The 144,179-nt window shown below is 38.1% G+C and overlaps 2 protein-coding genes and 1 pseudogene across 2 annotated transcripts; 2 read left to right on the top strand and 1 right to left on the bottom strand.

The window, feature by feature from the left end:
* Positions 1–36,622: 36,622 nt before the first annotated feature.
* LOC100021646 (gastric triacylglycerol lipase-like) lies at positions 36,623–62,935 on the top strand. The gene is made up of 9 exons (XM_056815082.1): positions 36,623–36,658; positions 37,076–37,193; positions 40,014–40,212; positions 40,715–40,821; positions 44,223–44,362; positions 48,377–48,523; positions 60,041–60,112; positions 61,651–61,728; positions 62,553–62,935. The coding sequence occupies exons 1-9, from the start codon at positions 36,623–36,625 to the stop codon at positions 62,784–62,786; spliced, it is 1,131 nt and encodes a 376-aa protein (XP_056671060.1). The 3' UTR covers positions 62,787–62,935.
* Positions 62,936–85,394: 22,459 nt separating this feature from the next.
* On the top strand, positions 85,395–117,454 carry LOC100021594 (gastric triacylglycerol lipase-like). The gene is given in 10 exon segments (XM_007478343.2): positions 85,395–85,499; positions 85,698–85,815; positions 96,494–96,628; positions 96,631–96,691; positions 98,055–98,161; positions 101,854–101,981; positions 105,070–105,210; positions 115,307–115,378; positions 116,521–116,598; positions 117,389–117,454. Coding segments are annotated over 10 exon segments (1,011 nt in total).
* A 7,879-nt stretch (positions 117,455–125,333) lies between these two features.
* Positions 125,334–143,917, bottom strand: LOC100021503 (gastric triacylglycerol lipase-like; annotated as a pseudogene).
* Between the last annotated feature and the right edge of the window lie 262 nt (positions 143,918–144,179).

The raw sequence follows: 144,179 nt of genomic DNA, 5'->3' as shown, positions 1-144,179 counted from the left end.
TAATTTAATTAATATAGAAGGAAGGAATTCAAGGAGAAGGCAGGAAGAGGATATAGGATTTCTTCTGCCTGGCCTATGCCAGAGGGAATTTAAAATCCCCAACTCTAGGTCTCTAAAGAAGATTAGAGGCTTCTAAGAGGATAAAGTTGGAAAGTAAAGGAGGAAAACTCAGCTAGAAATTCACCACAGAACCAGACAATAGCTTTTAGCCACTCTGAGATGCCAAAAGGCCCAGCATGCTATCAGCCAACTCTCTGCTACCAAAGGTCCTGGAGAGAGGAAATGAGCCAATATATAGACCTTTCACCCTTGTGTACCCTCCTCTAAATGCCCATTCTTTTAGTGTTCTCATCTCCTTTTATTAGATTATATCTTTAGAGTTACTTAACACTTCTTTGTTAAGTTCACCTTTTGTGAGTTACTTAACCTTTTTGGGATTAATTTAAACTTTATAGTTACTTAACACCTTTTGGTATTAAGATCTTAAAATAGACTTAACTTAAAATTCTAGCTTCACTATAAGGTAAGAGTTAAGTACCTTAATTGTTCAATCAGGAGATTATAACTTTATATTCCCCTAAAGTATGGTCTAAGTATGGTGGAGTAATTTAACATTCACAATCCTCCCCTGGTTTTGTTAGACTAAGTATCTTCTTTGTTAAAATCAGGAAATAGCTAAATCCAATCTTCACAACCCCCCAATGATCACTGGAAGACTACTCTCCCCATTGATCATTTAACATAATCATCTTGTAGTCCTAAAGCACTTCTAACTATAGATGTATATAATATTCAATTTCTAAGAGGAAATAACAATAGTTAGATAAAAGAGTGAAATAGAAGAAAGAGACAGCAAAACCAATGTTTGCTGAGCCCATTGACAAAAACCAATTGGGGGAAGTCCCCTTTTGGCATAAGAGTATACATTCAAATAAATATTCAATCAAACTTCAGTTCAATCAACCACACCCAAAGTTCATTCTGGATCTTCTTGATGTAGTGTAGATTTTCTGGCATCTTTCTGCAACAGTTCATTCTCTGGATTTAGGAGTTATCAAGCTTCTTCCTTGAACAAAAAATTTCAAAATCTTGAATTTTTATTAAAATACAATCCCCCCTCCCTGAAGTGGGTGTTAAAAAAGATTGAGTTCAGATTAGGATGCAATGCTGAGTTGTAGGGTTCTATGAGTCAATTATCAAAAGAAGAGAAAAACAAAAAACCAAAAAAAACCACCCCCAAATATAAAGAAAAAAATGGAAGAAAGTTAAACTTTTGGCAGAAAGAAAAAAAATTCAAAATCTGAATAAAAATACCAAAATATATGTATATAAAATGTTGAGTAAGCAAGAATAAATTCATAATACGCCCTTGTATTAGGATTCAATAAATGTTTATCCCACAAGTCTGTAGGACAGAATGCAATAATATTTCACTTACCCATTTGCAATCAAGACTACAGGAAGTTGTCATACTATTAGAAGAAAAAGAACTGTTTCTGAGGAAGTTAAAGTCACTCCTCAATGGCCCCTCTGCCTTCTACTATTGTCTTATTTTTCCTCTTTTTCCTGTTTTCTCCTTTATCCCATTCATAAGGTCCCAAAGCCAAACATAGCCAAACACGGGATGGCTTTGACACGAACATACTTTGAATTTTGTTCTCAAATGAAGTGAAAATCTAATGCCAATCCTCTCATCTACCATCTCTCAATTTCCAGACATATTTACTCAATCAATAAAATCTAGAACTGATTTTATATAATCTTTTTGCCCAATAGGTCCCAAGGACAATGTACCAAGGGGCGAAGTTAACCCAAACTGCTTCATGACCCTTCTACAGTCTTACTTCACAACAGCTCCAGTCAGTGATGGGAAAGAGTGGAGTTATTCCAACCACCCCAGTTTCATCAGTTTCCTGACTCATGACATGATTTTTAAAAAGGGTGTCTAAAAATCTAAAGAGAGTGTATTTTTCACTGAAGTATCCTGGATTAAGGGTCTCATCAATCAGTGAAATGGCATTATGGTTCCAGTCATTGCTTTGTTGCCAAGTAGATCTGGTCTTCTGTTTGGTTAATGAGGTGGTGTGGTAAGAAGCTGCCAACAGAAGTACTCAATGAGCCCTGGAGCTTTGGTCAATAACTGGCATGTCAAGAATAACATTCTCTCCTCAGTGATGTTTAATGATTGGTTACAAGATATGCAAATGTAAAATCAGTTTTAGACCTCTCCCATGCTGACATCTAGATATAGTCAGGACCCAAATGGGTCAATTGAAGAAAAGAGCCAAGTCAGTTCAAGTTCATGCCAAAGACTAGCAAGAAATAAGGTTTCCTCTTATTCTCTGTATAGTCTGCTAACCTTGACTCACTTCTGTCCTCTGTTAATTCTATAAGGAGACCTTGCATTCGGTTGTGCTTTATAGTCACTTTCCTACTTTGGGGGGGAAATAGATTTGCTTTATAGGAAAATCAGATTGAATAATTTCTTTGAGTAAATCTGTTTTCTGGGCAAGAATTCACTTGGAAGTTCTTATATTTTTGTTGACTTTCTTCTTCTGGAATTGTGTGTGTGTGTGTGTGTGTGTGTGTGTGTGTGTGTGTGTGTTTGCAAGTACTGAAGAATTCAAGTTGTGAGTCACCTAAAGGTCAATGGAAAGAATCCTAGTGGGTGCTTAAATAGGCTGCAGATAACCGAGGAAGACTTGCCCAGCGGAGGAGGTACAAGCAATATCATAAGTTATATATGACTGGAAAGTAACCCCTTCCTATGATTTTAGTATGCAAGTCTTTGCATTGAGGAAGGAAAATGTGTAGATCTATTTACAGTTATTATTTACTTATATATTTCTGTGGCAAGTTTAGATTATCCTATACAAATCTGGCTATTTTGGTGGAGTTTTTTCCTTCTATTTTTGAGGAAGACCTAAAGAGCTCCCTTGTAGCCTCTTACTTTCTCTTCATCCCCAAAGTCCCCCAATTCTTTCTTTTTCTACAGAGCTCTATTAGTGCTCTGGTGTCCATGAAGGGGCTAATTATGTGGTCATATCATGTTGAAGGGGTTTTGCCTAAATAAGGTTCTCATAATTGACCTGCCTTGTATCCCTTTGCTCCTTGGCTAGGAAAGGCAGGACCCTGCTGGAAAGGTCCTTGCTGATTCGTTCCCCAAGGCATTGTAGGACATGCCACCTTTGATGACTGAGCAGAGCCAGTGAACAAGGAATAGTGGTAGCTTCTCTGCAAAATGAGTCTCTCTCAGGAAGGGTATCTTTGGACTCTTCTGCTAAGAATTGGCTGACTCCCCTGAGACTGCCCATCCTCACCATGCAGGAAGCCTTTTTCTTCCCTCTCTGCACCATTTCCTTGCCATTTCTAGATCAGATTGGAGAAGGAGAGTTCCTAGCAAACTCCTTAATCAACAAACTCACTGGCCAGAAAGTGAAGAGCCTCATGCTATTTTACAAGCTTTACCACTACTTTTTGAGTGAGTCGTATGGATAAACTCTAGAGAATTTAAATAGGATGAGGAGAAGTGAAGACCAGTTTTTAAATTGGAGGATCATCCCTGCAATTATGAACTGCCCACAGAGACCATCATCACCTCAAACTTTCAGCCATCTCAAGTTCTCTCCCAAGATAAAATTGCCAAGGAGGAGACATTTGTCTCTGAATTTGACAGTTCAGCCCTGCCCTGACTCCCCATTCCCCCTAAAAACTCCTCAGTCCCCTTACGTTGTCTTCCTAGTCTTGCTATGGAAACCTGACTGCAGGAAACTGTGTATGAATCAGTCCCTTGTACCTTAGAGTGAATCCATCTTTTGGGTACTGTAGTTAGAATGAATGATGTTATCTTAGTAAGATGGTGGGAATGAGTTTGTCGGTGCAGCATCTCACAGGTTCTTTACCAGAAACATTTATATTTTAAATCTGCTTCTTAATTGTTGAAGGAACCGATTTGTGTCTTCTGAAAAGAATTCTAGGTACTCTTGAAGCATTGGATGAGGAAGACGGGAGCGGAATACAGAAGGCTCCAGGAAGCAAGTTTTGGCCAATGTCTGCTTCCAATCCCTTTATTTACTAACCTGTCTGGGTTCTTATTTGTGAGCTTAGCCTGAAGCAATTGTAATATATTCTTTTAGCATTTTTCTAGCCAATTAGAGGCAGACTTTTCTGACTTCAGGCAGGGCAGAGCTTCTCAACCCCCTTGGCATGGTCTCCAGACTGCCTTAGTTTGGGAATGACTTACTTCGCTTCTCTGCTTACTTCTAGGACCTGAAACAAACGTGTTGCTGTGGTGGCTCTTTTCAACTGGCCTCCCATCTCCTTGGAGTCATTGACTAGGACTCCCAGCTTCTCTTCTCCTGTTCATGTCACTCTTTCCCGCTTCCCCTAGTCTCACACAGAGAGGTGAGGTGACCCTTCTTCACTAGGTTAATTATTCTTTTCCCTTCCACCTTGGAAAGTTCCTAATCTTTAGAAATCGCCTAATTACCTAATGTTGTGTTACTTCCTTTAAATTAATTGGCCTTATTTGATTGTTTTTTACTGTGTAATAAGTCAGTTTCCCCCTATATTTGGAGTCTAGTCCTAAAATAAGGAAGAAACTGGATCTCAATTTTTAATCCCAGTGATGTACATTACCTAAAAAGTCAAGATGCTCAGAACGTCAAGCCTTTGTTTCCTCAGTCATTTCATCTTTTTCTGGTGATGGTTTTGGTGGAACTAGCTGGTTTAAGTCCAAAATTTCTAAGAAGTTGTAAATATATGTTGATACTTCTGTGATCCCTTCCAATGACTTGTCTTTCATAGATCTCTTAAATAAACAGAGATCATTCTGCCCTTTATATACAAAGAAAGGCTGGCTAAGAGCTGTCCAGAAAAACTCCTGAGAGCTCATCTTTCACTGAAGAGGCATTTTTCTCGAAGACTACTTCTGGAAGCTGGAAATCTACTCTTGATGCCTTTTTCTTCTGGGCTAAGATAAGTTCTCTTCCTTTTATCTCTCGTCCTCTGCTCCCAATTTCCCCCTATTCATGACTGACAAGCTCCCCTGGAGAAATTGCCCCTAGATTTGGGATATTTTAGATTTTTGTTTGCCTTTGGAGAGGTGGTCCTTGGATTTAGGTTAAGTTTAAGGATGTTTCTGAATTTGTGCCAAAAATATGGGTTCCTGTACTACTAAAATAACTTCATGTTCCCTCTTGGATAGGTTTTTGATGACATGGGACCAAGGAATGCTCCCAATAGTTATGGGGATGACTAAATAGCATGCCATTGTAGTACGTGACATCTCGCATAAATCTGTAATAAATTCAGTGATAATTTCTTTTGGGCAATTCATCTTTTTCATTACTGCAAATTTTAAAAGTTAAGGTTATCCAAGTATGTGATTATTTCTTTTGGCTAAGTTGACTATTACCATTATTGAAAATTAAAGAAAAAAATTAATACTAGTCATTGAAAAATCTTATTTTAGTCACATGAACTTTTGTTTTTGCTGGCCATCTTTTAAGTAATGATTTCCATACACCCCAATTCCCCCAAAGTAATTCTTCTTTATATCCTATCTATATGTTTGTTTTATGGTTTTGCATTTTTTTGTGTTTTTATAAAATGTTTAGCCCATAACCCTCTAATCTGAGATCTCTTTCCTCCTTTCAAAGCATTAATCCCATGGTTAACAAGGTCCATTTTTCCCATCATCTACCCTCGAAAACGTTGACTACTTTTCTCTGCTCTGTATTTGTATTTCCCATTTCTAGCCTTGGATATGCTCCAAGATAAGCCTTTCCATCCTTACTTCATGACAATGGATACTACTGGATGAAGACCCACAGCTATGCCCAAATTGTCTATCACATTCCTCAATGCAACAGTTTTGAACCTTCTCTTTGTGTCACTTATTAACCTTCTTCTCCCAATACACATTTTTTTGGAAGTACCTCACCTTATTAATGAGATGAATATTTTTTTCTCTCATATACAATGTCTCATTTCCTCTCAATGTCATACTTGGTTATTTTGATTGGTCTTTCTCATTGTGGTAAATCTCTCTACTTGTGTCCCTTTTCTCACTTCCTCCTTATTCCCTGGAGAGTCTTCTATGTGATCATCCACTTTTTATTTCCATTTTTATACATTTTTTATCCATTGGCTTTTGATCCTGATGCCTATAAGTATTCCTTTCTGTTTTAGTTTACAATCATAAGAAATTATTATTGTTTCCTATTATTGATTTGATCTTTTAAATCTATGCTTCAAAGACAATTGTCCTTGTTTGTGTTTATGGCACGTCACTAATTCTCATTTTGCAGGTGGAAACAAAATGTGGAGTCTTGTCATGGCAGCATTTATGATCCAGGCCCTGGAAGAAGAATTTAGTTCCCATAATCTTGAAAGACCTGTGAATCCTGAAGTTCTATTAAATGTTGTAAGTTTTATTCTTACTAAGAAAAAAATGACATTCAACTCATTGCTGTATTTAAGGTTCCAAATGCTTAAAATGGTTAAGAATTTGAACACTATTAGAAGATAGCAGTCACATGTTTATTTAGGAAATGAGATATGATTAAAACCATTAAAGTGAAAGCCCCAATATCCTTATCTAAGCACAGCTTTCCTCCAACCAGTCAGATTATTCACTACTGGAAATACCCACTTGAAGAACATGAAGTTAAAACTGTAGGTTCATACATCCTTATCCTTCATAGAATTCTCTATGGAATAAAAGGAAATGAAGTATCAAGTATGTGTTGTGTCAAAGAAATTCAGGTTTGGAGTTTAAGGATCTGGATCAGAATCTCAGCCCTGTCATTTACTAGCTATGTGATCTTGGGCAAACTACGGCTATCAGGGTCTCTGTATTCTCATCTTTCCAGTAGGAGATTCATGCTAGATAACCTAAAATCACTTCCATTCACTTTTAACAACCTCTTTTCTTAAAACAATAAATATTTCCCAACTGAAGGTCTTGTCTTCACTTCAGGAAATCTCAAGTCACAAGAAAGATTTTGAAGCCAACTGAAGAATGGAAAAGGGTTAGAAACATTATTTTCTGAGAGAATTAGATTCTCCAGTTTCTGTGGAATTTTTGTCACTGAAAGACCTGACAATGAGATTTAAGTGAATGAATGGTGGGTAGTTGCCCAAACCATGGGTTATTCTGATTCTTCAGGAAGTCCTTCTGGACTCTTAGGACTAGTGGCTGACAAGTATTCTGTTGACCAATTCTTAGCTCTTACCAATGGTTCTTTAGGAACACATGTAATATTTATTAGATAGCCTGAAACATCCAGCTTAGAGCAAGGCACCTGGTTGTCATGCCTTAAAAAAAGATAAAAGAAAGAAAAAGATGGAAGTGAATGTACCCCCAGAGGAAAGAGGCTTGGGATTTTGTATGGAGAGGGGGAAAGGGAGGAGAGAGAACCCCCCTTCCACAAAACGGGATTCAGGGGAAATAGCAGATGTAATGGGTTGGCTCCGAGAGAGGAGAGGGGGTTTGAAAATTTTCCCCCTTCTGCCTTCCCTCCTTAGCTAAAGCTGCTCTCCTCAATTTACTCTTCTCCCTCTTGTCCCCCCTCCACTACTTGAGACCAAAAGGTCTCCCCTTGATCCGTTCACTCACACTTAGCTTGGGGAACAGATAACTTTAATGTTAACTCAATCAGGTAATACAAAAGGAATAATGGGCAGGGTAGAATAGGAAAAGGAAAATGGGAAAAGGGGGTCCCTGTCTCTATCTAAATCCTTTTCCTCCCTCTTCGAGTTTGGGGGGAACTGAGGCCTTGACAGCCTGAGCCCCCCTGAGAGAAAGTCAGGTTGACTCACCCCTGGGCAACAGGAGCAGAGGTAAAGTCTGCTCAGGTTTCTCTTCAGAAAGTTCCTTCAATTGGTAAGTGTCAGGGGGAAAGATTTCCAGTCACCAGCAGGAAAAATGGGTAACCCTCAGGAGAAAGTCTTTATCTACCTTCTCTCTTTGATGTCTCAAGACGGAAAGACCCTCACTGCTCTCCAGTCAGAGTCTTCTCTCCTCAGGATTCCACTCCTGGGACCCCTTTCCCGTCAAAGTGTTCAATTTCATATACTCTTCAGTCTGGCACTTTTTCTTTAGTGCCACCCTCTATCACAAATCCTCCATTTCCTGTTGTTCACATGGTGCCACCCTGGCCCATGCCAGTTACTTATCTTCTATGTCTATTCTAATCTATCTATGCTACTTATTGTTCCCATCTAACCTCCCCCCTCCCAAATTAATAAATCTTATCCTAATCTGTCTATTTGCTAATCTATTTGCCAATCTGTCTATTTGCTAAATTCCTACCTTATGCTAAGACTGAGTTGTGGGAAGAGGGTTAGGATTATGAACCAACAAAAATTTTCACAATATAACAATTTCTTAATGCAAAAGTCATTCCTATAGCAATCAACATAAAATTTAAATCTTGAGTAAAATTGAAGTATCCTATGCCTTATATAATGCTAATTCCAATGTAACAATTCATAACATTTGTAGATATATAGATATATACATATTAACTTGTATCTAATGAAATCTGATTTATTCTATCCCTATGTTACCTCTCTAGTTACAATATTCCCTTTTCCACCCTAAACTACTCTGTCCCTGTCTATTAACAATTAGTATTTTAACTCTCCTTTCTATCTATATTACTTGATCAGATCGTTATTATGCTATATATATATATATATATATATGTGTGTGTGTGTGTGTCTGCTATTTTATATATTTACATATATCACATGTTATTTAAATGCATGCATACATACATATATATCTTCAAGTATTAGAGATTTATTTACAGATATACAATTCATGGACTGTTCTTATTTACGGCACAGCCCTTAATGTCAATGTGAAATTTGTTCGTGTTCTAAATATGTCAAGGTGGATGCATATTTATTCTAAAGTATATGTGGATGTTCTTCCCTATATGTGAAGTTAATATGATCGATGATTAATCTTACATGACCCATTTTCCCGAAGTTCATTTCCCATAATGTCTTTGATTCAAATTTCTTTCCAGTTGTCCATGTGTGTTCCATCCTTTGGTGTTGCTTGAAGTTTGTCACAGGTCTGGGGTACCTTCTCCTTTACAGGATACATACTTGTCTGTAGTCTCACCTTGAAAGATGATCTCAGGTATCCGGAACTACAGGATCGTGTGTGTGTAAGATTAACATGTGCATGCATGTAAGAGTGAATATTTTGATGCATGTGAGTGAGACTTTATACACGATGTTTGTGCCATCCTCGTGTGTGCAAGTGAGATTTTTTTTTATATAATGAATGTAGGTAACTTTCTTAATGTATGTTAATAAGGCGATTATTCTATTCCTATGTGGTTGATTGTAGAGGTTAATGATATTTTAGTCTAGGCTCAAGATTGAAATTTGTATATAGGTGCAATAATTCTAAGGGATTGTAAATCCACCTGAATAAACTCCCAGGTTCTGCAAGGAACCACTTCTCCTGTGTTTTACAGGCTACATTAATCCTTCCTGATCTAACTAACCCCAATTTATACTATCTGTCTTGGACATTATTCTATTTCGGTTTCACTGTCTCTGTTCAGTGTTTCTATTTCTTCTTGTGTGATTTTGTTGGATTCTATGTTTATTTATCAAGGGTTGTTCTTGGGGCCTCTGTGTTTGAATGGATTCTTGGGCTTCCATTAAGTTGTCTTTTGGTGTGTTATCATGGGCATAGTGATGTTTAATGTGAGATGTGTGAAGCCAAGAATCCTTTCCTACTACTTTGATCGATGTAGGAGTGGTGAGAGCTACATCATATGGACCAATTCATCTGGACTCTGTGGGTTTGTTTTTGGCAAAATTTTTTACATATACTTTGTCCCCTGGTCTTATGTTATGTAATGAGAAATCTAGTGGGACTCTTTGTACTAGTAGTCCCAGCCTTCTCAGTTCTTCCCTCCTATTTTCTATCTGTGTCAGATAGGTGTGTAACTGGCATTCCCCTCCCAGCATGGAAAGATAAGATGGTTTAGCGGTCATTCCTATCCATACTGGCTGTCCATACAACATCTCATATGGGGAAATATGTAAGTCTCCTCTGGGTTTTGTCCTTAGATAGAACATTGCAAGTGGAAGAACCTCTGTCCACTTAAGATGAGTCTGGGCACAGAGTTTGGCTATTGTGGTTTTTAATTCCTTATTCATTCTTTCCACTTGTCCTGAACTTTCTGGTCTTTCTGAGAGAAAGTCAGGTTGGCTCACCCCTGGGCAACAGGAGCGGAGGTAAAGTCTGCTCAGGTTTCTCTTCAGAAAGTCCCTTCAATTGGAAAATGTTGGGGGGGGAGATTTCCAGTCACCAGCAGGAAAAGTGAGTAACCCTCAGGAGACAGTCTTTATCCACCTTCTCTCTTTGACGTCTCAAGATGGAAAGACCCTCACTGCTCTCCCACCAGAGTCTTCTCTCCTCAGGATTCCACTCCTGGGACCCCTTCCCCATCAAGGTGTTCAGTTTCATATATTCTTCAGTCTGGCACTTTTTCTTTAGTGCCAACCTCTATCACAGTCAGAAGACACTCATAGAGGGACAATTGAGTAACCCATTTTAATTAAAACCTCTACTGGGCTTCTTTTATATCTTTTTTCCTCGAGTCTGCCAGATTCCCTATGAGTTGTGGCCTTTAACAAAATGAAAGCTCTGGTAGATAGAAAGAATTGTGTCCTTCTATCAATAGAAATTGAGAGCTTTTGGTGCTATGTCACAGAATCATAGTTCTTGGATTGAATGATGTTAACCATCAAACTAAGGGAAACTGCCCCATTCTTCTGAAGTCGACCTTGGAAATGTAGGGGACAAGAAACATAGCTAACTGGGATTTCTTCATCTGTAAACTGCCTGTCATATCTTTCGAACATTTACCAATTTTGCAATGATTTGTAGTCTTATAAATGTCAGATTTCTCTATGCTAAAGAGGCCTTTATCAGAAATACATGCCGTAAAATTTTTCCTACCTTTTCTCTTTCATTATAATCTTGGTTCATTGATTTTCTTTATGTAAAGACTTTATAATTTAATAACATTGATATGTTTCATGTCTATATCTCATCATGTTCTCTATCTCTATCCCAAATTTCCCCTTATTTGTAGAACTGACAAGTAAACTATTCCAAGTTCTCCTAATTTACTTATGTTATCACCCTCTTTACATAAATCATGGGCCCATTTTGACCTTAATCCTGACATAAGGTGTGAGGTGTTGGTCTATACCTAGTTTTAGTCCCCCATTTTCCAGCTTTCCTTGGGAGATTTTGACAAATACTGTGGAAACATTATTTTTTCAAAGGAAGTCCACTTTTTTTTCTGATGGTTTATTATAAACCCTTCTCTGAGGTCCTGTGATCTGGGAGTCTTAAATTCACAGGTCCTAGAAGTGATTTTCAGAGTTGATAAGGCAGAAGTTTGGTTGTGAATATTCACTGTATTTCCCTTTTCAGCTTAGAGACCCGTTGTGTTTTCACAGCATGGTTTGTGGTCATCATCTGTCTCCTGGGTCTCCAATCCTCCCAACAACAGCCTGGCCTTCATTCTAGCAGATGCAGGGTTTGATGTGTGAATGGGAAGCAGTTAGGGAAATACCTGTTGAAACATACAACCTTGTCAACACATTCCACACAGTACTGGGCTTTCAGGTAGAGAAAACTCAAATGCAGATTTCAAGTATCTGATATTACGGTCAAAAAAGGAGCAAGGAATGTAGCCTCATCTTTATTTAGTTTTGGTCAAGGACAATTTTTCTCAGTTTTGCTCTAATAAATCACTCAGTTTTGATTACATTTTCTCCAGATCTCTGCTTTTTTGTGATAACTTGGCTTTTTTTTTTTATAAAGCTTTAAATCAATGGCATGGAACTCAAAGAGAAATCGATTCAAAAACTACATATTAACATTATCTGTTCCATTATATTTCTATTTATTTTAATAAATATTTCCCGATGACATTTTTATTTCCTTCTTGCTATAATGGCGATAGTTGCTGATGTGAGTTTAGCACATCTGCTGGATCACCAGGGACAGAAATGTCTGAAGAATAAGAATTTGTTTCTATTCACTTAGGACAAAGAAAGGATGTTGTTAGTAACATGTTGACTTCAGAATCCTGACTTGGTTGTTGTTTTTAGTCAGTTTGATGAAATGGCGAGATATGATCTTCCAGCCTCCATTGACTATGTTGTAGAAAAAACTGGACAGAAGATAGATCATGTGGGCCATTCTCAAGGAACCCTTATTGGTTTGGTCAGACTGACTGGGATCTGAGAACTTTCACTTTAGCCCTCCCTCATGAAGTCCAAGTATTTTTGTGTCAAGAAACAATATGGCATCTGTAATTGAATACTTGTTGTGAGCCAGCAGGAGAGAAAATTGAAGAGAGTGGAAGTTGCAGGAGATGGGAGGAGGGGCAGGAAATACTCACCATCTTCAGGCTTTTGGAGGGCTTTATTGTGTAAGAGGGAAATTTTATTCATTTTGACCTAAGAGGGTAGAAGAAGGAGCAACATGTAGAAACTATAGAAAGACTGATTGAGCAAATTAGGAAAACTTCTTAACCAAGAGACCTCTCTGACGGAGAATGGAATTACTCAGGAGGAAGCAAATGCTCTTTCACTGTACAACTTCAAATGGAAGATAGATGACCACTTGTGAAAACTCCTGGCTGTCTTCTAGGACTAAAAACAAGTTTAATTTCTTTTCTAGATAAAAAACATTCAAATACTTTATTTACACCAAATCTCCCTTGTTTTCTTTTAAACTTCTTTTATACTTAGTAACAACCACCACCAAAAATATTCAGCTAAAGAAAAAAATAAAAAAAGATTATGGGCAACACCAGAAACTCCATATTGTTTCCAGTTTGTTTAAGATGTAGAGGTATAAATTATATATGGATGCTAGTATAAACACTCTGCTTTTGAGTTCCCTTTGGGAGTTTTATATGGATACTGTTTTCTCTTGATTTTGTGGGTTTTAAAATGTAACCATAGTATGTAGGGCAGCTCTCCAGCCTTTAACCCTCACCTGACACCCAGCTCTCACTTGTGGCTCCTAGTAGCTGCTAGCATGTGGCAGTGGCCACACCCCGGGCAACGGCTTTGACAGGCCGGCTAAACCTTGTGAGGGTAGCCATCGGGTCGACGTCGACCCCTGGTGAACTAGGGCTTTGCTCACCCAGCATGTGAAGACTGCTTTGGCAGAACAGGCGGAAGAAACCAACAAGAAGGTTCAACGGCTGAGATGGCGATGCAGCAAGGCACTGTGGAGTGCTTAGGTCGTGATGGAGCACAAAAGACAACATGGCCATCCAATGCAGCTGAGGAAGTCTCCAGGTTTAACGACTTTTTGTGCCACTGGACCCAGGCTTCCAACACCAAGAGAGTGGGACTGTCTCTGTGCATCGACTTTTCCACTTAAATCTTCATGCACAAGTGTCTTTGTGCACAAAAAAGCACAAAGACAATTGTCATCCTCGGTTACCAAGAGACTACAATAATAATAATAATAATAGTATGTATTATTCTTATTCTCTTCATTTATTCATATATTTACCTTATTTTCTTCATATTTAGAATATATGCCATTTCAATAACATACTATATTAAATTATGTTCAAATATCACAATTTATTCAGACATTTCTAAAAAAATTATATTTCTTGCCAGTTATTTTGCCATACCAAACAAAGCTTTCATGAATGTTTTTATATGTACACAACTTTTCACCCTTTCAAAAATGTCCTTGAAGACTAATCTTAGTAATGAGATTTCTAGATCAATGAACACAAACAGCTTTATAGATCTTAATATACATTTCCATTTTGTTTTCTTAAAAAATATTTGCAGATACTCTAGCAATATAATATTAGGTATTTCTCCATGTTACTATCAGCATTAAATCTGATCACTTTAGTCCTTCTGGTTCTCAGTTAACATATATCACCCGGACTATATTTTGCTAGATTGGTCTTTTCACAGCAGGCACAATCTATTGCCAAGACCATATTATTTCTAAAATAAGTCTTTCCAGCTTGGTTATATCCAGTGGAAGTTTTCTTCCAGTGCCACAATCCTTAAGGTATACGGGATTATTTCCATAGTAAGATGAGTGTTGAAGTAAGATTTTTGCAGAGTATTTATGCTCTCTGAGCCATTATGGTCCCATCAGAAATTGTGTTTGGATTATGTGTATGCTCAGGCTTAAATTCATTGCTAATCTTCAGCAGGTTTGTGGGGGCTCCTCAGATATCTATTTTATTTAACTTATCTAAGGTTCTATTCATCTCCTTAATTTCTTTTTTGGGTAGATTCATTATTTCTCAGTAGGAAAAAATTAAAGTCAGTTGTTACTGTTATTTTGTTATTTTCCTTTCCATTTGTATCTAATCTAGTTTTTCCTTTGAAAATCATGGTGCTAAAAAACTTGGTACATACAAGTCCAATATTGATAATGCTTCATTATCCATAGTACCCTGCCTCCCCCACATAATACATTCACCCTGTTTATCCCTTCCAGTTATATCCATTTTAGCCCCAATCTCTCAGGGATGGTGGCTACTATCTGTGAAAAGGGAATTACCCTCCCTTTGTTTTCTTTGATATAATGTCAGCAACCTTTGATATAATCAGTCAGGAACTTGAAGATCCTTTACCATTGATGTACAAGTACAGACACACCCTCAGAGACAGGAAATTGATCCCACAGGCACTGCCCCCTTGGGTGGTGCCAGGCAAATTAAGGAACTATGATTGGTTCCTGAGATGTAACATGGAAGAGCTAGTGGATGAAGAAAATGGCTTAAAAAGGCATGACTAGAGGTCTGAAGGCTCATTCTTGCCTTGGTGACACTCTTGCAGGAGACACTACTGTGCTAGTGACTCTTTCTGAAGAGACTCTTGTGGACTTCTGGCTGGAGAATGGACCTGAAGGAGCCTGTGTTGGTGATGAGCTTCATTACATTAGAATGGCAAATTAGTTAAACTGCTCTCTTTCCTACATTTCCCTCTCTTTGTTATCACTACTTTGATGTAATAAAGCTACTAATGCTACTAACAGCCTCATTATTGAATTTTAATTATCACAATTTGGCGATCTTTTAACTATTGCATACCCCTTACTTCACCTGAGGCAGAGTATATTTTCCTCCAGCCCCCCCCCCCCTTCACTTTAGACTTGTCTCTCATTTTCAGAGTGTTTCTTGTAAAGAACACATTTTCAGGTTCTAGTTTTTCATCTTTTTTGCTATTCATTTTCTTTCTATGTGTGAATTCATTTCATTTACCCTCAGCGTAATACTAACTAGTTGTCCATTTCCATTCCTCCTCACTGTTTTTCTTCCTCTTCTTTTCTTTATGCTGTATCCCTCCTCAGATATCTAATTTCCTTTGACGAATATCTTTCCTATTCATATCCCTTCCCTCAAATTCTCTCTGATCCTTTTTCCTTCCTCTCCTCATTCCAAATTGGCCATCTTACCAGTAGTGATTATCTTATCTCTTCCTCCTTACCCATTAATTTTTATTCTGTCTACCTTTCCCAAAATTCCTTCTTTATCCACCAACTTCATCCTCTTCTTAGACCCCATATACCCTCACCTTACCCTCCTACTTCTCAAAATGTATTCTCTTCTAAGCATAACTCCATTATTTTATCTCTTCATCCTTTTTTTTCTTTTAAATCACCCTAACTTTCCTTATTCCCTCAGTCACCCAAGGAGACTCCAAGTCCCTCCTTTATCTCATTCTCCATCTCTCCTGTTTCACTGTGCATTAAAGAAAAAAAATTAACCTTCTAATTGTGTATATTGTTTTCTTTTTTCCCCAAGAGTGGTAAGGGCTAGGCAATGGGGGTTAAGTGACTTGCCCAGGGTCACACAGCTGGGAAGTGTCTGAGGCCAGATTTGAACCTAGAACCTCCCATCTCTAGGCCTGGCTTTCAATCCATTGAGCTACCCAGCTAAAAGGGGGGGGAGTCCCTACCTGCTATGGGGATATGGTTGAGAAACAAAAGTCCAAATTGAGCTCAGCCTGGAGGGAAATGAAGAGAAGACTAAGGGGATGGTTATCCCATCCTTTCTCCTTAAGTATAGAAGTTTGTATAAAATGAGAAGTGCAGATGATAGCATCAAAACAACCAAGAACCTGAAGATTATGTTATATGAGCATGAGTTGAAGGAATGAGATGATTTATTTTGGAGAAGAGAAGAAACAGAGGATATAGGGAGTGCAGGAGGAACATAAGAGCTCTCCTTAAATTCCTTAAATTTTATTTTTTGAAAGGATATTTATTCTTGGTAACATGAGCCAAAAGAGAAATTGGTAGTAAAAGTAACATGGTGTAATAGAGAGAATTCTGGTGGTGGCCAAGATGGAGGAATAACTAATGCAGCAGTGCCATTTCACTACAAAAATCCTCTCTGAACCAAGAGTAAAATATCATCACACAATCAATACAAGAGTGAATGAATCAGCAAAGAGACAGAGTGAAACAACCTTCAAAAAAAGAAAAACCCAAAAGGTAGTCAGAGACCATCTGTGGAACTTTGGTGAGAGGGGAATAGAGCTAGCAGGAGGCATAGCAATGACTGAAGAGCAAGTCAAGAGCAAACCACAACCTCACACACACACACACACACACACACACACACACACACACACACACCTGCTCTCACAGGTCTGAATTTAAGCCCCAAAGAAGTCAAACCCTGAGATCCTGTTGTGTCAAATACTGGTCCAAGCCAACTCATACCCCTTGAAATTTCATAGCTGTGGAGAAGTCTGGAGTCCCAGCCCAGGGCAATCTGGGCTGAAGGGGACTGATCCACATGCCCAGAGTGAAGCCAGAAATCCCAGTCTGGGCTTTGGATGAGGACATAATCCACGATTTGGGGTGAAGACACAGTTCTCAGGGAGAGCTTCCCTGAGATCTTTTTGCCCAAAGATCTTTTGTCCTGGTGGAACTCCAGGACAGGGAAATCAAGGGTGTGCCTGATTGAATTAAAAAACACCTTGAGACAAAAACAAACAAACAAACTTGAGCCTAAGCCTGGGGTGAGAATTTGATCAGTACCTGACCTGATCAAGTTCAGACCGAGCCAAAAACCTTACACTCAAGCATGAGGAAAGTTTTTAGGCTATCAGCATCTGAAGAGTCAATTGAAATCAGCCTGGGCAGGAGTCTATCAGAGCTCTCAGCCCTTAGAAAATCTGGTAAGCTAATAATATCCCAGAAAAAAAAGATAGAAATAGTTTCAAGTAAAGACTGAAGTTTAAGAGTTACCCCAACTTCCCAGAAAATGACTACCTAAAATTAGATAGGAAAAATGAGCAAAGAATTCAAAAAAGCACCTAACTCTAAAGAGTATTGATGGAGACAATGAGCAAGGTGCAGACACAGAAGGGGACAGTGAAAGCAAAGGAAACACATGCAAAATCCCAAAGGAAAATATGGAGTGGACAGTAGAGAAAAAGTGGGGAAGAGAAATGAAAATGATGTGAGAAGAAAGGAAAGTAATGCAAGAAAAAATGGGCCATTTGAAAAAGGAGAACCAACAACTGTCAGAGGAAAATCAGGCCTTAAAATCCAGAATTGATCATCTAGAAACTAATGATTTCATGAGAAATAAAGAAACAATAAAGCTGAATCAGAGAAATGAAAGAAAAGAGGAAAACATGAAATATCTTATTGAAAAAATAACTGACCTAGAAAGTAGATCTAGAAGAGACAATCTGAGAATTATTGTACTACCTAAAATCCATGATGACAAAAAACCCCCACAGATTTCATATTACAAGAAATTATCAAAGAAAATTTCCCAGAGATCCTTGAACAAGAAAATAAGTGAAATTCCTATGAAATACAGCTCTCCAACTGTCTCTCCAGGAAGTCAATCAATGGAGACCTTTACAGGCCATGGATAACTATACTCTAACTAGCTCCACACCCTTTAATTTCATTTGATATAATATTCTCCCAAAGGCAGTCATCAGTTAATATCCTATGCTTTACTGGGTCTCCAAATCCCATCATATCTTTTACACTCAAAATTTCTGGAGTCCAGATTGGTTAAATAACCTTTCTAAGGTCTCAGTGAGGCTAGCCATCTTTTAAAGCATTAACACCTTACAGCTCATTCATCACTTTAGGGCCCAAGACTTGAGCACAAAGACTAAGTCAACACTGCCACTCCTTTTCTTGAAATATGACCTACTATACTACTTTGGAATACAATATTATTTCCTTTTGGAGCCATATTACAGTCTTGGGTCTTCTCCTACCAAGTCCCATGTCTTCACAAGAGTCCTCTATGCTCAAATTTACCCTTTTCCCCTTGAGAACTATACTTTGACAAATTTATTCATCTTAATTTTAAATTGTGGATAGACATCTCAAGCTATGGTGTCTAGTGACCTCTCCTTTCTTAAAATGGGTTGGAAGTGAACTTAGTGTTGTCTCTACTTCCTCCATTTTTGTTAGAGGAGGCTCCCTCCAAGGAAGTTGTCTATACCAGTATAACTAAGATTTGTAACTGTCAGAACTGTGGTTCTAATCAAGCATGAGATAGCCCTCTAAAGCTGAGCAATAAGAATAATAAATAGTCTCTTTAATAAAACTATACTGAGACTTTGGCAAAGGATCATGAAGGTCATTCATTATGACCAGGTAGGATTTATACCAGGAATATGAGGATGGTTCAATATTAGGAAAACCATCCACATAATTGACCATATCAACAAACAAACCAACAAAAATCACATGATTATCTCAATGGATGCAGAAAAAGCCTTTGACAAAATACAGCACCCATTCCTATTGAAAAAACTAGTAAATATAGGAATAGAAGGGCTTTTCCTAAAAATCATAAAGAATATATATCTAAAACAATCAGCAAGTATCATTTGCAATGGGGATAAATTAGAAGCATCCCCAATAAGATCAGGAGTGAAACAAGGATGCCCATTATCACCTCTATTATTTAACATTGTACTAGAAACACTAGTAATAGCAATTAGAGAAGGAAAAGAAATTGAAGGTACTAAAATAGGCAATGAGGAGACCAGGCTATCACTCTTTGCAGATGATATGATGGTCTACTTAAAGAAACCTAGAGAATCAACTAAAAAGCTAATAGAAATAATCAGCAACTTTAGCAAAGTTGCAGGATACAAAATAAACCCACATAAATCATCAGCATTTCTATATATTTCCAACAAATATCAGCAGTAAAAATTAGACAAATTACATTTAAAATCACCCTAGACAATATAAAATACTTAGGAATCTGTCTGCAAAGACAAACACAGGAACTATATGAACACAACTACAAAACACTCTCCACACAATTAAAACTAGATCTAAATAACTGGAAAACATTAATTGCTTATGGGGAGGATGAACTAATATAATAAAAATGACAATCCTACCCAAACTAATTTACTTATTTAGTACCATAACTATCAAACTACCAAGAAACATCTTTATTGAATTAGAAAAAAATAACAAAGTTCATTTGGAAGAACAAAAGATCAAGAATATCAAGGGAAATAGTGAAAAAAAATGTGAAGGAAGGTGGCCTAGTAGTACCAGATCTTAAAATGTACTATAAAACAGTGGTCATCAAAACTATATGGTACTGGCTAAGAGACAGGAGGGAGTATCAGTGGAGTAGACTTGGGGTAAGTGACCTCAGCATGACAATCTATGATAAACCCAAAGATCCCAGCTTTTGGGGAAAAAATCCACTATTTGACAAAAACTGTTGGGAAATTTGGAAGACAATATGGGAGAGATTAGGTTTAGATCAACATCTCATACTCTACACCAAAATAAACTCAGAATGGGTGAATGACTTGAATATAAAGATGTAAACTATAAGTAAATTAGGTGAACACAGAATAGTATACTTGTCAGATCTTTGGGAAAGGAAAGATTTTAAGACCAAGCAAGAGTTAGAATAGAATACAAAATATAAAGTAAATAATTCTGATTATATTAAATTAAAATGTTTTTGTGCAAACAAAACCAATGCAACCAAAATTTGAAGGGAAGCATCAAAATGGGAAAAATCATAGCAAAAAAAAACAAAACCAATGCAACCAAAATTAGAAGAGAAGCATCAAAATGGGAAAAATCACAACAAAGCAAAACAACAAAACAAAACATAACAAACAAACAAAAAAACAAACAAACAAAAAACCCCAAGAGCTAATTACTCAAGTTTATAAGGAACTAAATCAATTTTACAAAAAATCAAGCCATTCCCCAATTGATAAATGGGCAAGGAACATGAATAAGCAATTTTCAGATGAAAAAGTCAAAACTATTAATAAGCACATGAAAAAGTGTTCTAAATCTCTTATAATTAGAGAAATGCAAATCAAAACATTGCTGAGGTATCACCTCACACCTAGCAGATTGGTTAACATGACAGCAAAGGAAAGTAATAAATGTTAGAGGGGAATGTGACAAAATTGCGACACTGATGCATTACTGGTTGAGTTGTGAATTGATCCAACCATTCTGGAAGGCAATTTGGAACTATGTCCAAAGGGCACTAAAAGACTGTCTTCCCTTTGATTCAGCCATAGCCCTGCTGGGTTTGTACTCCAAAGAGATGATAAGGGAAATGACTTGTACAAGAATATTCATATCCATGTTCTTTGTGGTGGCAAAAAAATGGAAAATGAGGGGATGCTCTCTAATTGGAGAATGGATGAACAAATTGTGGTATATGTTGGTGATTGAAAACTATTGTGTTAAAAGGAATAACAAATTAGAGGGATTCCATGTGAATTGGGATGACCTCCAGGAATTAATGCAGCATGAAAGGGTCAGAATCAGGAGAACATTGTACATAGAGACTGATACACTGTGGTACAATCAAACATAATGGACTTCTCTACTGTCAGCAATGTGATGATCCAGAACAATTTGGAAGGAGTTATGAGAAAGAACACTATCCACATTCAGAGGAAGAATGGTGGGAGTAGAAACACCAAAGAAAAACAACTATTTGATAACATGGGTCAATGGGGATATGATTGGGGATGTAGACTCTATGTGATCAGCCCGGTGCAAATATCAATACTATGGAAATAGGTCTTGATCACCAACACATGTAAAACCCAGTTGAATTGCTCATTGGCTATGAACAGGGTTTGGAAGGAGGGGAAGGAAAGAACATGATTCTTGTAACCATGGAAAAGTATTCTAAATTAACTAATTAAATAAAATAAAAAAAAACTAAATAAATAATTGTATTGAGCACCTGCCAAGGAAAAGCAGTCCCCTGAAAGAGAAAAGCAAATGGAAGCAGCGCACAAGGAGATCTCCTGATATCTCAAGAGCTCTCAGTCAGGGTTCTAGAACTGATTTGTAGATTCCTGTCACCCAACGGCCCAGGTCAATGTACCCTGGATCACAGATAGTCCAAACTGCCTCATGTCCAGTCTACAGTCTTGGCTCACAACAGCCCCAGTTAGTGAGTTATGGGAAGAGAGAGGCAATTTCAAGCTGTAACAGCTTGACCAATTATCTGACCTCTGACAAGACTTTAAAGAGTCTGCATTGAAATCTACTGAGATTTGAAGCATCCTGGATGGAGGCTTCCATCAATCACTTAATTAACAATCATTTATTAAATGCTTACTATATGGTGCCAGTCATTACCTTGTTGCCAAGTACATTTTGTCTCTTGTTTGGTTAATGGGGTGGTTTGGTAGGAAGCTGCCAACAGAAGCATCTCAATGAGCCCTGGAGGTTTAGTCAATAGCTGGCATGTTCAGAATGCCATTCTTCATCAGTGATGTTTAATGATTGGCTACAATATATGTAAAGTAAAATAAATATTAGATGTCTCCCATGCTGACATACAGATATGGATGGGACCCACATGAGTCACTTGAACTGAGGAGCCAAGTGTGTTCAACAGTTCATCCCCAAAACAGCAAGAAATAGTTTCCTTATACTCTCTCTATTGACTGCTAACTTTGGTGCATTTCTATCTTCTATTCATTTGCATGTAGAATTTGCATTGTGGCCTGCATTATGGGTCATCTTCATGCTTTGAGGGCATAGAATCAATGGGAAAGAGATTTACTTTTTTTTATTTTAATTTTATTTGGTCAATTTCAAACATTATTCCTTGGTTACAAAAATCACATTCTTTCCCTCACCCTACCCCTCCCATAGTCGATGCACAATTCCACTGGGTATTACATGTGTCCTTGATCAGAACCCATTTCCATGTTGTTTGTGTTTGCATCAGGATCTACATCCCCAATCATATCCCCCTCGACCCATGTAATCAAGCAGTTGTTTTTCTTTGGTGTTTCTACTCCCACAGTTTTTCTTCTGAATGTGGATAGCGCTCTTTCTCATAGATCCCTCCGGGTTGTTCAGGATCACTGCATTGCCACTAATGGAGAAGTCCATTACATTCTGTTGTACCACAGTGTGTCAGTCTCTGAGTACATTGTTTTCTCATGCTTCTGCTCCTTTCACTCTGCATCCATTCCTGGAGGTTGTTCCAGTTCACATGGAATCCCTCCAGTTCATCATTCCTTTGAGCATAATAGTATTCCATCACCAACATATACCACAATGTGTTCAGCCACTCCCCAATTGAAGGGCATCCCCTCATTTTCCAATTTTTTGCCACCACAAAGAACAAAGCTATGAATATTCTTGTACATGTATTTTTCCTCATTATCCAAAGAGATTTATTTCAGGGGACAAAATAGGTTAAAATTTCTTTGAGCACATCTGCTATGTATTTGAGTACTCAGAACTTATTTTATTTCATTGAATGTTTCTTCTGTTGAAATTGTGTGTGTGAAGAATTAAAGTTTTGAGTCACCCAAAGGACAAGAGAGAGAGCCTTAGTGGGTGCTTAAATTAACTTCAGATAGCTGAAGACTATATATATATATATATATATATATATATATATATATATATATATATATATATATATATATATATATAAAACCAATTGGTAAAGACCAATTTCCATATTATTAATATTTGCAGTAGAGTGAACATTTAAAGTCAACATCCCCAATCAGATTCCAATTGAACCATGTGATCAATCATATATTTTTCTTCTGCATTTCTTCTCCCATAGTTCTCATCAGTCCCTCAGAATTGTCTTGGATCACTGCATTGCTGCCAGCAGAGAAGTCCATTATGTTTGATTGTACCACAGTGTATCAGTCTCTGTGTCTATTGTTCTCCTGGTTCTGCTCCTTTAGCTGTACATCAATTCCTGGAGGTTGTTCCATGGAATTTTTCTTTCTAACTCTTGCTGCTGGGATGTGTTGGAAATATATAGAAATACTCATGATTTATTTGGGTTTATTAAAGTTGTTGATTGTTTCTATTAGCTTTTTGGTTGATTCTCTAGGATTCTTTTAAGTAGACCATCATATCATCTGCAAAGTGATCGTTTGGTCTCCTCCTTGCCCATTTTAATACCTCCAATTTCTTTTTCTTCTCTAATTGCTACTGCTAGTGTTTCTAGTACAATGTCAAATAGTAGAGGTGATAATGGGCATCCTTGTTTCACTCCTGATCTTATTGGGGATGCTTCTAATTTATCCCCATTGCAGATGATACTTGCTGATTGTTTTAGATATATATTCTTTATGATTTTTAGGAAAAGCCCTTCTATTCCTATATTTACTGGTTTTTTCAATAGGAATGGGTGCTGTATTTTGTCAAAGGCTTTTTTCTGCATCCATTGAGATAATCATGTGATTTTTGTTGGTTTGTTTGTTGATATGGTCAATTATGTGGATGGTTTTCCTAATATTGGACCATTCTTGCATTCCTGGAATGAATCCTACCTGGTCATAATGAGTAGCACTCGTGATCACTTGCTGGAGTCTTTTTGATAGTATTCTATTTAAGATTTTTGCATTTATGTTTATTATCTGTCTCCAATTTTGAAAAATACAAAAAGGTTGCAACCATTTGCTCTCTTCTTCCAAAAAATCCCCCCCATCATTTTTCTAAGAACCCTGTTTGTGAAAGGTGAATCATGTGGCTGTATCACGTGGAAGGGGCTTTCCAATGCACTTAGCTTTCCTCAGCCAGTCCTCCCACTCCCACTTGGGAGAGTCCATCTGATCTTCCTTTTAGCCCTTTGCTTCTTGCCTAGGAAGGGCAGGACACAGGGCACTGTTGGGAAGGTCCCTGCTGCTTTGTTCCCTAAGGTGCTGATGTTTGCATTGAAGACTGAGCAGGGTCAGAGAACAATGAGTGGAAGCATCTATGCAAAGAGAGTATCTCCCTGGCAGGGGATCCCTGGGACTCCTCTGCTAAGAACTGACACACTCCTCTGAGACTTCCTATCCCCATTAGGCAGGGGGAGATACTCAGGAAGCCCTTCCCCCCACCTGTGCCATTTCTAGATTCTGTTTGGAGATGGAGAATTCCTCGGAAAACCCTCCAGTCAGCAAAGCCATTGGCCAAAAAGGGGAAGCCCATGCTGTTTCTCAAGCTCTGCAACATCTTCTTGAATGAGTTGTCTGGATAAAGTCTGGAGAGTTGAACCAGGTTGAGCAGAAGCAACGACTTGTTTTAAAATTGTGGCATCACTGCAGGCTTTGGGCTCCAGAGCCAGAGGTATCAGTTTGCTTGAATCCCAAGGCGGCAGATGCTTGTGAATCTGGGAGACACCATTTGGCAAACTCTAGACCTTTTCATCAGTTTCCTCACTGGTCACGAGCCTCTGGGTCTGCACTGAACATACTTGGAAGAGGACTTAGAGTTAGTGGAAAGAGTGTGGAGGTCTGGGTTTGAGGCCTGACTGTGCCCTCAATGGCTCTGGGGCTCTGGGTAAGGGATTTCCCATTCGTTGTTCCCCATTTTTCTATCTGTGAGGTGAGGAGGTTGGAGGGGAGAACATTGGAGGGCTCTGCCAGCTTTCTCTTGTCGCTAGTTAGCTAGTTAGCATTCATATAGCACCAATGATGTGCCGGGCACCAGGGAAAGCACTTCACAGATCTCTTACCTGAACCTCAAAATGACCCTGCTTTGGAGATGGTATTATTATCCCTACTTTAGAGTTGAAGAAACTGAGGCAAAGAGAGTTTAAGTGGCCAGCACAGAGTCACCCGGCTAGTAAATCTGAGGATGGTTTTGACCTCAGGTCTTCCTGATTCCAGTCCCATCTCTGCATCCTGGCTGCATTAAGGAAGCAAAGGACAAATGCTAATCATCTGGTTCCTTGACAACAGGAATTGATTTTTGACTCTTTTTGTATCCGCAGCACTTAGCAAAGTGCCTGGAACATGGCAGATGCTTAATAAATGGTTATTGATTGAGAAGCATGTTGTGAGAGAGCTACTTGTTCAATACTTACCAGCATGCCTCTTCCCTGGATACAGCACTTACAGAAATCTATGAGCAAAGGTTGAAGAAATTAAGGAGATGCTGTGATTGCTGATTTGTTCTAAAGTAGCAGGACCCCCAGTTCCTGAGCTTCCATCTACTCGGTCTCTATCTTGTCTTCATATACGTGTCTGGGAGTTGTCTCTTCCAATTACAATAGATGCTCCTTTAGGGCAGAAGATCTTTTTGTCTTTTTTCATATGCTCTGTGCTTAGTACAGTGCCGGTATATAGAAAGTGCTTAATAAATGCATGTGACTAATTGACTCCCTAAATGATTGCAGACCTTGTGGATGCATGAAAACAAGCCAATATTTAGAAACAAAGAGCCACCAGCTGCCTAAATGCTATTCCTAAAGTCCAGGTGAGCCTGGGGCACTTCCATGCTAGAGAAGGTATAGGGGTCCCTGAATGCCCCCCAGAGTCAGATGCAAACTCTGCTGTCTGTCCTTCATGACCTGTGTCTCTGCTACCTGGGAAGCTAAATCACCCCCTCTTCTTCACACACTTTGGAGGTCATCTAAAGTGGAGTATTGGCTCTGCCTCGCACCACAGCATTCCATTTACCATCTTCCCAGGCTTCTCATTGTATAGGCTTCTGCCCATGGCTGGGATATTCTCCCTCATCAACTCCCCTTTTCATGGTTTTGTTTCCTAAAATCTCAAAATTATTTCTTATATGATATTCTTCCTCATCACTTCACTGTCCAGTGCTGCCTTCCCCACCTGAAATTACTTTGTTCTTGCTACACATCCCCATACAAACACCCCTACATAGATGGATAGATAGACAGACAGACAGGTAGACAGACAGACAGACAGACAGATAGATAGATAGATAGATAGATAGATAGATAGATAGATAGATAGATATGTCGACAGACAGATGATTGGATAGATAGGTAAAAAGATAGGTAGGTAGATAGATAGATAAACAGATATAGATAGACAGATGGATGGATGATAGATGGAAGGATGGAGGGATAGATAGACATATCAACAGATAGATGGTTGGATAGATAGACAGGTAAATATATAGATAAACAGATAGGTAGATAGATAGATAGATAGATAGATAGATAGATAGATAGATAGATGGATGGATGGATAAACAGATAGACATACAGATAGATAGATGGATGAATGGATAGATAGATCGACAAATAGATGGTTGGATAGAAAGGTAAAGAGATAGAGAGATAAACAGATAGATGTATACATAGATATAAAGATAGATCAATTGATAGGTAAACATAGACAGATAGATAAATAGACAGACAGATGGCTAGATAGATAGATAGATAGATAGATAGATAGATAGATAGATAGATGGATGGATAGATGCATTCATATCATCTCTCCAGTTTAAAAATCTTTCCCTTCGTGGAAGAGACTTTTCACTTTTGTTTTTGTAGTTCAGATAAATTTTAAGGGTCATCATCCCAACACCATGGCAATTTGTGGTTGTTCAGAACTTCAGTTGTGTTTGACTCTTGGTGACCCCACATACCCTAGCTACAATCCTTGCCTTTGGGTTTTTCTTGGCAAAGATATTGGAGTGATTTGCTATTTCTTTCACCAGTTGAATAAGCCAGACAGAGGTTAAATGAACTGCCCAGGGTCACACGGCTTGTAAATGTCAGAGGCCAGGTTGGAACTCGGGTTTTCCTGATTCCAGGCTGCCCTCTATCCCATTGACTCAGTCTCAGTTGAAAGAGAAAGGAAATATCTCCCAAAGTTCTAGGATACCTTTGGATAGGAATGAATCATTCTCTAATATAACTGCCTTTAGGTGAAAGAAGTATTAGTCTAGAGTATAAACTGAGAATCACTTTAAACAATCAGCATTAAGTAACTTTTAGATAGTTACTAAATTGGGAGCATAGTAAGAGTTCATGCAAAACCTGTGCCTAAAAGTCTGTGACATCCACTCCTTCAAGTACATGGAGAGTCCAAGGAAAGTAGCCTAACCTCAGGGAGCACATGTAACTGAGGGATAACCCAGCATTCCAGGCTCCTAGAAATCCTTTGTTTCCCTTCATTTAGTGACCAACAAGTGGCCTTTAGACATGATATATATATATATATATATATATATATATATAATTTCCAGGCTCCTTCTGGAGGTATGAATCCAGGCTTAGTCTGTCCTTGACTCTATGAAAATGAGGCCGTCAGCTGATTGGGGGATACTCCATACATACTGCTGAGAAGATAAGAAGTCCAGTGTTTGTTGGGTCCCTTGAAACTTGTAAAGACCTCTTCTAGCCAAAAATATGGGTGAAAGGAAGAGAACCTTCACCAAGTATACTTCAGCAAGTATACTTCCTCTGCAACATCACTCTAGTACCAGTACTTTCCCCACTTAGTCTAAAGCCTATAATTTATCCTATGATTTTGACTGATTTATTGCACCTAGTCAAGGCCCTAAGATATTTTCTCACTTACTATTGGGTCAGAATGACTTGATTAAATGAGCCAAACGTACTACTACCTAGGAATCTTCATATCCTTAGTACCTAGCACAAATTGATTAGATGAAATGTATAAGCCATATAATCATTTACTAGGACATATTTCATAGTATAGTAAATAAAAGACAATGAGACACAAGACAGTCTTCACATACAACTCTTGGATGTGTAGGAGGTTCTGATTACATTACCCAAGATTCTTTTGGATTCAGCTCCTGGGTAAAAGTTTTGTTTCAGGAGTCCAGGGTCAAGTGATGATGAAAAAGATGAGGAACATGTCAAAAGGGTCCAGAATGTAACTCTGCCCTGCTTTCCACTTTGTCTTGACATAGCCCAGGGCTAAAAAATGTTGATAGGGGGTGTGGTCTTCTAAATTGAGTCACAAGACAGATTAAAGATAATTTTTTTCCAATACATTGCTCCTCCATTCCTTTTTATTTCATGTCTTTGGTTCCTGCACGCTGAGAAGCAAAAGAACAAGTTTCCATCCTTTATGGAGGAATCCATGTGACCTCCTCCAGAAGTATTTATTTAGAGACTGCCTGATCTGATGGGTCACCACTGAGGACCCATCAGGGAATCTGACTTTCAACCATCTGATTCCTTAGCCTGAGCTATACTGCTGCACAGTCCTTGTGACCTCTCTCATCTCTCTTTAACTAAGGCCTCCAGCTCTCTCCTTGGAGATATCGTGCTTCTTTAAGCCTTAGCATCTCTCATTTCAAAGCCATAGAGGCTTCTAAGCATCTGCCAAGAAGAATCAAGCTGGAATTTCTCCTCTTTCTACAGCACAAGGAGCTCCAGTAAGGTAAGCTTCCAAATACCATGAAGACTCCAAGAGACCCCATTAGGACATGTTATTCCTTTATGCAAAATGAAAAATAATGCAATATTAAATCAGTGATTGTTAGGTGTAAATTACAGCTTATGATATGTTACTCATCATTGTGATATCCAGATCAAATAAATCTCCAAAATTAGGTTAAAAAAGTTTGAAAGGATAAAATGCATGTAGAGAACAGAAAAGTAACCAGGATGTTTTAAAACTAGAAACATTGTGAAAATTTGGAGAGTCTGTTAGCTTTGTAATCAGAGGATATGGGTTCAAATCCCACTTCTGGCATTACATGTGTGATTTTGAACAAGTCATTCGATTTCCATGAGCCTCATTTTTCTTTCCTATAAAGTGGGCTTAGATGGCCATTAAGGTCCCTTCCAGCTCTGTCTGTAGTCCTGAGGTCTCATGAAGAGATACTCTTCTACTTAGATCAGAATCCTTTGGGAAGTCACTTGACTTTCCTAGCTCCCAACTTTCTCATATGTGAAACAAAGTGGTTAGATTAGAGGGTTCAACTAAGCAAACATTGATTGAGGGGAGATGTTAGTGCTGAATATGGAGATCTAAGAGTAACCTGCATAGAAAATGAAACCTTAACTATATGTTTTTACAAGGTCCAACCCAAGGCTCTTTTCCCATTCTCTCTCTACTTCTCCATCACCTTATTCATGTCCTTCTTCCTATCATCTCCTCTTCTCAATTTGTCTGACTGCTCCATACCTCAACATATATACTACTCAGAAGGAGGAGTGGTCCTACACCTTGAATCTTATTGCCATTTTTAGATCCTCCATTCCATTTGTTCCTGTTAACCTAGTCAATTTTTAGAAGCCATTGTCTCTTGACCTCCAGATCATTCTTCCTCTTTTTCCAAGGAGTTTGGTATTGTAAACCTCAAAATTCCTTAGACTTATAAATGTTGGAATTTTCACCATTGGGATATTTCATACTTGGAAAATTTCTTACTGATAGTCTATTGGAATGGGAACCCCATTGGCATGGGAGGTTCCTTCTCTTCCCTTTTTCAGATTACTTGAGGACAGAAACCTTTTGCTGAACAATGGAAAGGACTTTGACCTATGCTTAAGCATAGAACAGGAAGTTCTTTGAGTCATGATTGATTTTAGAATTGATACAATGGAGATACTTGGAATAAATCTCCACCCTATTCAGTCCTAACAGGATTGAGTAAGGGCTGCAGCCTAGATCAAAGATTTAATCATTTGAAAATATGACCTTCAACAGACATGTGCAAAAGCCAGAAATCTCTGGGCGGTCCTGGGTTAAGCTAGAGCCTCCATTGGCACAGGGAAATTGATGAACAGTGATTGGTAGATGGGAGAACTGAGAGGAGGAACTTGGATGGTTTCCTGAAAGATAGGAGGGTCTGGAGACTTGAGGGGTTGTTGAGGAGTTTGGTCAGGGTGATTGCGGTGGAGTTGGAGAAGCTTGCGCTGAAGGAAGCTGAAGGTGGGGGCCTCTGAGACTGTTTCTCCATTTTGGTCACGTGAGTGATAGGGACTGATCTCCTTTCTTTGCCTCAGCTATCTAAGGGCTTGGGCCTTTTGGCCCAGCCTAAACAGAAGGGGTATTTAAGCCCTATTCCCTTCTCTCCCTTTATCTCTCTCTCTATCTCTAATTCCTTTCTTGCTCCTATTGTAATTAAACTCCAAGAAAGGCTGACGGCTGACTTGAGTTTTTCATTTAGGAATTACATAGCTGAATTCCTTGGCGACCTTAAATTAATATATATCAGTCTTTTAAAGTGATTCCCTTGTCACATTGTGGCTGACCACACGGGAGTCTAAAGAATCCTCTCAAATAACTTTTGAAATTCCTTGCCTTTTTTTACTATACCATCTCACCACTTAGTCCCTCTTTTTTTTTTAACAAAAAACTTGGCTTAAAGACACAGCTGCTAGAACACGTGAGTATAAAAAACTTTTTCTCTTTTCTCCTTAAGTTAAATTGGAATCAGAAGTTTTTTTCTTTTTCTTCCCTTTAATCTTAAGGGACAGCTGGGTGGCTCAGCGGATTGAGAGCCAGCCCTAGAGGCAGAAGGTCCTGGGTTCAAATTGGACCTCAGATACTTCCCAGCTGTGTGACTCTGATAGACAGAAAACAGCTGTTTTAAATCTCAGCAACAGGACTCTAAACTCCTGGCTGGAAGAGCTGTTTCTAAATATCCTTTCCCTTAAGGAACAACTTCCTGGATTAAAAAAAAAACCTGTGGAAAGTTTGTTGCTTTGCCCTGCTCCCCACGTTTTGTGAAATTACAAAATATACATATAAAAATGAGTACTACATTCTTTGACAATTATATGGCAGCTGAAGAAGTAGGGGCATTGAGGAATGAAGGATACCTCCAAATTTTTATATTAATAGGTACTGTCATTTTTGTAATCCTCAATACTATATTTAGAGATGATAAAATAAGAAAAATTGAGGATAAAATGCAAGCCCAATTAGAAGATCTAAAAAGTTTCTTACAGGATCAATTGGCAAACACCCACTCTACCAGAAACAGACCTGTTTCTGAACCTTTGAATGAGGAAATTTCCTTCCCTGAAATAGAGATGGAAAACACCTTCCCTATAGCCCAGTTAACAGACTGCTTCTCTCGTGTAGTGCAAATCTTGTCTGAATTTAATCCCCAAAACCCTTCCCCTGCAATCCCAGCTTCTCATGTTCCTTCTCCTACAGAAAACCAAATTCCAATGCAAGGGAGATCTTGTCCTCCTAGAGAAACCTGTCCTTGTCAAACTGACCCACAGGTACAAAATTCAACTAGAGGCCTGTTTCCTCTAAGAGAAGTACCTGAAATAGGACGGAATGGGGATGTGGTGACTTTAAGACATAAGATACCGTTTACTCCCCAAGAAATAAATGAATTTACACGAAATATCCCCACATATGAACAAGATCCTTTTCTAGTAACAAAAAAGATGGGAGACATATTTTTTCAGTATAATCCATCTTACAAGGACGTTGAGAGCTTACTCCAGGCTTTTTTAAGTGAACGTGAAAAAAATAAAATAATTGCTCATGTCAACAAAACCCGGGGGCGTAATGCAGCACATTGGCCATCTCAGGATCCCGAATGGGACTATAACAATCCTGAGGATTATCTACAACTATACCGTTGTAGAGAGGCCATCCTCACGGCCATGAAGGAATGTGCAGACAGTACAGATAAGTGGATGGAACTGGAAAAAATTAAGCAAAAGGACGAAGAAACACCCTCCAGATTTATGGACAGAATTATCGAGTTTGGGGACAGATACTTAGATTGGGATTTAACTAAAGAGAGTAGTTTAAGACAAGTTAGGAGAATCTTTGTAAACAATTCTTGCAAAGCAATTAAAAATTATTTTAAAACACAATGCCTAAGATGGTCAGATATGGACCTTGAAGAATTGCGAAAAACAGCTATATATGTTTTAAAGGGAAACGAAGAAAAGGAGAAAGAAAATAATGATGACATGGAGGAAATGAAGAAAAAATGAGATGTGTAATAGATAGGATAACTAAATTAGAAAGTGGGCATGATAATGAACCAACGACAATTGCCCCTCTCCAGAAATCCAATTATCAATCCATTACTTGCCACTTCTGTGGGAAGAAGGGCCACAATATGATGGATTGTAGAACCTTTCTTAAGATGTTTGAAAGGAATACACAGTTTAATAATAGTTTTAGAAATAATAACTATAGAAATGATGATAATGGTTATAGAAACCAGAATTCTAGAAATTATAATAATGACTATGGAAATAACTATAATGAATATAGAAATAAGAACTTTAGAAACCAGAATTATAGAAATAGGAATTGGGAAATTAATGAAAATGTTCCAATTAAAGAAAATTATAATGATAATGAACAACAACAATATATGAGAAATGGAGCTCGTCCAAAAAATACTCGAGGTGCTAATGATCCTCAGAGAGGTGCCCTTCAAGAGGGTGCCCAGGGAACTTCCCAGTATAATAAAGATGATTCTTCTTAGATTGTATTGATTTTGTTGATGTTAATTAACCTTTTTCAGTTTTTTTTTCTCCTCTCCAAATAGTAGGAAAGATGAATAAAGAACTTAAGACTATGACTGGAAAATTATGCACTGAGACCCATTTAAAATGGCCTGAAATTCTCCCTCTGGCCCTATTTTATCTTAGAAGCAGGCCTAGAGGAGACTTACATATTTCACCATTTGAGATGCTTTTTGGACATCCGCCTATACAGGCTAAGCCTTTCTCCCTGGCTTATACATCGCTATTAGGGGGAGATATTACTATTGCTTCCTATATACAGGAGTTACAGCACAAACTACGTGAACTTCATGAATCCGGAGCTGCAGTACAAGCCAGACCATTAGACTTTTCTCTGCATGACCTGAACCCAGGAGATAAAGTTTATATCAAGAATTTCAAGCGAACTGGAGCAACTGAACCTTCATGGGAAGGACCATTCCAAATATTATTAACTACTCCAACATCTATAAAGATTGGAGAAAGAGACTCTTGGATTCACTGCTCACATGTGAAGAAAGCATCTTCTGCTGAGACTGATTGACTCTATCCTATCATATGAATTGTGACTCTATCTTATCATAAGAATTGGAGATAATAATCCATAGACAAATGGATGCTGTTTTTTTTCTCAAGAATATATTGAATTACTGATTTTTTTCTTATTTTTTCTTATTTCTTTTCTTTTATTTTTTTATCAGAATATTTGATTTTTTTCTCATTTTTTGTACTGAAGGTACACATAATTAATATTAATATTTTTTCCCTGCAGTAATACAAGTTAATATATATACTCTTGCTATAATATCAATATATGCCTAAAAGCTTTAAACTATGGGAACCTGCCATTTATTGATAAAATATTATAGGACTGTGATTAATGTTTGTGTCTGATTCCAGGAAAAGGGATAAAAACAAGGAGCACAGACTAAACCTGAATAGTGCCAATAGAGCACACAAGAAATATTAAAGTGAGACTTGAGGTTGCGACGCTTAACTTATGTTTAAGTCGTAGGACTTCCTTGTATCTACACTCTTTTCGAAGTACTCAAACAAGTACAAAGCTTGACTATCATGCTGGCTCCCTATATCTCTGAAGGAAAAAAAAAAATCAGACAAGGGAATGACATTTCCCCATCAAAATAGAATTCTAATTCTTTCCTTCTTATATTATGGCAACTTCCTGTAGTCTTGGCTACAAATGGCTAAGTGAAATATTACTGCATTCTGTCCTACATACTTGTGGGATAGAAATTACTTTAAACTGGACCTATACAAGGTCTATTTTGAATTTTTCTTATGTTTTTGATTATTTTTCTATTCTTTTGATAATTGACACATACACCCCCATAACTGAACATTGCATTCTGAGCTAAACTTGATATATATTTTTTAAAATACTTACTTCAGGGGGGATTGTATTTTAATTTAAAATCTAAGAATTTTTTGAATTGAATTTTTGAAAAAATCCAAGAATTTTGTTTAAGATTTTACTTTTATAAAAAAATTCAAAGATTTTGATTCTGTTTGAGAAAAGATCTTCAAGAAAGAAGCTTGAAACTTTTATATCCAGAGAATGAACTGTTGCAGAAAGATGCCGAAAACCTACACTTCATCAAGAAGATCAAGAATGAACTTTGGATGTGATTGATTGGACTGAACTTTTGATTGAACATTTATTGTAATTGTACACATTTATGCCAAAAGGGACTGCCCCTAATTTGGCTTTCTGTCAATGCGCCTAGCAAACATTGGTTTTGCTTTCTTTTCTTTTCTATTTCCTCTCTCACTATTCTAATTTCTCTTAGAAAATTGAATATTGTGTATATCTTTAGTTAGAAGTGAATTTAGAACTACAAAATGATTATGTTAAATGATCAATGGGGAGACTAGTCTCCCAATGATCATCAGGGGGGATTGTAAACCTCAAAATTCCTTAGACTTATAAATGTTGGAATTTTCACCATTGGGATATTTCATACTTGGAAAATTTCTTACTGATAGTCTATTGGAATGGGAACCCCATTGGCATGGAAGGTTCCTTCTCTTCCCTTTTTCAGATTACTTGAGGACAGAAACCTTTTGCTGAACAATGGAAAGGACTTTGACCTATGCTTAAGCATAGAACAGGAAGTTCTTTGAGTCATGATTGATTTTAGAATTGATACAATGGAGATACTTGGAATAAATCTCCACCCTATTCAGTCCTAACAGGATTGAGTAAGGGCTGCAGCCTAGATCAAAGATTTAATCATTTGAAAATATGACCTTCAACAGACATGTGCAAAAGCCAGAAATCTCTGGGCGGTCCTGGGTTAAGCTAGAGCCTCCATTGGCACAGGGAAATTGATGAACAGTGATTGGTAGATGGGAGAACTGAGAGGAGGAACTTGGATGGTTTCCTGAAAGATAGGAGGGTCTGGAGACTTGAGGGGTTGTTGAGGAGTTTGGTCGGGGTGATTGCGGTGGAGTTGGAGAAGCTTGCGCTGAAGGAAGCTGAAGGTGGGGGCCTCTGAGACTGTTTCTCCATTTTGGTCACGTGAGTGATAGGGACTGATCTCTTTTCTTTGCCCCAGCTATCTAAGGGCTTGGGCCTTTTGGCCCAGCCTAAACAGAAGGGGTATTTAAGCCCTATTCCCTTCTCTCCCTTTATCTCTCTCTCTATCTCTAATTCCTTTCTTGCTCCTATTGTAATTAAACTCCAAGAAAGGCTGACGGCTGACTTGAGTTTTTCATTTAGGAATTACATAGCTGAATTCCTTGGCGACCTTAAATTAATATATATCAGTCTTTTAAAGTGATTCTCTTGTCACAGTATCCAGCCTTTCTTTGACCCAAACCCCACATCATAACACTCTGGAATACCAGGCCATTTATTTCTACAACTTTCAGAATTGTAGCTTCATGTATTTATTCCCAGTCATACACAGGAATAGATGGCAGGTCTTTGATCTCTCCACTACCAAACCCTGAAATCTCCTTTAGACTAGGACCTCATTGTTCTAGCTTTCCCTCTTCCTCAGCTATCTTAAATGATTCACTTCATTCTTATTTAACTCTCCAATCACAAGAAAATCTATGAAAGCAGCTCTGCTTTCCCAGTCCATAAAGTCCAACTACTCTGGGATTTCATTCCTCCTTTTAAAATCTTGACACTAAATTTATCACCGTCCTCTTCCCCTAAACCTTGGACTGCTTTCTTTATCTTTGAACTTGTGTTTTCATACACCAGTTGGATGAACCCCACCACTAGCCTTTCAACTCATTCTCCATTACACTAAATAGAACAGGAAGAAGTCACACAGCTCTACCTAAATTAGCTTTTGTTCACAGTTTCCCCAGCAAGTTTTAAAACTTCACCTCTCTCTTTAAGCTTCCTATATTAGCCACCCATCACCCAACATATGCTTTTTGGAGGATATCACATATTAATAAGATGAATGCTCATTTCTCCCAAATATCATCCCTCATTTTCTCTCAATACCATTCTTGTTATTTTGTTTGGTCTTTTTCACCAAATAAAATCTCTATATTTATGCCCCTTTGCTCATCACCTCCTGACTCCCAAGAGAATCTCCTGTGTAATTATATACTCTTTATCTCTACTCTTCATACATGTTTATCCATTGGCTCAGGACCCTGATGGCTTCAAGAATTCCTTCCTGCATCTTAGCGTATAATCCTAAGAATTCATGGCTTTCTATTACTGGTTTGATGTTTTCAACCTATGTCCTTGTCAATGTTTATGCAGTGCCATTAATCTCCATGCTCCAGGTGAAAACAAAATGTGGAGATTTGTCGTGGCAGTATTTATGATCCAGGCACTAGGAACAGAATGTCATTCCCATGCTCTCATGAAACCAGTGAATCCTGAAGTTCTATTAAGTGTTGTAAGTTTTCTTCTTATTAGGAAAAAAATCACATTTAATTCATTGTTGAATCTATGTTTCTAGGTTGTTTTTTAACATTTAAGAGCTTGAGCATTAATACAGTAGAGCAGTCATATATTTATTAGGAAATGAAATAACAGGGGGCAACTCATTGGATTGAGAGCCAGGCCTAGAGATGGGAGGTCCTAGATTCAAATTTGACCTCAGACACTTCCTAGCTGTGTGAAGGTGGGCAAGTCACTTAACCCCCATTGCCTAGCCCTTACCTCTCTCCTGTCTTGGAATCAATATTTAGTATTGATTCCAAGACAGAGAGTAAGAGCTTTTAAAAAAAAAAGAAATGAAATAACAGGATTAGAATGATTAAAAAAATGGATTGCCAGTACCCTAGACTAAATGCAGCTTTTCTCCAACTAGAGTCAGATCATTCGCTACTGGAAATACCCACTTGAAGAGCATGAAGTTCAAACTGTTGATTCATATATCCTTACCCTTCATAGAATTCCCTATGGAAGAGCAGGCAATAAAGTTTCCGGTAGGTATCAAGTAGAGATAGCCAGGTTTGGAGGCTAAAAATATAGGGTGCAATCTTAGCCTGTTGTTTACTGGCTATGTGACCTTGGGCAAACCACTTCTCTTTGGGCCTCTCTATTCTCCTTTCTCCAATTGTAGGGTTATATTGGATTACCTAATTTCCCTTCCACTTCTAACAATCTTCATTCTTAAATGAAGAAATATTACTTAGCTAAAGACCTTGTCTTTCCTTTAGAGAAAAACAGATGGGGAAGGATTTTGAAACCAACTGGAGAATGGAAAAGTCTTAGAAACTTCATTTGTCCAAGAGAATCACAACCACAACTTTCTATGGAATATTGATTGTAGAAGGACCTTACAATGAGATTCAAGAGAATGAAGTGTGGGGTGGCTATCCAAACTCTGGGATAAAACCAGTCTCTAGGTGCTCTTGATTTTCTCCATAGGAGTGACTCACAAGTCTTTTCCACTGACCAACTTACTCTTGTTCATGGTTCTCAGAGAGAATATTTGCTAATTCTTTAGTAGCCTAGAGCCTCCAGATCAGACTCAGGTACTTCAACCCAGCAAGAGACCACTGACTCTGGTCATGCTGGTGGTTCATTTCAGTAAAAGTGTCTCCTGAATTTCTTTTAGTCCTTTTTCCTTGAGTGTGCCAGATCCCTGAAAGCTGTGGTCTTTGACTAAGTAGAAGCTCAGGTAGTGAGAAAGAATTCTGTCCTCCTGCCACTGGAAATTGATAGTCATCAATAGTAAGTTAGGGAAGCCCAGTTTTAGTGGTAGCTCCATTAGTAACACTTTGAGTGGCCTTAATAAAGTCCCTTCTGTTCTCTGTGTGTGTGTTATTTTCCTTGTCTACCAAATGGGGCAGCTTTGGTAGTGCAGTGACTATTTGGATTGGGAGTAAGTATAGATTTGAGTTTGAATCCTGCCTCAAATACTTTATAACTATGGAATTGTGGGCAAGTCATTTAACCACTTTTGTCCTCAGTTTCCTCATCTGTAAAATGAGAATAACAGAAGTATTTACCTTGCAGAGTCATGAAAATCAAATTAGTTAAACTCTACCAATTGCTATTACTATTATTATTACTTTAATCAAGTTATTTCCAAAATCCCCTTCTAGTTCTTGAAGTTTATTTTGTTTGCAATATGGATAAGGCTAGAATTTTATAGAATCATCTCCATCACTTTCCTTACTTCAGAATGTCAGTGTCTACAGAACAATTACTGATTTTTTTATGCCTATTTCTGAATGCATGAGAGTAACCCAACATGCCTCATTCATATAGACACAACAGGTTGAGTGGAGATGACTATTGAACAAAGGGAAACCACCCTATTCTTGTGGAGTTGACTCTGGACATGCATAGAACAGGAAATATTCTTCTTTATTTTTAATATAACATGTTGTTTCCTCCCAAATTCACATAAAGACAATTTTAACACTTATTTTCCAAAAATTTGATTTCCAAATTCATATCTTCTGAGTAATCCCCCTCCCATTCTTTAATCTCTCCTACCCAAAATGGTAAGCAATTTGATCTAGATTATACTTGTGTGATCATGCAAACCAGATTTCCATTTAAGTCATGTTGTGGAAGAAGACTCATAAAGAAAATACTATGAAGAAAATGAAGTTGAAAATTGGATGCTTAGATTTGCATTCAGACTCAATCAGTTCCTTCTCTGGAGGTGGATGGAATTTTTCATCATAATTCCTTTATAATTGTCTTGAATCATGTATTCCTGAGAATAGCTAAGTCATTCAAAGTTGATTACTGTGTAATATCGCTGTCACTGTGTATAATGGTACCCTGGTTGTACTCACTCCACTTTGCATCTGTTCAGGCAAGTCTTTCTAGGTTTTTCTGAAATCCTACTCATCATTTCTTATGACACAGTAATATTCCATAACAATCATATACTGCAACTTGTTCATCTATTACTCAATTGGTGGACAGTTCCACAATTTCCAATTATTTTCCACCCCCCAAAGAAGCAATATAAATATTTTTGTACAAATAACTCTTCCCTTCACTTTATTTTTTCTCTTTAGGATACAGGCCTAGTTGTGCTAATCTCATTTCCCTTTTTGTTCATTCAATCAATCTGGTAGGTATGAGATGGTACCTCATAGCTGTTTTAATTTGCTTGTGTCTAATCAATAGTTTTAGAACATTTTTACGTATTAGTATAGATGCTTCTCTGTTTGCTTCTCCATGTCCTTAGACCATTGGACAATTGGGGATTGACCATTATTCTTATATATTTGATGGAGTTCTCTGTATTTTTGAGAAATGCTGCCTTTATCAGACACATTTTCCCATGGAACTTTCCCCTATCCTTCTGCTTTCTTTACCATCTTTGTTTCATTGGAATATACTACAATCAAAACGGTTATTTTTGCATCTGGGAATGCTCTCTCTTTTTGGTCCTACATTCTTCCCTTATCTATACATCTGAGAGGGAAACGATTCCATGCCATGCTCCCCTAATTTGCGCCTGGTATCACCATTTATGTTTAAAGTAGGTGCTTGTTTTGAGCTTATCTAGGCATATAGTATAAGATGTTGGTCTATCCATAGGTTCTGCCATCTTGCTTTCTATTCTTCTCAGGGATTTTTGTTAAATAGTGAGAAAATATTGTTTTAAACAAAAGATGAGCCCTTTTCCCTCTGATGGCTGGCTATAATTCCAACTCTTAGCTCCTGTGGTTTGCACATTTCCCCAGGAAGCCAAAGTCCACCCATCCAAGGAGAGATTTTCAATGTTAATGTGGCAGAAATTTGGTTGTGAGTATTCAATGTTTCTGTTTCAGGTCAGCGGCCTGTTATATTTTTGCAGCATGGTTTGTTGTCATCAGCTGTCAGCTGGATCTCCAACCTCCCCAACAACAGCCTGGCCTTCATTCTGGCAGATGCAGGCTTTGATGTGTGGATGGGAAACAACCGGGGGAATACGTATTCCCGGAAACATGCCACCTTGTCAACAAATTCCAGAGAGTACTGGGCTTTCAGGTAGGGAACGCTCCAGTGTCCCTTTTGTGTACCTTGAATCTTCCAAACAGCAGCAAGGGATGAAATCTCAACTTTACTTAATTTCACTCAAGTGAAATCACAAGACTTTAAGTTTTGCCTTGAAAAATCACCCAGTTTGGATCACATTCTATCAGGGTATCTGCTATTCTGTGATACCTCTGCTTTATTTCCAATGAAGCTCTGGATGAAGCAGAAACAAGTCTCCAAAGCTACGTATTGACTTAGAAAACTTCCAATTAACATTGTCTTTGTCGTATTATGCTTTTTTTTATTCTAGACAACATTTCCCAGTGACATTTTTCTTTGTTCTGGCTACACTGGAGATCATTATTAGAATGATTCTACATATCTGTCATGTGATATGTTTGAAGAACAAGAATTGGATCCTGTTTTCACCTAGGAAAAAGGAGGGCTGTGGTTGGTCAGATGTTGAAATCAAAGCTCTGACGTCGATCTGACTTCATTGTTTCTCTTTTTGCAGTTTCGATGAAATGGCGAGATATGATCTTCCAGCCTCAATTGACTACATTGTAGAAAAAACTGGGCAGAAGATATATTACGTGGGCCATTCTCAGGGAACTCTTATTGGTATGGTCAGACTGTTTAGGATCTGAGAACTTCCTCCTTGACTCTCCTTCACAAAGTTCAAGTTTGTTTGTTGTCTTTTTGTGTGGTAAGAAAGAGTAACACATTTGTAATAGGCACTAGTTGTGAACATGGAAGAGAGAAGATGGAGGAGGACAAAAGTTAAAGGAAATGGGACGAGGAGCAAAACACATTTCCTCTTTTTAGAGGGATTTCTTGTGCAAAAGGGAAGATTTATTCATCTTGGCCCAGAGGTTGAAAAAAGAAAATGTAGAAACTAGAGAAAGACAGATTTGAGTGAGCCAGGAAAACATCCTAACAAAGGGAACTCTCTGAAGGGGGATGGAGTAATTTAAGAGGGAGGGAGTTTCTCTTCAGTGTAGACCTCCAAGGGGAAGAAAGGTAACCATTTGTCAGGGTTCCCAGTTGTGTTTTCTGGGGTTAAGTTAAACAGGTCTAATCCCTCTTCTTCATAAAAGCCACTTAAAAATGAAAGATTACTCTTGGGTCTCTCCTATGTTTTGTCCAGGCTAATGGCCTACCAGATAATATTGATGAGGGATGAACACAAAGCTCTTTGCCTTCCTGATCATCCTTCACTGAATGCTTTCCAGCTCATGCATGCTCATTCTATGAAGTGGTATCCCAAATGAAGACTTGACTTCCTATGTCATCGACTTGGGCAGAGAATCCTGGAATTATTTTATTCCCAGAGATGCATTCTAAGCCTATCAAACAAAACAGTCTAAGACTGCATTAGCAGTTTTCCCTTTATCTCCTGATGCCCAGGCCAAATCGATGCTCCCTACTATCTCAGATCAGTTTTGGATTGATTGTCAAGCTCACATTTTTTAATGGTTTTTATTTTTTGAGTTCAAGTTGCCCAATTTGTGTTGATTTCTTATTGGCAAATCCAATGGCCTTTTCTCAGTCTTTAAGTCTCTTGACTTGTTCAGGGTTCTGGTGGCCATGTCTTCTTTTTATTCTCTCTCCTCTATCTCTCCCTGCTTCTCAGTCCCCTTGGCCGCATCGTGGTCAATGTCACAGCCCCTAAATGGGAATGTTCCCCTCTAGGGAACATTCTATGTTCTTTTCTCTCTTCACTTCACTTGGTGACCTCTTTAGTTGCCATGGATTGAGATGGGTATCTCCCAGATAATGTATCCCCAACTCTTACCTTTCTCCTAAGCACAAGCCTAACATTACCCAATATTCACTGCTCTGTTGAAACAGGGTATTCTTTAGACATCTCAACGTTAAAGTGTTCAAATGGAAATGCTTATCTCTTGCCTCAGACTAACCACTCTTCTGACCCTCCGAGTCTCTGTCAGGACTGCCACCACCTTTCTGGTCTCCCAAGGCCACAATTTAATTGTCATCTCCCATTCTTCACTCTCCCTTAATCCACATATCCAAATAACTGCCAATTCCTTTTCTTGACTTCTTCACATTTCTCACACGAATGCCCTTTTCTTAACTTGCCCTTCCAACACTTCATTTCAAATTCGCATCTCTTGATGCATAGACTTTTGCAATAGCCTTTTGATGTTTTTCCTCACTTTCACCAATTCATCCTCTATATAGTGATCATTTAAAACTCTTCACAGCCAGATCACATCCTAACATTCTAGAATCAATAGGCATCTTTCTCTCTTCTCTGCTCTACAGTCCAAGAAAATGGGCACATCTGCTATTCCATAGAGGATGTATCCTTCCATCTCTGTGCCTTGCACTTATTGTCACCCACCCTAGAATGTCCCCCCTTTTCTTATGGACTCGTTGGGATTCCTGTTGACCTTCAAGATTGAGTTCACATGTCACCCTTTTATAGAGAGAGAAGCTGCTTTCCAGTCCCCCAGGTGCTAGTGCAGTGCTTTTGACGTTTAACTCCCATATGCTCTCCATGTTTCTCTCTGTTTATTTGTAGGAATGCCATCTTCTCCCATTGGAATATAAGCTCCTTGAGGACAGGGTCTCCTGTTTCACTTTTCTCTGTATCCCCAGTGCCTTTTCCTGAGCTTGGCACATAGTTAGCATTGATTAAGTGCTTTCTGGTTCATTAGTGATTATTCTAGAGGTTGAGCCATCCAACCATTCCTAAATGAGCTGAGCCTTCTCTTTCTGTCGTTCATTGCTCTTTATATCTTCAACACAAATAGCACAAGAGACTCTGACACTAGAGAGTCCCAGAGAGCAGTCTGTCAGGAACTAGGTTGAGACCAATATCTTATCCCACACTCCCAATACGTTCTCAGTAGATATGCGACTTTCCTATTCAAGGTAGGTATATTAATAAATGGAAGGCACACAGGTTCTGTGCCTTTGGTAGCTATGCATAGGAAATGTTCTCTAAAGCAACAAGGGATAAAGGCAATCACAAGACATTCAAGTGATGACTTTGGTTATATGAAACTGAAAAGCTTCTGCATAAACAAAAGTAATGTATCTAATATAAGAATGGAAATTACTGAATGGGAAAAAAATCATTATTTCAAAATTTTCTAATGAAGATTTGGTCTTTGAGATGTGTAAATGAATCTATATACACATGTATGCATATTTATAGATATGTATACATATATATACACATATATGTGTCATTCCCAATAAAAAAGTGCTCAAATGACATGAATAAAAATTTCTCAAAAGTATAAATATTCAAAATATTCAAAAATTACTTGAAAAAATCCCCCAAATAAGAGAATTGTAAATCAAAACTGTTCTTAGGTTTTACCTCACTCTGCAAATTGGCCAAAGGAGAAAAAATGCCAACAAGAGCCACATAGGCAATATCTGCAGAGTTTCTCCCATCTAGCAATGTAGTGACCCTGATATAATATATTTCCTAATACTGTGTATTGGTTCTAAGACAAAAGGGGAACAAAGGCTAGGCAATGGGGTTTAAGTGACTTGTCCAGGGTCACACAGCTAGGAGCTGTATGAGGCCAGATTTGAACCTAGAACTTACTCTATGTAGGCCTGGCTCTCAATCCATTGAGCTATCCAGCTGCCCCCTAGTTTTTCTTTTAAAATACACCAAGGCTATTTTGAAAAAAAAAAATCAACTGCTCTTTAAATTGAGTTGGTTGGATCTTTGTTTATTGAAGTGCATGCTAAAATCCTGTGAATGGGGAAAAGGAGACAGGAAATGTGAGTGCCCAGGGAGAAACTTGTTGCTCATTTGCCAGATGGTGGGGAAGATTAGCTGACCTCTGAGGCTTAACTTGGAGATTCTTTAACTCTGTGATGCTCCCATTGGCCAGGATCATTCCTAGGGCTGTTCTCTGAGTGGCTAAGCACTCCCTTGTGGCTTCTGCATCACAGATTCAAAGGGTCCTAATTGGGAATTGGAAGGGTCTTCACAGGTCAAATCTAGTAGAACCAAATCTCCTGTTGTCTTTCAGGTTTCCTGGCATTCTCTACCGTACCCCAGCTGGCTCAGAAGGTCAAAGCTTTTTATGCCTTGGCTCCAGTGTTTAACGCTCAGTATCTTAGAAGTCTCACTTTCAAGCTGCTTTTTATGGTGCCTGCGCCATTGCTCAAGGTATGTAATTCCTTTTGCAAACTAGAATTGAACAGCAAGTAAAGGAGAAGTAGAGGATGGATCCTGGTGATACGTTTAGGTTTCAGAGCCATTTACCTAGAGATGGGGAAGAAAACTCTTTTGTGTAAGAACACAGATCCATTCTAAAGTCTCAGAATGAAAAACAGTTCAGTCAGAGGGAACCTTAGCGGTGATCTTGCCCATCCATGATTACATGATTTTGGACAAGTCATGCTTTCTCCCTGGACTTTGGTTTCCTAATCTTTACAATGGGAAAGATGGATTGGGACAATTGGGTAGGGCCAAAAAACTAAATAATTAGGCACCATGTCAAAATGTAAATGGTAAATCTTTCCCTTTTCACTATAGCTAATTAGACAGAAGTCAGTTTTTAGCTCTTGCTGTCTCCCATATCTGACCTTGGCTCCCTCTTTGATTTTGCCTCTTAGTCTGAATTTCCTTCAAAATTCAGTCTAAACTCTGCTGCTAACCTTAGGTTTTCCCACTGCTCTCAGCCACTGGATCCTTCTTTTTCCTACCATGATCTGAGATTCAATGTTTATTGCCTTTATTTTCTATGTATAACTTGGTAATGAAGAGAGAGTTGGCCTTAAAACCAGGAAATCTTGGGTTCAGGTCCTGCCTCTAACATTTATGGGCTGTAAGATGCTAAGCAGGCCACTGAACTCCCCAGAGATCTGGGCAGCACTCCAGAATGTAAGGTCAGAAAATTGATAACCTTCATTTGAAGGACTACCTTCTCTTGGGAGTCACCAAAGCAACAAAGCTTGAGTCCAGTGCCCAAAGCTATTTTGCAAGTGAGTTTTGTATACACTCTTCTATGCAAACACTTCCCTTCCTGAGAATCAACAGTCAATTAACATTTATTAGGCAACTATCATGTGCCAGGCACTGTCCTAACCACAGTCCTTGTCCTCAAAGAGCTTATAATCCAATGAAGAATATAGCACATAAAAGATAGCTGAAAGGGAGGGGAAAGGACCCCACCTGGTGAGGGAATATGGCTGAGAAATCAGGGCAGTCTAAACTGAGTTCAGCCTGGATAGAAATGATGAGATGTCCAAAGGGACGACTATCCTGTCCTCTGCCCTTAGGTGGATGACCTTATGACTCTCCCCTGCTATCAGAGGGACAGATGATCTCATGAAGTTTGAGTCCCAAGGCTGACTGGATCTTGCCAGATGATGAGAATTCCCAATGATGGGTCTGTGGGTGGTGGGGGATGCTCTATGATGGAAAAGCCAAGGAAGTAAAAAATGGGTGTATCTAATGGGAAATGAGACATTCAAATGAGAGTATCCAGCTGATGAACTTGGACATCGTGATGAACATGAATCTGAGTTAAAGAAATAAGAGTCTTTATCTTTGAGAAGAGAAGATTCAGGGAGTACAGAAGGAGCAGGAGAACATCCTTGAAATATTCGAAATTCTGTCATTGAGAAGGGAAATTAGATTCATTCTTTGCATGATGAGAACAAAGAGAAATGGGTAGGACGATCAGCATGAGGTAACAGAGAGATCTTAGGTCAATAAAGGTAATAGTGCCAAACAGTCATATTATGCCATATGGTTTGCAAACTATTTTATTTACAAGATCTCATTTGACCCTTGCAACAATCCTGGGAGGAAGGTGGTTTTATTATTGCTATTTTGCACACGAAGACATGGAAACTACAGAAGATTAAAATTGGCTTGTAGACAGGCCCAGGTTAACCCAGTCATTAACACAGAAATTAATCTAGATGTTAAAATTTTTTAAATTATTTTTCTTATAAAGATACATAAGTATTATATATATTAATAATTACATTCATGAACAAATTTCCACATAAATTTTCTGAAGTTATAAATTCCAAATTGTCTCCCTCCCTCCCTCCCTCACTTCCCTTTCCCCAGAGGTGGCAAACTCAGTCTGGGTTATACATGTATTACTATCTTTTTTAACCCTTACCTTCTATCTTGGAGTCAATACTGTATTGGCTCCAAGACAGAAGAGTGGTCAGGGCTAGGCAATGGGGGTTAAGTGACTTGCCCAGGGTCACACAACTGGGAAGTGTCTGAGGCCAGATTTGAACCTAGGACCTCCCATCTCTAGGCCTGTATCTCCATCCACTGAGCCAACCAGCTGCCCCCTATACATGTATTATTATCCAAAACACATTTCCATATTGCTCATTTTTGTAAGGGAATACTCACATAAAACCAAAACCCCCAAATAAAAAGCCCAAATAAACAAGTGAAAAATCCCATCCTTTGATCTGTATACTTCCTCCCATGGTTCTTTCCCTGGAGGTAGATAGCTCCTTTTGACATTAGTTCCCCAGCATTATCCTGGATCATTGTATTGCCAATAATAGCTGTTTCAAGATTAATCATTCCACAATATTGCTGCTACTGTGTATATAATGTTCTCCTGGTTCTGCTTATTTTACTCTGCATCAGTTCAGCTAGATCTTTCCAGCTCTCCCTCAAATCATTCTGTTTATCATTCCTTGCAACACAATATTATTCCATCACCATCACATGCCACAATTTGTTCAGCCATTTCCCAAGTGATGGGCATCCTTTCAATTCCCAATTCTTTGCTTTCACAAAAAGAGCTGCTAGAAATATTTTGTACAAGTAGGTCCTTTCACCCCCATTTAAAAATCTCTTTGGAATATAGACCTAGTAGTGGGACACTGCTTGGGATACTAATGCATTACTGGATAAAAGGATGTGCTTTTGGTTTATAGCCTTTGGGCATAGTTCCAAATTGCCCTCCTTAATGTTTGAATCAGTTTACAACTTCACCAGTAATGTATTAGGGTCCCAGTTTCCTACATCCTCACCAACATTTGTCCCTTACCTTTAATGTCATATAGGTCAATCTGATAAGTGTAAGATGATACATAAGAGTTGTCTTAAATTATATTTCCTTTAAGAAGAAGGATTTGAAACATTTTTTTCATATGATTGTTTGTAGCTTTGATTTCTTAATATGAGAGCTGCTTATTCATATTCCTTGACCATTCATCAATTGGGGAATGACTTGTATTCTTGTAAATTTGACTTAATTCTTTACATATTAGAGAAATGAAGCCTTTATCAGAGAAATTTATTATCAAATATTTTTCTCAATTTGTTGTTTAACTTGTAATCTTGGTTACATTGGTTTTGTTTGTACCAAACCTTTTAAATATAATATAGGTAAATTTATTCATTTTACATCTTTCCCTTTTCCAAAGATCTGACTGGCAAACTATTCTATGTTCCCCTCATTTACTTATAGGGCCATACTGTGTCTAAATCATATATCTATTTTTACCTTATCTTGGTAGAGAGTGTGAGATATTGGTCTATACCTAGTTTCTGCCATAGTGTTTTCCCTAGAGGTTAAAGATTGACCTAGAGTCAGAAATCTTGTAAGTGTCTGAGGTCACACTATCCTAATTCCAAATCGAGAATTCTACTCATTCATTGCACCATCAAGATACCATATAAACAAAATGTTGGATTTTGAGTCAGAAGACCACAGTTTGAATTGTGCTGACTCTCGATAGCTGTGTGACCTGGGTCAATCATTTGACCTCTATCTGCCTCAGTTTCTTCTTCTGTCACTTAGGGATAATAATGACACTGACCTTCCAGAGATGTTGTTATGATGAAATGGAATATTATCTGTAAAGAGTGCTAAGCATAATACCTAGTACAGAGTAGATGCTTCTAAAATGTTTATTCCTTTATTAATTCCCCCTTCTTGAAGATTCTGGGCAAGGTCTGGATGACCCCTTTTGAGGATATAGTCAGGGACTTTGGGGTTCCTCTTAGCTCTTGCCCAAATCTGATTCTTGTATCTCATGGGCCAGAACACTCAGGCCCTTCAAATTATGTCTCAGCAATTCAAGAGAGAATGTTAGGTAGTGGGTGTGGAGTATCTCAAGATACTGGCCCTGGGGTGCTGTTCTTTTTGGAATTCAGCTGCTATATTTGCATTGGGTTTTTCCTTCACAGCTTTTAGTGGGTGACAAGGTCTTTCTGCCTGAGACTGCTACCAACAAGCTTCTGGCCACTGAAGTATGTGACAATGAAATAACTGGTACCATCTGTGGTAAAATCATCTTCAGTTTGGTTGGATTTGACCCGAAAAACTTAAACATGGTAAGAGTGTTTCCTTTTCCTCTTCTCAGTTGTTAGTGGAGGGCCATTGTTATATGAGAGACAAGCTATGATATTTGTTTTGTCTCTCCAAAGCCCCGACTACCCCTAAGATCACCTATTCTGGAGGCCACAGACACCACCCAAAACTTTTCTCCACTAGGTGGATGAAGCTGTGATGACTCACAAGGCTTCCTTTTGACTCATGTTCTTGGTCTATGCCTCATCCCTTTAAAAACCAAGTAATAACAGCCAGCAATTCAGATACTAATCTCAGGTTTGGAAAGTAACCTAGGTGTACCATTTGATTTAATTCTTGCACCTTCACTTATGAGAAAGTGTTATTATATTATATTATATATTAAATATAATTTTAATTATATTATATATGATATATATGATATATAACATATAATATATGATATATATGATATATAACATATAATATATGGTATATAATATATGATATATAACATATAATACATAATACATAATATATTTATATAATAATTATAATATATATTAAAGATGAAAGAACTGAGCCCGAGAGAGATTGTGTCTCACCTAAGACCAGATAGCTAGTCAGTGCCTGCAGTAGGGTCTCTGGTGGGATTTCAGCCTAGTCTTCCTAAATCCATGTTTGACATTCTCTAATACCACCTAGTATTTCAAAAAGTCCTGCATATACACATGAGCTTACCAAAGAGGTCTTGCTCATAGTCATCGATTTTCATCTTTTTAAAAGGTTCTGGGGCACCTTTTTGCACAAGGTTTTTTCAGAAGATAGATTACAGTTTCAAGGTGCTCTTTGGCGTATCACTCAGATCATGGTCCCACTCCAATAGGAACACTTTTACTAACCAACCAGAAGACCTATTTGTTATAACATAAGGCATATAATTAAATATTTTAGTAAGACTAGTAATGAGATAAGAGTCTTCTGATACACACTTTTAAGTTTTTAATTTTAATTTTTTATATGGAATATTTTTCTATGGTTACAAGATTCATAATTCACTCTCCTCTCTCCCTACCCCCTTACAAGCAATTCCACTGGGTTTATGTGGATCATTGTTCAAAAACTATTTCCATGTTATTCATATTTGAAGTAGAATGATCTTTTAACATTAACACCCTAATCATATGCCTATCGAACTACATGATTGAGCATACGTTTTTCTTGTGTTTCTGTTCTCATAATTCTTTCTCTCAATGTGGATAGTGTTCTTTCTCATAAGTTCCTCTGGATTGTCCTGGGCCATTGCATTGCTGCTAGTAAAAAAGTCTATTATATTCGATTGTGCCATCATGTATCCATCTCTGTGTACAATGTCCTTCTGGTTCTGCTCCTTTTACTCAGTATCAGTTCCAGGAGGTTGCTCCAGTTCACATGGAATCCCTCCAGTTTATTGTTCCTTTCAGCACAATAATATTCCATCATCACCAGATACCACAATTTGTTCAGCCATTTCCCAGTCGAGGGATACCCCCTCATTTGTCAATTATTTGTCACCACAAAGAGTGTGGCTATAAATATTTTTGTACAAGTATTTTTCTTTATTATCTCTTTGGGGGTAAAAAATGAACAGTGGTATGGCTGGGTCAAAGCATAGGCATTCTTTTAAAGCCCTTTGAGCATAGTTCCAAATTGCCCTCCAGAATGATTAGACCAGTTCAAAACTCTACCAGCAGTGTCCCACTTTTGCCACATTCCCTCCAACATTTATCATGTTTCTTTGATGCCATACTGGCCAGTCTGCTAGGTGTGAGGTGGTACCTCAGAGTTGTTTTGATTTGCATTTCTCTGATTATAAGAGATTTAGAACACTTTTTCATGTGCTTATTGATAGTTTTATTTCAATGTGTGAAACTTCCTACTCCTATCCCTTGACCTTGTTGATGAGGAATAGCTTGATATTTTGTAAATTTGACTTGGTTTCTGATATATTTGGGAAATTTAACCTTTGTCAGAGAGTTTTGTTATAAAAATGTTCTCTCAGTTTGTTGCTTTCCTTCTAATTTTGGTTGCACTAGTTTTGTTTGTACAAAACCTTTTTAATTTGATAAAATCAAAGTTATTCATTTTACATTTTGCAATGATCTCTCTCTTGCTTGGTCTTAAATTCCTTCCTTTCCCACAGATATGACAGTTATACTATTCTATGTTCACCTACATTATTTATGATTTCACTCTATATATTTAAGTCATATACCCATTTTGAATTTATCTTGGTATAGTGTGTAAGATGTTGATCTAAACCCAATTTTTCTCATACTATTTTCCAATTTTCCCAGCAGTTTTTGTCAAAGAGTGAGTTCTTATCCCAAAAGCTGGGATTTTTGGGTTTATCAAACACTAGCTTGCTGAGGTCATTTATCCCTAGTCTATTCCACTGATCCACCCTTTTGTCTCTTAGCCAGTACCATATTGTTTTGGTGACCACTGTTTTATAGTATAGTTTAAGATGTAGTACTTCTATGCCCCCATCCTTCACGTTTTTTCATTATTTTTAATAATCTTTATTATTATTATTATTATATTAATAATACATAATATTTATATTAATGATATATTATTATAAAATAATATTTATTATTATTATTCATATATTTCCTGGATATTCTTGATCTTTTGTTCTTCCAGATGAACTTTGTTATAAATTTTTTTCTAATTCTATTAAAAAGTTTTTTTGGTAGTTTGATAGGTATGGCATTGAATAAGTAGATTCATTTGGGTAAGTGTCATTTTTATTATATTAGCTCATCCTACTGTGACATGGAAATCACTTTAAAAGACTGATATATATTAATTTAAGGTCGCCAAGGAATTCAGCTATGTAATTCCTAAATGAAAACTTAAGTCAGCAGTCAACCTTTTATGGAGTTTAATTACAAAGAGGAGGAAGAAAGGTATTAGAGAGAGAGAGAGAAAGAGAGAGAGAGAGAGAGAGAGAAAGAGAGAGAGAGAGAGAGAGAGAGAGAGAGAGAGAGAGAGAGAGAGAGAGAGAGAGAGAGAGAGAGAGAGAGAGCAAGGGGGAGAAGGGAATAGGGCTTAAATACCCCCTCTGTTTAGGCTGGGCCAAAAGGCCCAAGCCCTTAGATAGCTGAGGCAAAGAAAAGAGATCAGTCCCTATCACTCACATGACCAAAATGGAGAAACAGTCTCAGGGGCCTCCACCTCCAGCCTCCTTCAGAGCAAGCTTCTCAGAGCACCACCTCTCCGAGCAAAACCTCTCCAACCACCTCCCTAGTCCTCAGACCCCCGCTATCTTTAAGGAAACCATCCAAGTTCCCTCCCCTCAGTTCTCACATCTACCAATCACTGTCCATGTCTTCCCTGTGCCAATGGTGGCTCTAGCTTAACCCAGGACCGCCCAGAGGTCTGCCCCTTTGCACATGTCTGTTGAAGGTCATATTCTCAAATAATTAAATCTTGATCCTTTTGCTGCAGCCCTTCCTAAATCCTGTTACCCTGAGTAGGGTGGAGATTGTAAGTTCTAAGACCTGGTTCTGTCATTCCAAGTATCTCTATTGTAGCAATTCTAAAATCAATCATGACTCAAAGAAATTCCTGTTCTATGCTTAAGCATAGGGCAAAGCCCTTTCCATTGTTTAGCAAAAGGTTTCTGTCCTAAAGTAGTCTTAGGTAGGGAGGAGAAGGACCCTCCCTACCTAATGTTGGAAATGGGGAAATTTCCAACATTCATAAGTCTAAGAAATTTTAAGGTTTACACTACCCATGAGCATTTAATGTTTTTCCAATTATTTAGATCTAGTTTTAATTGTGTGGAAATTGTTTTGTAGTTGTATTCATATAATTCCTGTGTTTGTCTTAGTAGATAAATTCCTAAATATTTTACATTGTCTCAGGTGGTTTTACATGGAATTTCTCTTTCTAACTTCTGCTGCTGAATTTTGTTGGAAATATAAAGAAATGTTGATAATTTATCTGGGTTTATTTTGTACCTTGCAAATTTGCTATAGTTGTTAATTATTTCCACTAGTCTTTTTGTCAATTTTCTAGGATTCTTTAAGTAGACCAATCATATCATTTTCAAAGAGTGATGGTTTAGTTTATTCATTGCCTACTTTAATCCCTTCAGTTTCTTTTTCTTCTCTAAGTGCAAGCGTTTCTAGTACAATGTTAAATACTAGAAATGATAACGTGCATCTTTGTTTCACTCCTGATCTTATTGGGAAGGCTTCTTGTTTATCCCCATTGCAGATGATGTTTGCTGATGGTTTTAGATATATACTGTTTATTATTTTCTTCTATTTCTATACTTTCTAGTGTTTTCAATAGGTATGGGTGTTGTATTTTATCAAAAGCTTTTTCTGTATCTATTAAGATAATCATGTGGTCAATCTTGGTTTGATTAACAATATGGTTAATTTTGTGAATGGTTTTCCTAATATTGAACCATCCTTGCATTCTTGATATAAAACCCACCTGGTCATAGTGGAGAATCCTCATGATAACTTGCTGTAATCTTTTTGCTGGTATTTTGTTTAAGATTTTTGCATCTATGTTCATTAAGGAGAGTGGTCTGTCATTTTCTTTCTCTATGTTTGGTCTGCCTGGCTTTGGAATCAATATTGTATTTGTGTAATAAAAGGAATTTGGTAAAACTCCTTCTTTGCTTATTTTGTCAAATAATTTGTATATTATTAGATTTAGTTGTTCTTTAAATGTTTGATAGAATTCACTTGTGAATCAACCTGGCCCTGGGAATTTTTTCTTATGGAGTTCCTTGATTGCTTGTTCAATTTCTTTTTCTGAGATGTGATTACTTAAGTATTCTAGTTCCTCTTTTGTTAATGTAGGCAATTTATATTTTTGTAGATATTCACCCATTTCACCTAGATTGTTATATTTTTTTGCCATATAATTGGGCAAAATAGTTCTTAATAATTAGCTTAATTTCCTCTTCATTAGTGGTGAGATCACCCTTTTCATCTTTGATACTGTTAATTTGATTCTCTTCTTTCTTTTTTATTAGATTAGCAAATATTTTATCTTATTTGTTTTTTTAAAGTACAAGCTCCTAATCCTATTTATTAGTTCAATATTTCTTTTACTTTCAATTTCATTAATCTCTCTGTTAATTTTTAGGATTTGTAATTTTAGTTTTTACCTGGGTATTTTTAATTTGTTCTTTTTTTAAATTATTTTTGAGTTTCAAGCCCAATTCACTGATCTCCTCCCTCTCAATTTTGTTGCACTCAGAGATATAAATGATGCACACTTTTTAACTGTTTATCATACTACCATAGTATGATTGGTAGGCAGGATACATAGACAGAGAAAACCTGAAACCTAGAAAATATGAGGAGATAATGAATATATGTGAAGCTCATTTCAAGAATCCATATGGCTGGAGCACAAAGCAGAGAATATGAGGGTATGAGTATGTGTGGCCAGGAAACATTTAGGACTAGAATAACTATATCCCTGGTGCCATAGAACCACTAATATCCTTTAGTGATTCTATCCCTCTAGTCTTATTTCCTCCTAGATGTGGCATTTCTATTCACTGTAGAGCATCATGTTGTCTCTTCTGATCTTTTTTGTAACTCTTGTAGCCACCAAGTGTCTTTTTCTTGCCATGGTTAGATTTAATTGTGGTTGGACTCTGACTATTCAAGTGGTCGCCAGGGATTTAATTTCTAAATCCCAAATGAATTACTAAATTACTAAATTTACTAAATTACTAAAGTAAATGGAATTTATGGAAGAGAGAAAAGGAGAGAGAGAGAGAGAGAGAGAGAGAGAGAGAGAGAGAGAGAGAGAGAGAGAGAGAGAGAGAGAGGAGAGAGGGAGAGAGAGACAGAGAGACAGAGAGAGACAGAGACAGAGAGAGAGAGAGAGGGAGAGAGAGAGAGAGAGAGAGAGAGATCTGGATTCTTCTTATATCAGTTAGAATTTCTAAGCCCCAGAAAGAAGGCAGCTTAGCAAACAGCAAAAGTTCAGACCTCATGGAAGACCCTTCCTTACCGATACAGACTGAATGCTCCTAGGGCACTGAAATTCAATCTGAACAACAGGACAGAAGCGGGGAACCCTCTTCTTTCTGGACTCAAATCAAAAGGTATGCCCCCCAAAAGCCTGAATCTGAGAATACTCAGGGCTAAGGGGAAGGCAGAGCGAAGGTCCCAGGACCCCTCCCCCACAACCCAGAGGGCTGAGCCCCCAGCAGCAGCGGGAACCTCTGAGCGGGCAAAGGTGCTGGTTTGGAGGGTCTACCTTGTGAGCAGTTGGACACCGGGCTCAGGGCATCCAGCTTGGACAGCGGGGAGGAAGCCAGGGAGAAACGGGCTGTGGCTGGGTCCCTCCATTGGGCTCCAGTCTCACCCTTGCCTCGGGCACATCTAGACCAATCCAGTTGAACTAATCCCATCAGAACTCCTCAGAGTTTAGGGAGGCCGGGAAAAGGCACTTGCAGACAGCAGAGAAGCAGCTGGAGAGAACTGGAGAGAGCCTGGGCAGCCCAGCCCTCCAGGAGTCTTCAGAGCCTCAGAGCTTCATACCACATACAGCCCAACACAACTGAACTCAATCCAATCAAAAGCCTCCAGAGGACAGGGAAGCTAACATTCCTCCCCTAGAGACTGTACCAAGAGATCTGACAAAGCTCCAAGAGGGGTGACTGACAGTCCCAAAACCAAAACAAAATGAGAGGAGCAAGAGTACAGACAAATATGGGGAGTAAAGAAGGGATAAATTCAAGCAAACAACAGAAAAAGAAGAAAGAAATTACAATAGACAGCTTCTGCACAGGTAATGAGCAAAGAGCAAATGAAACAGAGGGGGAGAACCCAGCAAAGGAAAAATCAGAAATCCCAGCGAATTGGATACAGGCTTTGGAAGAACTCATAATGCAATTCAAAACACAATTAAGAGAGGCTGAAGACAATTGGGAAAAGAACTTAAAAAACTAAGATAAGTCATCTGGAAACAGAAAATAGTGTCTTGAAAGCTAAAATCAACCAGCTGGAAAATGAGGCAAAGGAGATGAAAGATGAGGCAAAGCAGATGAAAGATGAGGTGAAGAAGATGAAAGATGACCTCCAAAGAAAATCCAAACAAAAGGAAAAGGACGACCAAAAAACTAAGGATGAAATCCAGTCTTTAAGAACCAGAATACAACAACTAGAATCGAGCGACCTCACAAGGCAGCAAGACACTATAAAACAAAACCAAAAGAATGAAAAAATTGAGGAAAATATGAAGCATCTCATTCACAAAACAGAGGATTTAGAAAATTTTTCAAGGAGAGACAATTTAAGAATTATTGGCCTACCAGAAGACCATGACAAAAGAAAAAGCCTGGACATTATATTACAGGAAATTATTTAAGAAAACTGCCCCAAAATCCTTGAACAAGAGGGAAAAGTGGAGATTGATAGAATCCACAGATCACCTCCTGTACTTAATCCCTAACTGACAACACCCAGGAATGTTATAGCCAAATTCAAGAACTATCAGACCAAAGAAAAGATATTACAAGCTGCCAAGAAGAAGTCATTCAGATACCAAGGAACCACAGTGAGGATAACTCAGGATCTGGCTGCATCCACACTGAAAAAAAGAAAGGCATGGAATACGATATTCCAGAAAGCAAGGGAACTGGGTCTACAACCAAGAATCAACTACCATCAAAACTGACTATATTCTTACAGGGGAAAGTATGGTAATTCAACAAAATAGAAGAATTTCAAGAATTTGTAAAGAAAAGACCAGACCTGAACAGCAAATTTGATGTCCAAGCACAGAACTCAAGAGAATAATCAAAAGGTAATTAAAAAAGGGGAAAAAAGAAAAACAAAAAAATTTTTTAAGAGACTCAATAAGTTAAAATGATATGTATCCCTATAAGAAAAGAGGTCATTGGTAACTCTTAAAAAATGTTGTTATTAGCTGGGCAGCAAAAAGAAGTATACTTAGAGGGAACAGCAACAAACTGTATAGGATGAAAGGACAAGACATAAATAGGTATATAAATATATGCATGCAAAAATACATACGCATGAGTATGCATATATATATATATAACTAGAGCTTAAAATAGGTTAATATTAAAAGAAATGGGAAAAGAAACAAATGGGGGTAAATTTATAGGTCATAAAGAAGCTCATGGTGAGAGGGGGGATAACATCAATACACTGGAAGGGTAAAGAGGTCAGAGACAGGAAATACTCAACTTTTACATGCTTTGAAAGTGACTCAAAGAGGGAAAAACAATCCAATCCATTGGGGGCAGAGGATAGATTTGCACCCTATAGGGGAGTAGAAGGGTAACAAATGGTCTGGTGGGGAGGGAAGCAGTACAAGAGAGGGAGGGAGCGGGGGGTTAATTTTAGAAAGACTACAAGGAAAATAAGGTGGGGGGATAAATAGGGAAGGGGGTAGAAAGGGAAGTAAAATAAGGGTGGGAACAAGGGGGACTGTTCAAAAGAATTTCTTAGCCCCATCCAGGGGAAAAAAGTCTCAAGAAGATGGCCCTTTATCAGAGGTGTAAACCTCCAAGAAAAGACAGGGTCACTAAGTCAACCTTTCACTCACCAATAGTGACCATCTAAAAGAAAAATCAGTCTGAGGTCTCCTGAGTGAATTCCTCCAAGGGTCCAGTTCCTCCAGTCCAACTCTGAGTCATAAATCCTCCATCCAACTTGAATCTCAAATTGAATATATATTCTTATGGCCTCTGATCCTCTTTTTAAAGATCTTTTTCTCTTGTGTCACCTCCCCTAAATTTCACGTCTACCAATCACAGCAGATGCTCCTCTTCAGGACTGCCAACTCTTTAGTTCACTTCTTTGGTTAGATTATACCTGTTGGGTTACTTAACACCTTTTTTGGCCAGTTCACCTTTTGTAGTTACTTAACACCTTTTTGTAGTTAAAATGGGGAAAATCTACTTAAAATACTGAGTTCTCACCTTTTGGGGATTCAAATACAAAAATAGATTGTGGATTACAGTTCAGTCTTCCCAATAAAGGAAGAGCTAAGTATCTTCTTTGTTACAATCAGGGGAGAGCTAAATCCAATGTTCACATCATCATTTGGGCTTCTCCTATGTTCAGGACTGTTCGATGCTTATTCTGGCTTTTATCTTCTTGGAAGTATTAACCATTTTCAAAACTATATGTAAATATGCAAATACCCCCAGCTAAGAGGGATTCAAAGAAAATCAGGCACCATATCCTCAAGGCAAGATTTAAAATAAATATTCTGTTGTTTGTACCTGAATTCAAGTCCATTGTCCTGGGTAATTCATCCTTGAAACCCTTATGGGGATTTTGAACTTCCAAAACCCATTACATGGACCTCTATGGAAGAAACTACACAGGTCATTGTTGAGGCAAGGGTCCAACGAGTACTTCATAGTCAAAATACTTTCTGGCATGAGATGCAAATGAATCAGAGTGAGAAGAAAAGCTAAGTAAAAGCCTGGGCAACATCAATGTCCTGAATCCCATGCTTGACTCAAGCTCTCTGAATATGAGGGAGTACCATAAAGCCAGAGACAAGTGAAACCCAAGCCTAATTTTGATGCTATATTGTGGCTAAAGATAACTTCTTGTAGTTAATTCTCTTCACCTTTAAAGAAGCCATATTGAAAAAATACAAAAGACCCTTAGTAGGACATGCTCTTGCTAAGAGTCCATCTTCTGCTCTAATATTCATTGTAAAGGTGGAGAAGGAGAAAATGGGGTTTGGGCTAAAAGAAGGAAACATTTAGAGGAAGAATAACACATCTTAAAAGCATTTGAAAGTTGGCCAGATGGAATTCTAACTTAAGGTCTACGATGACATCCCCAATAAGCTTTCTACAACGCCACGTTATCTCTTCAAAAAACGAATCTGATGAAGCCTGAACTAACGAACATCTTCTCGGGTTGTCCCTTCTTCCCATTTCTATTGCCAATCCCTCTCACCTTCTGTTTCTTGAAAATGGCCAACGGATTCTTTATTTTTCTACACACCGTCTAATTTGCTTACCATCTTGGCTCAGTGTGTGCAGTTTCTGCTGACCTTTTATGGACTGTATGACTCTGCAGAGCTCACTTCTGCTATGCTTTAGGAAACTCTCCAGGACTCTGAATTTCAGAGAAGTTACCAGTCTGAATTTGTAGAGAGATTTCCCCATCCAAGGCATTCCTAGACCAATAATATCACAGGTCTTGTCCCTCCCTCCTATCCTACATATTAAGGAACACCCTTGAGAGTTCCTCTTTCATTTTGACTCTGCTGGGGACTCCCTGAGGATTATCAAACACAATTATTTCTCTTGCTATGTATTCGAGCGAATCTTGTTTGCTTTTTAGATGGATGTCAGACCCCTGGGTTAATGCAGAGGTCTCTCAGGGGACTTTGGATCCATTTTAGGAAGTCTATGAAGTGAATTTGGATGGGAAAATTTGCACTTTTATTTTCATTCATGTTTAGTTTCCTTATTATCCTGTGGATCTTGTTATATGTATTCAGAACATGACTCTGAGGACCAGATCCTTTAGATGAATCGACGTCTGAAGGGCCTGGAAAGCAAAAAAAAAAATTCAAAGTCCTGCTTGAAGTGAATGTTTTATTCTACTAAATAACAAAAGTGTTTTTAATGCATAATAAACAAATGATCTCATCGTTATGTCAGTGTAAGGTGCTCTCTACTGTAGAATGGCAGTTGGTTCCCTTCTATTGCCCTCAGGAAGTAAGGACTGTATTTGAAAAAGCTTGTATCCATGTTGGTCATAACCGACATTTTGTTGATTGACATTAGAATTCTCCCTGTGCCTTATTTATTGCTATTGACTATTGACTATCGATTGCTCTTCCTTAGGCCTTTTGAGGTTTTCTTGTCAAAGATGCTGGACTGATTTGCCTTTTCCTTCTCTGCTTTCTGTCTGAAGGAGGCTCTTCAGACAAACAGTTAAGTAATTTGCCCAGGGTCACCCAGCTAGTAGGTGTTGGAGGAGAGATCCGATGACTTTTCTGGACTCCAAAGTCCAGCACTCTATCCACTCCACCACTTAGCTGCTGGGAAAGTCAAGTAAAGCACAGAATAAAAAAGGCACCCAAGGCTGTCCATTTGTTATCCTGTTATTCAGATTCCTTAAGGATTATCCCACAGGTCTCTTCAAAAATCATTATTTCCTCCCCAGACTTTCTGGGTCTACCAGAAGAGAAATGGCTTAATCCACGGCCTTTTCTCATCTTTCTTTTCTTCAGGGTCATTTCATTAGAACGGGGAGCATTTTGCTTGGTCTCATGGATTACTATAGCCAATTTTTTCTTAACTCTATGGAGGACCCAATGCTGGTGCTTCACTCTAGGCTTAGCCAGGCTGGTCCTGAGAGAGAAGCCCAGCCACCTACCAGACCTGGTCTGGAGAGCTTTCCAGCATGATAGAATCTGCTCAACAATCGGCTCCACTGACTGAGCCTTCCAGACCCAATTTAGGCTATCAGAAGCTCTTGGAGCAAAATTTGTCAAGAAAATAAATGATTGCTTTTTCCGTTTAGAGCCGAATTGATGTCTACGTGTCACATGGCCTCCAGGGAACATCCGTCCAGAACATTCTCCATTACGCCCAGGTACAATTTGGCCAATGCTTCTAGAGTGGGAGTTGAAGACTCTCGAAATGTCTCCACAAAATATGGAAAAACAACCTAGTCACTGAGTCTTGGGCCCCCACATATCTAGAGTGCCCGCTGGGAGACCCCAGCTTTAGGCCTGCCAAGGAAAGCCTTTTGTCATTAGTACCCTGTTCTCAGTGCCAGCTTCCACCTCAGTAGGCTTGGCTTGCTTTTTCTTCCTCTGAGTTGTGTCACCTTTACAAAATAAGCTTCTTGTAAATGATTCCTTTTACTTGGATATTCATCTTTTATATCAAGAGGAAATTTCACATTTTCAGCACAGCTTAGAGTCCTGTGACAGAAGCTTTACCAGGAATCATAACAGACTGGGCTAGAATTACCAAAGTGCCATGCTCAAGAGTGGCATTCGTAGCCCTTTGCAGCCACCACTGGACTCCATAGCTTCTCCATATCACCAGGAAGTTAGCTTTCTCCTTTGCACTCATTCTTAGTTAGAATGAAATCTCAAAGGGAAGGCTTCCAAGTTCAGAGCTACTTAGGTAAAGTTCCATTTTTCCATTTCACCCACTCAACAAGGCTACCTAAGAAGATTTAAAACTCCATGAGCTCCTCAGCATATGATCAAAAGACCAACAGCCATCCCAGGGGTTTTCCGCACACTGGTTTGTCTATTTTCATGTAATACATACTTAGGGAACTCCCCAAAGTTGAACGATTCTCAGCTCCCACCCATTTTTCCTCATTTGCCCAGAACCTAGAGCCTTTTAAATATTTCTTCCAGATTACATAGATATAATTTTTAATAATCATTTTTTAATATTTTGCTATCGATGTTCTCTTACTCCCTCCGTTTCTTTCCCCTCCCTGAGATAACATATGATATAGGTTATATATATATACTAGCATTCAATATTTCCACTTTTATGTTGGAAAAGAAGGCACACGGTGCTTCTATGGGAAAAACCCTCAAGAAGTAGATAAGGTGAGGAATGGCAGCTTCACTAGGCACTTGGCCTCTCTCAGTTCCTTTTAGGTAGAAGACAGAATTTTTTGTCCTGAATCTTTCGTAGTTAAGTGCATCATTGCTATTACTGTGTACAGTATTCTCCTGGTTCTGCTCACTTCACTATTTATCATTTCATATAATCTTTCCAGGGCTTTTTTTAAACCCTTAACTTCTGTCTACAAATCAATACAGCAAATTGAATCTAAGGCAGAAGAGTGGTAAGGGCTAGGCAATGGGGGTTAAGTGACTTGCTCAGAGTCACACAGCTAAGAAGTATCTGAGGCCAGATTTGAACCCAGCACCTCCTGTCTCTAGGCCTGGCTCTCAATCCACTGAGCTACCTAGCTTCTCCCTCCATGATTTTTTTAATCATAGTCTTATTTTCATTTAAAAAGGAATACATATATACATATATTATATATAATATTTTCATCTTTCTAGGCAGGATGCAGTGAGTTTTAATCCACTGAACATGAGAATGGGCAATGTTTCCAATTCCTATGTTTCTTTTTGTTTGTTTCATTTTCAGACTTTTCACAACATTCCAAATGTTACACAAGCTTTTGACTGGGGGTCTCGAAAACAGAACCTGGCTCACTATAATCAGGTAATTTTTTTGGAAATAAATGATGATTTTTTTCTTTTTACAAAGGCAATCAATGAAGCCAATTAGAACAGCAAACTAGGCCCCCTGACCACAAATCCAGCCCACTTCATTGCTTCCCTGCCAAATATGCTTTGGTAGTGAGAATTGAAAAAGCTATGAAACCCCCCTCGTGATTACTGTCCTTTAGACTGCATGTATCTATCTTGTTCATGGAGATGTCATGAAAATTTAGTCCAATACTTGGCCAGAATCTGCATTCTCTGAGCCTAGAGCATCCCTCTAGGAGTGACCTAGTGACCAGATCAAAAAAAGATGACTCATTCTTCTGGTATTTGGGCCAGGTCCTAGCCTTACTTGGATTTAGTGTATGGGAGAGAAATTTTTTATAAATAAATAATGTTGATAGTTCAATGGAGAGATAGATGAAATTCATATCTATAAATGAATGAATATATATATGAATCAATATTGTTAGTATATTGCATTTATTAAAGTATAGCATATATAAAACATATATCATATGAATATATGTTAGAAATGCATTTATATATTTTCATATTTATATATTTCATTTGAAATAATTACTTTTAAAGAACTAAGATATTCTTCTGGCCTCCATCAGAGTTGTATTATGCTCTTCCTTTTAAAAAAGTAAACAAAGCCATCTATTATCATTTTGGGTTCTGGAAGTTCCATTTAGGAGAAAAGAAACATATAAAGCCTTTTGATAGAATCATATGCAGAAGTGACTCACCCACAGATGTGATATGGCTTTGAATTGTGACTCTCTGTAAAGACTCTCATTCTCTTTTGTGTTCATGCAGTCTATTCCTCCAAGGTACAATCTGTCATCTATGAGAGTCCCAACTGCACTGTGGAGTGGTCAACATGATTTGTTGGCTGACCCAGAAGATGTCGCCAACTTAGTCCCCCAAATCCCCAGCCTGATTTACCACAAGATTCTGCCTACATACAATCATTTGGATTTTGTTTTTGGTCTTGGTGCACCTCAAGATATTTATAATGAAATGATTGAGATGATAAAGGAAACCTTATAAATATTTGGTTGATGATGAAATTACCTTATCTTTCTATAGGGATTGGGTTTGAACTTATTTTCTCCTCTATAATGCGGTTCTTAGAGAGATTATGAGACTGTCTACTTCATGTAAATACATCGAGAGAAATAAATAATCTTCATCCTCAACCATGTCATTCATTGCATTCTGATTTCTATCAATGATGCTGTAATCACACTGCCAAGAACTCAAGTGTTCCCCAAATTTTGATGTTACAATAAGATGCTTCTCCAATTTCTTTATAAAATGATTAATGAGAAATAAATTTTATTGCTATCTTTTGTTTCCTCATCACAAGCAGTTTTAAATACTCCTTCCTGGGAGTCAAGATGGCAGCTTAGAGGCAGCAAAAGTTCAGAACTCTTAAAACCCTTCCTCATCAATTAAAAACACGATGCTTCAAGGGGACTGAAATCCAAATCTAACAGGACAGAGCTAGAAAACCCTCCTGCTGGACTTCACTTAATAAGTATGCCCCACAAAAGCCAGGATTCTAGAACATTCGGGTTTAAGGGGAAGGAAGAAGGAAGGTCCCAGGACCCCTCTCCCACCTAAAGTGCTGAGCCTCCAGTGGTGGCTGCAATCTCTGGGTGGGTAAGGGTGCTAGTCTGGAGGGAGTACCTTGCTGGCACAGTGGTGCCAGGCTCAGGGTGTTGAAAACAGGTGGCAGGGAGGCACATGGAGGAGAATCACAGAGAAGGCAGCCTAGTCCCAGCCACAACACTTCATGTTACCCCCTTCTCAAGATTTTGGCCTCAGGGCACATCCAGCTCTGCAGATCAACTCTGCTCTGGCTCAATCTTATCAACAGGGTCGATAAGAAGCCTTCAAAGGGCAGGGAAGCTCAAACTACAACACCCCTATTACAGACTGCTCTGAGAGCCTTGCTGACTAAGCTCCAAGGGTAAAGGCTACAATATTGATGGCAGAATGGGAAGCCCAGCTCCTTTTCAGCTTCAGCTGCCTTCTGGGGAAGATCTGACATCTGGGCTCACCCTGACCAATCAACAGAGCAGAGAAAAAACCCCTTCAGGACAGAATAGCCCAAACCCACAGATCCAGCACATAATCAAAGGAGCAGGATTACAGGATATTATGGGAGGGGAAGGGGAAGAAGGTAAAAATATGAATAAACAACAGAAAAAGAATAAATAAGTTACAATCAACAGCTTCTATCCAGATAATGAACAAAGAGCAATTGGAACAGAGGAGGACCAAGGAATACAAAGCAAAAACACAGAAACTCCAATGAATTGGACACAGGCTTTGGAAGAACTAAAACTACAATTCAAGAGACTGAAGACAACTGGAAAAAAACTGAAAAAGCAAAATAAGTCATCTGGAGACAGAAAATAGTGTCTTGAAATCCAAAATTAACTAGCTTGAAAATGAGGCAAAGGTGATGAAAGATAAGCAAAGAAGATGAAAGATGACCTCCAACGAGAATCAGACCAGAAGGAGAAGGATGACCAAAAAGCCAGGGATGAAAATCATTCTTCAAAAACTGTAATCAACAACTAGAAGCAACTGAAGCACCGAAAGGCATGGAATGTGATATTCCAGAAAGCAAGGGAACTAGGTCTACAATCAAGAATCGACTACCTAGCAAAATGACTATATTCTTACAGGGGAAAGTGTGGTCATTTAATAAAATAGAAGACTTAGAAGCATTCATTACAAAAAAGACTGTAATTAAACAGAAAATTTGAATTCCAAACAGAACTCAAGAGAATCACCAAAAAGTAATTAAGAAAGGGGGAAAAAGTTTTTAAGGGACCCAATAAATTAAAATTATTTGTATCCCTACAAGAAAAGAGGATATTGGTAATTCTTAAAATTGTTATTATCACCTAGGTAAGCTAGAGGAATTGTACCTAGAGGGAACAATGATAAACTGTATTGGATGAAATGCCAAGATATATACAATATATATAAATAGAGATAAAAGAGGTTAATACTTAGAGAAATGGGAAAAGAGACAATGCATGGTGGGAGTGGGGAAGAACACCAATACACTGGAAGGGTAAAGGGGTTGGAGAAAGGAAATACTTAATTCTTATATTCATTGAAATTGACTCAAAGAGGAAGAAGAATCAGATCCAATAGGGCAGAGAATTGATTCACGCCCTATAGAGAAATAGAAGGGTAACAAATGGACTGGTGTGGAGGGAAGTAATACAAAAGAGGGAGAGTATGGTGGTATTTTAAAAAGACTCTAAAGAAAAATATGAGGGGAATAAGAAGAGAGGGGAGAAGGGAAGCAATATAAGGGTGGGAATTTGGGGGACTGATTAAAAACAAAATACTGGTGTAGAAGGAAATAGTGAAAGAAGAAAGGCAGGACTAGGAATGGAAATCAAAATGTTGAGAAATACACAGCTGGTAATCATAACTCTGAATGTGAATGGAATGAACTCACCCATAAAACAAAAGCAAATAGCAGAGTGAATTAAAAACCAAAACCCTACCATATGTTGTCAACAAGAAACACGCATGAGGAAGTGTGAATTTTAGTTTTACTCTACCCTGCTTAGTCTAGCAACCAGGAATGTATACACCCCCACTAAAGGATTACATGTGGGCGAGGGAGGCCTATGACCCTCATGTGCTAGCAAGTGAACAAATCAGGAACAACTGACTGTCCCCCTGGGCTGTCCTAAGCCAAGTTTAAGCCACCATTGGTACATGTAAGACACAGGAAGTTTTATAAAGAACTGCCTTTATATTTTGCATCACTTACTGTGAGAGGGACCTTTTGTGGACTTGGCTGTGGAACTCGAGCCTGGAGGAGCTGAACATGAGATTTCTTTTTAGACAGTCACATGGTGAGTGATAAGGCTGACTCCCCTTTTCCTTGATTTTCTGGAGAGACCCCTTGGGCTAGGCCTCTGAACTCCTACCTGACTCAGACATGCCAGAGCAGATTTTCTCCCCTTTCTCTTTCTCTCTCTCTCATTCTTAATTTCTTCCCTCTATTGTAGACACACACACACACACACACACACACACACACACACACACACAGGGTAAAGATAAGTGGACGGAGCAAAATCTATTGGGCATCAACCGATAAAAAGAAGACAGGAGTCACAATCATGATATCTGACTTAGATATAATTGAAAGAGATAGGGAAGGTTATGACATCTCGATAAACAGCAGTATAGACTATGAAGAAATATCAGTACTCAACATGTATGTACCAAATGCTATAGCATCCAAATTTCTAAAAGAGAAACTAGTAGAGCTCAAGGATAAAATAGATATTAAAACTATATTAGTGGGAAACCTGAACCTTCCTCTATCAAATCTAGATAAATAAAACCAAAAAATAAATGAGAAAGAGGTAAGAGATGTGAATGGAATCTTAGAAAAATTAGAGTTAGTAGATATGTGGGGAAAAAATGAATAAGGACAAAAAAGAATATACCTTTCCAGCAGCACATGATATATTCACAAAGATTGACCATGTACTAGGTCATAAAAACATAGCAAACAAATGTAGAAAAACAGAAATAATAAATGCAACCTTTTCAGATCATAACACAATAAAAATAATAATCAGTAAGGGTACATGGAGAGCCAAATCAAAAATTAATTAAAAATTAAATAATATGATTCTCCAAAATTGGTTAGTTAGAGAGCAAATCATAGAAACAATTAATAACTTCATTGAAGCAAATGACAAAGATGAGACATCCTTTCGAAATCTATGGGATACAGTCAAAGCAGTACTTAGGGGAAAATTTATATTCTTGAATTAATATATTAACAAATTAGAGAGGGCAGAGGTCAATGAATTGGCCCTGCAATTTAAAAAAAAAACTTGAAAGCAAACAAATTAAAAATCCCCAGAAGAAAACTAAATTAGAGATTCTAAAAATTAAGGGAGAAATTAATTAAATTGAAAGGGAAAGAACTATTGAACTAATAAATAAAACTAGAAGCTGGTATTTTGAAAAAACAAACAAAATAGACAAAATACTGGTCAACCTAATAAAAAAAGGGAAAGAAGAAAACCAAATTAACAGTACAAAGATGAAAAGGGAGACCTCACCTCTAATGAAGAGGAAATTAAGGCAATCATTAAAAACTATTATGCTCAATTATGTGGCAATAAGTATGGCAATCTAGGATGGATGAATATTTACAAAAATATAAATTGCCTAGATTAACAGAAGAAGAAATTGTATACCTAAATTACCACATATCAGAAAAAGAAATTAAACAAGCAATCAAAGAACTCCCTAAGAAAAAATCCCCAGGACCAGATGAATTCACAAATGAATTCTTTCAAACGTTCAAAGAACAACTAATCCCAAATCTATACAAACTATTTGAAAGAATAAGCAAAGAAGAAGTTCTACCAAATTCCTTTCATGACACAAACATGGTACTGATTCCAAAGCTAGGCAGATCAAAAACAGAGAAAGAAAAATATAGACCAATCTTCTTAATGAACATAGATGCAAAAAGACTCCAGCAAGTCATCACGAGGGCTATTCATTATGATGAGGTGGGATTTATACCAGCAATGCAAGGATGGTTCAATATTAGGAAAACCATCCTCATAATTGACCACATCAACAGGCAAACCAACAAAAATCACATGATTATGTCAATAGATGCAGAAAAAGCCTTTGACAAAATACAACACTCATTCCTATTGAAAACACTAGAAAGTGTAAGAATAGAAGGGTCTTTTCTAAAAATAACAAATAGTAAATATAGTATCAGCAAACATCATCTGCAATGGGAATGAATTATAAGTCTTCCCAATAAGATCAGGATGATGTCCATTATCACCACTATAATTTAATATTATAATAGAAATACTAGCTTTAGCAATTAGAAAAGAAAAAGAAATCAAAGGAACTAGAGTGAACAATAAAGAACCTAAACTTTCATTCTTTGTAGATGATATGCTATATTTAGAGAATCCTAGAAAATCAACTTAAAAACTAGTAGAAATAATCAATAACTTTCACAAAGTTGCAGGATACAAAATAAAACTACACAAATCACCTACATTTCTATATATTTCCAACAAAACTCAGCAGCAAGATTTAGAAAGAGAAACTTCATTTCACATCACTCTAGATAATATAAAATATTTGGGAATCTATTTGCAAACACAAATGCAGTAATTATATGAACACAATTATAAAGCACTTTTCATGCAAATAAAGTTAGATCTAAACAATTGAAAAAACATTTATTGTTCATAGGTAGGCTGAGCTAATATGATAATAAAAAAAAACAATCCTACTAGAATTCTGACAATCAACCATAAGGAACTTTTAGAAATAGATATTTACTAAGGTCTCAGAGAAGGGACAGTTGGTATAAAACATGCTGTGAAGATGGGATTAACTCCCCCCTATTTATTCTTTAGATTTTAGCCACCAGGAATATATACACCCCCACTTAATCCTTAGGTTGGTGGAGAGGTGTATGACCCATGTGTGCTATTGAGTGACAAATCAAAAACAATTGACTGCCCCTTAGTCAGTATGAAGTAAAATTAAAGCCACCATTGGTCCACATAAAGGTGGACCAAAGGCACAGGAAGTGATGCAAAGATCTGTCTTTAAATATGGTGGTAACTTCCTGTGAGGTGTTTCTTCCCCTTTGAACTTGGTCTTGGAGGACCTCAGGCTTGAGACCTCAGTTTGCTTTCATTTGGACTAACACATGGGTGAGTAAAAAGGCTGACTCCCTTTCCTTGGCTTTTCTGAAGGCACTAGACTCCAGAGAGGCCCCTTGTCTTGGAGGTGGTCTTGTGGCTATAAGCCTTGTTTAATTAAACTCTGAGCCCCCTTTGCTGGGGCCTCTGAAACCCTACCTGGTTTGGACCAGGCCAGAGCAGTTTGTTTTTGTTCATGTTCTCTCTCTCTCTCTCTCTCTCTCTCTCTCTCTCTCTCTCTCTCTCTCTCTCTCTCTCTCTCTCTCTCTCTCTCTCTCTCTCTTTCTGTCGCTCTCTCTCTCTCTCTGTCGCTCTCTCTCTCTCTCTCTCTCTCTCTCTTTCTCTTTCTCTCTCTCATTTTCCTTACTTTGATTCTCTCTATTTGTAAATAAACTACCATAACAGTCATTCTGATTTGAGTAATTTGTTTGGAATTAAGCAATTAATTGCTGGTGACAATACTCTTAAGTATTCATTCCAACTATAATTTTACCCCTAACAATGCATTTAACTGTCTTGTGACATCATCTCACTCAAGTACATGGAGATTCCAGGGGAAAGTACACTGATCTTAGAAAGTACATGTAGAAGAAGGATATCCCAGAACTCCTTGTTGCTAGAAGTCCTTTTCTCCCATTCATAAAGTGATCAATAAGTAGCTCTTAGATATAGGAGAGTTTGATTTCCAGCCTCCTTGTGGGATCTATACCCAGTTTGTCCTTGGCTACCAATAAGAATGCTGCCATTGACTGAACTGGGGATGCTTGATGAACATTGATGAGAAGATAAGAAGTCTGGAAGTTTTGGGGCCCTTTGAAACTTATTAAGGTTTCTTTTGGCTAAAGATAAGGGTGGAGGTAAAAAGACCTAGCCCAAGGCCAAAGACAATTCCTCTCCTTTTGCCCAAGGCAGTTCGTCTTTAGGAATCAAAAGGATTATCACTCCTGCTCTAGTTTTTCAAATAACTCCCTTCTCAACTCCCATGCTAGTTTATAGGTGATATTCTAGGCTGTGATTACATTTTCTCAACCTATGAAGCTATAGTTTCTTCATTACCATCATTTTAGTTACAAGTATTTTTCAAACCCAGACTAAAGCCTATTGTGAATTGAAACTAAATCCCATGGCTGTGCTTGATTGATTTCATTTGGTTATGGTATTAGGTTACCTTGTCATTTACTTTACATAGTTTAGAGTGACTATGAAATAAATCCATCAACCTCTCCCCATACATCTGTAAAGGATAATTTTAGCGTTGTGACCTAAACTATATTAGTTATTTGTCACCATGGGATATCCCAAATAAAATACCCAAGACAGCTGGAAATTTATGGTGATTTAATTAATATAGAGGAAGGAAATTAAGAAGAAGGGAGAAGGAAAGGTTGTAAGATTTTTCCCACCTGGCTTGTGCCAGGGGGAAAGATTACAGGCTCTAGGAAGGTAAGGTTTTGGAGAGTAAAGGAGGAAGGAATCAGCCTGAACTCCAAGAGGGCTCAGCCAAGATGCCTGAACCTGAATTAGCTCAAGGGCAAACTCACCACCAAAACCTAGACAATTAGCTGCCACCATGCCAAGATGTTGGAACACTTAGCATGCTGCTTCTCCAGGGAAAGAGACAGACTAGAGAGACTAGAGGAAGCCCCATGAAAAAAAAAAAAACCTAAACAATTCTACCTCCCTTTCCTGCATCTCCTCTGCACTAATTGTAGCCTAAGTTTGACTTAGGACAGCCCAAGGGTCTGTCAGCTGTTTCTGATTTGTCAATTTCTCTATCAAAGGCCATCCTCCTAAACACTCAATCTTCAAGCATGGTTACAGACATTCTTGATTTTGTTAGACAAAGTAGGGTGGAATAATGCAAACTTCCTAAGACATCCATGATTTTGTTAGACTAAGCATCTTCAACGTTACAAATCAGGAGATAGCTAAATCCAATCTTCACACATCATTATCCCCAATCACCTATTATAATCTTCCAGAGAAGGTGAACACAGTAATTCTTATTAATTGATTGGTTGAAATTTATAAATGAAATAATTATTTAATAGGACACCTTTTTATAACTTGGTTAATAATAGGGAATGGGGCACAAGACCAAGAGTTTATTTCTTTTATGAGTAGGATTTTGGAATTATATTACCCAAGACTCATTTGGACACCACTTGTAAGGTAAAAACAAAACAAAACTAGAGTATTAGGATATCAGTTCCAGGAACCCAGGACAAAGGGATTTTGAAAACAATGAAGACCATGCCCAAAGGGTACAGAATATAAATCCAAATGCTTTTCATGTAGTTTTGTACTACCCCTGGGGGAGAAACGGATGAGGAGTGTTGTGGTCTCTTGAATTGAGTCTTATAATAACAATAAATAATGTTTTTCCACCTTTTGCTGATTCATTCCATTCAATTTCATGCCTCACTTTCTGGGGAAATTGAGAAACAGAGGAACAAGTTCCTATTTCCTACTTATGTGTCCATGTGACTTCCTCCAGGAGTATTTAGAGAGTGTCTAATCCTCAGTGTCATCACAGTGGATCCATCAGGAAGTCTGGATCCTAGAAACATTGGACAAATTAATTGTCTATCTCCTGAGCTGCACTAATTGCTATACCTTATGGCCTCTCTCTTGCCTCTTTAATCTCAGGTCCTCAGTTTTATCCCATGGGAAATGTGGCCCCTTTAAGCTCTATCTTCTTCCACTTCAAAAAATTGAGTCTTTCACAAACTTGTGAAGGAGTTTCAAGCTGGAATTTCCCCTCTTTCTATACCACAGTGAGTCTATTAAAGTACATTTCCAAAAAACATGAAGGCTCCATGAGGCCCTATTAGGTCATTTCTATTCCTTTAGAGAGAAGAGATAAATTACAGTGTTAAAGTAGTGATTGTGCAAAGCATAGGTTGGATGTCCTGTTTCTCATCATTGTGCTAGCCATAAAAAAAAAATCTTCAAAAACTGAATTTAGGAAAGATCAAAAGCATAAAATGCATATAGAAAACCAAAAGTTGACCAAGAATTTTTAAAATTAGGGGCTTGGTGAAATGCGGAGAAACTATTGACTTTATCATGAGAGGATGTGGATTCAAATCCCACTTATGGAACTACTAGACAATCTTGGGCAAGTCATTATTTTTCCTGAGCTTTCTTTTTCTTTTTCTTTTTTTTCTATTATTTCTTTGAAATAGAACTTTGTGGCCATTGAGGTCCCTTCTGGTTCTAGACCTATAGTCCTGAGATCCCATAACCTAGTACTCCACTACTTAGATCAATATCCTGGAGCAAGTCACCTAACTTCCCTACTCCCCAACTTTCTTCTCTGAAAAATGAGGTGATTTGATGCAGCAAATATTGACTGGAGTGGGGCAAAGGCTGCGGATGAACATGAAGATCTGGGAGTCACTTTGTAGAGAATTAAACCAATGGGAGCCAATGAGGTTGTGAAGAGAGGGTGTAGAGAGAGAAGAGAAAAGAAGCATGGATTGAAGCTTGGAGAATACCTACAGTTAAGAGCTGTAATCTAGATTATCTTTCCCCCAACCCCTCTTTTCCAGCCTTCTCTAGTTCTCTCTATGGCACCACCATCCATCTCATCTCTCGGGTTTGTAAGTTCCTCAGAAGTCTTGACCCCTCACTTTCTCCCATTCCATATATTCACTCAGTTGCCAGATCTTGTCATTTCTACTTTACCTCTTTGTCAGCTTTTCTCTTCTGTCCACTCATGGCTATTCTCTTATTTAATGTTGTCATCACCTCTCTCTGGGATTTTTTTTAACAGACTCTTGATTGTTCTCCCTGATGAAGTCACTCCCCACTCCAGGATACTTGATTTTTTGCTTCCAAAGGCATTTCCCTTAAAGCACAGATGATACTTATCAACTGCCTTAGGAAAAATTACAAGCTCTTCTGTTTAGTTTTTCTCTTTATCCCAACCTGGCAGAAGCTCTCTGTTTTTTCAGTCTCAATAGTTATTACATACACACACACACACACACACACACACACACACACACACACACACACACACACACGTGCGCACACACACACACACACACAGAGTGATGCAATCAGAATGACCTACTTTGCTCCTCACTCAGAGTCTTTGTACTAAGCATGCCCCTTTGAACAGAGCACTCTCTACTTACGTCTGCCTCAGACTCCCTCTCCTCTATGATCAAGCTCAAGCATCATATCTCGCAAGGAGACTTTCTTGACTCTCCCAAGCCACCTTCCAAATCATACTTCCTTCTGTCACAAAGTACCTTGGATTTCAAAAACTTTATATATAGAAAGAGAAATTCCTTTACATTTAGTAGTGGTAGTCTCTCGGTGACTGAGAATGACAATAATTTTCCATTTATGCTGTGTATATATGTATGTATATATTTATTTTGTATACACACACACACACACACACACACACACACATATATACACACCCACACATGGTAGCAACTCCAATCAGAATATAAGCCCATTGAAGGCAGAGACTTGTTTCATTCTTTTTATTTGTATTTGTAACATTTATCTAATGTCTTTATCACACAGCCGATGTTTAATAAACACGTTAATTGAGAAAGGATTGCAATCTCTAGTCCATTGTTAACAAGCTGACATTTGTATCCAAGCATTTGTTCTTCTGCTCCTTCCATTTTCTTGCACGTGCTTTCCCAGAGTGGCCTCCATCCTTGGCATGAGGACATTTTGGATATACACTGCTTCTTCTCTGTACTGTATTGATGCTTGTTATCTCAGCTGTCAGGATTTTTTGTATGTGTGTATGGGGTTTTCCTGGGTCCAATTTAGTTATTGCAATTTTTAGAGCTCAGCATTGTTTGTACACTTTGTCCCCCTGCTCAACCTCCAACCCATGACTGATCTCAGATGTCCTAACCAGCCCCCAGGGACAGTTTTGCTACTGTAATTTGCAAGCAGGCTCTTCACGTCCTCTTTGGCAACAACCAGGGATCCCAGGGTCCTGGCAGTGCCCACAGCTGAGTGGCTGGGCCTCAGTCCCTCAGCATACACACCAGTGCATGCTCCTTCCTCCCTCCTCCTCTCTTACTACTTTAGCCCCAGACAGAGCAGATGTCCAGACTGTGTTTCTTGGGCCCCCAAAGTCTCTTGTTTGTTAGCAATGAGGCTTCGGTTGCTGTCCTTAGAATCTAGTGTCCACCAAGGCTAAGTTGTCCACTCCACCTGGGGTGTGAGGCTACAGCAAGCAGACACTGACACTCCTCCTGTGGACTCGGGTTCTCACAGTATCCTTGGGAACGTCAGCTTGCCTGGCTCAGCAAGCAAGATGAGTTTGCCAATCCTGTCCTATGGGGCAGCCTGGTGGATTTCCTGTGTTTGCTCTAGTTATAAGTGAAGATGAATATATATCTACCAAGTTATTATTTTTATAAAGTTTCTTAATAGGAAAGGTAGTTCAGCACAGTCAAATCTCTTTCCTACTCTGTCTTCCAACCATGTGTTGCCTAGTGTGCCAATCCCTTCCTCCCCTCCATTCCCTGTCTCATCCCGCCATGCACACAAAAAGCCCAGAAAAGACCTGCCCCCTTTCTTTTATTTATGTTCAGGACATACAGGGATGCAAAACCTGGCACACCTGTGGTATTTGAAAAATGTTGACAGACAGGTCAGGCTGCTCAGGAGGACAAGATCCCCTCAGCTCACTCTTTTCCTGGTCACAGGGCCCATTACAGCGGGATGGAGTCCAGAGGAGGCAGAAACCTTCCTCCCTAATTATCCTTCACTATTCAGTTTCTCCTTTCTGTGTTTGTCTTAGCGATGATTTTATGGAGTTATATTTGGATGCTTTTTGTGGGTGAGAAATCTTTATATCCAATGTGTCTTCCCATGATGCATCTCACCAAAAAATGAAGAAAAATTGATAACGTACCTTTCACAACTATGGCTATAATCTACAGTCTTAGCCATATAAGGGATGGAGGCAAGTAACTGAGATCCAATTTATAATTTAGTTTATATGAGACTAAAAACTTTTGCAAAGATAAAATTGATTCACCTACAATGGTAAGAAAAGTGGTTTAAGTGGACAAAAATCTTAGTAATAATTTTTTTCTGATAAAAATTTGAAATCCAGTAGATATATATAAAACATATATGTGTGTGTGTGTGTGTGCTCATATACAAAGACACAGACATGAACAAACACACACATGCATATGTATGCCATTTTCCATTAAATAAGTGGTCAAATGATATGAATATGTAGTTTCCAAAGGAATTATAAAGTTTTCCAAAGGAAACAGGAAAGATGTCCCAAATCAATAATAAAAGGGGAAAAAATTCTGTGGCTTCACCTCAAAATCTGCAAATCATCAAAGATATTTTTAAAATGATAACAAGGAATATACAGGCAATATATACATAGTTTCTCTAATCCATCATTCTAGTGAACTTGAGATAATGTTGCGATTATTTGGGTGATTAGAGTAGATAGAAAAGATAGATCAGTGGCAGCATTAATTTCACTGATATCATTCTAATCTAAATCTAATTTCAATTGAGAAAATTGTGAATTCTAATGTGGTCTAACCCAAATCAGCACATTGTAGATATGAGTAAAGAAGAGGAGGAATATTGGGGCAATGGGAGAATACTTGTTCCTGAAATGACAGTGCAAGGTTTATAAGACATGATGCTGAATTATATAGAATATCACTCTTTCTACTTTGCTTTTTATACTCTTTTTATCCTTTTATAACATGGCAACCATGTCAAGAAGGCAGGAAGTATTATTGTACATGTATAAATTCTCTGAAATTAATGGACAATGCTTGTGGCTTCAGAAACCTTTACTGCTACAAGAAGTGATGATGCTCTTCTGAAAGTCACTTAACTTCCTTAGGATTTCGTGTTCTCATCTTTAAAAGGAAGGATTTTGAATAGAAGATATCTAAGATTCCTCTTGTCTACATCTGATATTCCAAAGTCACAGTTTCTTAATCAGCCATAAGAAATGATCTCTTTATGTAATATTTTTGTTTTTAAAAATTCCCCAAAGCTATTAAAATCCATAAAATGACTTTTCTTTAGATTATATCAACTAAGTTGACCAGATGATTATTTTTGTAGGTACAAACTATGATCCTTTTTTGAAAAAAGGAGATATGTAATATTAGCATTCATGGGGAAATGCTGATTATTGGTAAGATGGAATTGCGACTGGATGGGACTAGATGGCTTTTGAGGGCCCACTTAGAGATTTTTTAACTCTCTGATTGTCTTATTGACCAGCGTCAGCATGATTTCTAGAGTCCCAGTTAATGGAAGTCTGGACTGAAATGGCCTCATCTCTCTGAGCCCAGAGTGAAGCCAAGAGTCCCTGTCTGAGCTTAGGATGAGGATATAGTTCACAGTTTGGGGTGGCAGATAGTACTTAGGTGGGGGATGGATCTTTTTGCCTAAAGCTCAGGGCAGAGATCCAAGACTCAACAATCAAGGGTGTGCCTGATTAGAACAAGTACACAACAAGACCAAAAATTTACACCTAAGCCCAAGGCTACAATTTAAGTAGGTCCTCATCTGATGAACATCAAAGTAAGAGCAAAAGCTTACAATCAAGCCTAAGGCAAATCTTTGAGCCATTAGATATCAAAAGTCAATTGAAACAGCAGGAGGAGAGGGCTCTCTGAGCTCTCAGTCCTCAGACCATCATATCATCCTCCAAGCACTTAAACTGTTAAAAACCCAGAAAATAAGCTGAGAATAGCATCAAGGAAGGATTGAAATTAAAGTGGGTGCCCCTTACTCCCCAGAAAATATAGCTTACCTATAATTAGATAGGAAAAATGAGAAAGCAACAGAAAAAGCACATAACTCTAAAGAATTTTTATGGAGATAAAGAGCCAGGTATAGACACAGAAGGGGACAGTGAAAGCAAAGCAAACAGGCAAAGTTCAACAACAAAAAAAAATATGGATTAGACACAGATTCTGGAAGAGATCAAAAAAGACTAAAAACCAATTAGGAGAGGCAGAGGAAAAGAGAGGAAGAGAAATGAAAGTGATGCAAAAAGAAATGAAAATGATGCAAGGTGAAATGGGTCAATTGAAAAAGGAGAACCAAAAACTGACAGATGAAAATCAGGCCTTAAAAATCAGAATTGACCATCTAGAAACTAATGATTTCCTAAGAAATAAAGAAACAATAAAGCTGAATCAGAGGAATAGAAAAAAAAACAGAGGAAAACACGAAATATCCTATTGAAAAAATAACTGACCTAGTAAATAGATCGAGGAGAGATGATCTGAAAGTTATTGGACTACTTGAAAGTCATAATGACAAAAAAAAAGAAAACCTTGGATTTCATATTATAAGAAATTATCAAAGATAACTGCCCAGAGATTCTTGAATAACAAAATAAATTAACTTCTTGTGAAATGCAGCTCTCCAACTGTCTCTCCAGGAGGCCAATCAATGGAGACCTGTACAGGCCAGGAACAACTTACCCTAATTAGCTCTACATGCTTTAACTCCATTTGATATAAGATTCTCCCAAAGGCAGCCATCAGGTAATATCCTATGCTTTTCTGGGTCTCCAAATACCATCTTTTCTTTTACACTCAAAAATGCTGTAGTTCAGATTGGTTAAATGATCACTCTAAGGTCTCAGTGAGGCTAGCCATGTTTTTATTAACACCTTATTAACACCTATTAACATTTTATTAACACCAATAATTAACACCTTACAACTTAATCCTCACCCTAGTGCTCAAGACTTGAACACAAAGACTAAGTCAACACTGCCACTCCCTCCCTTGAAATATGACCTACTGTACTTCTTTGGAATATAGTATTATTTACTTTTGTAGCCATATTACAGTTTGGGGTCTTCTCCTACCAAGTCCCAGGTCTTAGCAAGAGTCCTCTATGCTCAAATTTACCTTCTCTTGAGAACTCTACTTCAACAAATTTATTCATATTAATTTTAAATTGTGGATAGACACCTCAAGCTATTGTCTTGAGAGTCGTCTCCTCTCTTAAAATGGGTTGGAAGTGAACTTTGTGTTGCTTCTACTTCCTCCATTCTTGTTAGAGGAAACTTTCTCCAGGGAAGTTGTCTATACCAGGATAACTAAGATTTGGAATTGTCAGAACCATGGCTATAATCAAGCATGAGATGGCCCTCCAAGGCTGAGCAATAAGAATGATAAACAGTCTCTTTAATACAAGTGTATTCAGCACCTGCCATGGAAAAGCAGTCCCCTGAACGAGAAAAGCAAATGGAAGCAGCGCACAAAGAGATCTCCGGATATCAAAAGAGCTCTCAGTCAGGGTTCTAGAACTGACTTGTAGATTCCTGTCACCCAACCGGGCCCAGGTCAATGTACCCTGGATCACAGATAGTCCAAACTGCCTCATGTCCAGTCTACAGTCTTGGCTCACAACAGCCCCAGTTAGTGAGTTATGGGAAGAGAGAGGCAATTTCAAGCTGTAACAGCTTGACCAATTATCTGACCTCTGACAAGACTTTAAAGAGTCTGCATTGAAATCTACTGAGATTTGAGGCATCCTGGATGGAGGCTTCCATCAACCACTTAATTAACAATCATTTATTAAATGCTGACTATATGGTGCCAGTCATTACCTTGTTGCCAAGTACATTTTGTCTCTTGTTTGGTTAATGGGGTGGTTTGGTAGGAAGCTGCCAACAGAAGCATCTCAATGAGCCCTGGAGGTTTAGTCAATAGCTGGCATGTTCAGGATGCCATTCTTCATCAGTGATGTTTAGTGATTGGCTACAATATATGTAAAGTAAAATAAATATTAGATGTCTCCCATGCTGGCATACAGATATGGACGGGACCCACATGAGTCACTTGAACTGAGGAGCCAAGTGTGTTCAACAGTTCATCCCCAAAACAGCAAGAAATAGTTTCCTTATACTCTCTCTATTGACTGCTAACTTTGGTGCATTTCCATCTTCTATTCATTTGCATGTAGAATTTGTATTATGGGTCACCTTCATGCTTTGAGGGCATAGAATCAATGGCAAAGAGATTTCTTTGAGCACATCTGTTTCTTCTGTTGACATTGTGTGTGTGTGTGTGTGTGTGTGTGTGTGTGTGTGTGTGAAGTAATAAAGTTGTGAGTCACCCAAAGGACAATGGAGAGAGCCCTAGTGGGTGCTTCAATTAAATTCAGATAGCCAAGGAAGACTATCTATATAAAAGTGGAAATTAACTTCCTATTAGTTGAGGGAGATCTGGAATCTGGATTGGGGAGGGGAAATGTGTAGAATTGTTTAGTTTGTTTTATTTTTTAATTTTTTTCGGGTTTTTTTCATGATTTTTTTTCAGTTTATTTTTGTGATTAGATTAGATTAGATGATTCTATTTTTAAAATTGTGTGTGTGTGTGTGTGTGTGTGTGTGTGTGTGTGTGGTGGAGGTGCTTTGGTGTCCAATTTTGAAGAAGACAAAAAGGATCCCTTGCAACCATTTGCTCTCTTCTTCCAAAAAATCCCCCCCATCATTTTTCTAAGAACCCTGTTTGTGAAAGGTGAATCATGTGGCTGTATCACGTGGAAGGGGCTTTCCAATGCACTTAGCTTTCCTCAGCCAGTCCTCCCACTCTCACTTGGGAGAGTCCATCTGATCTTCCTTTTAGCCCTTTGCTTCTTGCCTAGGAAGGGCAGGACACAGGGCACTGTTGGGAAGGTCCCTGCTGCTTTGTTCCCTAAGGTGCTGATGTTTGCATTGAAGACTGAGCAGGGTCAGAGAACAACGAGTGGAAGCATCTATGCAAAGAGAGTATCTCCCTGGCAGCGGATCCTGGGACTCCTCTGCTAAGAACTGACACACTCCTCTGAGACTTCCTGTCCCCATTAGGCAGGGGGAGGTACTCAGGAAGCCCTTCCCCCCACCTGTGCCATTTCTAGATTCTGTTTGGAGATGGAGAATTCCTCGGAAAACCCTCCAGTCAGCAAAGCCATTGGCCAAAAAGGGGAAGCCCATGCTGTTTCTCAAGCTCTGCAACATCTTCTTGAATGAGTTGTCTGGATAAAGTCTGGAGAGTTGAACCAGGTTGAGCAGAAGCAACGACTTGTTTTAAAATTGTGGCATCACTGCAGGCTTTGGGCTCCAGAGCCAGAGGTATCAGTTTGCTTGAATCCCAAGGCGGCAGATGCTTGTGAATCTGGGAGACACCATTTGGCAAACTTTAGGCCTTTTCATCAGTTTCCTCACTGGTCACGAGCCTCTGGGTCTGCACTGAACGTACTTGGAAGAAGACTTAGAGTTAGTGGAAAGAGTCTGGAGGTCTGGGTTTGAGGCCTGACTGTGCCCTCAATGGCTCTGGGGCTCTGGGTAAGGGATTTCCCATTCGTTGTTCCCCATTTTTCTATCTGTGAGGTGAGGAGGTTGGAGGGGAGAACATTGGAGGGCTCTGCCAGCTTTCTCTTGTCGCTAGTTAGCTAGTTAGCATTCATATAGCACCAATGATGTGCCGGGCACCAGGGAAAGCACTTCACAGATCTCTTACCTGAACCTCAAAATGACCCTGCTTTGGAGATGGTATTATTATCCCTACTTTAGAGTTGAAGAAACTGAGGCAAAGAGAGTTTAAGTGGCCAGCACAGAGTTACCCGGCTAGTAAATCTGAGGATGGTTTTGACCTCAGGTCTTCCTGATTCCAGTCCCATCTCTGCATCCTGGCTGCATTAAGGAAGCAAAGGACAAATGCTAATCATCTGGTTCCTTGACAACAGAAATTGATTTTTGACTCTTTTTGTATCCGCAGCACTTAGCAAAGTGCCTGGAACATGGCAGATGCTTAATAAATGGTTATTGATTGAGAAGCATGTTGTGAGAGAGCTACTTGTTCAATACTTACCAGCATGCCTCTTCCCTGGATACAGCACTTACAGAAATCTATGAGCAAAGGTTGAAGAAATTAAGGAGATGCTGTGATTGCTGATTTGCTCTAAAGTAGCAGGACCCCCAGTTCCTGAGCTTCCATCTACTCGGTCTCTCTCTTGTCTTCATATACGTGTCTGGCAGTTGTCTCTTCCAATTACAGTAGATGCTCTTTTAGGGCAGAAGATCTTTTTGTCTTTTTTCATATGCTCTGTGCTTAGTACAGTGCCAGGTATATAGAAAGTGCTTAATAAATGCATGTGACTAATTGACTCCCTCAATGATTGCAGACCTTGTGGATGCATGAAAACAAGCCAATATTTAGAAACAAAGAGCCACCAGCTGCCTAAATGCTATTCCTAAAGTCCAGGTGAGCCTGGGGCACTTCCGTGCTAGAGAAGGTATAGGGGTCCCTGAATGCCCCCTGGAGTCAGATGCAAACTCTGCTGTCTGTCCTTCATGACCTGTGTCTCTGCTACCTGGGAAGCTAAATCACCCCCTCTTCTTCACACACTTTGGAGGTCATCTAAAGTGGAGTATTGGCTCTGCCTCGCACCACAGCATTCCATTTACCATTTTCCCAGGCTTCTCATTGTATAGGCTTCTGCCCATGGCTGGGACATTCTCCCTCATCACCTCCCCTTTCCATGGTTTTGTTTCATAAAATCTCAAAATTATTTCTTATATGATATTCTTCCTCATCACTTCACTGTCCAGTGCTGCCTTCCCCACCTGAAATTACTTTGTTCTTGCTACACATCCCCACACACACATCCCTACATAGATTGATGGATGGATGGATGGATGGATGGATGGATAGATAGAAAGATGGATAGATAGATGGATAGATGTGTTTATAGTGTCTCCTCAGTTTAAAAATTCAGCCCCTCCAGGGAAGAGACTTTTCACTTGTTTTTTTGTACTCAAGATAATTTGAAGGTCCTTATCCCAACACCATGGTTGTGGTTGTTCAGACATTCAGGTGTGTTTGACACTTGATGATCCCCTCATACCCTCGCTACCCTCCTGGCCTTTGGGCTTTTCTTGGGAAAGATATTGGAGTGGTTTTCCATTATTTTCTCCAGTAGAATAAGGCAAAAAGAGGTTAAGTGACTTATCTAAGGTCACATGGCTAGTAAATGTCAGAGGCCAGAATGGTATCCCATTAACTCAGACTTAGTTGAAGGAGACAGGCAATATCTCCTGGAGTTCTAGGTATACCTTAGGGGAGTAATGATTCATTCTCTAATATCTGACTTGAGTTTAAAGGAATATTAGTCTAAAGCATAAACTAAGAATCAATTTAGACAATCAGCATTAAACTAAATTTAATTTTTACAGTAACTTTTAAATTACTAGGTTGGGAGCGTAGTAACAGATAATGCAAGAACTGTGCCTAAAAGTCTGTGACATCCACTCCTTCAAGTACATGGAGAGTCCAAGGAAAGTAGCCTAACCTCAGGGAGCACATGTAACTGAGGGATAACCCAGCATTCCAGGCTCCTAGAAATCCTTTGCTTCCCTCCATTTAGTGACCAACAAGTGGCCTTTAGACATGATATATTTTTTATTTCCAGGCTCCTTCTGGAGGTATGAATCCAGGCTTAGTCTGTCCTTGACTCTATGAAAATGAGGCCGTCAGCTGATTGGGGGATACTCCATACATACTGCTGAGAAGATAAGAAGTCCAGGGTTTTTTGGGTCCCTTGAAACTCATAAGGACCACTTCTAGCGAAAAATATGGGTGAAAGGAAGAAGACCTGCACCAAGGCCAGAGAGAAGGTCTTTCCTTTCTTCCAAGTCAGTTCTTTCTCTGGGTTCAAGAGGATTGCCACCCTTATTCCAATTTCCCAAATAATCCCCTTCTTAACCTTCTCATCAATTCATTGATAACATTCTGAGGGATGATCACATTTCTTCAGACTCTGCAAGTATACTTCCTTTGCACCATCACTCTAGTTACAAATACTTTCCAAACTTAGTCTGAAGCCTATAATTTATCCCATGATCTTGACTGATTTATTTCACCCAGTCAAGGCTCTAAGAGACTTTCTCACTCACCATGAGTCAGAATGGCTTCACTGAACCAAATGTACCACTTGCAGTGCATCTTTATACATCCCCAGTATCTAGCTCAATCTTCCACACAAAGTGAGCACTTTGTAAGTCCAGTTAATTGATCAGGTGAAATGCATTAACCATATGATCATTTAATAAGCCATTTTTCATAGTAGAGTAAATAAAAGAATGAAACAAAAGGTAGTGTTCATATATAACTCTTGCACATGTCAGAGCTTCTGATTACATTATCCAAAACTCAATTGAACTCGGCTCATGGGTGAAAGTTTTATTCCAGAAGTTCAGGGCAAAGTGATGTTGAAAAAGATGAGGAACATGTCAAAAGGGCCCCGAATGTGACTCTGCCCTGCTTTCCACTTTCTCTTGACTTAGCCCAGGGCTAAAAATTGTTTATAGGGGGTGTATCTTGTACATTGAGTCACAAGACAGATTAAAGATAATTTTTTCAAAGCATTGCACCTCTATTCCTTTTCATTTCATGTGAAGTTTCTTTGGCATTGAGAAGCAGAAGAACAAGGTTTTGTCCCCTACAGATGAATCCATGTGACCTCCTCTAAGAGTACTTAAAGACTGTCTGGTCTGATGTGTCATCACTGAGGTCTCATCAGGGTGTTTGGTTCAAAGGCACTTTGGACCATTTGATTCTTTTTCTCCTCCTGAGCTATACTGCTCCACATTCCTTGTGACCTCTCTTGTGTCTCTAACAAGTTCTAACAAGGCCTCCAGTTCTCCCTTTTGGGATGTCCTGCTCCTCTAAGTCCTAGTGTCATCCAATTTGGAATTATAGAGCCTTCCAAGGACCAGCCAAGGAGAATAAAGCTGAAATCCCCCCCCCCTCTTTCTCAGCACAAGGAACTCCAATGAGGTAAGCTTCCCAAGAGACCCCATTAGGGCATGTTATTCCTTTAGGTAGAGCAGAATAAAATGCAATAATAAATCAATGATTGTACCTAGGTGTGAATTCCAGATTGTGACTTGTTTCTCAACATTGAAATATCCAGATCAAATGAATCCTTTAAATTCAATTCAAAAAAGAACAGAAGGATAAAATCCAAGTAGAAAACCAAAAAGTGACCAAGGATGTTTTAAAACCAGAAGCATGGTGGGAATTTGGAAATTGCTGGCTTTGTAATCAGAGGATGTGGGTTCAAATCTCACCTCTGCCATAAAATATGTGATCTTAAAGAAGTCATTCAATTTCCATGAGATTTATTTTTCTTATTTCTAAAATGGACCTGAATGCTCACTGACGTCACTTTGAGCTCTGTCTATTGTTCTGAAATCCTGTGACAATGCACACTTCTACTTAGTTCTGAATCCTTTCCAAAGTGCTTGATTTTCCTAGTTCCCAATTTTCTGATCTATAAAATGAAGTGGTTAGATTAGAGGATTCAATTTAATAAACATTGATTTAGAGGAGATGCTGGTGCCAAACATGGAGATCTAGGAGTCACTTGCATAGAAAATTAAACCTTAACTGTATCTGTTACCCAAGGTTCAATCCAAGGCTCTCTACTTCTCCCTCACCTTCTTCATGTCCTTCTACCCATCATCTCCCCTTCTCAAATTATCTGTCTTCTCCCAACCCCAGAACGCATACTACTCCAGGAGGAGGAGTGGTCATATACCTTGGATCTGATTGCCATTTTTAGACCCTCCATTCCCTGTGCTTCTATTACCCCATTCATTTTTAGAAACCATCATCTTCTGGCCTCCAGATCATTCCCCATATTTTCTCAGGGAGTTCAGTGTCTGGCCTTTCTTCAACTCAAATCCCATGTCATAACTCTCTGGTAAACCACATCATTTATCTCTTCAACTATCCAAATTATGACTCTCAGCCACACAGAAATGAATGGCCAAATCTTTGATCTCTCCACCACCAAAGTGAAATTCCTCCTTTAGATCAGAACCTCACTGTTCTCTCTTTCCCTTTTCTTCATTCATACTGAATGATGGATTTCATTCTTCTTGTAACTTTCCAATCACAAGGAAATCAAGGAAGGTGACTCTGCATTCTCAGCTCATGAACCCGTATTCTGGGATTTCTTTCTTCCTTTTAAAATCTTGATACTGCAGGTAATCAGTTCCATTTATCGCCATCCCATCCTCGACCCCTAAATCCCTGGAATGCTTCCTTTATCTTTGTACTTGTGTTTTTGTATACTAGTCTTGGATTAGCCCAACTACCATCCTTTCAACTCATTCTCCATGGCACTAACCAGAACAGTAGGAAGTCACTCAGCTTTGCCCAGATTGGCTTTTGATCACAGTTTCCTCAGCAACAGTTGTAAAACTCCACCTCTGGGGCAACTCGGTGACTCAATAGATTGAGAGCCAGGTCCAGCGATGAGAGGTCCTGTGTTCTAATCCGGCCTCAGACTCTTCCTAGCTGTGTGACCCTGAGTAAATCACTTATCCCCCATTGGCTAGCCCTTACCATTCTTCTGCCTTAGAACCAATGATTCTAAGATGAAATGTAAGGGTTTAAAAACAAAACAAAACTTCACCTCTCTTTTTAAGCTTTCTATATTAATCACCCATAAGCTAACATATACTTTTTGGAGGATATGGCATCATTAATAAGATGAATACTCTTTTCTCCCCAACATCAGGCCTCATCTTCTCCTAATTCCATTCTTGTTATTTTGCTTGCTCTTTTTCATCGAAGTCAATTTCTCTATTTGTGCCCCTTTGCTCATCACCTCCTGACTCTCTGGAGAGTCTCACTTTTTTCCTCTACTCTTCATACATGTTTATCCATTGGCTCATGACTCTGGTGTCTTCAAGAATTCCTTCCTGCATCTTAGCCTATAATTGTAAGAATTTATGGTTTTCTATTAATGGTTTGATGCTTTCAATCTCTTTTTCTTAGATCATTGTCCTTGTCAATGTTTAAGCAGTGCCATTAATCTTCATGCTCCAGGTGAAAACAAAATGTGGAGTTTTGTCATGGCAGCATCTGTAATCCTGGCACTAGGAACAGAATATTATTCCCATGTTCTCAGGACAACTCTGAATCCTGAAGTTCTTTTAAATGCTGTAAGTTTTCTTATTAGAAAAAAAAATCACATTCAATTCATTGCTGTATCTATGATTTCAAGTTTTTGTTAATATTTAAGAGTTTTAGCACTAACAGTAGAACAACCATATGCTTATTAAGAAATAAAATAATGGAGTTGGGATATTTAAAAATGCATTGCCAGTACCCTAGACTGAATGTAGCTTTTCTCCAGCTAGAGTCAGATCATTCTCTACTGGAAATACCCACTTGAAGAGCATGAAGTTGAAACTGCTGATTCATATATCCTTACCCTTCATAGAATTCCCTATGGAAGAACAGGCAATAAAGGACCAGGTATGTACCAAGTGAAAGATACCCAAGTTTGGAGGACAAGTAAACAGGATGGAATGCCAGCCTGGTGTTTACTGGCTACGTGATCTTGGGCAAACTACTTCTCTCTGGGCTTCTCTGTTGTCCTTCTTCCAATGGAAGGGTTATATCGGATAACCTAATATCACTTCCACTCCTAACAGTCTTCATTCTTAAGTCTAGAAATATTTCTGAGCTAAAGGCTTTGTCTTCCCTTTAGAGACTAATTTTAGAGAAAAGAAAAAGGAATTTGAAGTTCACTGGACCATGGAAAAGGCTTAAGAAACCTCACTTATCCAAGAGAATCACACCCAGCACTTTTTTGTGGAATCTTGGTTACAGCAGGACCTGACAATAAAGTTCAATAGAATGAAGGGTGGATGGCTATCCAATATCTGGGGTGAACTGAATGTCTAGGTTCTCTTGGATTTTTCTAAGGAAGAGTGGCTGAAAAGTCTTTTCTTTTGACCAATGTACTCTCGTCAATGGTTTTCTTCATGATTCTTTGATAGCCTAGATCCCCCAGCTCAGACTCAGTTACTTCACTGGGCATTTAGCAGACACTAATGCAGAGATAATTGACACCAGAGCTGGTCCATACTGAGTGGCTCATTTCTTTTTTTTTTATTTAGAATATTTTTCCAGGATTACATGATTAATGATTACTCTCCCCCCTTTTTTGCCCTGCAGGAGCTGACAAGCAATTTCACTGGGTTATACATGAATCATTGTTTATAATCTATTTCCATGTAATTCAGACTTGCAATAGAGTGATTTTTAACATCAAAATCCTAATCACATCCCTATAGAATTAAGTGATAGATCATAAGTATTTCTTCTGTGTTTCTGTTCCTACAGCTCTTTCTCTTGATGTAGAGAGCCTTCTTTCTAATAAATTCCTCTGGATTATCCTTTGTCATTGCATTGCGGTTAGTAGAAAAGTGTATTACATTCAATGTGTCATAATGTATCAGTCTCCTGATTTTGCTCCTTTTACTCTCCATCACTTCCTGGAGGTCTTTCCAGTTTACATGGAATTCCTCCAGTTAATTATCCCTTTCAGTACAATAGCATCCCATCACCATCAGATACCACAATTGGTTCAGCCATTCCCCAATGGAGGGACAATCCCCCATTTTCCATTTTTTCACCACAAAGAATACAACTACAAATATTTTTCTACAAGTATTTTTCCTTATTATCTCTTTGGGGTAAAACTCCAACAGTGGTATGGTTGGGTCAAAGTGTAGGCAGTCTTTTAAAAACCTTTGGGCATATTTCCAAATGGCCCTCCAGAACTGTTGGACCAATTTGCAACTCCAGAAGCATTGTATTAGTGTCCCAATTTTGCCACAACCCCTGGAACATTGATCACTTTCCTTTGCTGCCATATTGGTCAATCTGCTAGGTGTAAGGTGGTGCTTCGGAGTTGTTTCAATTTGTATTTCTCTCATCAGGAGGGATTTAGAACACTTTTTCATGGGCTTGTTGATAGTTTTGATTTCTTCATGTTAAAACTGCCTACTCCTGTCCCTTTACAATTTTTTGATTGAGGAATGGCTTGAATTTTTGTAAAATTGACTGGGTTCCATATATATATATATATATACATATATATATATATATACATACATATATTTGGGAAATTTAAATGTTGTCAGAGAGTTTTTTATAAAAATATTCTCCTAGTTGTTTGATTTCCTTCTAATTGTGGATGAATTAGTTTTGTTTGTGTCAATCCTTTTTAATTTTATATAATCAAAGTCCTTCATTTTATATTTTGTAATGTTCTATATTTCTTGCTTTGTCTTAAATTCCTTCCTTTTCCACAGAACTGACAGGCATACTATTTTATGTTCACGTAATTAATTTATTATTTAAATCATAATATTGAAGTCATCTAACCATTTTGAATTTATCTTGATGTAGGGTATAAAATGTTGATCGAAACCTAATTTTTCCCATACTGTTTCTCAGTTTTCCCAGCAGTTTTTGTCAGATAGTGAGTTCTTGTCTCAAAAGCTGAGATCTTTGGGATTATTGAACACTTGCTTGCTATCATTTACCCCTAGACTATTCCATTGATCCACCCTTCTGTCTCTTAGCCAGTACCATAATGTTGTGATGACCACTGCTTTATTGTACAGTTTAAGACCTGGTACTGCTAGGGCCCCATCCTTCACATTTTTTTTCCATTATTTCCCTTGATATTCTTTATCTCTTGTTCTTTCAGATAAACTTTGTTATATTTTTCTAATTCTATAAAAAAGATTTTTGTGGTTTGATAGGTATGGCACTGAATAAATAGATGAATTTGGATAGTATTTTCATATTTTTTTATGTTAGCTCATCCTACCCATGAGCAATTAATGTTTTTGCAGTTATTTAGATCTAATTTTAATTGTGTGAAAAGTGTTTTGTAGTTGTCTTCATATAATTCCTGTGTTTGTCTTGATAGCTAAATTCCTAAATATTTTAAACTGTCTAGAGGGATAAACTCCTACCTTTCATCTTGGAATCAATACTATGCATTGGTTCCAAGGCAGAAGAGTGGTAAGGGCTAGGTGGTGGGGGTTAATTGACTTGCCCAGGGTCACACAGGTGGGAAGTGTCTGAGGCTGCCCCCTAAAGGGATTTTAAATTGAATTTCTCATTTTTTTAAAACCCTTACCTTCCATCTTGGAGTCAATACTGTGTATTGGCTCCAAGGCATAAGAGTGGTAAGGGCTAGGCAATGGGGGTCAAGTGACTTGCCCAGGGTCACACAGCTGAGAAATGCCTGAGGCTAGATTTGAACCTAGGACCTCCCATCTCTAGGCCTGGCTCTCAATCCACTGAACTACCCAGCTGCCCCCTGGAATTTCTCTTTCTCACTCTTGCTGCTGGATTTTGTTGGAAATATATAGAAATGCTAATGATTTATGTAGGTTTATCTTGTACCCTGCAACTTTGCTATAGCTGTTAATTAATCCCACTAGTTTTTTAGTTGATATCCTAGGATTCTTTAAGTAGACCATCATATCATCTGCAAAGAGTGGTAGTTTAGTCTCCCATTACCTATTTAATACCTTCAATTTCTTTTTCTTCTCTCATTACTACTGCTAGTGTTTCTAGTACTATGTTCAATAATAGAGATGACAATGGATATGCTTGTTTCACTCCTGATCTTATTGGGAATGCTTCTAATTTATCCCCATTGCAGATTATGCTTGCTGATGATTTTAAATATATACTGTTTATTATTTTGAGGAAAGGCCTTTCTATTCCTATACTTTCTATTGTTTTCAATAGGAATGAGTGTTGTATTTTTTCAGAGGCTTTTTCTGAATCTATTGAGATAATCATGTGATTTTTGGTTTTCTTGTTGATATGGTCAATTATGTGGATGATTTTCCTAATATTAAACCATTCTTGCATTCCTGGTATAAATTCCACCTGATCATAGTGAATAATCCTTATAATCACTTGCTGGAATCTTTTTGCTAGTATTCTATTTAAGATTTTTGCATCTATGTTCATTAAGGAGATTTGTCTGTAGTTGTCTTTCTCTGTTTTTGGTCTGCCTGACACTGGAATCAGAACCATATTTGTGTCATAAAAGGAATTTGGTAGAACTCCTTCTTTGCTTATGTTAATTTTTTTATAGTTTGACTAAATATATTTAAATTGGTTTGTCCTTGAATTTAAATTTGTGGTTACCAGGGATTTAATTTCTAAATCCCAAAATGAATTAATGAAGTAAAATGGAATTTATGGTAGTTTATTTACAATAGAGAGAAGATATTAAGGAATGAGAGAGAAAACTCTGGCTTCCTCTGAGCCAGGTAGAAATTCTAAGGTCCTAATCAGGGAAAAGAGTCTTAATATGATGGGCCTTTCTTGCAGGTTCACACCTCCAGAAAGGCGGGGTCACTTAGTCAACCTTTCACTCACCAACAGTGACCATCTAAAAAGAAAGCAGTTTGAGGTCTCCTACATGAGCTCCTCCAGTGGTCCAGTACCACAGCTAAGTCGGAGTGTCCATCTTCCAATCTCTCCTCAAGTGTTTATCTTCCCTCCAGTCCTACACTGAGTCAGAGTTCTTTTTTATCTCTCTTGTGGTTCTCTATTTAAAGATCTTTTTCTCTTGTGTCACCTCCCCTAAATTTCACATCTACTAATCACCATAGATGCTCCTCTCCAGGACTGCCCACTCATTCACATGTGGGTCACAGACCTCCCACTCAGTGCATGAAATGGGTGTTCACACCTTTTTGTGGTTATTTATACCTTTTGTGGTTAGTTAACATTATTTTTGGTTAGTTCACCTTTTGTAGTTAGTTAACACATTTTTGCAGTTAAAATGGGTAGATCTACTTCAAATACTGAGTTACTACCTTTTGGGAATTAAATTCTAAAAATAGATTGTGAATTACAATTCAATTTTCCTAATAAAGGAAGAGCTAAATACCTTTATTGTTACAACCAGGAGATAGCTAAATCCAATCTTCATACTTATTTTGTCAAATAATTTGTGTAGTATTGGGATTAGTTGTTCTTTAAATAGGATTCACTTATGAAACCATATGGCACTGCAGATTTTTTCTTAGGATATTACTTGATGGCTTGTTCAATTTCTTTTTCTGAGGTGGGATTATTCGAGTATTTCCTCTTTTTATAATCTAGGCAATTTATATTTTTCACTTATGTCACCTATATTGTCATATTATTGCCATATAATTGGGCAAAATAGTTTTTATTAATTACCTTAAATTCCTCTTCATTATAGGTGAGATCACCCTTTTCATCTTCAATACTGTTAATTTGATTCTCTTCTTTCTTTGTTTTTTATTAGACCTACCAACACTTTATCTATTTTATTTGTTTTTTCAAAGTACTATTTCCTGGTATTATTTACTAGTTCAATAGTTCTTTTACTTTCAATTTATTAACCAATCCTTTAATTTTTAGGATTTCCAATTTAGTTTTTACCTGGGGAATTTTAACTTATTTTTAAGTTGCAAGCCCAATTCTTTGATCTCCTCCCTCTTGGTTTTGTTGCTATAGGCACTCAGATATAGAGATTTTCCCGAGCACTGCTTTGGCTATATCTCATAGGCTTTGATATGATGTCTCCTCATTGTCATTCTCTTTAATCAAGTCTGGAATTGCTTCTATGGTTTCTTTTTTGACACACTAGTTTTGAATAATTAGATTATTTAGTTCCAAATTAGTTTTAAATTTGACTTTCCATGGACCCTTGTTAAGTATAATTTTTATCTCATTATGATATGAAAAAGTTGTATTTATTATTTCTGCTTTTCTGCATTTTTTCCATTATTCCTATGCCCTAGTACAAGGTTCATCTTTGTATATGTACCATGTACTGCTGAGAAGAAGGTATATTCCTTTTTATTCCTATTCAGTTTTCTCAAGATATCTATTAACTCTAATTTTTAGCATTTCATTCACTTCCCTTGTTTCTTTCTTATTTGTTGTTTGGTTCAATTTATCTAGTTCTGAAAACGGAAGGTTGAGATCCCCTACTAATATAGTCTTCTTGTCTATTTCCTCCTTGAGCTCCTTTAAATTTTCCTTTAGAAATCCAGCTGCTAGGCCATTTGGTACATAAATGTTTAGTAATGATATTATTTCATTGTTTATAGTGCCCTTTAATAGAATGCAATTGCCTCCCTTATCTTTTTAAATTAGATTAATGTCTAGCTTTGTCTGGTGTCATGATTGCTACTTCTGTTTTTTTTTTTTGGTTGGTGGTTTGTTTTTACTTTAGATGACACATAATAAATTATTCTCCATACTTTTACCTTGAAATTGTTAGTGTCACTCTACCTCAAATGTGTTTCTTGTAAAGAACATATAGTAGGATTCTGGTTTTTAATCCACTGTTATCCACTTCTGTTTTATGGGTAGGTTCATCCCATCACATTCAGCATTATGATTACTAACTTAGTATTGCCCTCCATCATATTACCACCTTTAAATCCTGCTCTATTCTCTTTCTCTCTGTTCCTCTTCACCAATGTTTTGCTTTTTGTCTCCCCACCACCACTTTACCTTCCTTCAGTTACCTCCTTCTTCCCTTGTTTTATTTCCTTTCTACTTCTCTGTGGGGTAAGATAGAATTCTATACCCCACTGAGTAGGTAAGATTGAATTCTGTACCTCACACTGACTATACTTGTTTTACCCTCTCTGAGCCTTTTACAATGAGAGTAAGGTTTAAGGATTGCTTGTTACCACCTTTATCCTCCCCTCTCTATAAGTATTTTTCACGCCTCTTTATATTATATAATTTACCCCCAGTCTATCTCTCCCTTCCTTTTCTCTCAGTGCAACCCTCTCTTTCAGCCCTTGATTAATTTTTACATAACATTCATATGTATAAATGTCATATCAAACAAAAATATCATTCCATATCATCACATTTATAAATTTATCATATCATCATACTCAGCTTACTTCTCCACCCTCTTTCTGAGTAAATTATTTATATCTTCTCTACTTCTAAGAGTAATTTTTGAGAACTACAGAAATCCTCTTTCTGTAGACATATAAATATTTTGACCTTAATGAGTCCCTTAAATTTTCTCTTTCTTATTTACCTTTTTGGGCTTCTCTTGTGTCTTGTGTTTGGACTTCAAATATTTTTTTAGGTCTGACTTATTCCTCATGAATGCTTGGGATTTCTATCTTATGGAATGTCCCCTCAAAGGATTGTAATATTAAAAATTAATATCCAAATACTCCAAGTATTATTTTTATGAGATTTAATAATAATAACTTGAAGCAAAGGAAAGAATAGCTTCAGTAAAGAGAAAGCTTTCTAGACCACACACCTAGGAGAGAGCACAGAGAAGCCTCAAGGCCAGAATTTCCAGCAAACTTATTTCCCAAATGTAAGGATGCAAAGTGAGGACATAAAGGAAAGGGATGCTTGACCATGTAGTTCAGGGGTATAGAATTTCTATTTACACAGAATATACTCAATTTTGCTTGATAGGTTACTCTGGGTTATAAACCCAAATCTTTAGCCTTCCTGTATATATTATATCCCATGCCTTTTGATTCTTTAATGGAGAAGTCACTAGGTCCTGTGTGATCCTGCTTGTAGCTCCATGGTATTTGAATGGTTTCTTTCTGGCTGTTTCAAGTATTTTTTCCTTAGTTTGGTGGCTCTTGAATTTTGCTATTATATTCCTGGAAGTTGTTATTTAAGGAATTCTTTCTGGAGGTGATATGTGAATTCTTTCAATTTCAATTTTATTTTCTTGTTGGAAGATCTCTGGGCAGTTATCTTTGATAATTTATTGTAATATGATATCCAAGGTTTTTTCTTAATCATATCATTCAGTTACTCCAATAATTCTCTAATTGTCTCTCCTAGATCTATTTTCTGTGTCAGCTGTTTTTTTAATAAGATAGTTCATGTTTTCCTCTATTTTTTCATTCCTTTGATTCTGCTTTATTGTTTCTTGATTTCTCATGAAATCATTAGTTTCTGGATGGTCAATTCTGTTTTTAAGGCCTACTTTTACTCTGTCAGTATTTTATTCTCCTTTCTTAATTGGCCCATTTCATCTTGCATCAATTTCATTTTTCCTTGCATCATTTTCCTTTCTCTTTCCCACTTTTCCTCTGTCTCTCATAATTGATTTTTAAATTGTTTTTGAGTTCTTCCAGAACCTGTGGCCAATCCATATTTTTCTTTTGGACTTTGGTTGTGTTTGTTTGGTTTAATTGTCCCCTTTTGTGTCTGCACCTTGCTCTTTGTCTCCATAAAAATTCTTAAGAGTTGGGTGCTTTTTTGTGGTTGTTTGCTCATTTTTCCTATCTAATTATAGGTAGGCTTGGGATGATGGTCTGAGGGCTGAGAACTCTGAGAGCCCCTCTTCCCCTGCTGATTCAATTAACCCTTGTGATACTGATAGCTTAAAGATTTGCCTCAGGCTTACATGTATGTTTTTAACTTCATTCTAATCTTGATCAGGTCAGGGGCTAATGAAATTTTAGCCTCAGGCTTAGTCTTGAGTTTTTATTCTCACTATGAACTTGATCCAATCAGGCATATCTTTGATTGTCCTGTCTTGAAACTCCACCCTGAGCTTTAAGCATAAAGATCAGTACTTAGTACTTAGTACTATCAAACACCCCAAAGTGTGAATTAAGTCCTTGTCCCAAGCCTAGACTAGAATTCCCTGGGTTGGGGCTCTGGACTTCTCCACAAGTTTGAAATTTCAAGGGGTATGGGTTGGCTTGTAACTCTATTTGCTCAGGCAGGGTCTCAGGGTCTGGATGTTGGCTCGGGCATAGGTTCCCAAACCTTGGACAGAAGATATAGGGTGGGGTGGAGGTGCCTTGCTCTTGGATTGTTCTTCCTTCCTTGTACTACTTCTTGGTGGTCCTGTTCTTCTCTCACCCCAGTTCCCCAGATGTTCATTGCCCACCTTTTGGGTTTTTCTCTTCTTGAAAATTGTTTCACACTCTCTCCTTGTTGGTTCTTTTACTCCTTAATTTGTTTTGTGGTGATATTTTAATCTTGGTCAGAGAGGATTCTCATGGTGGCACAGAGCTGCTGAGGATTACTCTGAGATCTTGGTTCTAGTCCCTGAAGTCCCTTGAGTGATTCATTTCAATGAAATGGTCTCCTGAGTTTCCTTTGATCCTTCTCCCTTGAGTGTGCCAGATCCATGAGAACTATAGCATTTGACTAAGTAGAAGCTCTGGCAGTCAGGAAAAATTCTATCCTTCTGTCACTGGAAATTGAGAGCCATTGGTGGCAAGTTACGGAACATCAGTTTTAGTGGTAGCTCCATCTCTATCACATCAAGTGACCTTAATCAAGTCCCTTCTATTCTCTGGGTATTATTTTCAATGTTTATCAAATGGGGCAGCTTGGTAGTTCAGGGAATATTTGGACTGAAAGTTGGAATAGATTTGAGTTTTAATCCTGCCTCAAATATTTTGTAACTATGGGAGCCTGGGCAAGTCATTCAACCATTTCTATTCTCCATTTCCTCATCTGTTAAAATGAGAATAATAAAAAAAAAGATCTACCTTACAGGGTCATGAAAATCAAACTAGATAAACTCTACCAATTTCTATTATTATTATTTTAATCAAGCTATTATTGAAGCTTATCTTGTTCTTAATCTAGAAATGGCTAAACATTTAAAGAATCATCTCCTCTATCACTTTGCTTACTTTAGAATGTCAGTGTCTACAAAGCAATTACTGATTTCTGTATGCCTATTTCTGAATATATGAAAGTAATCCAATTTGCCTCATTCATATGGAAACATTGGGTTGAATGGAAATGACTACTGAACTAACGGCAAGCATCCTATTTTTCTGGAGTTGGCTCTGGAAATGCATAGGATAAGAAACATTCTTTTTTAAAAACTTAATGTTGTTTCCCCACAAATTCACATAAAGCAAATATTTCATACTTCTTTTTCAAAATATTGATTTCCAAATTCACTTTTTCTTTGATTACTCCCATTCTTTGAGCTCCCTAACCAAAGATGGTAAGCAATTTGATATAGATTATACTTGTATGATCATGCAAGGCATATTTCCATATTAATCATGTTGTGGAAGACTCATATTTAAAAAAAACATGAAGAAAGTAAAGTGAATAAAAGGGATGCTTTGATTTGCATTCGGACTCCATCAGTTCTTTCTCTGGATGTGGATAACATTTTTTTGTCATGATTCCTTTATAATTGTCTTATATCATGTGTTCCTGAGAATAGTTAAGCCATTCAGATTTGATTACTCTTTATCACTGTTACTGTGTACAGTGTTTTCCTGGTTGTACACATTTCACTTTGTACCTGCTCATGGAAGTCTTTCTAGGTTTTTCTGAAATCCTACTCATCATTTCTTATGATACAATAATATTCCATTACAACCATATACTGCAACTTGTTCATCTATTCTTCAATTGATGGACAGCTCCACAATTTCCAATTATTTGCCACCCCAGAAGAAGTAACATAAACATTTATGTACAAATAATTCTTCCCTTCACTTGATTTTTTTCTCTTTGGGGTACAGGCCTAGTCATTGCTAATGGCATTTCCCTTTTCTTTCATTTATACCAGTCTGATAGGTGTGAGATGATATTTCATAGTTGTTTTAATTTGCATGTCTCTAATCAATATTTTAAACACTTTTGCAGTTTAGTATAGACACTTTCTCTTTCTTCATTTGAAAACTGCTTTTTCATATCTTTAGACCATTTATCAATTGGGGATCGACTAGTATTCTTGTAAATTTGACAGAGGTCTCTATATTTTTGAGAAATGCTGCTTTTATCAGACACATTTCCTGTGAAACTTTTCCCTATCCTTCTGCTTTCCTTCAAGTCCTTGATTCATTGATTTTGTTTGTGCAAAACATTTTTAAGTTTAATATAATCCAAATCATCAATTTTATCTTTGGGAATGCTCTCTCTTTTTGGTCCTACATTCTCCCCTTATCCATGCATCTGAGAAGGAAACTGTTCCATGCTCCTCAAATTTGTTTGTTGTATCAAATTCCAACTCTTAGCTCCTGTGGTTTGCACATTTCTCCAGGAAGCCAAAGTCCACCCATCCAAGGAAAGATTTCTAATGTTAATGTGGCAGAAATTTGGTTGTGAGTATTCAATGTTTCTGTTTCAGGTCAGCGGCCTGTTATATTTTTGCAGCATGGTTTGTTGTCATCAACTGTCAGCTGGATCTCCAACTTCCCCAATAACAGCCTGGCCTTCATTCTGGCAGATGCAGGCTTTGATGTGTGGATGGGAAACAGCCGGGGAATACGTATTCCCGGAAACATGCCACCTTGTCAACAAATTCCAAAGAGTACTGGGCTTTCAGGTAGAGAAAACTAGATTGTAGGTTTTGTGTACCTTTGATCTTTCAATCAAATAGCATCAAGGAATGAACTGTCATCTTTGTTTAGTTTCTTGCAAGTAGAGATAGGCCTTTGTAAATTTTGCCTTGAAAGATTATCCTGTCTTGAAGAGACTTATTCATTCTATCTGGGTATCTGCTTTTCTGTGATACCTTTGGTTTTTTCCCAATGAAGCTCTGGATGACTTGTATTGTAGGAATGAGATTATAGAGAGTTGAATCTTGATGAGAGAAAGTTCGAGAGGATTGGGAATGATCTCCAAAGTGCTGGGCTCCAGCCAGGACCCCTGGAGAAAATTCTAGAATGCAGGGACCTGAGGAGGAAGGAGTTTGAGGTGGAAACTGCCACTTCCTATTCCTGAGCTGGAAGAGGAAGGTGCAACTTTCCTGGGCTACCTTACCTTAATCTGTTTGTGGAAATTTGGAGGTTCCTTTTCAAGTGGAGAGCAGCTTCTAGTCATAGCTGCTATGTTCACTAACTTGTCTGAAGTTTTATCTGAAGATCCTGTCTGTTGGCCTCTGGGGTTTTACCCAAATTTGGGTGGACGCACCCATCTTGAGACCACTCTTAGATTTTGGAGACAACTTCTTAGAGGAGCAACTTAACTAAAGACTGAGGACGATAGCCAGGGAGATTAGTGAGCTTTTGCAGAAAACCTAGCTAGAAACAGGGAGCTGGAAGTGTAGCCAGAAGAACAGAAGCATCCATCATGAGATGGACTCAGATTGGTTGGGTGAAGTATAAGAAATTAGAGTCAGGGTATTCTTTTTGTTTAATCCTCACAGTCTACCTCGATTTCTAACAAATACTGATACTGTTTTCTTATAACATAGTTTCCAAGGCTTTTACGCCCACTGGTCCAGTGCGGGGAAAGTGAATTTTGCTTCCTTTCATTAAAAGAGAATTGCGATACTTATCAACAGCCAAATAAGTATCTAAACCAGTTCCCAAGTGTGGATTTTCTTCAATTCAGGACATTTCTCCAATTAGGAGCATTATTTCTTTAGTATTGAATTCAAGCAAAAACAAGTCCCCATAGCTACATATTGAATTAGAAAGCTACAAATTAACATTATCTGTGTTCTAAAGTATTTTAAAATTTTTAGGTATCATTCCCCAGGGATACTTTTCTTTGGCTCTGGCTACACTGGAGATCGTTGCTAGAATGATTCTGACATGCCTATTGGACCACCTTATATAGATATGTTTGAAGATCAAGAATTGGCTTCTGTTTTCAGCTAAGACAAAGAAGGGGAGTGGTTAGTCATATGTTCAAAACATAGTTCTGATGTACACCTGAACTCGTTGTTGTTTTTCTTTTTGCAGTTTTGATGAAATGGTGAGATATGATCTTCCAGTCTCAATTGACTACATTGTGAAAAAAACTGGGCAGAAGATATATTACGTGGGCCATTCTCAAGGCACACTTCTTGGTATGGTCAGACTGTTTAGGATCTGAGAACTTCCAACTCATCCCTCCTTCATGAAGTCCAACTTTTTGTGGTTTTGTGTGTGTGTGTGTGTGTGTGTGTGTGTGTGTGTGTATGTGTGCACGTGCAGAGCAAGAAAGAGTAACACATCTGTAACTAGAGACTAGATGTGAACCTGGAGGAGAGAAGATGGAGCAGGGTTGAAGTTAGAGGAGATGCTATGGGGAACAAAAGACACTCCCTGTATTCAGAGGCTTTTTGTGCAAGAGGGAAGATTTATTCTTCTTGCCCCCAGAGGTCTGGAAAAGGAACATAGTGTAGAAACTAGAGAAAGATAGATTTGAGAGAGCTCGGAAAATATCCTAAAAAAGAGAACTCTCTGAATAGGGATGGAACAACTTAAGAGGGAGGGAATTTCTCTTCAATGTAGACCTCCAAGTGGACGAAAGGTAACCATTTGTCAGGGCTCCCAGTTGTGTCTTCTGGGGCTAAGTTAAACAGGTCTAATCCCTCATGAAATGAGAGTCACTTAGAAATTTGAAGACTACGGATGTGTCTCCCCTATGTTTTGTCCAGGCTAATGGACTACCTGATAATATTGATGAGGGATGAACACAAAGCTCTTTGCCTTCCTGATCAGCCTTCACTGAGTGCTTTCCAGCTCATGCATGCTCATTCTGTGATGTGCTATCCCAAATGAAGACTTGACTTCCTATGTCATCTGACTTGGGCAGAGAATCCTGGAATTATTTTATTCCTAGTGATTCATTTTAAGCCTATCAAACAAAGACTGCAATAGCTTTTTTCCCCTTTTATTTCCTGATGCCCGTGTCAAATGGATGCTTCCTACTTTCTCAGATCAATGTGGAATTGATTGTCAAGCCTCACCTACATTTTTAATGGTTTTTATTTGTTGAGCCCAACTTGCCCATTATGTATTCATTTCACAATTGGCAAATACATTGGCCTTTTCTCAGTCTTTAAGTCTCTTGACTTGTTCAGGATTTTGATGACATTATCTTCTTCTTAGGCCCCTCTGCTAGATCTTGATCAACCTCACGGCCCTAGATGTGAACGCTCCCCTCATTCTAGGTTCTCTTTCCTCTCTTTCCTCTCACTTAGTGATCTTATTAACTGCATGGATTGAGATGGGTATCTCCCAGATAATGGAGCCCAACCTTTACCTGTCTCCTAAGCACAAGCCTAACATTACCCAATATTCACTGCTCTGTTGAAACAGGGTATTCTTTAGACATCTCAACGTTAAAGTGTTCAAATGGAAATGTTTATCTCTTGCCTCAGACTAACCACTCTTCTGACCCTCCGAGTCTCTGTCAGGACTGCCACCACCTTTCTGGTCTCCCAAGGCCACAATTTAATTGTCATCTCCCATTCTTCACTCTCCCTCAACCCACATATCCAATAATAGTCATTTCCTCTTGTTTTTAACTTCACGACATTTCTCATATAAATGCCCTTCTCTCCACTTGCCCATCCCATAAACTATTGCAACAATCTTCTGATATTTCTCCTCACCTTCATCTCTACATGGTGGTCATTTAAAACTCTTCACAGGCAGATCACATCCTAACATTCTAGAATCAATAGGCATCTTTCTCTCTTCTCTGCTCTACAGTCCAAGAAAATGGGCACATCTGCTACTCCATAGAGGATGTATCCTTCCATCTCTGTGCCTTGCACTTATTGTCACCCACCCTAGAATGTCCCCCCTTTTCTTATGGACTCGTTGGGATTCCTGTTGACCTTCAAGACTGAGTTCACATGTTACCCTTTTATAGAGAGAGAAGCTGCTTTCCAGTCCCCCAGGTGCTAGTGCAGTGCTTTTGACGTTTAACTCCCATATGCTCTCCATGTTTCTCTCTGCTTATTTGTAGGAATGCCATCTTCCCCCATTGGAATATAAGCTCCTTGAGGACAGGGCCTCCTGTTTCACTTTTCTCTGTATCCTCAGTGCCTTTTCTGAGCTTGGCACATAGTAAGCATTGATTAAGTGCTTTCTGGTTCTTTAGTGATTATTCTAGAGGTTGAGCCATCCAACCATTCCTAAATGAGCTGAGCCTTCTCTTTCTGTCGTTCATTGCTCTTTATATCTTCAACATGAAGAGCATGAGAGACTCTGACACTAGAGAGTCCCAGAGAGCAGTCTGTCAGGAACCAGGGTGAGACCACTATCTTACTTATCCCACACTCCCAACACATTCTAAATAGCTACGAGACTTTCCTATTAAGGGTGGGTGTATTAATAAATGGAAGACACACAGGTTCTGTGCCTCTGGTAGCTCGGGTAGGAAACATTCTCTAAAGCAGCGAGGGATAAAGGCAGTCACAAGACATTCAAGTGATGACTTTGGTTACATGAAGGTAAAAAGCTTTTGCATAAAAAATAGTAATGCATCTAATAAGGAAAACTGCTGAGTGGGGAAATATTTGCATTAAAAATTTCTGATCAAGATTTGGTGTTGAAGATATATAAACAGAAATATATATGTACATGTTTATAGCTATATCTCTACAGATATATGTATACATGCATATATGGATACATAATTCCCCAATAGATGAGTGGTCAAATAATATAAATAGAAAGTTCTCAATTGTATCCATAAATATTAAAATATCCATAATTCACATGAAAAATGCCCCTACTGACTAATTAGAGAATTGTAAATGAAAAAAAAATTCTTAGGTTTCACCTTAAACTCTGCAAATTGGCCAAAGGAGAAAAAAAGGCCAACAAGAGTCATATAGGCAATATCTGCAGTTTCTCCCATCTAGCAGTGCAGGGACCCTGACATAACATTCAGATCACTTGAGGGAATCCTTAGAACAGTATCAGGAATAGCATTCATTTCAGTTGAGAAGAGAGCGAATTCAGAATTATCCAAGCAAAAGACAACACACTCAAGATGTAAGCAAGTAGGAACAGGCTCACTGGGGCAGTGGGGAAAAACTGAAACCTCTTGTTCCTGAAATGACAGCCCGAGGCATGCAAGAAATGATGTTGAACCACAAAGATGTCTTCTCTCACTACTTTGTTGAGTAGACTCTTTTCACCCTTTGATTTCCTGGTAGCCTTGTCAGGAAGGAGAGGAGCATCCTACATGGTCTTATCACTCATGACTTTGGGAAAGCCATTTAATTCCCTTTAATCTCTGTTTTCTTATTGGTGAAAGGGGGGATTTCGACAAGGTGACCTCAAAGCTTCCTCTTGCTCTACATCATATGGCTCCTATGTGATGGGCTCTTAAATCTCCCATGAGATGATCTCCCCATTTAATGTTTTGCTTTTAAAATACACCAACTATTTTTTTTAAAAAAATGAATCAACTGCTCTTTAAATTGAGTAGACTAAATTGGCTTTACCTTTGTTTATTGAGGATCAAATTAAGATCCTGTGAGTGGAGAAAAGGAGATGGGCAATATGAGTGCCCAGGGAGAAACTTATGCTCATTTCACAGATGGTGGGGAAGACTAGCTGACCTCTGAGGCTTAACTTGGAGATTCTTTAACTCTGTGATGCTCCCATTGGCCACGATCATTCCTAGGGCTGTTCTCTGAGTGGCTAAGCACTCCTCTGTGGCTTCTGCATCACAGATTCAAAGAGTCCTAGTTGGGAATTGGAAGGGTCTTCACAGGTCAAATCTAGCATAACCAAATCTCCTGTTGTCTTTCAGGTTTCCTGGCATTCTCTACCTTACCCCAGCTGGCTCAGAAGGTCAAAGCTTCATATGCATTAGCTCCAGGGATTTCTCTTAAGTATGTCAGAAGTCTTCCTTTTATGATATGCCAGTCAGTGCTGAAGGTATGTAATTCCTTTTGTAAACTAGAACTGAACAGGAAATCAATGAGAAGAAGTAGAGCATGGGCCCTAGTAATAGTAGTGAATAGTAGTAGTAGTGAATGAACCCAAACACAATTCCAAAGGCAGGCCATTTACCTAGAGATGGGGAAGAAAACTCTTCTGTGTAAGAACACAGATCTATTCTAATGAACAAGCAGTTTTCAGATGAAGAATTCACAGCTACCAATAATCATATGAAAAAATGTTCTGAATCTCTCTTCCTAAGATAAATGCAAATTAAAACAGCTCAGAGGTACCTCCTCACACTTATCAGATGGACCAATCTGGCATTAAAGGAAAGTGACAAATGTTGGAGTGAATATAACAAAACTGGGACACTAATGCATTGGTGAATTTTTGAAATGATTCAACTATTCTCAGGGCAATTTGGAACTATACCCAAAGACTACAAACCAAATGCATATTCTTTGATCCATCAAGACAACTATTAGGTCTGTATTCCAAAGAAATTATAAAAAGAAGATGAAAGGACCTAATTGTATGAAATATTTCTAGCAGCTCTTTTAGTGGTGGCAAAGAATTGGAAATTGAAGGGATACTGATCAATTGTGAAATGCCTGAACAAACTGTGGCATATGATGGTGATGAAATATTATTGTGTTGTAAGGAATGATGAATAAAATTTCAGAAAGAGCTGGAAAGACCTAGTTGAACTGATGCCCTTAGGTGGACGATGTTATGACTCTCCTCTCCTATCAGAGGGACAGATGATCTCATGAAGTTTGAGTCCCAAGGCTGACTGGATCTTGCCAGATGATGAGAATTCCCAATGATGGGTCTGTGGGTGGTGGGGGATGCTCTATGATGGAAAAGCCAAGGAAGTAAAAAATGGGTGTATCTAATGGGAAATGAGACATTCAAATGAGAGTATCCAGCTGATGAACTTGGACATCGTGATGAACATGAATCTGAGTTAAAGAAATAAGATTCTTTATCTTTGAGAAGAGAAGATTCAGGGAGTAGAGAAGGAGCATGAGAGTTTTCTTTGAATATATGAAATTCTGTTGTTTGGAAGTGAAAATTGCTTTATTCTTCGCATGATGGGAACAAAGAGAAATGGGTAGGAGGATCCGTATAAGGTAACAGAGATATCTTAGGTAGATAACGGTAACAGTGCCAAACACTCATATTATGCTATATGGTTTCCAAACTATTTTGTTTACATGATCTCATTTGACCCTTGCAACAACCCTGGGAGGAAGATGATTTTACTATCTACATTTTGAAGGGAAAAGTCATATAAAACCACAACCCCAAACAATAAGTGAAAACATTTGATTTACATTCCTCCTTCCGTAGTTCTTTCTCTGGAGGTGGTTGGTTTCCTTTGTCATAAATCCCCTAGAAATCCCCTGGATCATTATATTGCCAATAATAGGTAACTTTCACAGTTGGTCATTCCATATTATTTCTTTTACTGTTTATAATGTTTCCTTGGTACTGCTTATTTTGCTCTGTATCAGTTCGCATGATCTTTCCAGCTCTTTCTGAAATTCTATTCATCATTGCTTACAACACAATACTATTCCATCACCATTATATGCCACAACTCCACAGTTTGTTCAGCCATTTCCCAACTGGTGGACATCCCTTCAATTTCCAGTTGTTTGGCACCAGTAAAGAGCTGCTAGCAATAGTTTTGTCCAATTATATCCTTTCATCCCCTTTTAAAAATTTCTTTGGAAACAGCCCTAATCATGGTATTGCTGGATCAAAGGATATGCATTTGGTTTATAGCCTTTGGGTATAGTTCCAACTTGTCTTCCAGAATGGTTGAATCAGTTCACAACTCTACCTGTAATGCATTATTGTACCAATTTTGCTACATCCACTCCAAAACTTGTCACTCTCCTTTAATGTGATATTGTTCTATCCGATGAGTGCAAAATGGTCCCTTAGAGTTATTTTAATCTGCATTGATGTTAAGAAGCGGGATTTAGAACATTTTTCCTATGATTATTGATAACTTTCATTTCTTCATCTGAAAACTTCTTATTCATATGTTTTGTCCACTTGTCAAATGTAGGATGACTTGCATTCTTGTAATTTGGATGTAATTCTTTATATATTTGAGAAATTAGACCTTTTTCAGAGAAACTCATTATAAAATATTTTCCCAGTTTATTGTTTCTCTTCTAATATTGGTTAAATTGGTTTTGTTTGTACAAAATTTTTCATTTAAGATAGGTAAAATCATTCATTTTACATCTTGTCATGTTGTCCCTTTCCCCTATATCTGGCAGGTAAACTATTCTATATTTCCCTAACTTACATATAGTATCACCCTTTGTGTCTAAATCATATACCCATTTTTTACCTTATCTTGGTATAGAGTGTGAGGTAGTGGTCTATATTTAATTTCTGCCATTGTATTTTTCCTAGAGGTTGAAAATTGAATTAGCGTCACAAAGCTTAAAAGTGTCTGATGCAAAATTCAAATTTATGCTATCCTAATTCCAAATTAAGAATTCTGTCTGTTGTACCACCAAGATACTATATATAGACAGAATGCTGGATTTTAAGTCAGAAGACTTCAATTTGAATTCTGCTGAATCTCATTAGCTATATGACCTGGGTCAGACACTATATCTGCCTCAGTTTCTTCATCTGTAACTTAGGAATCATAATGACACTGGCCTCTCATGGGTATTGTTATGATGAAATGGAATATTATTTGTAAAGAATGCTTAGCATAATACTTTGTACAGAGTAGATACTTTTAAAATGTTTATTCCTTTATTATTTCCCTCATATTTGAAGAGCTCAGGCAAGGTCTACATGGCCACTTTTGAGGATATAGTCAGGAACTTTTGGGTTCTTCTTAGCTCCTACCCAAATCTGATTCTTGTATCTCATGGGCCATAATACTCAGGCCCTTCACATTATATCTCTTAACAATTCAAGAATTGTTGGCAGACAGTGGGTGTGCAGTATCTGATAGTACTGGCATTGGGGAGCTGTTATTTTTAAAATTCAACTTTTCCCATTTTAGTGGCTGCCATATTTGATTTCTGTTTTTCCTTCACAGCTTTTACTGGGTGACAAGGACTTTCTGCCTGAGACTGTCATCACCAAGTTTCTGGTCACTGACATATGCAACAATAAGATAATTAGTATCATCTGTGACAAAATCATCTTTGAGTTATTTGAACCAAAAAATTTAAACATGGTATGATGTGTTTCCTTTTCCTCTTCTCAGATGTTAGTGGCATGCAGTTTTTACATGAGAGATAACCCCTACGATATTTTATGTGATATTTTATCTCTTTAAAACCCTGACCAATCATCAATCCCTAATATCACCTATTCTGGAGGTCATAGATACCACCAAAAACTTTTCTCCACTACATGGATAAAGCCATTGGAGATACTGTAACCACCAAAACGTGGTTGCCAACACTGTGAATGTTAAAAATTGTAAAGGCCAAACACTAAAGGTTTGGCCAAAACTGTAAAGGTAATTTTTAGTGTTTTGACTTAAAATCTAAAATAAGTGGGAAATTCCCAAATATGAAAATACCCAAGTCAGCCAGGGATTTATGGAGATTTTAATTAATATAAGTGAAGGAATTAAGGGAAGGAGAGAGAGAGAGAGAGAGAGAGACAGAGAGAGAGAGAGAGAGAGAGAGAGACAGAGAGACAGAGAGAGACAGAGAGACAGAGAGAGAGAGAGAGAGACAGAGAGAGAGTAAATAGTAGAAAGGGCCTAAGCCAAATGGCCTAGGCCTGAGCCTAAGGGAGAGTGAGTCAGTCTTTTTCACCTACCACAAGATCGTCTTCAAGCAAGCTCCAGGCCTCACTTCAACTCTGAACTCCAACTAACTCCAAACTAAATTCAATTGCCCGAATTGACTTCTCCTTTTAAAGAAATTTTCTCTTATGTCATCTCCCCTAAATTTTCACATCTACCAATCACAGTAGACTTTTTTTCCCCCAGGACTGCCCATTCTTAGTTCTCATCTTCTTTGGTTCTCACCTTTTCTGGTTAGATTAAAACTTCACACCTCTTTTGTTAAGTGTGCCTTTTGTAAGTTGCTTGACCTTTTAGTGATTAATTTAACCTTTATAGATATTTAGCACCTTTTTGTATTGAATCTAAAAATCGACCTAGCTTAAGGTTCTAGCTTTACTATATGATATGAGTTAGAGACTTTTCATTGTTCAAAAAGGAGTTTGCAACTTTATCTTCCCCTAAGGCACTGTCTGAGTAGGGTGGAGTAATTTAAAGTTCTCAATACATTCCTGATCAAGTACATCCATTGTTAAAAATAGGGGGAAAATTTAACCAAATCTTCTAAGGTACAGTCTGAGCAGTTTTAAGATTCACAATACACAAGGCTTCTTTTGGACTCATGTACTTTCCTAGTCTATGCCTCATTCTCTTCAAAAACCAAGTAATAACAATAAACAATTCTGAAAGCAACCTAGATATATTATTTTTTTTAATTCTTACACTTTCATTTCTGAGATATAATTATTAATATTAGAATATAGATTTTAACATTAATATCTAATACTCCAAGTAGTATATTTAATAAGATTTAATAAATAACAAAAATAAAAAGCTACAGTAAAAATGGAACTAACTCAAGCCACAGTTGTGAGAGAAGAGAGAGAGGTAGAGTTACAGACAACTATATACACAGTTAACAAATGCAAATGTGAGGATGAAGGGAAAGAGTTGCTGGGAGATGTGTCATTTATACAAAATTTCCACTTATACATTCACTCCTGTGATTCTTTTGGGAGACCAGTCTCTGCAAAGGGATCATTTTAAATATAACCAACTCAAAAATTGCAATAATTTGTGGATAAAAGGAAAAGAGAACAAAATCAATGACAACTAAGCACATTGATAAAAGGACAATTTGGAGGTAGTCCCCTTTGGCATGAGAGTATACATTCCAAACAAATGCATTCAACCCCCTCAGAGTACAAATTCACCTTATCTCAAAGTTCACTCTGGATCTTCTGGTGCAGCATGTGGTCTCTGAAGGCATCTTCATGGTGCTTTCTCCAAAAAGTTTTCCTTATGTATTGTGAGAGATAGTCTCATCCTAAATTAGGCTCAAGGGGGCAGCTGGGTAGCTCAGTGGATTGAGAACCAGATCTAGAGATGGGAGGTCCTAGGTTAAAATCTGACTTCAGACACTTTCCAGCTATGTGACCCTGGGAAAGTCACTTAACCCCCATTGCCTAGCCCTTACCACTCTTCTGCCTTGACTCCAAGATGGAAGGTAAGGGTTTAAAAAAAAATGAAAATAAATTAGGCTCAAATTCAAATCAAAGTTCATAACAATAACATAGTCCTCCCCCCCGAAGAGGATAAAAACAAACACAGGGATCACTCAGGGATGCATGGCTGAATTATGAGGCATATGAATCAATTGGCAAAAGAAAACCAAAGACATCAAAAAATCCAAATAAGAAAGAAAAAAATAACTTGTGAATGAAATATAAAATATCAGTCTTATGTGTAAAAAAAAAAATCTTAGTAAAGGAAAAATAAACCTATAACAGGTCCTTAAATCTGGGTCTAGTTAAAGTGATTTATGTAATTATGCACTTACCCAGTCAGTAGCCAGGACTACAGAAATTTTGCCACACCATTAAAGACAGAAAAGGCACTAGATTTCAGTAGCAAATTGGAAATAGCATTACTTGGTCTGATTTTATCTTTTCTCTGAGGGATCCTAGAGCCATGATGGCAGCCAAAGTGAGATTCTTGGTAGAATATGGATCAGGGAAGACCTGCCTCTGACATATGTCAAACAGTAGTAACCTTGAACACCAAGAAAGATCATGTTCTCTTGTCTTGGCTCAAAATTTCATCAATCCCACTGAGATTGGTTGGTCCCTTTGACCTTATGCTCAGTTGTCACTATGCAGATTAGCTTTGTGCTTCTTTGGCACTGTGCAGTGGTTTTTTTTTTATTCCCTTCTCTTGGAATCAGACAGAATCATTAAGTAAAGTCCAATAATTTTTTAAACAATCAATGGCATTATTTCTATAGTCTAAAGCTTTTTTGGGTATACATTGACATTAGGGCAAATGTATTTTAAACATATTACTGCAAAATCAAAAAAGTTAAAGAAAATTTCAATAGTGGTGACATATGCCTCAAATACAAAAAGGAGAGAAAAAATAAAATTCAAATACTATGTTGCACATGCAAAGAAAAACAATAATAAAAATGTTTTTAAAATCCAAAATATATAGCTTACAATCAGTACACACTGTTTCAGCCAAGGAAAGGTAGAATACAAAGGTTTCTCACCCAAAGAATAATATCCATTTCCTCCCCAACTTGGCTATGAACCACTGTGTGAGTGCAAATGATTTTCACAAAGTAACAGCTTTATAAAACAGTAATGCAGTAGATAATGCACATTCAAAGAAAGTACCAAAATTCACAATAACTCAGTTAATGACAATAGCAAACAAAATCACTATCATATAGGATTCACATGAGCACTTATATAGCTACTTGCTGTGTTAACATTTAAAAAACCTATGAACTGATGGATACTCATCATAAGTTCTACAGATGGAGCAAATCTTTCAACCTTGGCAAAGATATTTTTAACAAAGTCCTTTATTGTCATTATTCCAAAACTTTGGCAGAAAAGACTAGAAAAATCACAAACACATCTCTCTGTACTGCTGATGAAAACCTTTTGGGGTCTAAAACATCACCAAGTAGTATATTTAATAAGATTTATTAAAATAACCAACATAAAAACCTAGAATAAAAAGGGTGCTAAGTCAAGTCACAGCCGTGAGAGAAGAGAGAGAGGCAGAGTTACAGAAACTATATACAGAGGTAACAAATCCAAATGTGAGGATGAAGGGAAAGGGAAAGGGATGCAGGTAGGTATAGTGCCAATTATGCAAAATTTCTACTTATACAATAGTAAAGATTCAAAAAATTAGCCTGAGAGAGATAAAGAGTCTTACCTAAGATGAGAGAGCTAGTCAGCTCCTGTGGGTGGGTTCTCTAGTGGGATTTGAACCTTGGTCTTCCTGAATTCAAGTCTGATACTCTCTAACACCCAGTATTCAAAAATACTGCATATATACATGAATTTATTAAAGTGTTCTTGTTATACTCATCTGTTTCCCCCCTTTTTAATGTAGGCTCTGGGGTACCTCTTTTGCACAAGGTTCTTCGAGAAGCTATATACAGTTTCAAGGTACTCTTTGGGGTAGCACTCACTCAAATCATCAGTTATAGTCCCCCTCCAATAGGAACACTTTTACTAACCAACCAGAAAACCTATTTGTTATAACAAAAGGCATTTAACTAAATTGTATAGTAAGAACAGTGATGAGATTAGTCTTCTAATGCATATTCTTTAACTGTTTATCATACCTCCATTAGGTAGAGAGGGTACATAGGCAGAGAAAACCTGTAACTTGTGAACCACAATGAAAATGCATATATAAAGAAAACATGAAGAGGAAGAGAATATATGGAAAGCTCGTTTCAATAATCTATATGGCCAGAAAGGAAAAGCAGAGAATGTATGTGTGTGTCCAGGACATACATAGAACCACAATAACACATACCTGTGGTACCACAAGGGCACTGATGTCCCCTAGTGATGCCATCCCTCTCTTCTTATTTATCTTTGCTAGACATGGTATCTCCACTTACTGTAGAGCATCATGTTGTCACTTCTGGACTTTGTTGGTAACCAACTCTTATGGCCATTGAGTTTCTCTTTGCTGCCATCTGTTGGGCTTCCCGTGTTCAGGACCATTTACTGCTTATTCTGGCTTCTATCTTCTTGGAAGCACTAACCATTTCCAAAACTATAAGCAAATACCCCCAGCTAAGAGGGAGCCAAAGAAAATCAGGAGCCATATGCAAAACTAAAAATTTTGAACTAAAAATTCTGGTGTTTGTGCCTGAATTGAAGTAGTCCATTGTCCAGGGTAATTCATCCTCATAATCCCTTATGTGGATCTTGACCTTCCAAAACCCATTACATGGGTTTCTATGGAAGAAACTCCACAGAGAAATATTGAGGCAGGGTCCCACTGTGCACTTTGTAGTCGCAATCCTTTCTGACATGTGATGTAAATGAATCAGAGTGAGAAGGAAAGCTAAGCAAAAGCCTGGGCAAAGTCAATGTGCTGAACCCCATGTGTTCTGAATATGAGTCTATAGCATAAACCAAGAGACAAACCAAGCCCAAGCTTAATATTGATGCCAAATTTTGGCTAATGATAACTTCTTGTAGTTACTTCTCTTCACCTTGAAAGAAGCCATATTGAAAAAATACAAAATCCTCCTGGTAGGAGATGTTCTTGCTAAGAGTCCATCTTCTGCTCTAATATTCATTGTAAAGGTGGAGAAGGAGAATTTGGTGTCCATATAAAGGAAAGAAGCATCTAAAGGAAGAATAACTCACATCTGTGTTAAAGGTGAAAGTTGGCCAGGCGAAATTCTAACTTCAGGCCTGCAGTGACAAACTCAATAAGCTCTCTATAACCCCACATTATCTTTTTAAAAAATGGATCTGATGAACTCTGGACTAAGGAAGATCTTCTCGGGTTGTCCCTTCTTCCCATTTCTATTGCCAATCCCTCTCACCTTCTGTTTCTTCAAAATGGCCAATGGATTCTTTATTTTTCTACACACTGTCTAATTTGCTTACCATCTTGGCTCAGTGTGTGCAATCTCTGCTGACCTTTTATGAACTATATGACTCTGCAGAGCTCACTTTTGCCATGTTCTAGGCAATGCCCCAGAACACTAAAATTTCAGAGAAGTTGCCAGTCTGAATTTGTAGAGAGATTTTCCCATTCAAGGCATTCCTAGGCCAATAATATCACAGGTCTTGTCCCTCCCTCCTATCCTACATATTAAGGAACACCCTTCAGAGTTCCTCTTTTATTTTGACTCTACTGGGGACTCCCTGAGGATTACCAAACACAATTATTTCTCTTGCTATGTATTCGAGCGAATCTTGTTTGCTTTTTAGATGGATGTCAGACCCCTGGGTTAATGCAGAGGTCTCTAAGGGGACTTTGCACAGATTTTAGAAAATCTATGATAGGAACTTGGATGGGAAAATTTGCATCTTTATTTTTTGTTAATGTTTAGACCTTGTTATATGCATTCAGAACATGACTGAGGACCAGATCCTTTCTCTGAACTTACAGTCCAAAGGGACTGGATGCAAAAAAAAGTTTCAAAGTTCTGCTTGAAGTGAATTGAATTTTTTCTTCTAAATAACAAAGAGGTTTTCTTAATGCATGATGAACCAAATGGGATAATTTCTTCAACATGTTTCAGTTGTGTCAGCTTAAGATGCTGTTTACTGTAGAATATCACTTGTAAAAGGCCATCAGTTCCCTTCTATTGCCTTCAGTAAGTAAGGACTGTATTTGAAAAACTTTGTATCCATGTTGGTCATAACCAACATTTTGTTGATTGACATTAGAATTCTCCCTGTGCCTTATTTATTGCTATTGACTATTGACTATTGATTTCTCTTCCTTATGCCTTTTGAGGTTTTCTTATCAAAGATGCTGGAGTGATTTTCTTTTTCCTTCTCTGCTTTCTGTCTGAAGGAGGCTCTTCAGACAAAAACAGTTAAGTAATTTGCCCAGGGTCACCCAGCTAGTAGGTGTTGGAGGAGAGATCTGATGATTTTTTTGGACTCCAAAGTCCAGCACTCTATCCATTCCACCACTTAGCTGCTGAGAAAGTCAAGTAAGACACAGAATAAAAAAGGAACCCAAGGCTGTCCATTTGTTATCCTGTTATTTGTATTCCTTAAGTATTATCCCACAGATCTCTTAAAAAATCATTATTTCCGGGGCAAAGTCAAGATGGCGGCTTAGAAGCAGCAAAAGTTCAGACCTCTGAAAACCCTTCCTTACCAATCACAAACTGAATGCTCCCAGGGGACTGAAATTCAAACTTAACAACAGGATAGAGGCGGGGAACCCTCCTTCTGAACTCAAATCAAAAGGTACGCCCCCCAAAAGACAGAATCCAAGAACACTCGGGTCTAAGGGGAAGGCAGAGGGAAGGTCCCAGGACCCCTCCCCCCTAACCCAGATGGCTGAGCCTTCAGCATCTGGGGGAACATCTGGGTGGGCAAAGGTGCTGGTTTGGAGGGTCTATCTTGTGAGCAGCGGGGCATTGGGCTTGGAGCATCCAGTGTGGACAGTGGGGAGGAAGCCAGGGAAAGACCAGGCCGTGGCTGGGTCCTTCCATCTGGCTCCAGTCTCACCGTTGCCTTTGGGCACATCCAGACCAATCCAGTTGAACCTAATCCCATAAGGACTCCTCAGAGCTCAGGGAGGCCAGGACCCCTCACCCCCTAGAGTGCAAGGCCTCCGGCAAGGACAGGAATCTCGGGGCAGGCAAAGTCACTGGGGAACCTTGCGGACAGTGGAGAAGCAGCTGGAGAGAACTGGAGAGAGCCTCGGCGGTCCAGCCTTCCAGAAGTCTTAGGCCTCAGAGCACATACAGCCCAGCCCAGTTGAACTTAATCCAATCAAAAGCCTCCAGAGGACAGGGAAGCTAACATTCCTCCCCTACAGACTGTACCAAGAGATCTGACAAAGCTCCAAGAGGGGAGAATGACAGCCCCAAAACAAAAAAAAAAATGAGAGGAGCAAGAGCACAGACAAATATGGGGAGCAAAGAAGGGGTAAACTCAAGCAAACAACAGAAAAAGAAGAAAGAAATTACAATAGACAGCTTCTGCACAGGTAATGAGCAAAGAGTGAATGAAACAGAGGGGGAGGGATCTACAAGGAAAAATCAGAAATCCCAGTGAATTGGATACAGGCTTTGGAAGAACTCAAAATGCAATTCAAAACACAATTAAGAGAGGCTGAAGATAATTGGGAAAAGAACTTAAAAACTAAGATAAGTCATCTGGAAACAGAGGCACTTGAACTAAAACAAGAAAATAGTGTCTTGAAAGCCAAAATCAACTAGCTGAAAAATGAGGCAAAAGAGATGAAAAATGAGGCAAAGCAGATGAAAGATGAGGTGAAGAAGATGAAAGATGAGAAAAAGGAGATGAAAGATGAGGTAAAGAGGATGAAAGATGACCTCCAAAGAAAATCAGACCAAAAAGAAAAGGACAACCAAAAAGCTAAGGATGAAATCCAGTCTTTAAGAACCAGAATACAACAACTAGAATCAAGTGACCTCACAAGGCAGCCGGACACTATAAAACAAAACAAATGAAAAATTTGAGGAAAATATGAAGCATCTCATTCACAAAACACAGGATTTAGAAAATCGTTCAAGGAGAGACAATTTAAGAATCATTGGTCTACCAGAAGACCATGACAAAAGAAAAAGCCTGGACATTATATTACAGGAAATTATTAAAGAAAACTTCCCTGATATCCTAGAACAAGAGGGAAAAGTGGAGATTGAAAGAATCCACAGATCACCTCCTGTACTTAATCCCCAACTAACACTACCCAGGAATGTTATAGCCAAATTCAAGAACTATCAGACCAAAGAAAAGATATTACAAGCTGCCAAGAAGAAGTCATTCAGATACCAAGGAACTACAATGAGGATAAAGTATGGTCATTCAACAAAATAGAAGAATTTTAAGAATTTGTAAAGAAAAGACCAGGCCTGAACAGAAAATTTGATGTCCAAGCACAAAACTCAAGAGAATCATCAAAGGGTAATTAAAAAAGAGAGAAAAAAGAAAAACAAAACAAAAAAAATTCTTTAAGAGACTCAATAAGTTAAAATGATATGTATCCCTATAAGAAAAGAGGTCATTGGTAACTCTTAAAAACTGTTGTTATTACCTGGGCAGCAAAAAAAGTACACTTAGAGGGAACAGCAACAAACTGTATAGGATGAAAGGACAAGACATAAGTAGGTATATAGATATATTCATACATAAATACATACACATGAGTATGCATATATATACATATATATATATATATATAACTAGAGCTTAAAAATAGGATAATATTAAAAGAAATGGGAAAAAAACAAACAGTGGTAAATTTATATGTCACAAAGAAGCTCATGGTGGGAGGGGAGAGAAAATCAATACACTGGAAGGGTAAAGAGGTCAGAGACAGGAAATACTCAACTTTTATGTGCTTTGAAATTGACTCAAAGAGGGAAAAACAATCCAATCCATTGGGGGCAGAGAATAGATTTGCGCCCTATAGGGGAGTAGAAGGGTAACAAATGGTCTGGTGGGGAGGGTAGCAGTACAAGGGAGGGAGGAGGGAGGGGGGTTAACTTTAGAAAGACTACAGGGAAAATAAGGGGGGGGAATTAGAAGAGAGGGGGTAGAAAGGGAAATAAAATAAGGGTGGGAACAAGGGAGACTGTTTAAAAGCAAACATCAGTGTAGAAGGAAATAGTGAAAGAAGAAAAGGCAGGAACAGAAGCAGAAATCAAAATGCTGGGAAATACACAGCTAGTAATCATAACTCTGAATGTGAATGGAATGAACTCACCCATAAAATGCAAGCAAATAGCAGAGTGGATTAGAATCCAAAACCCTACCATATGCTGTCTACAAGAAATACACATGAGGAAGGTAGATACACATAGGGTAAAAGTAAGAGGGTGGAGCCAAATCTATTGGGCATCAACTGACAAAAAGAAGGCAGGAGTCACAATCATGATATCTGACAAAGTACAAATAGATGTAGTTAAAAGAGATAGGGAAGGTAATTACATCCTGATAAAAGGCAGTATAGACAGTGAGGAAATATCTGTCCTCAACATGTATGCACCAAATGGCATAGCATCCAAATTTCTAAAGGAGAAACTAGAGGAGCTCAAGGACGAAATAGAAAAACTATACTAGTGGGAGACCTGAACCTTCCTCTATCCGAACTAGATAAATGAAACCAAAAATCATTATTTCCTCCCCAGATTTTTGGGTCTACCAGAAGAGAAATGGCTTAATCCATGGCCTTTTCTCATCTTTCTTTTCTTCGGGGTCATTTCATTTGAATGGGGAGCATTTTGCTTGGTCTCATGGATTAAGGTGGCCAGTTTTTTTTCTGTTCGATGGAGGACCCAATGCTGGTGCTTCACTCTAGGCTTAGCCAGGCTGGTCCTGAGAGAGAAGCCCAGCCACCTACCAGACCTGGTCTGGAGAGCTTTCCAGCATGATAGAATCTGCTCAACAATCGGCTCCACTGACTGAGCCTTCCAGGCCCAATTTCAGGCTATCAGAAGCTCTTGGAGTAAAATTTGTGGAAAAATTAAATGATTGCTTTTTCCTTTTAGAGCCGAATTGATGTCTACATGTCACATGGCCTCCAGGGAACATCCATCCAGAACATTCTCCATTACGCCCAGGTACTATTTGGCCAATGCTTCTAGGGTGGGAGTTGAAGACTCGTCTCTCGCAATGCCTCCACAAAATATGGAAAAACAACCTAATCACCAAGTCTTGGGTCCCCACCTGTCTAGTGTGCCTGCTGGGAGTTTCCAACTTTATGCCGTCCAAGGAAAGCCTTTTGTCATTAGTACCCTGTTCTTAGTGCCAGTTTCCACCTCAGTATGCTTGGATTTCTTTTTCTTTCTCTGAGTTGTGTCCCCTTTAGAAAATAAGCATCTTGTAAATGATTCCTTTTACTTTGTTGTTCATCAGCAAAGCTCAGAGTCCTGTGATAGAAGCTTCACTGGGATCATAACAGCCATCCCATAGGATTTCAAGTTCTAAGCCCATTGGCTTATTTATTTTCATGTAAGACATACTTGGCTCTCTTAAGGTACCAGGAAACCCCCCAAAGCTGAACGGTTCCCAGCTCCCACCCAGTTTTCCCTCTTTATCCCAGAACCTAGAGCCTTTTAAATATTTCATCCAGATTATATAGAGATACAATTTTTATTAATCATTTTCTGATATTTTGCTTTCGTTGCTCTCTCACTCCCTCCACCTCTCTCTCCACCCGGAGATAAAATAATGTGACATAGAATATGATATAGGTTATATATATATATATGCTAGGAGTCAATACATATTTCTATTTTTATCATGTTGTAAAAGAAGACACACAGTGCTTCTGTGGGAAAAACCCTCATGAAGGGGAGAAAGTGGAAAATGGCAGCTTCAATGTGCACTCAGCCTCTCTCAGTTCCTTTATGGGAGGAAATAGAAATGTTTGTGTCCTTGAAACCCTTAGAGTTGTCACGGATCCCTGCCTTGCTGATAATAGTTAAGTGCATCATTGTTGTTACTGTGTACAATTTTCTCCTGGTTCTGCTCACTTCACTCTTTATCATTTCATATAAGTCTTCCCAGGCTTTTTGTGATCACAGGACATATAGTCTTATTTTCATTTGTGATGGAATCATGTATACACATATATATTATTTTTTTCATCTTTCCAGGCTGGATGCAATGGGGGTTTTTATCCACTGAACTTGAGGATGGCCATTGTTTCCAAGAGGTGTGTTTATTCTTTTTGTTTTGCTTTGCTTTGTTTCCTTTTTAGACTTTTCATGACATTCCAAATGTTACACGAGCTTTTGACTGGGGGAATGAAAAAGAGAACCTGGCTCACTATAATCAGGTAATTTTCTTGAAATAAAGGGTGCTTTTTTCTTTTTAAGACAATGAGAACAGCAAACTAGGTGTCCTGATGTCAAATCCAGCCCACTTTATGCCTCACCACATTGCTTCCCTGCCAAATGTGCTTTGGTGGTGAGCATTGAAATAGCTCTGAAACCCCTTCATGATTTCTGTCCTTTAGTTTACAAGCATCAGTCTTGTTCATTGAGGTGGCAAGAAAACTTACTCAATGCCTGGCCAGAATCTGAATTCCCTGAGCCTAGAGCATCCCTCCTCCTGCCAACCTAGAGACCAGATCAAAAAAAAGATGACTCATTCTTCTGGTATGTGGGCCACATCCTAGCTTACTTGGACTTAACATATTTGTTGATAGCTTGATGGAGAGATAGATGAAATTCATATCTATTAATGGATGAATATATATATGCATGAATATTGTTAGTATTTTGCATACATGAAAGTGTAGCAAATATAAAATACATATCACATGAATATATTAGAAAATATATTTACTCATTTTATTTTAAATAATAATTATTTACCAAGAACCAAGATGTTCCTCTAGCCCCCATCATAGTGGTATTATTTACTTCCTTTTAAAAAAAGTAAACAAAGCCATCTATTATAGTATTAGGTTCTGGTGGTCCCATTTAGAAGAATAAAAGAAATATGTAAAACATTTTTATAGAGTTATAGGCAGAAGAGCCTCACTCACTCACCCATGTAATATGGCTTTGAATGACTCTGTGAAGTCTCTTGCTCTCTGTGTTCACACAGTTTATCCCACCAAGGTACAACCTGTCATCTATGAGAGTGCCAACAGCATTGTGGAGTGGTCAAAAAGATTTGGTGACTAACCCAGAAGATGTCGCCATCTTAGTCCCCCAAATCCCCAACCTGATTTACCACAAGATTCTGCCTACATATAATCATTTGGATTTTCTTTTTAGTCTTAATGCACCACAAAAAATTTATAATGAAATCATTGAGATGATAAAGAAAACCCCATAAATATTTTATTGGTGATGAAATCACCTTCTTTTTCTATAGGGATTAGGTTTGAATTTCTTTTCTCCTGTACAATGTGATTCTTAGAGAGATTATGGGACTGTCTACTTCATTTTATTACACTGAGAGAAATAAAAAATCTTCATGAAGAAATATGTTTTACTGCTATCTTTTCTTTCCACATAATCAATTTTAAAATACACCTTCCTTTAGGTGGCCTTGCAGTACCACATCTCAAACAATACTATAAAGGAGTGGTCATCAAAAAAATATTGTACTGACTAAGAGACAGACAGGAGGATCAGTGGAATAGACTTGGGGTAAATAACCTCAGTAGGATGTTATGTGTATGATAAACACAACGATCCCAGCTTTTGGGACAAAAATACATTATTTGACAAAATTACTGGGAAAATTGGAAGACAGTCTGGCAGAGATTAGGTCTAGATCAATATCTCACACACTACAGCAAGATAAACTCAGAATGGATGAATGACTTGAATAGAAAGAAGGAAACTATAGGCAAATTAGGTGAACACGGAATAGTATACTTGTCAGATCTTTGGGAAAGGAAAGATTTTAAGACCAAGCAAGAGAGAAAAAATTACAAAATGTGAAATAATTTGATTACATTAAATTAACAATACTACCAAAAATTAGAAGGGAAGCAACAAATTGGGAAAACATTTTCATAACAAAAACCTCTGACAAAGGTCTAATTATTCAGATCTATAAGGAGCTAAATCAATGGTATAAAAAATCAAGCCATTCCCCAATTGATAAATGGGCAACAAACAATTATATATTTTGGAAATTAAACCTTTGTCAGAGAGTTTTCTTAAAAAATGTTCTCCCAGTTTGTTGATTTCCTTCTAATTTTCATTGTATGAGTTTTGTTTATACAAAACCTTTTTAATTTGATATAATAAAAATCATTCATTTTACATATTGCAATGATCTCTCTCTTGCTTGGTCTTAAATTCCTTCCTTTCCCACAGATATAACAGGTATACTATTCTATGTTCACCTACTTTATTTATGATTTCACTTGTTGTATTTAAGTCATATATTATATCCATTTTGAATTCATCTTGGTAAAATGTATAAGATGTTGATCTAAACCCAATTTTTCCATACTGTTTTCCAGTTTTCCCAGCAGTTTTTGTCAAAGAGTGAGTTCTTATCCCCAAAGCTGGGATCTTTGGGTTTATCAAACACTAACTTGCTGAGGTCATTTACCCCTAGTCTATTCTATTGATCCACCCTTCTGTCTTAGGCAGTACCACATTGTTTTGATGACCACTGGTTTATAGTATAGTTTAAGATGTGGTACTGCTATACCGCCATCCTTCACATTCTTTTCATTATTTTCCTGGATATTCTTGATCTTTTGTTCTTTCAGATGAACTTTGTTATGATTTTTTCTAATTCTATTAAAAAGTTTTTTGGTAGTCTGATATGTATGGCATTGAATACGTAGATTAGTTTGGGTGTCATTTTTATTATATTAGTTCACCTTACTCATGAGGATTTAATGTTTTTCCAATTATTTTGACCTAGTTTTAATTATGTGGAAAGGGTTTTGTAGTTGTGTTCACATAGTTATTGTGTTTGTCTTAGTAGATAAATTCCTAAATATTTTATATTGTTTAGAGGGATTTTAAATGGAATTTCTCTAACTCTGGATGCTGAATTTTGTTTTAAATATACAGAAATGTTGATAATTTATGTGGGTTTATTTTGTACCCTACAACTTTGCTACAGTTGTTAATTATTTCCATTAGTCTTTTTTGTCAATTTTCTAGGATTCTTTAAGTAGACCAATCATATCATTTGCAAAGAGTGATGGTTTAGTTTTCTCATTGCCTACTTTAATCCTTTCAATTTCTTTTTCTTCTCTAAGTGCTACTGCAAGCATTTCTAGTACAATGTTAAATAATAGAGGTGATAATGGGTATCCTTGCTTCACTCCTGATCTTATTGGGAACGCTTCTAGTTTATCCCCATTGCAGATGATACTTGTTGATGGTTTTAAATATGTAATGTTATTTTGAAGAAAAGCCCTTCTATTTTTATACTTTTCAGTTATTTCAATAGGAATGGGTGTTGTATCTTGTCAAAGGATATGGCAAAATTGGGATACTAATACACTGCTGCTGGAGTTATGAATTGGTCCAGCCACTCTGGAGGACAATTTGGAATTATGATCAAAGGGCTTTAAATGACTGGCTGCCCTTTGGTCCAGCCATATCACTGCTGGGTTTGGACCCCAAAGTGATATTTAAGAAAAATACTTGTACAAAAATATTTATAGTCATGCTCTTTGTGGTGGCAAAAAAAAATCAGAAAATAAGGGGGTGTCCACCAATTGGGGAATGGCTGAATAAATTGTGGTATATGATGGTGATGGAATATTATTGTTTTGAAAGGAATAATAAACTGGAGGAACTCCATGTGAACTGGAACGACCTCCAGGAATTGATGCAGAGTGAAAGGAGTAGAACCAGGAGAATATTGTTCACAGAGACTGATACATTGTGGCATAATCAAATGTGATAGACTTTTCTTTTGGCAGCAATGCAATGATCCAGGACAATCCAGAGGAACTTAGGAGAAAGATCCACATCCAGAGAAAGAACTGTTGGAGCTGAAACACAGAAGAAAAGCATATGATCATTCACATAGTTTGATATGGATATGAGTAGGGTTTGGGTGTTAAAAGATGACTCTACTGCAAATATGAATAATATGGAAATAGGTTTTGAACAATGATACATGGATAACCCATGGAATTGCTTGTCAGCTTTGGGTGGAGGGAGTAAAGAATGGGGGTGGGGGTGTTATGATAGGAATTTAGTGAGGAATGAACAAAAGGTAACATAAAAAATTCAGATTTATTGGTTGGGAAGGGGAGGAAGGAACAGAGAAAATCTACAAGTTATCTTACAATCTAATGTCTATAAAGTATTGTATTAAGCTAAGCAGTAAAGTTTCCCAATAGCCAAATTTCACACAAGGAGTCTAATCACATGGGCCAGGATCTTCAGTTTGAATCTCTCCAAACAGGTCCAGAGGCAAAGTCTGTCTTCAGTCTTCTTTACTGAAGTTGCCAGCAGCCAGATTCAAACGATTTCTCTCTTCTGCTGGTTTCAGGAGAAATCCAGAAAACTGCTTTTTCCAAGCCTCCAAGCAAGGCCCTTTCAGGAGCATAGAATCTTATCCCAGATCTCTAGCCTTGGGCTCCCATGTGACTCTTAGTCACGTGCTCCTGTCAATCACTCACTCTAACTTATGCACCACTCAGTTTGTTGCAAAGTATTTCTTCTTCATCACAGGGGGGATCATGAATCATGTAACCATGGGAAAATGTTCTAAAATTTTTTTTTTTAAAAAGGGGGAAAAAATTAGGAAACCAAAGCCCAGAGAGAAAGAATGACTTGTCCAAAATCATGTAAGCACTGAGCCTCAGAGTTAGGAAGATGAAGACAGGAATCAGGTAAGATCAATCCCAAGTTTTCCTCTGTTGGAGATTTTTTTCATATTAAAATGAATCTATGTTCTTACCCAGAAAGGTTTTCTTTCCCTTCTCTAGGTAAATGGCTTTGGAACTACATTTGGGGTCATTTACTCTGCAATGCACACCAGGTGTTACCAGGGCTCATGCTCTACTTCTTTTAATTGATTTCCTGTAGACTTCCAGTTTGCAAAAGGAATTGCATACCTTGAGCACTATCTGGTGTACCATGGAAAGCAGCTAGAAAGGAAAACTTCTGACTTGATGAATGGAAAACACCAGAGCCAAGGCATAAGAAGCTTTGACCTTCTGAGCCAGCTGGGGTAAGGTAGAGAATGCCAGGAAAGCTGAAAGACAACAGGAGATTTGGCTATGCTAGATTTGATCTGTGAAGACCCTTCCAATTCACAATTACCTTTGGGAGAATCTTATATCAAATGGAGTTAAATGGTGTGGAGCTTGTTAGGGTAAGGTTGTTACTGACCTAAATGGGTCTCCATTGATTGGCCTCTTGGAGAGACAGCTGGAGAGCTGCATTTCCCAGGAAGTTCATTTCTGTCTTTGGTAAGTATTTGTTCACACCTGGTAAAAATGCTCTCTATTAATCTCAAGTGCCTCATACATTCACCCTTATTTCTACATTATTGTGAAGATAATACAACTTATTCTCACTAAGGGAAAGGAAGAGAAAGGGTTAGGTGGTGTAGTGGATAGAGCACTGGATTTGGAATCAGAAAGTCTCATCTTCGCAAATTCATTTCTGGCATCAGACACTTACTAGCCAAGTGACCCTGGGCAAGTCACTGAACCTTGTTGACTTCAGTCCCTCATCTACAAAATGAGCTGAAAGAAGATGGAAAGGGCAAATCACTCCAGGAACATATGTGAGGAAAAGCAAAATGGAGTCACAAAAAGTCAATCATTACTGAAATAACAACAAAGATAAGCACCTTTGTTTTTAGGCCAGGTGTAGGCTGCCCCCAAATGACAGTTCCAGGTGTGAAGAAACTGAATAAATGAGCTAAATAGGAATAATATGGAAATGTAGATGATCCTGGAGCTGAATCAAGCTGCTTTTCTGGAGTTCCTTTTCTGTAATTCAGGGCTTGAAATGGAGGAAGGAACAACTACATGCTGCCCTCGTGTTAATTGGGACATCCAGCCCCTTCTCATAATCTCATCAGGAGCCTGTCATCCCTTTCTTGCCTATGATTTAAGTGCTACAAAGCCCTGCTCACAGCCTCCTCAGCAGGTGGATTCCCTACTAGTGGGAGAACAAAGCCCCAGTTTGCTTGTCAATAAATGCCCCAGATTGCTAGACAGATTTGTCTTCAAAATTATTTTCCAAGTTATCCATTTGATGTCAGAAGCTGAATCAGAAGGCTGAGAATGGAAGGGTGTGGCTCCAATTGAAGAGCTCGGGTACCAGACAGGTATTTGACCCCATCCTCAGTAGGGCCATCCCTTGGTTGAATGTCACCTTCCCCTCCAATTCTTGAACCCCTGTCTTTCAGTGGAGTTCTTTTATTGAGAAACTCAAATGCACCTGGAGCTCTTTCTAGTTAAACTGAGAATTCTCAGATAAGCTAAGAAAAGTTGTTGTTTTTTTTTTCTTAAATGGACAGCTGGCCTTAGCCAGTCCTTTCACATTTGGGATGTTGCTCTCAATTTCCTCTTTCAAATTGTTGCCTAGCTTCCCTTCAATAGGAAGACAAATTTTCCTGATTTGGGCTCTCACACCCATGGCTAAAAACACATCTAATGATAAAGACAAAACTCTGCCAGCCAGATTAGCTTTTCATTTGGGGCTGGACTGCTACAAATTCATATATCATTGGCAAGAATTAACTGGAGAAAGTCTGTGGCCGCATTGCTGAAATATTGGCACATGTGCCGGGTTGGCACTGGAAGAGCTGCTCATTCCCCTTTTCTGAGTAACTGAGGATATTTTTTGAATGTGTCACCACTCTATCCAGCTGTCCAATGCAAGCACTTCCTCCTCTACTCTCTGGATTAACGTTTGTGTGTGTGTGGGGGGGGGGGGGACTCACAGGCAGCTGGAAGTTGGAGTTTGGGCATGTAAACTTGAAAACATTCACCAACACTGCTCCATAATATTGCTGGCCTACATGAGGAACCTATGACTGGGACAAGTTAAATGTCCAGAAGAAGAAGTTGGATCAAGCAGCTAAAAAGATTAAGTTCCCCATAGTAGGAAGCATTTCATAACCAGCTCCTGGAAACTGTAGAGCAGGAAGTCTTTGGTCATCTTGCCTCTGTCCATGAGGTGATTAGAGAAAGTTGAACAAGCCTCCCAATAGCATTTCTTAACTCTCCCATCCAAACCACTACTGATAAGAACCAGAAACTAATTAGCAAAAACCAGCATTGTCTAGATCAAGTTCAGAGTGAGCTCAGGGATCTGTAAGCTTGTCAGACCCAGCCTGCCAATTCCAAAAAACAATCTACTCTTCCCTCACAGAAGCTACCTGATTTTTCTCCTGAGTCAGGAAAGGGGAATGGAGTATGAGAGGCTCCTGTGTGCCGGGTTCCTCTGAAGGCTAATAGAGCCCCTCATGGAGGTGATTCTCATTCTTTTTCTACTTGGTTTAAGGCAGAGCTCTGAGCTAAGGGAAAGATTTTTCTCCTCTTTAGGAGGACCCATTTTGGTTTGCTCATGAATTTGAAAACCCCCTGACACATAAAGACTTGACTCCCTAATTTTTCCCAGCTTTCCCTGATTTTAGTCAGGCCTGGTGAGGCTGACCTCACCAGGCTGACCTGGTGAGGTCATTCCTAACAGCAGGGTGGAAAACCCCATTCAACACATAACTGAAGAACATAAGACCCATGACCTCTCAGAATGGATAGCTTTTATCATAGGCCATCCCAACTGCCTACCTCTAGAAGATAGATTGGAACAAAATCTAACCTTGTAAAGAAAAGGCAGGGAGTCTCTTTTTGCCTTCTATAATCACTTTTTCTTTACAACCATTTTTATTTCTGGCTTGGTCTATAAAAGTCTTCAGGATCTCCTCACTTTTAACTCTAACTCCTCTTCTTGTGGAAACACCTGAGGATTTGAATGTTCTAGTTCAGTGATGGCAAATATTTTAGAGATGGAGTACTGGGCCCTATACCAATCCCATACCCCGGACTGAGTGCAGTGCTCCCCCCAGAGACCATGTGCCATGCCCTTAAGCCCCACTGAGTGTCAGGTGTCCCCTATCCCACTCTTTTATCCCAAACAGAGGAAGGAGAAAGTGCTCCCATTAGGCTGCAAAGTGAGGAATGTCCTAAGAGAGGGTATAGAGTTGGAGGGGAGTGGCCCAAGCACTCCACTCCCCTCCAGCTCTGCTGCCTGTGAGCCATCCACCTTACCTTCTGTGTGCTTCCATTGGGCTGCTGGGCAGAGGGGTGGGTGATATGCAAAAATGTAGTCATGGGGTGGAGAGGGAAGGGAGCAACTCTGCTTGAGTCCCTCTGCCTTTCTAGTAATGAACTCTGGGGGCAGGGGGTAGAGGGTTGCCACATGCCCACAGAGAGAGCCCTGTGTGCTATCTTTGGCATATGTGCCAAAGGTTCACCATCACTGTTCTACTTAGATAAGCTCTCTCTACCTGGCATGTCACAGCCATCTCAGAGGTTCTGATTATAACTTCCAGCTGCAGTCCTTTCTGAGAATTCAGAGAGCTAAAGCTAAGGAGAAAGTAATGAATTTGGAAATTAGCCAGTTGCAAAACCTTTCCTTATGGGGCTGGGTAGTCCATCAGGCTGGATTTCTCTGTTGTTATTTTTACAAAAATATGATCATCCATGTAAAAATAAAAATCATCTATGCTAAAGTAAAAAAAAGACAAGATCCCTTTCTTCTCACATATCAATGGGATGCACTAAGCCCAGTCAAGACTAGTTTTTCGGAGACCCATCTAGGAATTCTAATTAAAGTAAAAATCCATAGGACTCCAGTAGCATGGGAATTGGTTGCTGTCCTGTGGTCTCCCACTCTGTTGGGAAATCTTTCTTTTACTATTGCAGGATCTTCAAAAAAATTCATCAATTAAATTGATTTTTGAACAATAGTGTTACAAAGAAATTGGAGAAACATCTTACAGTAACAAAAAATTTTGGCTGAATTTGAGCTCCTAGTGATGGTGAACACAGCACCATGGATAGAAATCAAAATAAAACAAATGACATGAGTAAGGATGAGGACCATTTATATATTTATTGCTGTTAGTGTATTTAAATGAAGTAGACAGCCCCATTATCCCTCTAAGAATCATACCATAGAGAAGAAAATTAGTCCAAACACCCATCCCTAGAAAAAAAATGAAAGTGATTTCACCAACATCTTCATGAGGTTTCTTTCCTCATCTTGATGATGTCATAGTAAATATCTTGAGGTGCATTAATGCCCCAAATAAAGTCCAAATGATTGTATGTAGGCAGAATCTTGTGGTAAATCAGGTTGGGGATTTGGGGGACTAAGAGGGAAACATATTCTGGGTCAACCAAAAGATCCTTTTGACCACTCCACAGGGCAGTTGGCACTTACATAGTTGAAAGGTTGTACCTTGGAGGAGTAGACTGCATGAAGACAAAAGAGAGCAAATGTCTTCATAGGGAGCCAAAATACTGTTATATCACTTCTATGGGTGAGTCAATCCTTTCAAAGATTCATTAAAAGTGTTTTACATGCTTTTCCCTTTCTTCTAAATGGGACAGTCAAAACCCCAATCTATAATAGATTACATGGATTAGTTTTTTTTAAAGAACAGTACTAATATGATGGGGGCCAGAAAAACACATGATTTCTTGGCAATTAAGCTTTAATTTAAATAAAATATACAAATAGATTGTAAATGTATGCATTCAAATATTTTATAGAGATAAGTACATTGATAAGATATTCATATACATGATATATTTTTTATATTTAGATAGTATTTATATATTGTCATTTATATTGATTTCATCTATCTATCCATATATCTATATTTCTATCTACTTTATATATATGTGTATATATAACATATATACACACACATATATATTTACATAAATATACATATATATAAACCCACTCACATATACAAATTCCAAGTAAGAATAGGAATGAATCATCTTTTTTTTTAATCTATTCAGTAGATTGGAAGGTGAAGGGATGCTCTAGGCTCAGGAGATTTTGATTTTGTCCAGGGTTGGGACAAAGTATTCATGCCATCTCTATGAACAAGATAGATACTTGTACCTTAAAGAAGTCATAATTGATGTGGTTTTTGAGGTTATCCCAATTATCATCACCAAAAAATATTGGAGTCACTCTGATGAGACAGAAAGTGGGTTAAATTTGGAATAAGGAGACATGGGTTTGAATCTTGATTTTCTGTTGACTATTTGTATGCCTTAATGTAGTAATGGCGAACCTTTTAGAGACCAAATGTCCAAACTGCCACCCTCACCCAGATGGGGAGGGAGGAAGTACTCTCATTAAGCTGCTGGGCAGAGGAGTGGGTGATATGAAAAATGTCCTCAGACATGGTAGAGAGGGGGAGGAAAGTAGCTACCTCTGACACAAGTGCCATAGGTTTACCAACATGTCCCTAACACATAATGATCTTAAGGCAAATCACTTAACATTTGCTATGTGCCAGGAACTATAATGCCTTTGCTGAGAATCTTTTCTTAGATAACCAAATTAGAAAGCTTTAGCTAGAGAAACTTGAGACATCCAGTTGAGGGTATCTTAATCTTTGAATGTGTTTTTGTGTTTTTTTAATGTAGTTTTAAAACTTATTTGAATAACTGTATTTTAATATGATTGGTCTCCTTTGTAAAAGTATATGTCTTATTTTATACATTTGTCAGCCAATAGTCAAAAAGTATTAAGCATTTGTTAAAGACTGGGATTTTTTTAAAGGCAAAAAGCCAATACCTTCCTACAAGGAACTCACATTCTAATGGGTGAGGCAAAGTGTAAACAAGTGTGTACAAATAAAAGAGAGACAAGATACAAAGAGGTGATGTTACAGGGAGGGACTTAGATTTAGGAAGACTGGGAAAAGCTTCTTGCAGAAAGGGGGACATCCCAGAAGAAGTCCTTCAGCTTCCCTGATCTGCTAAAGGAGTCCATGACACAAAAATATGGTTAAATATTCTTGATCTGGGGCAAATTTATCATTCTAAAGATGAAAAAATTGAAACAATGAGATGCCAAATCAGTTTTCCAAGGACACAGAGCTAGTTACTTTTCAGAATCAGAATTAGACACTAGATCTCATGATAGTCATCATTCATTTAGCCTTTAGAAGGAAAAAGCACAATTTCTTTCTAAAAAAAGTACCTGATTATAGTGGGCCATATTCTTTTTGGTATTCCCCCAGTTGTAAGCTCTTACTGTTCCTGGAACTTCTTTCAGAAGCTGAAATTGAAACAAAAAAAAAGAATAAACATAGTAATTGGAAAAAAAATACCCATCCTTGTGTCCAAATGATAAAAACCCCATTGTATCCAATCTGGGAAAATAAAAAAAAAACCACCATATATTCTTTTTACCCTGAAAATTAAAATAGTATATAGAGTAAATACGTCTTCTGATTTTACTAAAGAATGTATGTTGTATTAGTGGTTACCATTGCTAGATAATTAATCAATCTACCTCTTCTCCCAGATCTCTCTTGCCTCAGTGACTCTGACTGGAAGGAGATACTTCCTAAGTAGGGAACTTATCAGAGTAGTTCAGCCTCAGACTGTAAAAGTGGTAAGTGAAGCACTAGTGCTAGTGCTAGGCAATCGGAAACAAACAAAAAGCATGGAATCATGAATCAAATATCCAAAGATCAGAAAATATGTTTACTTATATTTAGATAAGGCATTCTAATAACAAGGAAACAAACAATTATTGAAATTGACTTAAGCTAAATGAGGGTCTAGTGATTAAAATATATATATATATATATATATATATATATATATATATATATATATATATATGTTGTAGGCTAGATGGGAAAAGTTGTGAAAGCAGAGTAGATCTGTAAGCCTCTTGGAATGTGTAATATCTTACAACAGATAAACCAGTGTCCCTGGGGCTTGATGCCTTTGCAGATCGTTGCTTGGCTTCTCTTCCTTTGCTGAGGACTCCATGAAGTTTAGGTATGTTCTAGGTATCCAGAGCTGTCATTGTTGAGGGAGGGGTAGCAGGTGAAATGTAAAAATGAAATTTTCCTGATATATCCAAACTGTACTACCTCCTTTTTGAAAATGTCTTCTAGCTCAGGGTACCTATGCAGTGAACAGATCACTTCCTGGAGATACTTAGAAGTCTTGGAGTCCAGAAGTATTTGGAAAGGGTAATTGATGCCATTCCTGAGCATGGCAGTTTGGTAACTGTAGGTCAGCTGATTCCAATCTGTGGAGTAGCTTCTCTCATTTGATCCCTGAGCTGTGCTGAAAATATGAAATATCCTCTTGATAATAATGATGAAAAGATTAAAATCCAAGAACAAGAAGTTACTTACACCAAGCTTACTTTCCAACAGGGATATAACTTATATATAGAAAAGTCCAGTTAAACTCATCTGAGGAGGGAACTAGACTAAAAATAGAGTGCAAATCACAGAAGGCTTTCCCTGCGAGCCAGGGCTCCAAGATACATATTGGACAGTTGTGGAGTCCGAGACTTAGTAACTAGTTGGTTTTCCCACATTTTGTGGAGGCTTTTCAAGGAGAAGATAGAAGGAAGAACAAAGCTCTTGAATTTGGGTGTCTAAAAGCATGGTACCTGGCGATAATGGAGAAGGTTCTGACTGGATGTTCCTGCTGGTTGATGGGCCACAGATACATCAATTCGACTCTGAGAGAGAAAAAAATGATAAATTATTTTCTTCTCAAAGTCATCCCTGAGGGCTCATGATACCATGGATTTTGACCTTTGAAGGATGAGACAAAGGAGCCCAATATGGAGCAGATTATACTATGTTGGAAAGTTCCCAGCCACTGTCTTTGCAAGAGGCTGGGCTTCTCTCTTAAGAACATGCTGACTAAGCTTAGAGATGCTCAACCCCATTAGGCTGACCATTTTGTCATAAACTCTGTGGCCACAGCAATCCATAGAACTAAGCAAAATACTATCTGGGCAAATAGATATGGCCCTGAAGAAAAGAAGTATGAGAAAAGCTTGCAAAATAGATAGTAGCTCCTCTATTTCACACAGAAAATGTGGGATGCTACTAAGGCTATCTGAAGGGCCTGAAGAATAAATTCTTAAGAGGCATGAACAACAGGAAGAATACAAATGGGCAGCTATGTACCCAAGTGGATAGAGTATCACCACTGGAATCATGAGGACCTGAGATCAAACTGGGACTCAGACACTTATTAGTTGTGTGACCCTAGGAAAATCATTTAACTCTGGTAACTTCAATTTATCTATCTGTAAAATGAGCTAGAGAAGGAAATGGAAAACCACTCTAGAATCTTTTCCAAGAAAACCCCAAATTAGGTCATAAAGAGTTGGATATGACTTATAATCAACATGACCGAAGACAATGGAATAGACCACAGTACAATTTTAGAATAGTACCCCCTACAACATAAAAATGCATCTAAATTTCAACATATAGGTAAAGTAATGGGGAAAAAGTTTTCCAAAATGAGCAAAAGACAGAAAAAACCCAAACCCTGAGAAACTATTTCAGTGACAGAGGACCAAAATTCAAGCTCATAAGAGGACAGCAATACAAAAATGAAAACAAGAAGTTTTAAAGAAAAATGCGAAAAGATATCCATCCTAAAATAGACTCCTGGAAGAGTTCCAGTAATAAATTCCAAAAGCAAGTAATAAAGTAATAAATTCCAAAAGCAACTAATAAAAGACTTGCAAGAAAAATTAGAAAAGAAAATGAAAGAAAAAAAAACAATAGCTAAGAACAAAAACATGCTGAAGAAAGCAGGTTTCTAAAAAAGGAAGTAAAAAGAGAAAATTACTCACAAAAAAATGATCATTGGACAAATAGAAGGCAATGACTCCATAAGGCATCAAGAAACAAAAAAACAAATTCAAAAGAAGGAATAAATAGACAAAAATGTGAACTTTCTCACTGGAAAACTGAAAGAACAATTGACCTGGGATAACCTAAGAATAATTTGGCTGCCTGAATGCCATGGTTAAAAAGGAGCCTAGAAAACCTATTGCAAAAAATTATCAGTGAGAACAACCCTGATGGTCTTGATGAAAAAAGGAAAATAGAATTTGAAAGAACCCATTGAACCTTAGAGACATGTACTTTAAAAGGCCTCTCCCAACAAGGTGTCTGTCACTGATCTGGAAAAAGCAAACAAGGCTTCTTGAAAGCCATAAAAAAGAGATACTTTTCTTTGCAGATCCTTAGTAAGTCCCCAAAAGAGTTCCCATCAAAGAAGAATTCTAATTACATAGTGAGGGCTTGAGATGTTTCTTAATATGCAACATAGGAGATAAAGACAAGACCTGGAATATTTTTGGTCAATAGGTTTCCTGGATGGGGAAATGTTTGTACAAATGCTGGTCACATTCATATCCTTTCTCTTGAATAGGTAGTGTAGGGCAGGAGAAAACCCACTGGTTTTGTCATGGTTGATTTGAAGTAAAAAATTCACTTAGCCAACTTTCAAATGATGTATAGATGTGAATTTTTGTCCCTCTAAATGCTTCTTCCTTGAGCTGAACAACCAATTTCCCCTTCTCCACCTTTGAAATGAGCATTAGCCTGGGAGGTGGGCTCTGAGCAAGAGCATCTCCTAATAGTGGTCTTTTGTATTTTCAAGGTTTCTTTCAAAGTATAGTGAAGGAACTACAGGGAAGTTTACAGTAGCCAAAATATAGCAACAATACTAGACTTGGATGTGGTTTGGGTTTTAATCTATACAACTGCATCATATACATGTTTGGAATCAGACCAGTGGGGTTGAGGACACTGACTTTGCTTTGACTTTTAATTAAGTTTTCTTCCCACTCAGACTCATTTATATCTCATTCCAGAAAGGATCTTAGCAACAAAATACCCCTTGGAGTTTACCCTTCAAACTGATCTGTTGGGTTTCTCCTATAGAAACCCATGAAATGTGTTTTAGGTGTTTGGAATTTCCATAAGGAGGCAAGAATTAATGACCCAGGACATTAGACTTAGATCTTGGTAAAGACAATAGGCATTTAAAAAAATCTTAGCTTGAGGGTATGGTGCCTTATTTCTATTTCAGTTCTCCTTAATTGGGTCTGGTTGCATATAGATTTTTTAAAACCCTCACCTTTTGTCTTAGAATCAGTACTATGTTCTGGTTCCAAGGCAGAAGAGTGGTAAGGGCTAGGCAATGGGGGGCAAGTGACTTGCCCAGGGTCACACAGCTTGGAGGTGTCTGAGACCATATTTGAACTTAGGACCCCCCATCTCTAGGCCTGACTCTCAATCCACTGAAGTACCACCTGCTTGCATATAGTTTTGAAGATAGTCATTGCATCCTAGAAGATAGAAGTCAGAATAGGAAGTAAGTGACCCTGAAGACATGAAACCCAAAGGATGGTTAAAGAAAGAAATTCGGTGGCCACAAGAATGGAAAAAAAGACTAGAAGAGACAACAGTGATGGCATATCTAGCAGAAAAGAAACAGGAACAGAGGAATGGCTTCACTATAGGATATCAATGGTCTTGCAGCAACAGAGCTATGAGTTATTCTTCTCCTCATCCAATTTGTTCTCTGGACAAATATATCCCCTAGAGATGTATACTCTCTGCTCTTTTGCTCTGGCCATACGGATCCTTGGCATGTACTTCTTCACATATATTCATTTCCTGGCCATGTTTTTTCTATGCATATTTTCCACATAATTTATAGCTTACATGGGCTTATCTGCCCATGTGCTCTTCCACTTGTTCATATTATAAAATGTAAGAGTATATAATGGGAAAATCTTATCTTTTTTTGTAAACCCTCACCTTTCATCTTGGAATCAATACTGTGTATTGGTTCCAAGGCAGAAGAACAGTAAGGGCTAGGCAATGGGGGTTAAGTGACTTGCCCAGGGTCACACAGCTAGGAAGTGTCTGAGGCCAGATTTGAACCTAGGATCTCCCATCTCTAGGCCTGGCTCTCCATCCACTGTGCTACCCAGCTGCCCCCTGGGAAAAGCTTATCTTAATACTATGCTTAATACACTGTGTAATTAAATATCTTTTGTTTGAACAAATAGGACCACTTGATGGCTACAAAAGGTATCACTAATGGTAGGGGCTTCTGAGCTCTGACTTTGAGTGAGTTTTATCCCTCAGAACATCTTGAACCTATATTACCTTTTCTAGAAGATCCATCAGCAAAAGAAGTTCCTCAGAGATTACATTTAAAAGATGAAAATAAGTGAGTATAAGCAGAAACTCTTTGGTATATTCCTGTATACATCCAGTACCCTGAAATGGTGTAGTGTTTTAGTGTCAGATTTGGAGTCAGAAACATTAAATATTATTTAAAAAACAAGGAAGGCTGAAAGAATTTAAAAAGATAATATATGATATATAAGGTGCCTCCCGATCCTTAGAATATTCCATAAATTGCTGGCTATTATTACTTGGTTTTTTAAAAGATGGAGTATAAGTTAAGAGGATTCATAAATAAAAAAGGAAGTCTTTTGCACCAGCCTGCATGTGTCTATCTAGTGGAAAAAAAAGTTTCTGGAGGTGTCTGTGGCCTCTAAAATAAGTGATCTTAAGGGCCATGATTGGTCAGAATTTGGGAGAGAAAAACAAACAACTTAGCATCCCTCTCATGAAAGTGTGACACGCCACTAACACCTGAGAAAAGGAAAAAGAAACAATCGTACCTTGTTTAAGTTTTGTGGACCAAACCCAAATAAACTGAAGATGAGGCCACTCCAGATGACTTCATTGATTTCGTTGTTGCATACTTTGGTGGCCAGAAACGTGTTGATGTCAGATTGGGGCAGAACATCCTTGTCACCCAGTATAAGCTATGAAATAAAAACCAAACCAAAAACTATCAGTCAGTGAGATGAGGACAGTCTGCTGCAACAAACAGCAGCTCCTCAGTGCCAGTACCAGGAGATGCTCCATTCCCACCTTCCGCTCTTTTTATTCACTTAATTGGTTCATTTTTAAATATTTTTCCATGTTTCCATGATTCATTTTCTCTCTCTCCCCTCTTCTCTCCCCTCCTCCCAGAGCCAACAAGCAATTCCACTGGGTTGCACAAATGTCATTTGATACCTATTTCCATATTATTCATTTTTGCTATAGAGGGATTATGTTAAGGCCTAAACCCCAAATCACATACCCATATAAACAAGTGATAAGTGAGGTCATAGGTTTTGATTTTTCATTTCTATTCCCTTAGTTCTTTGCCTCAATGAAGGGGGCATTCCTTTACATAAGTCCTTCAGGAGCATCCTCTCTGCCTTCCGTTCTTGCCTGCACTGGAAGAGGCATGACGTGGCGGATCTTGAGTGGCATGGCCCACGAGAACCAAGAATCAGAATCTCAGAGTTGGGCAAGAACTGAAAAGGGTCAAAAAGGCCCTGATGATATCCCTCAAAACTGGCCATCCGCATCTTGCCTGAAGGCTTCAAGTGAAGGAGAATCTAGTACCGACATCGTTTTTAAGAAAGGGTCTGCCCTGTGACACTATTGTGTTAAGCACTCTACAGATATTATCTCATTTGATCTCCCTCACGTCCTAAGGTCAATAGTATTATCATCCTCATTTGGCAGATGAAAGAACCAAGACAGAAAAAGAGGACACGCAGCTAGTAAGTTCCCATGGCAGAATCTGAATGCAGGTCTTCCTGACTTGAAGTCCAATGCCTTGGTGGTATCATGGACAAATAATGGATTAATGAAAAGGAAATCCTAAATGTTAATGCTTTGCAAACTTTATAGCATGATATCACTGCCGGGTGTCATTAGCACCATTAGCTAGCTTTTGACCTGTCTATTACGCCATGTTCTCTGCCTGTTGTTTTGCCTTTTGCCTCCTGGTGCCAAGAAGAATAAATCGAATCTCTCTTCCAAAGAACAAGATGTCGGAAATGGAAGGAGAGCTCTCATGTGCCCCCTGCACTCCCTCTATCCTCTGCTGCTTCTCTTCTCCAAAATAAGCAATCTCAGTCCCTCAGCTCATGCTCACATAGCAGGACCTGCAGGTTCTTCGTTGTCCAGATGCTGCCATCTGACTCCCTCTCATTTCCCATGGGCTGCACGCACTCATTTTGGACTTCTTTGACTTGCCCACCATGGATTCCACCCAACAGGTTCATCACAGGGAAATCCCATTATCTGCCACGATCCAGACGCCCTTGGTATTGACACCCCACAGAATCTCTCTGATTGCAGGGTGGAGACAAAGCCTCCTCTACTTAAGGAGAAAGGATGGGCGGCCATCCCTGGAGGCTCCATTTCCCTCCAGGTGGAGCTCAGTTTGGACTTTTGTTTCTCAACCATGCCCCATAGCACGTAGGGACTTTCCCCCTCCCTTTTAGCTTTCTTTTGCGTGATCTTCCATATTGGACCGCGAACTCCTTGATGGCAATCTCTATCCTTCTCCTTCGTATGTGTGTCTCCAGTGGTTAGCGCAACAGCTGGCGCACAGTAGATGCCCAATAACTGCTTCTTGACTATTGATTCCTAGGGAAGATCGTTTGTGCACAGATTAAGTGTGTACAAAACGTACTTGCAAAATTCTAGCATCAGTCCCGAATCTGTGCTTTCCTTGATCTACTGACTTCCTGGAGAAGTGAATTTCTCACGATGAATGTTGACAATATTCTGAACCTTACCCTACTGGAGCGTTGCCCAGATCGCTGAGTACTTCAGTGACCTGCCCAGGATCTCTCAGTCATTTTGTCTTAGAGGCAGGACCTGAACCCAAGACTTCCTGGTTTGAAGGTCAGCACTCAAAAGTACTCTCTACCACAATGCCAAAATTATACAAAGAGCAAGCATAATAAGCATACAAAATGAATGAAAGATCATGGGAGAATGAGCAAGCCCTATTGGCTGAGGGGATCAGGGAAACCTGATAGCATTATAGAATAACCATGTAGTTTTTCATTTGCTATCTCAGACATGATTTCATTTTTAAAATTAAAATAAGAGAAGAATTAAAGTTTGTGAAAAGAATGTGAAAGCCAGCAGGTGACGCGCAGGCTAGAAATGTTCAAATTCACCTACATGTAGCTCATGAGCAAATACTTAACCCACATTTTACAATAAGGTGCTGCAAACACATCATAGAAGAGAAAGAAAAAGTTCACACTTCTTCCTTCTCTGGAGTGAAAACAGGGCCAAAAAACTGCACACAGATCCGATGGGATGCTCTACTCCTAACCCCTGGGATGTGGAAGGAATTCCTGTACTGTCTCTTTAGCTTGGGTTAAGAGGGAAAGATTTCCCATCTAAATCTTAACACAGTGACTAATTATCTAGTTCTTTTCCCCATCTGGCTTTAAGAGATTGTTCCACTGCAACCACCCCATTCCACAGATTAGGAAAGCAAGGCCCAGAGACAAAGAATGATTCAGAAACAGGATCAAGGCAGTCTTAAAGGTGAATGAGTTTCTAATAGACTGTGATATTTATAATCGCTTTAGAACATGAAGATTATGGAAGAGTGATCTGACCCAAAAGTCAGTTTGCCCTGAAGAGTGCCCAGTTACCTTCATCTGAACACATTTGCACAGAGCACAGTCCAAGTGATGGAGAGTCTATTTCTTAGAAGTGCTGGGCAGCCACTTTTCCACATTTTCCAATCCCAGAGTCTATCTCTCCAAATTGTCTGGAAACATTATAGAAGTCCATGCCCACCTCCAGGCTCTTCTGGGGAGTGCTGGGTCCATCCAACCCTCCTCACACACTCTGTTACTTCTGAATTCTCTCAGGGGAAACAAATCTCTTTGCTATCGAACTGAATGCTTTTGGCTTTAAGGCAGAGAGTAGGAATTGGATAAAATGAACCCAAAGGTCATTCTGACCTTAAAATTTTTATATTTGAAGCCAGTAGGATGGATGGTTCTTTGGGAGAAAAGGAATGTCTTCGTCCACATTCCGGGATAAAATGGCTGGAACTGTATTTGGGTTCCCTCATTGTGAAGGGCACAAAAAATGGTCAGGGCCTGTGCTCCGCTTCCCTATTTATCTGCTTTTCTCTTCAAGTTGGCCCATGGAATGACATTCCTTCACCGCTGGCCTGGGGATCTTGGAAAGCAGTTGAACCAAGGGACTTCTCAAATGCTGAATGTAGAAGACTGGTGCCAAGGCATAAAAAGCTTTGACTTGCAGAGCCAGCTCTGGTGAGGTGGAGAAGGCTACAAAAGCTGAAAGTGAAAAGGAGACTTCCTTAGACTAGATGACCTCAAAGTTCCTTCTAGTTGTCACCCGGCACCCTATGATTCTGTGAGCCAGAAGCTACAAGGGACTGTTCAGCTCTTGCGGAAGAGCCCTACAAATCATGCCATCACTGGTCAATAAGACAATCAGAGAAAGAACCTCTGAGTGGGCCCTCAAAGCCATCTAGTCCCACCCAGTCCTCAATTCCATCTTACCAATGAGCAGCATTTCTCATATTACATACCTCCTTTTCTCAGCCCATTGGATCTTAGTTTGTATCTACATAAATAATGATTTGGTCAAATTAGTTACCACAATCTAAAGAGAAGTTGGTTTAGGGATCTGTAATAGCTTTGGGGCATCTTAGAAAAGCAAAACAAGTAAAGAGATCATTTCTCATGAGTGATTAAGAGGCCCCAGACTTGGGAACTTTGGGTGTAGAGGAAGAAGAATGTACTCAAAACCCCTCCTTTTAAAGATGAGAACATTGGCTCATAAAGAGGGTAAGTGACTTTCTTGAAGGGCATCATCACCTACTTGTACAATTAAAGGTTCCTGAAGCCCAAAGCTTTGTCCATTCATTCATTTCAAAGAGTTTAGCCATGTAATAATACTTCCCTCTTTCCTGACATGGTTGCCAGGTTATGAAAGGGTAACAAGAGTTTAAAAAGCAAAGTTGAAATAATGATAGTCTTCATAATTCAGTATCATTTCTTAAAATCTTATGCGGTCATTTCAGGAACAAGTGGCCCAAGTAGTCTCCCATTGCTCCAGTCTTCCTCCTCTTCCTTACTTATATCTACAGTGTGCTGATTTGGATTTGGCCACATTTGGATTCACACTCCTCTCAACTGAAATTAAAGCTATCAGTGGCACCATTATCAGTGGCACCCAATAATCTGAATGGTATCTCAAGTTCACTAGATTAGAGAAATCATGTGCATATTGCCTACAGGGATTTTGTTAACATTAAAAAATATTTTAGACAACTTGCAGATTGTGAGATGAAATCACAAACATTTTTGGTTTATATTTCTCTTATTGATTTGGAGAACTCTTCACATTATTTGTTTTGGAATACTTTATAACTGCTTTGAAAACTACATATTCATATAATTTGACCACTTATCTAATAGAGACTTATATATATATATTTATGCATGTATATATACATATATGTGTGTATTATAGGTATATATATGTGTACATATATATAATATCTCTCTGTATGTATATGAGGATATATATCTCCTAGATAGCAAATGTTTTTCAAAAGTATTTACTAAGATTTTTGTCCAGTTAAACCACTTCTCTTCCTATCCTAAATGAATTAATTTTATCTATGCAAAAGTTTTTCAGTTTCATACCAATTGTTATAAATTGGATCTCTTGTAATTGCCTCCATCCCTTGTTTGGTTAAGAGTACAGCTTCTAGCCATAGTTGTGAGAGGTACATGACCAATTTTTCTTCTTCTTCTTCTTTTTTTTTTGATAAGAGGAGGCAGGGTGGAATGGCTCTCTCATAAGGATGAGACATGAGGGGAGAAACAGTCAAGGAAAAGAGGATGAAGGGATGGAGGGTTAAGAATACTAAATCCCAACTCTCATCAGACCTGGGATAAAGAGAGAACAACATATACAATTGGAAGTTTAAAAATTTCTGTAAGCACAGAGAAACAGGAGAGATGGAGCATGAGACAAGGGAGGGATTGGGAGTCTCTTTGGGGGACTAAGGGAATAAGGAAAGTTGAGGGGGGGGGTAAAAGAAAGAACAACAAGGGGATACGATTAGGGAGGAACACCTAGAGGGTGGTACATATCAAGAGGTAGAGGGGTAAGGAGAGGGAACATGGGGACCAAGAAGTAGGATGACACAGTTAGGGGACAAAGAAAGAATTTTGAAAAAGGGAAACAGAATAAGAATTAAAGGGAAAGGGGAAGGGACAAAGGAATAACCAGTGGAAATATGGGCCAATTTGGAACTAGGAGAACAAAGGGAGAGGATAAAGGAGAAGTTGAGGGAAAGGATGTGAATAAAAGAGATATTAGTCAAAAGAAATTAAACATCTAAAGAGGGATATGGCAGAAAGAAAGGAAGATAAGGAGAAACAGTAAAGAGGAATGGAATAGATGGAAATGAACAACTAATAACTAACATTGAGTGTAAATGGAATGAATTCAAATACACATGGAAATAAAATGAATAGCTGAAAGGGTAAAAAAACAGGAAATGACAATGTGTTGTTTATAAGAAACACAATGAAAATGAGAGACAAAAGTGAAGGTGAGGGACTGGAGAAAAATATATTATGCCTCAGTTAATACAGAGAATTCAGGGGTAGCAGTCATGATCTCTGACAGAATTAGGGCTAAATGGATATAATTGGAAGGGATGAACAGGGTAAATATATTATATTGGAGGGGTACTATGGATAATGAAACACTATCAATATTGAATTATATGCACCAAGTTTTATAGCACTCAGATTTAAAAAGGACAAATTAAATGAGATACAGAATGAGATAACAAAATAAAAATAGTAGCACACTTTAATTTTACCCCTATCAGAACTAGATAAATCTACCCCCCCAATAAGAAAGAAATTGAGGAGATGAATAGAACCTTAGATAAGTTAAATAAAATAGATATCTTGATAGCAGCCATTCACATGCTGATAGTTAGCAGTAGATTTAAGCCTAATCATACACATAATCAAAACACAGTTTTTGGTAGGACAAAAATGGCTTAGAGAGCATAAATATTTTGCAAAAGTCTTACTTTAACACTCATATTAATATGGGGCAATCTTCAATCCATAAGGTATTTTGACACAGGAACAAAAGTTCCGTTTGGTATGACCAACCTTGAAAGACTTGTTTTGGAAAGAGTATGGTCCTGGCAACAGATTGTATCTACTATCTAAGGGCCAATTTGTGAAATATGGTCCTGGTAATATATGTTAACTGAGAAAAAAGTGGGCTAAAGTGATCAAACATCCAGAATGTAGGAACATCGAGAAACACCTAATATTACATTGCTAGAGCAGCTGTGACTATTTATTTTAAGAAAACAAGATTACAATATATATTAAGAGCTATAAAGCTGTTAATGCTCAATGATCTAGAGAACTTATACCAGGATTAGTCCCTAAGAGCATTATTGAAAAGGTAAAAGGTAAAAAGCTGTATATATATATATGTGTATATATATATATATATGTATATATAATACATATATATGAAAATATTCATGGAAGCTTGCTTTGTTATGGCAAAATAACTGAAAATAATGCAAATGCAATAAATGAGAGAAATGGCTGAATAGATTGTGATATTTGAATACAATGGAATATAGCATTTTATTGAAATGGCAAATATTCTAAATATGAATAAAGTAAGGGAAATATATGAAGGGATGAAAAGAGAATAAGAATAATACATGATTACATTAAAAACAGCCATAAAATCAAGAGAAAAAATTATTCAAATAAAATAAATCCAAAGGGAACTCAAAATCAGAGGATGTCTATATTAGCACATATATAACTTACATATTTTAAACAAATTGTAAACAATGTGCAGTTAATAGTTTTGCACATAATATTTTCAACACATTTGTTTAGCTAAATATTGGTGGTGGTGGTGGTTGCTAAGTATAAATATATATTTAAACTTAAGCGAGACATAGAGGAAGTCAAGTATTTAATCTAGAAAAAGCATTACGCTTATTCTCTTTAGTCCCAGAAGACACAAAAGACAACCAGGAGTCTGGTCATCTATTTCCCACTTGAAGTTGTACAATGAAAAAGAATTTGCTACCTCCTGAGTAATTCCATTCCCCCTTAGTGAGGTCTCTTTTTCAGGAACTTTTGCTAGCTTATTCAATCTGCCTTTCTATGGTTTCTACACTTTGGTTCTTCTCCTTTCCTCTGAGGCCAAGATGAATAAAATTTCCCATCTGTACAATAAAGACCTCCAAAAGCCTGAAGACAGCATGAGTAGTTCCTGTCCTTTTTCCCATCTCCTAACACTTCCATTCTCCTCCATTGTCTTTCCTGCAGGCTCACACTGAATACCCAATTACAGATGCCATATTGTTTCTTGACACAGAATACTTGCACTTCGTGAGGGAGGGCGAAGGTGGAAGTTCTCAGATCCCAGCCCCTCTGACCATACCAATAAGGGTTCCTTGAGAATGGCCCAATAATATATCTTCTGTCCAGTTTTTTCCACAACATGGTCAATTGAGGCTGGAAGGTCATATCTCGCCATTTCATCAAAGCTGCCAAAAGACAACAAAGTCAGGGTTCTGGAGTCAACATATTACTAACAACATCCTTTCCTTTTCCTAGGTGAATAGAGAATCAAATTCTTATTCTTCAGACATTTCTATCCCTGGTGACCCTGCAGATGTGCTAAATTCATGTCAGCAATTCTCCCCAGTAGAGCAAGAAGAAAACAAAAGTGTCATTGGGAAATATTTAGTAAAATAAATAGAAATATAATGGAACAGAAATAATGTTAATATGTGGTTTCTGATTCTACTATCCTTTGAGTTTTGTGCCACTGATCTAAAGCTTTATTGGAAATAAAGCCAAGTTGTCACAGAAAAGCCCAGACTTGGATAAAATGTCATTAAGGCTGGGTGATTCCCTAAGTCAAAACTTTGGAAAACTTGTCACAGACTGAAACTAAACAAAGATGAGATTTCGTCCCTTTCTGCTGTTTGATTGAAAGATCAAAGGTACAGGGAGGGAACCTGTACTTCAGTTTTCTCTACCTGAAAGCCCAGTACTCTGCAGAACTTGTTGACAAAGTTGTATGTTTCATGGAATAGGTGTTTCCCCGACTATTTCCCATCCACACGTCAAACCCTGCATCTGCTAGAATGAAGGCCATGAATGAAGGTTGTTGGGAGGATTGGAGACCCAGGAGACATATGATGACCACAAACCATGCTGCAAAAGCATAACGGGTCTCTGACCTGAAAGGGAAATACAATGAATATTCACAGCCAAACTTCTGCCTTATCAACTCTGAAAATCATTTCTAGGGCCTGCGGATTTTGGATTCCCAGATCACAGAACCTCAGAGAAGGGTTTATAATAAGCCATCAGAAAAAAAAAAGTAGACCTTCTTTTTAAAAAAAGAATGTTTCTACACTATTTGTCAAAATCTTCTGAGGAAAACTGGAAAATGGGGAGCAAAAACCAGGTATAGACCAACATCTCACATCTTATGTCAGGATTAAGGTCGAAATGGGCACATGATTTAGACATAGAGGATGACAACATAAGCAAATTATGAGAACATAGAATTGTTTACATGTCAGTTCTATGAATGAGGGGGAAATCTGCAATAGAGATAGAGAATAGTATGAGATATAAACATGGAACATATCAATGTTATTAAATAATAAAGTTTCACACAAAGAAAATCAATAAAGCCAAGATTATAAGGAAAGAAAAAAGTATAAAAATATTCTAGCATGTGTTTCTGATAAAGATCTCATTAATATGGAGAATTCTGACATTTATAAGACTATAAATCATTGCAAAATTGATAACATTCAAAAGATATGAACAAGCAGTTTTCAGATGAAAAGTCAAAGGTAGCTATAAGAATGTTTCCTGTCCTCCGCATTTCCAAAGTCAACTTCAGAAAATGGGGCAGTTTCCATTAGTTTGACTGTTAACACCATCCAATCCAATGTTCTCATATGAATGAGACAGAATGGGTTGCTTTGACCAGCTCAGAAACAAGCAAATGGAAATCAATAACTGCCCAGGGAGATTGTGTCACATTTTTGTGTAAATGAAATGACCAAGAAGACTTTCCTCTAAAATCCTAGCCCCTAGGTTAAATGCATAATAAATCCAAGTTTCTGTGTCTGGAATTAGAAGGGGCTTTTGGGAGTAGCTTGATGAAAATAATAACAATAGTAATTTGATAAAGTTTATCTAATTTGAATTTTGTTACCCTGTAAGGCAAATGATATCATTACTCACTTTTTGTAGATGAGGAAACTGAGGCTGAAAGAGGTTAAGTGACTTGCCCAAGATCACACCGTTATTAAGGATCTGAGGCAGGATTCACACTCAGCTCCATCCTGAGTCTCAGTCCAAATAGTCATTGTACTATCCAGATGCCCCATTTTTAAAGGCAAGGGAAATAAAGGATACAGAATAAAAGGGACTTGTTTACAGCTACTTACTTAACTTGTTAGTGGTGAGACTAGAACCATAGTTCCGTAACATACCACCAAAGTCTTTTGATTTTAATTGGCAGGATGAGAGAATTCTTTCTGCCTACCACATCTTCCATTTAGTTCAAAGACTTCAGCCCTCAGGATATCTGAAGGACTGGAAGAAAAAGATCTAAAAGAAACTCAGTAGAGGCTTTCATTGAAACAAACCGCTCAGCTTGTACCAGCTGTTTTCAGTTGTCTCTCCACGAGAGTCTTCTGACAATCATATGCCTGGCTCTAAACTGGGTGTTTTAGGCTATCTGATAAATATTATACATGCTCCTAAAGAACCATTGGCAAGAGCCAAAAAGTGGTCAGCAGAAGACATGTCAGCCACTATTCCTGAGAGAATCCAGGAGGACTTCCTGAAGAATCAGTATGCCCCACAGTTTGGGCAGTCGCCCACCATTCATTCATGTGAATCTCTTTGTCAAGAGTTTCGGTGACTAATATTTCCTAGAAATTGATGAATCTGATTGTCTCATAAAATGAGGTTTCTAACCCTTTTCCCTTCCTCAGTTCACTTCAAAATCCTTCTCCTGATTTGGATTTCCCTGAAGGGAAGAAAAGGTCTTCAGTTGAGAAATATTTTTTGTTTTAAGAATGGACATTAAAAGTGGAAGGGATCTTAGACTATCTGGCATGAACCTCCCACTGGCGAGATGAGAATAGAGGGGTCCTGGTAGTGATAGTTTGCCTAAGATCACAAGGGTTAGGATTCCAAACCACATCCTCGTCCTCCAAATCTGAATCTCTTTCATTTGACACATACCTGGTCCTTTATTGCCTGCTCTTCCACATGGAATTCTTTGAAGGGTAAGGACATATGAATCTGCAGTTACAACTTCATGCTCTTCTAGTGGATATTTCCAGTAGCGAATGACTTCACTCTGGTTGGAGAAAAGCTCTGCTTAATTGAGGTTATTGGCACACCCATTTTAATGGTCATAATCATATTGTCGTATTTCCTAAGTAAACATGTGACTACTGTCCTGTGGTGATGATCAAACTCTTAACCATTTAAAGCATTTGGAATCTTAGATACACTGATGAGTTGAGTGTTATTTTTCCTAGTAAGAATAAAACTTACAGCATTTAATAGAACTTCAGGATTCACAGAACTTTCAAGATCATGGAAAATAAGTTCTTTTTCCAGTGCCTTGATCATAAATGTTGCCATGACAAGACTCCACATTTTGTTTCCTCCTGCAAAATGAGAATTAATGGAATTCCATAAACATTGACAAGGACAATGAACTTAAAAGTATAGACTGAAAAGATCAAATCAATGATAGAAGACAATAATAATTTCTTATAATTGTAAACTAAGGTGCAAAAAGGAGTACTTATAGGCATCAGGGTCAGGGGCCATTGGATAAAAATGTATGAAGAGTAGAAATAAAAAGTGGATGATCACATAGAAGACTCTCCAGGAAATAAGG

Source organism: Monodelphis domestica, chromosome 1 (genome assembly GCF_027887165.1).
Source record: "Monodelphis domestica isolate mMonDom1 chromosome 1, mMonDom1.pri, whole genome shotgun sequence".
NCBI lineage: Eukaryota > Metazoa > Chordata > Mammalia > Didelphimorphia > Didelphidae > Monodelphis > Monodelphis domestica.
The sequence above is the reverse complement of the archived record's forward strand: the minus strand, read 5'-3'. Positions and strand labels throughout refer to the sequence as shown.

Bases quoted from the DNA above. Each gene is read 5' to 3' on its own strand.
- LOC100021646 (XM_056815082.1), top strand. From the start codon at position 36,623: ATGAAACCAGTGAATCCTGAAGTTCTATTAAGTGTT. The intron at 40,213-40,714 runs GTAGGGAACGCT...CTCTTTTTGCAG, and splicing joins AGAGAGTACTGGGCTTTCAG to TTTCGATGAAATGGCGAGAT. The intron at 44,363-48,376 runs GTATGTAATTCC...TTTCCTTCACAG, and splicing joins TGCCTGCGCCATTGCTCAAG to CTTTTAGTGGGTGACAAGGT.